This window comes from Momordica charantia (assembly GCF_013281855.1).
Source record: "Momordica charantia cultivar OHB3-1 chromosome 8 unlocalized genomic scaffold, Mcharantia_2.0 BLBB01000008.1, whole genome shotgun sequence".
NCBI classification, from domain to species: Eukaryota; Viridiplantae; Streptophyta; class Magnoliopsida; order Cucurbitales; family Cucurbitaceae; genus Momordica; species Momordica charantia.
This window is the reverse complement of record NW_028275166.1, coordinates 10,496,298-10,600,476: the sequence shown is the minus strand read 5'-3', so window position 1 is coordinate 10,600,476 and position 104,179 is coordinate 10,496,298. Positions and strand designations below refer to the sequence as shown.

Genomic DNA, 104,179 nt, shown 5'->3' with positions numbered 1-104,179 from the left:
ATACGTACATTTCTTTACAATTAAGAAAATAAAATTGAAATGATATGACTTGACTCCATTTAAATTATATTGATAAAAACTCGCTTAAATTAAATTAACAATAAATTTTAAAACTTCTAATCAGAGGCATAAATGAAAATATTATCGTTTAGTTAAGAGAATAAAAATGAAAACAAAAAATTAGTAAAGTCATGAAGTAAACTTACCTTTAAAGACGAAAAAGTTAAAAGTTTTTTTTAGAATAAAAAACATTAAAGTTAATTTAATAAATAATTTTTTATGATGAAGGATGTAGGATGTACAATGTTTTATTGATAATTTAATTTTCCTTTGCTTTATTTGTTAATTTTTCTCATAATTTTGTTTATGGTATTGAGATATCAATATAGGTAACTATAATTGATTATTAAAATTTAGATTTAAATATTAGTTTATTCCTCAAATTCTAAAACTTATTCTATGTTGAAATTTAAACAAATATTATATTTTAATTTCTAAACTAAATAAAAAAATATTTTGGTCATTGTCTTCAAAAGAAACTCAAATTTATTGATTTAGATATAATTTATTGATTTAGATTTTCTTTCAAATATATACGTTAGATTTGAATATATATATATATATATATATATATATATATGCTATATAAAGGAAAATCACAAACAAACCAACCAAGGGAACAAAAGAAAATCGACAAGATGGCCGGCCAAATCGAGCCGAACTCAGCCCATTGTCCAATCCGGCATCCACCCTCTTCTATTGCCCATGAGGCCTTGGACCTTATGACGGTTGTCTAGAGCTCACATAAAAGGTTCTAGAACTCTCCAAACGACTATAAATAAGCTATGCAACCTAACCTAAGGTAAGTTGAGTTCGACCGTTGAATTCTATTACTCTACTGCTCACCTTTACTAACTTAGACATAGGAGCCCATGTGACAAGTGTCACACCGGTCTAGCTTTGTTCGGTTTTGCAGGTCCCTAATAATCAAGTTTGGTGCAAACCTCGGAAGGAACCGGAAAAGCATAATCTACGCATCTACAATAAATAAATAAATATATATATATATATATATATATATATATATATATATATACATTCATTTATTTATACAAACATAATAAATATGTCTTTATTACCTGTAATACTATAAAACAAATATTTGATACAACAGGAGGTGTTGAAATGAAATACCATATAAATTTAAAAACTTCTTGGAAAACATTTCTATTTTTTGTTTCTTATTTCTCATTTTTTATTTTAAATTTTCCATCTATTTTTTTTTCTCATTTCTAATTTCAAATTTTCCATCTTTGAAAAACATAAACGTTTTGTAATTTATCTTATTTCCTATTTTCCATATTTAAGCAATGTTTTCAAAATTATGCAAAAATTTTCGAAACAACCAAATATAAAAATATTATTTTATCTTTATTAACTTATAAAATGTATAGTAAATATATAAAAAAAAATTGAATATTTAATTTTAGAAATTAAAATTCATATAAAAAAATTAATCTGTTTAATTTAAATTTTGAAAGAACGAGATACAAGAGTTACTAAATACGCTGTCGTATCTTTTCTCAATTAAAAAAGACAAGAAATACGACAAAAAATAGAAAGATTACAGAATGGATCTTTAAATGCCTAAAATTCTATCCATATGAATCTAAGATCCTATTTCAATATCTGAACTTTGGTTTATAGTCTATCCAATATTCTATTAAGATTCCTGAACTAGCATGTAAAAACTAATTTAATCCTTCCAATTATCCTGAAAAAAAAATTAATAATCAATCCTTCCAATTAATTTCTTAACGCGTCTTTTTTTTTTTTAACAAAGGCAAAGAATCAAAGGTTCTTTTTTTATTATTATTATTAAAGAATATTACTAGTTCTTTTTGGTTTATTTATTTGTTGAATAGATATCTACGCGATCAAAATTTTGAAGTCACATACAGTGAGATTTAAATTTATGTTAAAAAATTACCAAAAATGAATTATATGTGAAACTTAAAAGAATAAAACAACATTTGAAAGTTTCAAAAAAAATAATAATAATAGTTTCAAAAATAATAATAATAATTAAAATATTTAAAATATTTAAATTTTAATTTTAATCATAGTGGTGATCAAAAGGGGTTCGGATTAATTAAAAGGAAATGAGTTCAAACATAATAATCACTTGACTTAAAAATTGACTTAAAAATTAGTAATTCCTATGTATTTTCTGACACTAAATATTGTAAGATCAAGCAGTTGCCCCGTGAGATTAGTCGAGTTGATCATAAATTCGATCCTAACATTCACGGATATCAAAATAAAAAATTTTAATTTCAAGTTTAAATATTATTTTAGGTCAAAATGTCCCTTTTGAACTTTTGTATATTCAACTTGTGTTCATTATAATTTAGATACTTTGAAAGTGTTTTCAAAGTGTTCATTTTAGTATTGTAAAAAAAAAAAATAATGTTCATTTTAGTTTCTATATTTTAAAGAAGTGTTTATTTTAATCTTTATTTAGATACACAACAAAAACTTTTAACACAAATTTGTAGCAACATTTCAAGAAATTTATTAATTGAAGTGTCAATGTCGAAATTGTGATAAAAAAAATGAAGGGATAAAAATAGTCACTTTTTCAAAAGTACAAAGACCAAAACAGATGCTTCGAAAGTACATGCAACGGAACAAAACTAAAAATACAATTTACATTTTTTTTGGAGGTTTATGGTATTTAAATCAAAATTTTAATATGATCTAGAAACTCATCTCTATGTAATCCATGATGACATAATTTAAAAATAGAAATAGTCTTTTTCTCCTCCCATAATGATTTTTCTCCTCCCATAATAAGGCCATGTTTATACTTAAAAAGTTGAATTTTTCCATTCAACTTATTCCTCAATACTGTCAAATTCCTAAAGCCATCTCTTTTCGTAAATGGCTGCTATACTTTTCTAAACAGCAAAGTCAGCTCATCAATCAAATAAAAACTAAAAGCTAGTGGTTCCGTCTAAATCACTGGTCAGCTTAGTAAAGATATTAAATCTACTCAATCCAAGATGTGCATATGATATTATTGTGCAAGTTTGGTGAGAGATATTTTCCTGGGTTTGGGGGCTTACCCGAAAACGAGTTCCGAATTTCGGCTCGAATTCTGGATTGGGCAAAAACCGATGCACTTGAATGACCAACCAATCTGAAAGATGAACAAATCAGGAACACGATTCTGTAGAAGAATATACAAACAGTTCTGAGGTACAGTAATTTCTAACGACCCTACAATTCATGTAGCATACAAATCGGCAAACATATAAACGAACTCGCCGTCAGCAGTGTTAAATGTTTAAATCAAACAATAGATACAAGAGACTACCAATCCCAAGCTTTGATCCGAATTTTGTGCTTTAGTCCAATGTTTTGGATACCTTACCGCTTTGATGCAATCGCTTTAGCTGACTTTAGAGACCTCAAGCGATGGGATTGGAAGCTGCAGAAAACCATCACAGAAAACCAACCACGGAAAAATATTAAATACCATACCAATCTGAATGACCGTCGCAATCATGGACTGTCCACAAATAGTCACAAAACTTCGATTTTTGGCTATGCTCAAAGATCTGTGTGATCCATTTTATTGCATAGTGGCTGTGTTGGTACATGGCTACCAAAAAAATAGCAAGGATATCCATCCACCGTGTCACGTAGGGGCTACGAGGTGAACTGACATAAGCACCATGTAAAACGAGTGTCGAGAAACAAAGAATCTCCAACTGAATAATGCAAGACTGCTGAAATTTCAACTTAATGTTCCATCATCGCTGTTTCAGTTTCAGACAGTGGAGCTGCAAGGGAACCAGAATAACCATCAATTACAATTCAACGCAGAAAAACTTGTCTTAGTCCATAAGCAAACTCATCGAAGTTATGCCAATACGAGCATAGCTAACTGGTCAAGGCACTAAAGGTCTAAGGTTCGAATGCCCTCAAAATATGAAACAGAATATATAGATGCAAAACTGGGATATTTTCCCAACCTAGCCAACTTACCAAGTAGATCCTCATAAGAATCTGCTAGAAGTGACGGGTCCATTAGCAAAGGAGGCGAGAATACTTGATCCTGAGCATCATCATCAAGGTCAAAAACTAATTTCCGAGCATCAGAAGTTGCAGAATTTGACCGAGCAGAAGAAAGAAACCCATTTAATTCATCAAAATCATTGAGAGAATCCAAATCATTCAATGGATCAGTAAAATCCTTGAAATCGATTCCATTATTAAAATCATAAGCAGGAGGACTCTCAGGCAAGCAAGCATCCATTTGAGGAGCAGACAACCTTCTACTCCTCGTAGAAGGTCCTTTACTATCTGGGCCTAAACGAGAAAATCCAGTTCCTGAAAGAGGTACAAAGAAGTGTTCCGCACTTCCATCGGAATGGCCTTCTCGTGATGGTTCTGAATTGCTATATTTCATTGAAAGAGCAGCTTCTCTGACTGATCTCTTTAAATTCTGAACATAAGAAGACTCGGTATCTGTTGAAGAGAATGAAAACAGGACTTAGATTATCAAGATATCGTTGAAGTTAAAATGAGAGTAGTCAGCCAGCCGAAACGAAGGAAGAAAGTGGATGCAGCAAACCTTGTGGTAGGTTATTTATATGATCATTTGAGGAAGCCCGGTCAGGTGATTTGCTTTCAGATGAATTTTCTATTTGGCTGGTTTGAGATGCCAAATTTTGTCGCTTTTGCATATTTCCCGTCTTTCCAGAAGAGTTTGGTGTCAAACTAAACAATTGTGGGAGCTTTAAAGTAGGACTGGCAGACACCTTGTCAAGCTGAACAGAAGACATTTTTGAAGTCACCTCAGAAACCTCATCAGTGCTACTAACCTGAATAATTGAGAAAAACAGATAAACGTTGTTCAGCAAAATAAATTGCATCAGATGTAATAAAACAGCTTGTTAACAATTACCGATGTCCTTCCACTAGTCTGTGCTTGCATAGGCGACATGGATCGAACAGGATGTTTGGTCACTGGAGGTAGATTCAGAGATATATTGTTCACTTTCTCTGTACATTCTGATATTGATTTCTGTATTCCAGGAGCAACTTCCTTCAATTGATTGATGAGCACCTGCACATATAAGCATTGATGTCCACGATAAGACAACATTCACATGGACAAATAATAACTTATAAGATTCATGTGCACGCAAATTCTTGTACCAGAATTTTAAGGACATACGCAAAACAGGCCTAACAAACCTAAACAACTCCTTGATTTAGTAGGTCATCATCGCACCCATACCCACCCCTTCCTAGAAGAGCTCTACATTACTGAAATTTCTCAGAATAAAAAGGGTACTTCAAAAAGGACAAATATTGTTTGACTACAATTACAAAAGGGTGTTTAATAGAAACCTGCAAGCTTGCCAGGTGTTGTTGATGTTCAGCAAGAGTTGCCGTCAAAGACTCAGCATGGCCACTTGAACCACCATCATGAGCACCCCGTAGTATTTCAGGACCTTCTCCATCATTAGCTTTTGCCTGCAAAGTAGCACATGATAGATTTTTACTAAAGGAGCAAAAGCAGCTCTAATTTTTGTGTCAAACTATGTTGTGTTGAGAGGATATGACTGACAGAACAAAACGGTTAACCAATCCACAGCAAGATTGAGCTACAGTCTTGAAAATTATTCCAGACTCCAGAAGGAGAAAAGGAGCTAAATTTCCCAATAAAGAAAACTATAATAAATATATGCCTGTTAAATTATTTCACTCCCATTATGAAGAATGTTGTCAGATTTATGCAAGCAGGGAAGACCCCTCATATAATACGGTCAGCATGTAGCAACTAAGAAAGATTTCATTTGCACTCCGAAACTAAGACATCCAAGTACATCCCATCACTTGCATCAAATCAAACCAAAGAAGCACTTCAAAATATTATTTAAAAATGAAAGGTACCAGATGAAGTGACTGTTTATGAATACGCTGTAAAGCATGGGTCCAGCGCCTAATAATTTCTGCTACATCAACAGTGGGATGGACTCTTCCACTCCTATCGTCCATCCAAGATACCGAATCGTCACTTATTTGTGAGTTAGCATATGACCTGTCATTCTGATCTTTGTCATCCGAAAATACTGAAGCTAAATCACTTGATTGACTGGCCAGGACATCTGTATAAGGAACCTGAGAGCTCTGATCCATGGCAGCACGTAATGATGATCCAGAAATGCGGTACCTAAAGGTCAAGAAGGTCGAGATTTACAAATTAGCTTAGTGTGTGGCATTTTTATACCCTTATAAGTAAACACAAAAGTGTACCTATGCTCCCGGTGGGCAATTAAATCCTCTATAGGGCCCGATGCAAGAACTTCATGTTGGCCTGTACATCATGGAGATGAGTATTAAGTTATGGAACATACGTAATTGAGACAAAATATTGAGCAACCAGCTTTAATAATGATTTGTCAAATAAAATTTACCAACAAAAATAATAATCTACGGGCTAAACTAATTAATTTCAGATATTTGATCTTCACAAAGTCTAGTTTTTTTCATCTACTAGAAGGGGGAAATGATATGGTAAATGATTTCCAAGCAAAATATAGTGCAAAATATTCTTGAAAGATTTTACAGCTTTTCTCACACAAAAAACAGAGAGGTTTCCTTAAATCTCCTATTTATTCACAGAAGATAATTGGCAAGAGGCTCAAGATTCAAGGACTGCTACAATAGCCAAGCACAGGGGTTATGAAGAAACCTAGAAATCAGTCATTGTTCCAATTTCCATTTATATGATCTCATAACTAATCATGAATGATTGACCAAATGCCAAATCATTCATAAAAAAGTACATATATATTCTTCAGCGAGATTAGCATTGAAGACGTCTTTTTTCACTGAATTTCAAATCTGAAAAATATATACTCTTCAGAAGGAATACTATTGAATAACAGAACAGCATGGCAGATTACAAATACATGGATAAGTACACAACCAAAATCCAACGATTTTGTCCATGGTAAACGAAATTGGAAGTAGTTTGAAAAGTATAAAGCATATCTTTAATATAAATTGTAAACCACCTCACATTATACCAATATATATAATCTGTGCCAAAAAGAATGGCAACGTTTTTTATAAGAGAGAAAAAAAATTGACAACTTCCTGCAATCAAATTTGTGTTGCATGACATGAGAATTTTAGATCACCTTCTCAAATGTATCGACACATCCAGAGAATAAAAAGCAACTTAATTAGAAATCAAGGACACAGTTGTATAACCAATAGAACAGATCTTGTTCAAGTAAGGTCGTATAAAAAGCAACTTTATTGAAAGAAATAAAGAAGGAAAAAAAAAAGAACAACAGGATAATAGAATATTGTAATGTCCGAAAAAAATATTAACTGCTAGAATATTTAAAAACTAAATGAAACGAATATAATTTGATTAAAAAAACTAACTAGGTAGCTCAAGAGGGAGAACTGTATACTAACTTTTGCGTGCTAATATAGACTCCCACAAGCGAGTTGCCTTTGAAACTAAATGTGAGTTTTGACTTGAACTTGATACAAGGTCATCCCACAGCTCCCCTTCCAATTTTACTTTGTTCCTCAGATCATGCAGTTTTTCCAACTCTTGCTGCAAATAAGCCTGGCTTCCAAAATTCCCAAAAAGAGTGGGGAAAGAGGGAAGAAGAATGAGGCAACAGTCTTGAACGCCAAAAAGGCATCTCAAAAAAGAAAGCTGTAGGATTCTTAGGAAAATCAAAATGCGAACACCTCTTCAGCACAAAGGCCACGAAACTCGGCAGTCATTTCGTGAGCCAAATTAGACCACATGGCTTGCCGTTGCACTGCTGTTTCAGCATTCTTCAGAAACTTTCTTCTTTCAAGTGCAATTCTAGCCTATTTGAGACAAAGATCAAATATAAATGTTTGCAAGTAACAATCAAATAGTTCGGAACCGACCAAAGGGAAAGACCAAGTACAGAAAGACAAGGACAGAAAAATTAGGACCCGTTAAGTGGAAGGGTTTGATGATTCACTGTTATATAAAGCTACAGGCAGTTAAATGTGCCAAATTTAGTATAGTTACTACAAGACTTGTGAAAAAACAGTTATACATGACAAATTAATTTGTCAACCTTCGTACAGGGAAGAAAGTAGAGTTTAAGTTTCTTAATCGTATTGGGGAATGAAACAGTTGTCTGGTGACTCTAATTAACAACTACCTTGGTTACAGGAAGTAATGTAGCTGCATGTGAAAAGGCTACATCTGTCAACGGTGCAGGAAGTGGATTAGATGCAACATCAGCAGCAAATGTTCGTCTGTGAACCTCCCGCAAAGCATGCAAGGAAAGTTGCCATAACAGTTCAACAAACCTGCACACAAATATCCAGCGCAGATGTATCTCTCACTCTCTTAAATTATTTCCACCATGAAAATGTCATCTCAAATTTTCGCATCGTCGCTCGAACATGCCTATAGCCGCTAAAGAAATAAGCGAAGGCCGCAAGGCCACACTCTCTTTCCACAATTGACTGTATACCCAGAACAACTCACGAGAAACTATTATAAATGATAGCAAGTTAATAAAGTAGCATAATGAACTGACCTCGGTCCACAGCAGGTGGCAAGAGAAGAAACCCTGGAATTGCTCCTGGGTAATGCACCTTGAGATTCAAGCTCACTGATGATCCCTTGAACGACCTAAAAAAAAAAGATTCCACCAACTAGTAACCAAAATTAATCCGAAAAGTAAAGTTAGAAATGGGAATTCGTACCTTCCGGAAGTCCCGAGATTGGGCGGAATCGAAGATTGGCCAGACCTTATCGAAATCCTGAGAAGATGGAGATGTAAATGGGTGGAAAGAATCGAGGAGATCGGGGGAGGAAATGAAATAGAGATGAAGAAAAGGTTACTTTAGCGGATTGAAGTGGTCCTCTGAGAGAAGATAGAATGAAGTAGAGGAGCTGTTCGCCGAGTTTCGGATTGGAGTGGCGGAAAAGGCCGACGCGAGGGGTGCCGGTGGAAGCTCCGACGCCGATAACCGCCGGATCGAGGCCCAAAAGCAAACAGTTAGTGTACATTGCACTCTCGAGCTCAATTTCCCTCTCCTTCTCCCTGTCCATCGTCATCACCAACTGGAACCGCCCTTCGCCGCCGTCCTCCTCCTCCTCCTCCTCCGCCCTGCAATTCTCTCTGCAATTTTCTTGGTTGCTTTCTCTTAGGTTTCTTCTCTGGTCTCTCTCCCCTTTCCGTCTGGCACGATTCCGAAAGGTCTTTTTGATTCTTTTTTCTTTTTAAATTAAAATACCATCAATAAATATTTCAATTTTCTTTTGCTCCCTCTACTTTCATCTTTTATCAATTCCAGACCCTACTTACAAAATATTTGCATACTTTCTTTTCTTTTCATCAATTCTAATATATTTTACTACAACGTGTGAAATGGAGATTCGAACTCCATGAACTTTTAATCAGAGGTAGACGATTTGATTTATGTTCGAATTTACCAATTTTAGTTAAATAAAATATTTTGTAAGTAAGGACTAGGTAAATTTTAAATAATTTAGAGTGAATAGATTCAAAATTAAGCTTGTAAACATTACTTTGCACCTATGTATTTTATTATTGCGTTGTATTGTATAGACCTCATTTCATTATTTAACTCAAATTTCAAATATCATTTATTGTAGTTAAAGAAATAATTATCAAACAAGCTTATCAATTAGTATAATAACTAAAATGGATTTACACCGTAAATAATTTTTTAATAGGCAGGGGTGGAAGATGTCTATAATTGTAAAGGTGGCCCAAATTTAAACCAAGTCTGGGGCGGTTTTGTTAATTTGGAAAGTTATTGTGGGGCCGGTATTTGTGATTAAAGAAATGTGTGGGCCCCCCGGGGAAATAAACGAGACTTTGGATGTCAACAAAAAATTTGAAATGATGGGAGAGGCGATACTAACGTGCGCCTTGACTTGTTGGCAAAGTCGTTTCGATTTCTCGCTGTACCCCAACGGCTACAACGCTGTCGTTTTGATCTGGATAAACAAATTTGTTTCTTCTTCTTCTTTTTTTGGTTAAATTAGTCTTCAATTTTGATTTTTGTTAAACTCTTCTGCTTAGATGAGATGGCATGATGAATTGATGGGTTTATGTTACTAGTACTGTAATTTTGATTTGATTTTTTTTTGTTTTTTGAAAATTTAAAAAATATCTAAAATAATAGTACAAATAAAAATTTGTACTATTATATATTTATTAAAAGTATGTTATTGTCAAGTAATTAACTTAATTTTTCCACGGTAATAAATAAAAATTTTCTATCTCACATTAATAAAATATAATGGGGTCATTAATATTCTCATAAAATTTTCTTAAAACTTTACTTGTTATAAATTTTGATTATTATTTTTTTCCAGTACAATACGTGGAGGTGGGAGTTGAACTCATAACTTGTTGGTTAGAAATATATGTCAATTACATTGAACTATGATCTCTCCGATATCATTAATTTAGTATTATTATTTATAGGTAATCATATTCACATTTTTATGTTTAGTTCAACAAACGTGAAAAATGATCATTCAACTTTTAATTTTGAGAAAGGTAACATATTATTGTCTACTAAACTAACTAGGTTTGACAATAAATTATTTACGTTGTTATTTATAGAAATAAATAATTTAGTAATTGGTTTAGGCTTAGTTGTTAAAATAATTGCTGGAACGGTACTTTTAGAAAACCAACTCAATAACTTGAAAAGAGAAATAATTTACAGTACTTGTTAAAATAATATTATATTGTCGTGATTTAGCTGTAAAGTAGACATATTAATTCAATTATTTTGATATCATACTTGTATTTAAATTTGTTGTGTTTTTAAGACATATCTAAATTTGTTATAAGATACTTATTTAAAATTTTATATGATTGAAATAATTACAATATGTTTATTCCATGTATTTTTTTTTATTTTTTGAGAAAATTATTCCAGGTTATTTGATAAAAGATCATGAGAAACACAAATTAAATAGTGTATATATACATCTATTTTAGTGTATATATACCTCTATTTTATTGATTGTGGTTTTTCTGTGTTACTCAATAATATTAGAGTTAAGCGTGGAAAATATAAAAAAAAATTGAGTTCCTTTTTTAACGGGTAAAACACGAGTTTTAATTCAAATGAAAACTTTTAAAATCATTAAAACTAACTTAAAATTAAGATCAAACCCGACGAACTAATTAAATCGAAACTTAGGACCCAAAAATTCGAAATAATGATTTGAAATAAATTTTTAATTGAAAAGATGTTTAATTTATTTGTATAAATGAAATTAAAAAAATAGTTTGAAGGGGCTCTGGGGTTCACTTTGTTGGACCGTGAAAACAGGCCCATTTTGTGGGCTGGGATGGTGATTTGGTAGGCCTATACAGATATGAGGAAAATTGACCGCCATTGGAAGCGAGTTTTTAGAGAAAAACCACGCTGCATTTTTGCGAGATTTTGAAACTTATTGTTTCAAAGCAGCGAAAACTCTCGCAAAATTCCCACGAGATTCAACTAGATGGTCACGCTTCTTCGAGAATCAAAGTGCTAAAGCACGAACCCCATTACTGATGGACAAATCCGTTTGGATCGATAGATCTACTTTCAAGTTATAACATTTGAATTTCTCTGACATTCTATTTCCGCATTTGGGCAGCAACAACCCTCCACCTGCCTACGTAGGCACTCATTTGAATTTCTCACCATCTACCCAATTGACCTATCTATTCAATTAATTAAACAGACTGGCCCCACCGTCTAATAGAGCCAAGAAGAAAGGTATGTCATAGACGACCTACTTCCATTCTACCACAAGTCCAGGGCATAATATGCTCGAGAAGAATAAGTCCTTTCTGCTGCGAAGCCCGATCACCAAAGTCCTAACCCACTTCAGGCATGCAAGCTCATGGTTGTGTTAGATACGAAATTGAAAGTTTAGAAATTTATTAATTATTTTAAAAACTAGATAGATATAATCTTGAAAGTTTAGAGACCTAAAATTTTTTGAAGTATCAACTAACTAAAGAAAAGAGTTTCGTCTCTGAGGTCGGGAGAACAAATAGGCTTGAGGAAGAGGGAGACGGGGGGCCACAAGCCCTCTCCCGTTGTTGTTCTAGGATCACCTTCCTTCTCCTTCGTTGGACCTAGTGAGTTTCGATGAGATCAGATCTCTTGAACGAAGTGAAGTGATAGGAAAAAAAAGACAGCTGGCGGGAGATCTCTATTCATTACACCTCATTTATAGGTGGGGGAAAATGAAAGTGCGCTCCTATGCATGAGCTAAGAGTTTTGGAAACTTACTTCTTATTAGAGGAAGGGGCAAGCCAAAACCAACTCTTAAAAAGTGGTGGGATCGAAGTATCTCGAACATTCTACAGTCGTCCGTTAACTGCAGAGGGGGTTCGATTACCATTTGATTCACAAACCAAACTGGCCAAAGATAAATCAATAAGGGAGCATTTCAACCTTTGCAAATGAGTTTAAAATCCTTATTATTAATATCATATTCATGATATTGATATATTTCCACAATTTTTATATTATGTCAATATCTTTTGAAATATTAATTATTTCTTCAAGTTAATGTCAAATTCATGGAGACGTGAAAATATTGATGAAAATTTAATACATCTCTCCAATAATATTACCGTTTCCACTCCCTTCAATTACCACTCATGATTTCACCAGTTAAGAACGAAAATGAAAATTCAACCATATAATAATTAAATTTAAGTCTTTAGATTCAGTAGTAGTTTAACACTGCAACTATAAAACGATAAACGGATGAGCTATCAACCCATATGAGTTTTTAGTTCACCCATTCAAATTCTATACCACAAAGTGGGAAATCCAAATTGTGTGTTTATCTTAAACTACGAGTTTGTTAAAACACCAATAACAATGTAAAATTACATCAATATCCAATAAATATATCATGATAAATATTAAAAAAACAGATAATAAAAGAAAACACATGTTGAATTTTCAATTTAAACGATTATTGTCTTCAAATTTATGAAATCACTATTAATTTAAACTCTATATGGTTATGATTATTGTAGCTTGACGAATGCAGAATTCACCAGCCTTAATCTGTGAAACTATTGCAATTAAAGCCAACTACTAATAGAGTTATAACTGTGAATTTCTTTTTTTTTTTTTATTATTGTTATGATTTCGTAACTTTATGGTAATTGCTCAAATTGAAAGTTTGAGACTAAGATGGTAACAACATTGGGGTGGATTTTGCAATTTTCCATAAATATTTATAAACCTATAGCTTGTCCTCTGCTTTAGTCTAAAATTATCTCTACAAATTAACTAATACGGTTCTTTCAGCATTCTTCGTCCTTACTTATGTTTCTTGGGAAATTCTCGTAGAAGGTCACCTCACGCTCCAAGCCAAACACGTTTAATTTTAGAGTTTTTATGATTGAGCCACTGAAAAGAACGTGCAACTTGTTGGTATAGGAGGTAGTTCTCTTAAGTCTTTTTTAACCATCATTTCATGATCTCAAGATCGCTCTCATTCAAATGTGGTATCTATTTTCATTCATGTACCCCTTCTCTATTCGGGTATCACAGTCTCTCCAAAGAAATTATTGTAAGAAACTGGAACAATGTGAACGGTAATTTTTACATCGTTGGAGGTATATGAGAAAAATTATAAATTGTATTTTAAATATGTATCGAAAAATTATTGAGGAATGTTCTCGTCGAAGATATTAATCGGTTGAGCTATTGAGATTGGCACAATCTTAAATATTCTTATCATTTTTTTTTATGGTTTTGCTTTCTCATTCGATGTAATGTTCAATTGCACTATTTTTCTGACAGATAGTTCGAATCCCTACCCCCACGTGTTATTGTACTAAAAAAAATTGCACTCTTTTCCCGCCTCCCTTATTATTACATTAATTTTCCAACGGTTATATTCTAATTAAAATGGAAAATTTTTAATACTATTTTAGATCTTATTTGGTTCATTTTGGTTTTTATACTTTAAAAAATTCATTTTAATCTATATACTTTCAATTTTATTCATTTTAATCTCTGTACTTTCAATACGTCCATTTTGGTCCCAGTATTTTTAAAAAGTGAATATATTGGTCTTTCATTTTCATTTTTATCTCATTTATTTCAATCACAACTTTTGCATACTCCCTAAATTTCTTGAAACATAACTATAGATTCGCATTAATATCTTTCCATTGTGTATAAGATTTGTGTTAAAATTTTCAAATAGGGATCAAAATAATCAATTTGTAAAAGTTTAGGGACCAAAATAGATATTTTTAAAATATAGAAATTATGATTAAAAAAAATTAATAATACCTGGACCAAAATATACCTTTAGAAAATTCAAAGCAAGCAAAATAATATTTAAATTAAAAAGGGAAAAAGAAAAAGGGGGGAAATGATAGATTTGACAGATCCTTTGAGATTTTTATATTCTCACCATCGGTTAAGGAAAACATATTAAAATATGATTACTTTTATGTTTCCCAAATACTTGTATATTTAATTTATATAATTCTTATTAAAAAACGTTAATTTGACCAATAATTTCGTATACTTTTTTAAAAGGAACAAGATGCCTTTTAAGATGTTTTGTTAATCTAGATTCAATGTTTCATACTAAATTTTCAACATTTAGAATGATTTTTCAAAAAAATGTGTTTTTTTAATCTTTTTATATAAGTACTTTTTAAAATATTGATAACTTAAAGTGTGTGTTTAGAATAGTTTTTTAGGTGATTTAAAAATATAAAATATGCTCTATACAAAATTTATCACGAATAAAAAGCATTTTTGTAAAAAGAAGAATACAATAAATTAGTTTTAAAATATTTTTAAAGAAATATCCAAATATGATTATTGAAAGAGTAGAGTGACCTTAAAAATGATTGATAAAAAATAAGTGATAAGAAAAAATATATATATGTTGTAATTTTTTTAGTAGAACCAAATAATTGTAATTAGTAAAAACATTCCGGGCAACCAAATAAATTTGTTACTATAATTACTTTTTTAAAAATGGTAGCCAAATGCGTAATTAAAAGTATTTTTTTAAAAAGTGTTTAATCTTTTTTTTAATACTTCAAAAAGTGTTTAAACTAAAAAAAAGTTACACTATAAAATTAATAGTATGGATCTATGAGACATAAAATCAAAAATTACTCATTAATTATATAACTTATTACCGTTTACAGGTCGTGCAATTACTCAACAGCCCACAAATCTATTTGCCTAAGCGTTTGGAAATGGAAGGTTAGAAAGGTAATTTCGCACACTGACGAGGAGGACAAGATCGTCATGTCTGAAAGATCCAGTTTCGTGAAATCACGGCCGCAGGTGAGTTGGTAGTTGGTTGGTGAGATTTTGTTTTTCTTCAAATTAATTTCAAAGTCAAATTATTTTTTTGAATACATAATAATATATATTTTTAGAATCTCAAATTTGACTAACAAAAACCTATTATTTTTTCATATATGAAATAAGTTTGGGATAAGGATGTGAAAGCTGACCAAAATACCATTCATAATTGATTTATCTTCTGTGCCAAAAAAAACTGATGTTCTACTTAAAAAAAAAAGTTGATTTATCTACTTTGTTTCGGTTTAATATTTTCAGACTTTTAATCTACACTAATTTTTTTATGAGTTACAATTTATAAAAAACTATTTTTGTTTAGTACAACAAAGATAACAAAGATGGGTATGAGAATTTAAATTTCTGACCTAAAGAGAATGAATACATATTATTTAGCTATTTATTCTCGAGCTATGTTCATACCGACACAAGAAAAGCTAATTTACTTTCATTTGTATTTGAGGGCATAATTTTAATCATTGTACTTTAAATAAATCTCATAAATCATCACTGCTATTAGTTCATGGTTAATTCTCACAAATAAGAAAAAAAAAAAGAAATAACTAAGGGTCCGTTTGGCACGTTTATGTTTCTTGTTTCTGTTTCTTTATTTTTAATGAAGAAAAATGTATTACATGCTTCCAACATTCAAGAATTCGAGTATGATAAAACTATCTTTTTATTTATGTTTTGGAACAAATTGGAAATGATAAACAAGAAAAGATAAACTTATTTTGGTTATTTCCAAACTTTCTATACAATTGTGAGAATATTCCAAAAAACGGAGAAAGAAGAAACAAAATTAGTTGTAAAATGCTTAGATTTCTTAAGAAAATTAGAGACGAGAAACGAGAAACGATAACATTATCAACGAGCCCAAATTAACCATGATATAAAAGTATATATTATTTTAAGATTTATTGAATGTATAAGAACTAAATTTGGAAAATGAATGTTTTATCCAGAGGAAAATGAGCTTGGACGTGCCTTTTTGGGGGAAGGACAATGAAAGTGAAAAAGGAAAAATAGGTAGGTGATTATGAAAAGAGAAAAAAAAATAGTCAAAATCAAATAAAGTTTGAAGCATACAATAAAATAAAATAATAAAATCAAATATTGGTAACAAAATCAAATGTGGATACAAACTTTGTGTCATGACACTTTAAAATCAATTTCTAACTCTTTATATATTTTATTTTCTTTCCTTTTTTTTTCTTCTCCAAAATTATGGGGAGTTTGTTTTCTTTGTCTTAGTTCTTAGTTGTAGTGCAGGCATTCTTCAAAGTTGCTTTTAATGGTAGGGGCATTGTTTTGAAGTACAAACCATTTGTTAGGGTGGAATATTAGCTTGCTACGTGATCCTCTCGTTAAGTAATATCAGATAAGGTATGAAAGCCACCAATAACGTGAAATTCGTTGAACACATTAATGTGTTAATGTGAACGAGTATTTAAGTCACATGGATTGTAGGTGAGTATTGGATAAAAAAATATATAGTTTTTTTAGATCTTGCATTCATGTTTTCACACATCCTCTTTTGTTGTACTTTTTAACTTCTTTATTTCACCGTGGAATAGTTTTTTTTAGCACCATTCCAAATCCCCGAATGATAACGGATTATGAAGATTTTTCCGTTAACTTCCTGTTTGAGAACACCGCCGTAACCGATTTCTGAGGCGTCGGTGTCAATAATGAGGTTCGTCTGTTCATCCACTAGAGATAAGCACGTGATGCTTTTCGCCAGTGATTTGATGGATTGGACTGCGCGTGTATGCTCTACAGTCCAGGGCTTCGGATTTTTCTTCAATCTGTCATATAGTGGTCGACAGATTGTACGGAGATCTTTAATAAAGTCTCCAATATAATTCACACAACCCAAAAACCGCTGTAGCTGTGTTTTGTCTTGTATAACGTCTGGAAATTTATCCACAAATTCCAGAGACCGTTGGATTGGTTTGATAATCCCCTGATTAATATCATAACCGAGGAATCTAACCTTTGTTTGGAACAACTTAATCTTTGGCTGGGAGACCACAAGACCATTTGTTCTGATAATGTTGAGAAATAACTGGAGATGCTTGAAGTGCTGATCTACAGTATTTGAGAATACCAGAATGTCATCAATGTAGACTATTGTGAATTCTTGGTATTTGAGGAAAATATCGTTCATTATCTTCTGAAATTCGGAAGGAGCATTCTTCAGTCCGAATGGCATGACGTTCCACTGATATTGTCCGAATGGAACATCGAAGGCCGTTTTGTAACGGTCACTTGGATGAATCTGAATCTGCCAAAATCCAGATTTTAAATCAAACTTTGAGAATACCTTCGCAGAAGTGATTCTTTTTAGTAAATCCTGTCGGTTAGGTATTGGATACCTAATCCATTTGAGGACTTTGTTGAGAGGCTTGTAGTTTATTACGAGCCTAGGGATTCCACGTTCTTTTTCGGCCTGGTTGTTTACGTAAAAGGTCGAACATGACCATGGGCTTTTGGAAGGACTGATCAGTCCCTTTTTGAGAAGATCTGTTATCTCGTCAGTGCATGTTTTGACCAGATCTTTGCTCATTTGAATGGGCAGGGCCTTGGTAGGGATTTCGGCCTCTTTGAATCCATCAACATACGACAGATTAACCATATGTTTCTTCTTATCCCAGAAGGCATTTGGGATATTTGAACAAACTTCCTTTTCAAGCTTTTTTAGGAAGCTTTGAATTCTCTACTGAACAGATGGCATGCTGATTTGAATTGCCACCTTACAGGTCTTTATATCGTCTTGAAGGAATTCAATCTGTTTTTCCTTCTTTGCGATACTGTTGATATAAAGACTGATGTCTTCTTCAATAGATGAAATATATCTTGGAATTATCGGCTGACTGAATTCGAAGATAATCTCTTTGTTGAACTTCTTGGACACAATTCATTTAACAGTGACTGAAAAAGGATATAATTGAGTTAAGAAGGGGTACCTAATATGACTCCTTCATTAAGGTTCTTGACCAGGATGAAGGTGTTGATGAGGCACACATCGTCCTTGCATATGTGGACCTTTGATAATTTATATTTGATATTCAACGGATTCCCGCCGGCTCCGCTGAGAACTTCTTTGGTTTTTTCAAAGTATTTTGAAGGGACCAATCCCTCTTGAATGACATTCTGATCGGCTCCAGAGTCGATAAGAGCGAATGTTTCCAGTTGGAAGTCTCTGATCTTGAAGATAATCTTGGACAACCATTTCTGGTTTTGAACTTTACTGATGTAATTGATCCCGCTTGGCGATCCAATCTGTAAAGTTTGCTCAGATCTTGAGGAGGGTTCTCCTCCAGTGTTTTCTAACTCTTGGAATTTCTTGAAGGCGAATTCAAGAGTAGAGAGCCGTTGCTTATTACTAGCAACTTCTTTTTTGAGATTCTTCACTTCAGTGTGGAGATCTTCTATTTGGATAGGCTTCTTAGCTTCTCCTTTGACCCTTCTTAGAATATCTTGAAAAGAGTATTCTATTAGGTCGTACTCTGGTTTCCTTTGAAGAGCTTCTGCTTCAAGGCTTTCCCGAAGTTTAACAAGACACATTCTTTTGGAGTCTTCATCGGGTAGTCTATCAATTAGATCAAAAAGGGCTGCTTGATCTTTGCTGATGACATTGATATGGCCGTGATATTTTCCAGCGCAATGACCAGTGCAAGGAATAATTTCATCTTCTTCAGAGGAATCACTTTGAGAGAAAAAGGTCTCTTCGTCAGAATCTTCTTCGTTTATGAGATTAATCTCATCATTGTCAGTGGAAGATTCGGAACTTGAGGCGTTTTCTTCTTCACTTCTGATGGCATAGAGAAGAGATTGCCGTGTTTCTTCATCTATGGTCAGAGAATTGATCTTGTCTTTCAAAGGGCATTTGCTGGAATAATGTCCTTTGCGATTGCATTTGTAACGAACAACAGAGGATTTGTGAGGACGATTCTTTGAATAATCCTTCTTTCCTTGTTCTTGTTGTAATATTTCCTTTTACGCCTCGATAATTCGGAATCTTTTGATCTACTCTTGTTGAAGAGCCGTCTGTTGGAAGATTTCTTCTTCTTCTTCTTCTGTTCTTCTTCAGGTCTGTTGTCAAGACCATATTGTTTGCAGAAAGTTCCCAATTCCTTTCGGTAGTCGAGATCTTTGATGACTTTGGCTGTATGCCTATTCTCTAGACAGAGATTAACGCATATCTGTTGAATCGTGGCGTTGATGTCCCCGATTGTTAACTCCGCCCAATCAATACGATTAGTTGTAGAGTTTATTGCCGCAGTTTGGTAAAACTTTTGAGCAATATAGAAAGGAAGTCCTTCAACGAACTTTTGCTTCCAGATATCTGCTCCGCAAGTTGTAATAGTATAAAGACGCGCCAGGAAGGTGTCTTTGTACCATTTGTAATTACTCATCTTTCGACATCGAAGGCTTAAAAGAGCTTCGGCATTGAGATCTGAGTAGACTTGTGTGCTACCAATGAAATTCTTGGTCATTGCATAAATTAATTGATTTACCATGTCTTGCTCATCAATTTGCATGACATTAGATCCTTCCTGCTTGACAACTGTTTTAGTTGCTGTCAGGATTTTTGTTCTATCTTCGTCGGTCAGCTGGTTATGCCACCAGCTCCTTAGGTTTCCGGAGAGGCCCGAGATAAGGATATGGGCCGTCTGCAAAACCGTCCTCTTGGTGCTGAAAGCAGTGGTTGTCATCATCATTTCTTGAAAAGTATTCAACATTTGAGCTTCAGAATATCCATCGATATTCCAAGTGATTATAGAAGATCCGTCATAGGTTCTTTGGTCATGACGGAGATCATCCCATCCCATATCCGGAGGAGATGGTCTAGGATAATGATTCTTTACTTCCGTGTGCATGGTGACCGGAAGTATTGTTGAGGAAGAGGCCTGGGATGTAGTAGTTACTACATTTATACTCTTGGCCGCTTCATTCTTTTGAGAAGAATCTCCTTTATTGAGGGACAAAGAAGAAAGTCTTTTGTTGATCTCAGCAAAAAGATCTGAGGGGTCTTCTTTGAGGGGTCCAATCTTAAAACTATTTGGTTGAAAGATTGGCTGGCAGGGGTCTACTGGGGGGATCCTTGGTATTTTGGAGATGGTAGGAAGAACTGGATTCTCAATTCTTTCTACAGCTTTAGAAACCTCGGAGAGGATCTTATTTGAGTAGTTGAGTTGATGCTGGATGTTTTTGATTTCTCTAACACCAACTTTCTGGATTTTGTCTTCATCTATTGTTTTATAGGGTGAAGACACCATCTTTATGGCAGGTATTACTGGGTGAGAGAAGGTAGCTTCTTCTTCTGGAGGGAAGGTGGAAGCTATCTCTTTGCCTCTTGCTGTGACCCAGATGCCATTTCTTATGACTGCTACTTGTCTATCTGCTTGGAGTTTTTTTACTAGAGCTTCGTTCTTTACTAGCTCTCGTTCTTGTATCTTTGAAGTGAAATCGCCAAGGGTCATGACAGGCTTCCTTGTTTCTTTGGGAGCAGCAATCCACATGTCGATGTACTTGCTGTATAACTCTTCATAACGTTTCTCGGGTTTCGAGATAACGTTTATTTGGTTGAAGGCGGATTCAGTTCTCCTTTCCATGTCGGATTGAGTTGGAGAGAGTGATCCTTCTTCATAGTGAACGTCAGGGATCAGATGAGTGAAATCTACTGACGCTCGCCTGGATTCAGATCTTTTAAAAGATCTGTTAATAGTGCTTACCGACCTTGCATCTGAAGATACGCTTGCACGGCTGCTCATGACTTCTCTAATTCTGGGGTATCTTGCCTCAGAATTGAATTGTACTTCGACATTTCCGTCCGGAAATTCGGTGATAGATGCCTCCGTATTAGTCCTTCTAGCGGGGGCTGATACTCCTTGAAGTCTCCAATAGTGTTTCTAGAGATTTCGTCCCATCGAAGTGTCTTCGGAATGGTCATCGAAGATTTTTCGAGATTGACTTCCATTAGCATGGTGTAACATTTTGGAGAGACACCAAGTGCTTTTGGAGAAAGATTGGTATGCATCAATTTGTAATAGATGCGGTATGAAATAGCAAACGGAAGAGATCCGTCTTTCAGCTCCAGTCCTTCGGAATGAACATCTAGGCACAGTACGTCCATAATGTTCTTGTCCTGCAGGGAGACGGTAAGTCCTGGTTTGCAATTGAAGTAAACTGGTCCTTGAACCAGATTTGATTCGACGATCCCTAGCAGAGAGGGAGTAAAGTTGAGATGCCTTTTATCTCGAAGGACGAGATAAACTGGGACATCTAAGCCTTCTCTGAAGAGAGGCTTCAAAGCCACTTGAACGCATCCAATATGGAGGTATTTGAATTTGTTCCTGACTCTGAAGAGGGTTTCTTCAGGAAGAAGGGTGATCTCTGTGAATTCATCCTTCATGGCTACGTTCTCCTCGATAATGATGATAACATCTTGCTGGGAGAAATTGAAGGTATTTATTTTGTATACCTGGTTTGGATCTATCTTGGGGATAGACCAGTTTTTGAGGCGATCTTCAACCTTAGCCAGATGAGCTTCGGCTGAATTATGCTCAGCTAAAATCTTTGAAAAATCATTTTCTGATTTTTGCTTGATAGAAGAGGAAGAGGAAGAGGAGGCTGTGTCAACGATGGGTTGAGAATGGGGGGAGATTTTAGAAAGGAGTTTAGACAGCATGAGAGAGGAGAAAAAGGAACCTGGAGATATCTAGGAGATGAAAATAAGATCTTACTAAGTTCATATCCTTTTATTTTGATAAAAATCTATCTGTTAATTAAATCGAATTCTTTGATCAATCGATCTTTATTCACACAATTTAATATTTCCTAACTAGAAATTCTCAATCATGAAGGTTAACCACGCCTTTATCATGATATCTGAGAATAGATAGCTAGAAGATATTAGAAGTTTGAACAAGAGAGATACTCGAATCAGATTTAATTAGAAGATAGATTAAGAATCAAAAAGAAAGAATATAACCTTAGAACGATATTAGACTCATCTTCCTTCGACCCCCAGATTCAGAGAGGAGTTTACTCCATGAGAAAGAAAAGAAAGAAAGAGTTGCGTTGGCTCTGAAGGCTCTGATATCATTGAGGGTCAGAGCCAAGGAACACCAATATCTGATTCATCAAGTGTCCACATTTTCATTGACATCTTTATATGTTCTGAAATTGACATGGGTACATTGAAATTACACAATATCACAAGAAAAATGAACAAAATATATATTGAGGAACATCATTAATGTGGATATAATATTAATAATTACATCTTTTTAACTTATTTAAAATTAGTGAAAGACTTATTTGTTCATTTAAATATCTTGAATGTATTTATTTTTCTTTTTATAAATTTTCAAAAATATCCATTAACATTGATATTTTAACGACATTTTTATAAAATCTGGACCTTCGCATTTCCATCAATATTAAAATACTATTTTTGTTTCCACACTTTTATCATTGGTTCATTTTAGTCCATATATCCATTTTGATTCATATATTTACATATAGGAATGGAGTATCGAATTTAAAATTTATTTATTTGAAAATATATGTCAATTATCGTTGAACTATGCTTACTTTAATTAAAAAATATATTAATCGTAGAATGACTAAAATAAATTAAAGTGGATAATAATAGATAAAATTAGTATTTTAACTTATTATCCAATGCCTACCGATCATCTAACGACGTGAATCATGAGGAAAGGAGCATTCAATTCGTGACAGTGGTTTCTGTGATTTGCTGCTTCCGATACTACATAGGCTCGTTTTCTACGTGCCACGTGTTCATTTGATCGATGGCCCACGTTGCATCTTATCTGCCACGTGGTTACGCTACTGGTCCCGTGATCTCCGGATCGGCAATTTTGGGATTTTCCTAATGAATAAATAAATTTCAGCGTGGTTGTTGAGAAGCGGCAACGGGGTTAAAAATGTCCTTTTTGTGTATAATATTATGTAACTGAATAATTTTTTTTAAAAAAAATTTCAAATATGAAATATAAAATTGATAGGATATATCTATTTTTTTTTCTTTTTTGAAATTTGAAAATTACGACTTTAGTTATTAATAATTTATTTGGTAGATTATTTCAACTTAATTTTGTTCAGAACTTTGTAGTTAATGAGTTTCTAAAGTTTTTTCTTTTATATTCATTTTGATAAAATTAGTAGAAGATCCCATGGAAATATAAATTATATTACATATTGAAACATTTATCTAAATTAGAAGGTTGAAATTAATGAAAATGAAAATTTATATAAAGTTTACGAGTTAAAATTGGTTTTCCTTCTAAATAGTTTAGTTGTTTTCATGTTTTATTTGTGTATTTTATAAACTTCTTCAATTAAAAAGTATAACCACTTTTACTATTTTGAATTTAAATTGCCATGTTGTTATTAAAAACAACAAACAGTAAGAACAGTTTCACTTTTCCCATGTTTTTCAAATAATTAATTTAAGACGTCAAAAGTTTGATCACAAAAAATAATAATGTAAGCCGGAAATAAGAAAAGAAATTCTATTGTTGTTTGTTGTTTTTTTTTTCCCATAAAAAATAGAATTAGAATTTGATAACTGGTTCTAATTTCTTTCTTTTTTTATTGAAAAAAAAAGAAACATAATGGTAACTGTTTTTTATTATTCTATAAAATTTTAAATTTAAAAAATAAAAATTTTTATATGAAATTGAATTTTAAAATCAAATATTCAAAAAATTTCGTATGTGATATTTATTTTTTATATCTATTATAGATTTTATAAGTAAAAAAAAAAAAATCTTTATCTAGGTTTTGGAAAAAATTAGAAAATTAACTATTAAAAATTCCCAAATTTATAAAAAATTTTGAAAACCTTTCTTAAACATTGAGATTATCTATATCCTGTAAAAAAACTGGAAACAAGAAGAAACTGTAAATTTGTTTGGATTGTGTTATTTCCAAATTATTCCTACACAAATTTGGAAATTTTGGGAAAAAAGAATATGAAACATTAACAATTTTCTTTGTGTTGCTACAATTTTGTAAACTGAAATGAGAAACAATAAACATAAACGGTTACCAAACATTTATGTTTTTCAAAATTTAGAAATGAGACAAAAAAAAAAAACCGATAACATTATCCAACATGCCTTAATTAAACTTTCCATTTTTATCATAAGATGACTCGTTATATTAATGTTATTGACGTAACATGGAGACAGAAACTTAATTAAAAGTTTGGGCTGTAACTTTCACTTATATTTAATAAGACCCTAAATTTTCAATAACATATCTAATACATTCTTAAACTTCAAAAATAATGTTCATGGTGAAAACCAAGTAGGGAACACGTGAAGCTCGAGAGGCGACAACGAGCAGTGGGGACCAAATCCCCTACGGACGTACGACCAACGGAGGGAGCGACGCTAGTTTTTGCAGAGACGTATGAGCAAATATGCGGCTCACCCCACTATAGGACCTTTGCAGTGGGTCGGGGTGGCAGACGACGAGGGTGCTACCAGCATCGGGAATGTCCTCTAACAGTCCATTCGAGCTCGTACGCAAGTGGACCCTACTGCGCTGTACACTAGACATCCTAGTTGACTTCGACTTCTATAAAAGAGACGGAACACCATGACCACAAGGTAAGTGAAAAATCTTTCACTAATCTATTAAGGTGCTCACCATTTCTCTCCTCTTGCTATTACTAACTTGATAATTGGAGAACATTAGGTGGGGTACTGCACCGATGTCCAGCTTGTATTGCACACTCATTTGTCCGATAGTATCCCATTCGAAGGACACATAGACCTATCCGAATTTCGATATTAACAAACAAATAATTTAATAAGTCTTCAACTTATTAAGTAACAAGTGATGATTGGACACATGTAGCATAGAAGAGTAGGCACACCAAATACAATAAATGCAATGAGTCAAAAATAAGTTTGATAAAATGAACAAACAAACAATATATATTTTGAACCAGATGATTCATAACTTGAAATAAGTATTTTTTTTTTTTAAATATTCTTTTAACTGTTTAGGCCAATTTATACGCATCATGAGCCTAAACACGTTCTATCTAGGTCCTTCTGATTCATATTAGCCCTTTGAAAAAAAAATGGAAAGAAAAGAAAAGAAATAAGGGAACTTTAAGTACTAAATATAAATAAATGCCTCATCTATTAAGTTATATTTAATAAGTATCTTATCCACTAAATTATGCACTTATTTTTTTAGAGTATTGTGGTAAATGAAGTAAATATTATCTAAGTTAAAAAAAAACTTTTAGTTCCATCAATATACTATTTGAACTTTAGTTTGCAACGATTTAGTTTTTGTACTTTCAAATTAGTAATAACTTAATTATTGAAATTTAGAAGGTAAAAATCTATATTTTTTTAATTTAAAATTTGTAACGATTTAGTCACCATTATAAAATTTTTTATTAACTTTCTTATATATGTAAGTCGACAAACCAATTGGAGATCAAATGTATTTATAAATGATACAAAATAAATCATTATAGGATAAAAATCGACTCTTGAAATTTATTTTATATCATGATTAAATTGTTATATACTAAAATTAGCAGACTAAACTATTATATCAAATGGAGAAGGATGAGACTAAATTTATTTTTTAACTATTATCTATTTTGCTACGATTATTCCACCAAAATAGTGTCAACTTCCGCAATAATGAAGGGGTAAAAGGATAATAACACCAAAATGTGGGGTCGATTGATGTAAAATCAAAGCAAAAAAGAAATGGCTTTTTTTTTCTTTTTTTTTTTTTCGTGTCTAGAACGGCGGCTGGAAGTGGCTGAGTGCCAATTGCCGACGACGACAAGAGTTTGGTGAGCGATACAGCAGTTTAAAAATGGCGCAGAACCTCTGAAATTTCCATTCAATTCAACCCCAATTCGAATCGCAGCCTCAACACAGCGAAGAAGAAGAAGAAGGCGGAGGTTTGTGCTCTCTCTTTTTCTTCTGCCATTACAGCTGCTTTAATGCTCTGTTATGATCTCTCTCTCTCTCTCTCTTTCTGTCCTTCAATACCGTGATCATCGAATTGGGTTTTGCATTTTTGGGGTTTAAAGATGATGGGGTGGAATTTATTCAAGACTTCCGCGGTTGGATCGGTTTGGTTTTTCGTTTCTTGGAGAATCAGATCCGGAGAAAATAGTTTGCATTCTCTGAAGTCTCTTTTAGTGTGCTCTCTCGTTGACTTTGACGGAAAATTTTGACAACGATTTGTTTTCCTTTTACATGCCTTTTTCTCTCATAAGTCATATCTTTGTTCTTTCTGCTTCAAATTAAGCTGCTAGATGTTGTTGTTGTTAGTGAAGTAATGAAATCTCGTGGTGTAATTTAAGCTATGAGCATCTCATTTTGTTACTTTCAGTTTTAGTTGATGTTGATAATTAGATTTCTGAACCAAAATGTACAAGTTATGAGGGTGATCACAATTGGCATTTACCGTGTGTAGATTAAAAGATGGCATCTGGATCATGGCACGTTGAGAAAAGAATGAGTCTTCGAAATGACTCTTTCTCAGGGGACGAGAATGTGCCGGAAACTGGCTGTCTCTCCATAATTGTTCTTGGGGCATCTGGAGATCTTGCTAAAAAGAAGACTTTTCCAGCACTTTTCCACCTTTTCGTCCAGGTATCTTTTTGGCTCTCCCTTTCTGTAAAATATAGCGAATTCTTCCAGATAATTCTTTGTATTGATGAATATAATAGATTACATCTTTACTTCTTTGTGGTTGTAATTTCTTCAGGAAAAGGACATTTCCAACATGCCTAATTTAATAAAGATTTTCCAATATGTTTTCTTCTTAGCTTCTAGATGGTCTTCCCTTTGCAAAGAGTTCTGCTATTAAACTTCAATTTAAAAAATTCAAATCAATTGAGGAGTGCTTTTTTTCTTTTCAATATATAATTGTTGCTCTTATAACTATTTAATTCTTCTGTATGATCTAACTATATTTATCAATGGTTGTTCCCAGGGATTCCTACAATCAAATGAAGTCCACATCTTTGGTTATGCAAGAACAAAAATTTCAGATGATGACCTAAGAAATCGCATTCGTGGGTATGATATATGACATCCTCTAGTTTTCCTCTAAATTTCATCTTATTTTGATCGAGTCAACTTACTAGAACTGTTGATATCTTTAATGAAATCAGCAGTACGCATTATCTTCATAATTACTAAGGCCCTGGACATCTATTTATTTAACTTTTAATGTAGTTAAGAACTCTAGTTCCGCTTTGATTCTACAAGGGATTATGCTTCATGCATTTTCTCCCGTTGTTATCTTTTATATAATTTCTGTCGACTATAGCCATCAATAGTGATTGCTCAATATGAAAAATGGTTGCAGATATCTTGTACAAGGAAAAGCTGACGATGCGAAGCAGTTACAAGAAGTATCCAAGTTTCTGCAGTTGGTTAGTCATACTCTATTTATGCATGATTAATGTCTTAGTTTTGGTATGTGTCCACTGTGAGTTATACTCATGTGTAAGTCAATATCTGTTGCAGATTAAATATGTAAGTGGTTCATATGATTCTGCGGAGGGTTTTCAAAAGTTGGATAAAGAAATCTCAGAGCATGAGATTTCCAGAAATAGTTCAGAGGGATTGTCTCGCAGGCTGTTCTATTTTGCACTTCCTCCATCGGTATATCCATCTGTTTGCAAGATGATCAAGAATTATTGCATGAATAAATGTAAGCTTTAGAGTACAGATTATTTTCATGGTTGGCATTCGTCTGTCTGAATACTGATTATTTTGAGGCTGTCTTATCCTTTCTAGCTGATCTTGGTGGATGGACCCGGATTGTTGTGGAGAAACCTTTTGGCAAGGACTTGGACTCGGCAGAGAAGCTAAGTTCACAGATTGGAGAATTATTTGATGAACCACAAATTTACCGTATAGATCACTACCTGGGGAAAGAATTGGTTCAAAATCTGGTAATGTTCACATAAATAAGTCATTATTTGTTGTCTCTGGTTTTTGAAATGCAGCCTTATGTATTTTCTTGTATGATCTGAATTTGCAGCTGGTACTTCGTTTTGCGAACCGATTTTTCATGCCCCTCTGGAACCGGGACAACATTGATAATGTACAGGTGAGAATTCATGGTTCATTAGTTATTTTCATAAAGAACCCACCCCTGTAAGACTTTTTCAATGAATTCAACGCTGCCAAAGTATGTATAATTGATTTTAAGTTCCGACTATGGTTAAATGGTTTTTAAGTGATGTACTAATCCTTGTTTTTCCTTCTGCTTCCATTTTGTTTCCCTCGTAGATTGTGTTCAGGGAGGATTTTGGCACTGAAGGCCGTGGTGGATATTTTGATGAATATGGGTACGATCTTTGATTTACGACTAATCAAGCTAAACCTCTAAACATTTGGTATTTTATGTTCTTGAACGCTGACTTGCGTATTTTAAATGTACTACTGTGTCATTCTATATGTGAAAACTCATTAATCTAAACAAGTCATTGACTCGAGTTCTCTTTTGCAGAATTATTCGTGATATCATTCAAAATCATCTATTGCAGGTGAGAAGTTGATATAGACTCAGAATATTTTTAGTTCCTAGAAAACTGAAAACCAAATACATTATGCTGTATTGTTTCCTTAACACGGGTCATGTTGGAAAATGCAGCAATTTGATGAGCTTAAATTTTTTGACTAGATTCCTCACGATGTTATATTCTACCTAAATTTTTATAATTGTGATTATTACTGCACTACTAAAAGATTTTTCTGCCCTCTCAGGTTCTTTGTTTAGTTGCTATGGAGAAACCTGTTTCCCTCAAACCCGAGCATATCCGAGATGAGAAAGTAAAGGTAGGATTCTAATTGAAAGAAGTCTATCCATATTTTTAATCTGCATTTATGATATCATTAAAATCTTGCAAGATGTATATTTTTCTCAAGCTCCTTTAGAGTGCTGTTGAATTCGAGTCTCCTCTTTCTACCCTCTGATGCCATGGGTCATGTTGGTACAGGTTCTTCAGTCAGTGCTGCCAATTAAGGATGAAGAGGTAGTTCTTGGCCAATATGAAGGTTACAGAGATGATCCTACAGTTCCCAATCACTCAAATACACCAACCTTTGCAACTGTGGTGTTGAGGATACATAATGAAAGATGGGAGGGTAAGATAGTAATATTCAAAGTTTTAATTCCCTCTCATTTATAGTTTGGCTTGTAGTCATTCTCATGAAGATTTTGGTTTAAATACTATTTTGGTCCCTGTAGTGGTTAATTTTGGGCTAATTTTGGTTCTTGTACTTCCAAAACATTCATTTTAGTCCATGAACTTTCAACTTTTGTTCATTTCAGTCCCTGTATTTTGAAAACGTTTGTTTTGGTCTCCGTATTTTTAAAAGTTAACATTTTGGTTCCTATTTGTAAAATACTCACATAAATTTTATACACAAGGGAAATCTTTTAATACAAATTTATGGTTACATTTCAATAAATTTAGTGAGTGAGGTGTGTCATGCCAAAATTGTGATAGAAAGTGAGATAAAAATAAAAATGAAGGTACTAAAATGGTCACTTTATAAAACTACAAGAGCTAAATTGGATGTTTTGAAAGTACAATGGCTAAAATGAATAAAAGTGAAATAAAAGTGAAAGTCATGTAAGGAAATGTTTTGAAAGTAGTATTTAAACGTAAGATTTTTTAGGACAAGTAAAATAGTTTTCAGGTGGGCTAGATGTTTGAAACATATATTAATTTGTTTTAATTTGTGAAGTTAACTGTGACTATGCTTTCTTTCATATATTTTTTCTCAGGTGTCCCTTTTATAATGAAGGCAGGAAAGGCACTGAGTTCGAGAAAAGCAGACATTCGAGTTCAGTTTAAGGATGTTCCTGGCGACATATTCAAATGTAAGGGCTCCGGTCTAAAGTGTCATTATTTATCTATAACATATCGGTTAATCTCACTCGTGGTTTGTGTGTGGTGCTCAATGTTTAGAAGTTTGACCACGAATGTGTAGAATTAATAAATTACACCATTGATATTGAACGTGCTTCTGTTTAGTTGCTCGAAGTTGATAAATGTTCACAATGCAGGTAAAAAACAAGGGAGGAACGAGTTTGTCATTCGCTTGCAACCTTCAGAGGCCATGTACATGAAGCTTACGGTACGAAACTAACTTTGTGATTAGAAAATTTGGTCCATAATGCTTGAAGGGCATATAGTAGAGATATTAGATGGTGATTGATTGCCAGCTTGTTGAAAATGTTAGTTTGTAATTAGAATATTTATTCAGTTGCACATTTTCTGTTTGTGGCTTAACTTCTGAAAATGCTAATGTCCATACCTCCCTGAACTTTTCATTCTTATGGGGGTTGGAGTCGGAGGTGGAGATATGAATCTGTTGCGTATGCCTTCTGCTCAATAGTCCTATACCATTTGGAATTTTCTGATCCCGATATCTCGACTCTGTACCAACTGCCTTGATTGATTTCGCTTGGTGAAAATGTTAATTTGTAATCAGAATATTTACTCTACTGCTCAATTGCACGAGCACATTCTGTTTGTGGCTCAACTTCTGAAAATTCCTGCCTCCATAACATTACCTCCCTGAACTTTTCATTCTGATTGGATTCGGAGTCGAATACATGAATCTGTTATGTGTGCCTTTTCCTCAATAGTACAAACCCATTTGAGATTTTCAGATCTCAATATCTCGATTCCATACCGACTTCCCTTGCTTGTAAACACTTACGACAACACTGGTTCATCTGTCATGTTCCTTATGTTATTCACTGTGGGCTTTTTGCAGGTCAAGAAACCTGGACTAGAAATGTCAACTGTGCAGAGTGAATTAGACTTGTCATATCGCCAACGTTACCAGGGTGTTACGATCCCAGAGGCATACGAGCGTCTCATCCTCGACACGTAAGCCCTATCTTTTCTCCTCTGTAACATTCATGTCGTTTTGCACAGTAAAATTCATTAACAACGGTAAACACTCTCACAGAATAAGGGGTGATCAGCAACATTTTGTTCGTCGCGACGAGCTGAAGGTAACGTTTAACACATTATCAAATTATGAATCGTCTACTTCATTAGTAGATGACTCCTTGCTCACCAACAGTTTTATTATTGTCTCCAGGCCGCCTGGGAGATCTTCACGCCATTGCTGCACAGAATCGACAACGGAGAGGTGAAGTCGCTTCCATACAAACCAGGGAGCCGAGGTCCAGCCGAGGCCGACGAGCTACTGGAAAGAGCTGGTTATGTTCAAACCCATGGCTACATATGGATCCCTCCCACATTGTAGAATGTATGAATCTGATTTGCTTTCTGTAGTAGTTGGTATAAAAAGCTCTGATCTGCAACCTGCAACAGGGTGAATGAGAGTTTGCAACTTAATCGATCAAAATAATAAGGATTTAGTGTGGCGTGTATAAAACAATACTAAAAGGCTTTATTACAGCCAGTGGGTAATAATAATAATAATAATAATAATGATACAATTTTCCTTCGATATGCCCACGAGATTGATCTTATCTACTGAGTTATAGTCGAATTGGTTCAATTACTTGTTATTATGAGCACTTATACGCACAAAAATGTTTGATGATTTTTTATTTTTAAAAATTAAACTTATATTATACGGTTTTGTTATCCACTATTTGAAAACATTTTCAAAATTTTATTTTTTGTTTTTTAAATTTAGCTATTGATTTAAATATATTTTTAAGAAATGTAAAAAATTATTAAGAAAATTATGGAAAAATAAGCATAGTTTTTTGAAAACTAATACAACTTATATAAATGTTTGTTTGTTTAAAAAAGTAAAAAAGGAAAAATAGAAGAAAAAACTCCCTCCTCTCTCTTATTTGTAAATTTAAAATTTTAGAACAAAAATATAGCAAAAACTTAAGACAACAATAGAACAATATAGCATGAGCAGGTTTCTAACTATGCAACAATAGCACAAGTCAGCATTTTCAAGCTACAATTTGAAGGTAAAAAGTTCACTTTTTATAGAGGATTTGATGTATCTTGGATTTCCATTCTATTAAACAGCATCCTTATGCATTGGTGGTAAGTAACGATGTGCTTGACCGGCGAGTCTGTCATTTTGTGGGTTGCTCTTTAAGCCTTTCACTGACATTGAAAAACGAAAGCGAGGAAGGAATGAGATTAATGTTTTGCATGAGTGAGCAAAATACTACTTTGAACTTCGTTTACAAATACGTTTGTACTTATTAACTATCCCTTGCAATTATATACAGTATATAAAAGTCAACACGAGCACAATTCAGTAACTAAGACATCTATACTTTTTATGGGATAGCTTCAAGTCCCGCCCCCTATTTGTGACATGATATTAAAGGAAAAAAAATTATCTGTAACCGTCAAACCGAAGTTGATTCGTTTGTCAAATTTTTCTACCTCAATTTTTGTTGGACTCATAAAGAATGACATATCTGCTCCACACTTCAATCAAATTTGTCAATAATGAACAACCCATACTATTTCATAGAAGTGTAGTTCGTTTAAAAAAATGTTTTCTGATGTGGAAGTTCAGATAATGCTGCAACTACTGAACATACTTAGAAATTCAATAAACTACAAACTTAGGGCTCTAATACCAGTTGACGAACAATAAAGAAAAGACGAAAATTAACGTGAAAAACTTCAAATCGGAGAAAAACCCAAGATTCACTATGAAAATTTTATTACAATCAGATTTCTCTCCCCAACTCCAACTGCACAAACAAATATCAAACTTAAAGTGTTTCAATTGGAATGAATAAAACCTACGATCATGAACTCCTTTTTATAGCACTTGAGCATATTTCTTCTTATATCTTTCGATCCAGAATAATTGCACTCCTAATATTTCGACCAAACTCAACCTATGAATTAAAATGAACAAAATAAAAAGTATTAAAGTAAAAATGGATGTTTTGAAAATATAAAACAAAAAATCGAGGGGAGTCTACCAAAATAAAATAGTATTTAAAAATCAAACCATACAAATGTGGAATAGGGCCATGGAATGGGCCGAAATATGACTCTTACTTCTCCAACCGCTTTACCCATTCGTATGAAAAAGACGAACAACTAGAAAAATCGAGGGAAGCCACTGCTTTGACAAAACAAAAAACCTCTCGTCGGCGCTGGAAAAATTGCCGGAGCTAATGGACAACGGCGAAATTCCCGACAACGCTAATGAAAGTAATGGTTTTCCTTCTTCTTCTGGTTCGTCGTCTTCGAATTGGTGGATTGTTTAGCTTAAACCTGGCCAGCACCCTCTTTCGTTTTCTGCTGATCTTTTTTCCTGGGTTTTCTTTTTGGGTTTCAGATTGCCCTGGTCCTCAGTCGGAGTCCGCGGGGAAATCCGACGCCTGCCAAGGATGTCCCAACCAAGAAATTTGTGCTACTGCTCCCAAAGGCCCTGACCCAGGTCCCCTTTCTCCATAAACCCTATGAATCTGTTTCTGTTTTACTTTCTGTTGCTTGCAATTGAGATTTGGATGAGTTTCTGCTTACATCTTCTGAGCTGTTGGGGCTGCTTGGTTTTCTGTTTGGCTGGTTTTTGAGGCCAACAACGATATCACTTTATGAGAATGGGGCACCTCTTATTGGTATTTGTTTGCTTCAATAATTGGGCACTAGTCTTGGGGACTGAGGAGGCTCAATCCACTCTGGTTTCAACTTGAAAAGGCAACTAGAGTTTTAAGTTATGAAATTTTGGTTTGAAATTTGAATTCTATTTTGATGTTTGAACTTTCAGATTTATTCCATTTTGGTCCAGGAAATTTCATAATGTGTATTTTAATTCTGGACTTAAAAACAATCATTCTGGTATTTGCTTTGTATTTTAAAGTTGATAATGTGGCTTCAACTATGTGTATAATGTGTTAACATGAGCATGTATTCAAACTATATAGGTTGGATGCAAGTATTAGGTGAGCGGATATGAGGTGATGAAATAGTCATTGTTTTGAAAATTTAGAAGGTTTAGGCACCAAATCGAGAATGATTATTTTTTTTTAAAGTTTAGAGACTAAAATAGATTGTTTTAACATCTAGGGACCAAAATGAAATAAACCAATTTTAGGGACTTTAATAGGATTTAATTTTAAACTTTAAATTTTTGTGAAAGTAGAGGATATCTCTAAACATCCCAACCCCCTACACCACACCAATATCTCAAACCAATATGCTCTTATTTGTATTGCGATTCTCTCAAACCAAACAGAACATCTAAGTTTATGACCTTTTACAAGCTTTGAGTTTGTTTTTAGTTTATATAGCGCAGTGGTGGGTGTTGTGAACTGTGAAGCATTTACTGTCCCCTAGTAGGTAATTGTGATGGTTTTTCCGTTTTATTCTTTATTTTTCCATCTGCATTTTTATTTGGTATCAGGGTTTGTTTTATGTTTCGGTTTTATTTTTCATCCATCTCTAAAAATTAGCAAGAGAAAGGCAAAGAAGAAGAAAGTTAATTGCCATTTTTTCCCTTCCTCTAGTTGCATTTTAACATGTTATCTAGAACCGGATCATAGTTACTTGGATAGAAAGAAATAGGAAAATTTTCAACTGTGTTGGGCATCCATAAGTGCCTCTGTTTGGTTCGTCGGGTCAAATTTTTGTGATGACATTCCTTCATTCTTGACTTGGAGCCCTTTCTTATTATTATCTTGGCTCCCTTTTTGCCTCTTGGGCCTGTGTTTATCTATAGCCTTTCTTGTATGTAATCTTTCATTCTCCCTCCTGTCCTGACTGATTTTTTGTCTGAAAAAGAAATTTGGAATTGATGAACGGGTCATTTTGAATATGATTTATGGTTTCTGTTCCTGATAGTAGGTCAAATCTGTCTCCTTTGCGAGTTCAGCAACTTTTTTCTTGCATAGCACTGAGTGTTTAAACCTGTTTGGTTTTCTGAATCCTATGAGAATTCATTAGTAGAATCTATTCTCTCTTTCAAGAATTTTTTTTTGCTCCTACAGGCTTCTTGCTCATGATTATTAACGATTGGAAGACTCTCCTTTTGTCCTTTTGTCATTCTGTGGGCAGGGGCTTTCTCTACCCGAGCCCCAAGGCCGTTTTTCCTTCTTTTTTCTTTTGCTCTCTAACATATTACCTGTTTGTGTGTTTATCCTTATTTACCGTTCCCGACACACCTCTAATGCTGCGTATTTGTCTTTTCAGACCTGGTTGCGATAGCAGAACGAATGGCAACTGTTAAGCACAAGATTCTGGTTCTATCAGGGAAGGGTGGAGTCGGAAAGAGCACGTTCTCTGCTCAACTATCGTTTGCACTAGCAGCCATGGACTTCCAGGTAGGCCTCCTAGACATCGATATTTGTGGCCCAAGTATCCCGAAGATGCTTGGTCTAGAAGGTCAAGATGTGCATCAGAGCAACCTTGGATGGTCCCCTGTTTACGTAGAGTCCAACCTTGGAGTCATGTCAATAGGGTTCATGCTCCCAAACCCAGACGAAGCTGTCATTTGGAGAGGCCCTCGAAAAAACGGTCTCATCAAGCAGTTTCTAAAGGACGTGTACTGGGGAGAACTCGACTTCCTCGTCGTCGACGCCCCTCCAGGGACATCAGACGAGCACATTTCAATCGTGCAATGCCTCGAGGCTACCGGAATCGAAGGTGCAATAATTGTCACCACCCCACAACAAGTTTCTCTCATCGATGTGCGCAAAGAGGTGAGCTTCTGCAAAAAAGTCGGCGTCAAAGTCCTCGGAGTCGTAGAAAACATGAGCGGCTTGTGCCAACCGCTGTTGGATCTGAAGTTTCTAAAGACGAACAAGGCAGGAGAGCAGGCAGACGTAACGGAATGGGCAGCGGAGTACATCCGGGAGAAGGCGCCGGAGCTGCTAGATTTGATCACTTGCAGTGAAGTGTTTGATAGCAGTGGGGGAGGGGCTGCAAAAATGTGTAGGGAGATGGGGGTGCCATTTCTAGGGAAGGTGCCATTGGATCCACAGCTTTGTAAGGCAGCTGAAGAAGGAAGATCATGCTTTGGGGACCAGGAATGTGGGGTAAGTGCCCCAGCATTGAAGAACATTATAGAGAAGTTGATGGAAAATCAAGGGCTTTCAAGTTTCAACAATGTCAATACATGATAAAGCATAGAGTTAAAAGGGGTAAATTTGAATAATTTTTTAGTGATTTAAGGTTTTTGTGCAACTATTTAATTACCCTTCTGCTTACATTCAAGTTTAAACCACTTGTTTCTTCTCTCCTATCTTTCTAAGACACATGTTTGTTTGTTTCTCTTAGCTTGTAAAATATCTTCATATATTGATTTGATTCTGGTTTTAAAATACAGTAAAAAAGGTGATTACTAGGATAGGATGTTTTTCCTTGGGTCTATGAAATTAGTCGAGGTGTAATCAAATCAACTCGAATGTTTACAATATTTTATGTGTTTCTTGATAACCAAATGTGGTAAGATTGCATTATTTCGTTGAATGATTCCTTTTTGTTTGAAATATTGAATATTTTTAGATTTGAAAGGACAATTATGGCGCTGTGGACTTTCTCAGTGCACTTAGTCACTGAAAGTCTGAATCACTATTTTGGCCTCGGGGGACTCCGCCTAGAAGTTATTTGCCTGTTCCACTTTCGTGTAGAAAGAAATGGTATTCGAACCTAGCAACCAGCAACTTTGTTATTAGATGTCAATTAAAAAGGATAATTATGCAAATATTTGGAAAAAAAAAAGAATTCAATTTTTTCCTTGGGTAAGACATCAATTTTTTACATCAAAATTTCACTTTAAATTTTAACAATTGTTGCAATATATAGTTTTTTTTTTCAAGTTAAAAAAGTAGTGCAAATTTTACTCGCTAATTGGCCTAGTAATTTTAAGAGTTTCAGTTTAGTTATTTGGTTTGAGATTACTTTCAATTTGATCTGTTTTAAAATTTGAATTTGGTTCCAATAGTTTGGTTAAATTAAACCTCACAAATTATCCCTAAAATCTTTTATTTGTCCAAAAAATCATTTATTTCCTTCTATTTTTAAATAGCTTTTTTAAGTACCACATAGCCTTAAACCTCAATACGGTCACATTTACCCAAAACGTGTCAAAATAGTAATGAAATACTCTTGGTTTTTTACTTTCATTGTAATGATTTAGTCCCTAAACTTTCGTTTATAATAATTTAATCATTCTACTTTCAAATTAGTAATAATTTAGTCTCTTAATTTTAATATGTAACAATTTAGTCCATGTAGTTTAAGTTTGTAACAATTTAGTATCTACCGTGAAAATTTATGTTAAGATTTATAAGGCTTCTTACGACTCACAAGGGGTCAAATGTATTAATAAATTACAGAGGTTGAATCGTCATATGATACAAACTGCTGACACTAAATTTTGATAAGATCTTTCCTAGTAGAGACTGAATTGTTATAAATTTTTCACAATACATGCTAAATTGTTACAAATTTTAAACCGAAAAGACTAAATTATTAACAATTTGAAAGTATGAGATCTAATCATTACAAACTCAGTTTAGGAACTAAATTGTTACTTCAATAAACGTACACAAATCAATTATACTTTCTAACCTTATTATATTTGATTAAATTACAGGGACTAAATTGAAACTTTGATAATTATGCGGACCAAATTGAAACTAAATCGACACTCAAGTGGGACTAAATTGAAAAGATTATTATAGCCCATATAAGAGAGCCTCTAAGGCCGAAAGCCCAATTAGAGCTCCATTGTCACTGGTCCTCCTTCATCCTCAGATTCAGCCCTAAACCATCTGCCGTTCCTCTCCTTTCTGCCATTTTTGAACTCACAAAGCTCGAATTCTCTGAATCAAGCTCCATCAACACTACTGCTTTCTTCCCCGTCATCTCTAGGTATCTTCATCGTCACCCTCTTCGTCGTCATCTTATTCCTTTTTTTTTTCTTATTTCTTTACGATCAATGCATTTCTCTCATTGTCATATTTGGAATGAAAGTTGGTTTTCCCACAACATACGAATTATTCTTATTCTGGATTCTTATATCTTCTTGTTTAAGTATGCATTGAATTGAATCTCAGTTTGCCTTGCGGAATAGGGTTCTCGCTCTTTACCAATTTCTGTTTTTCTTTCTTTCGTGATGGAATGAAATTCGGACTTGAATTGTGTACGTCTGGGTTGGTTGAAGTATAATTTGTGTTATTTCCAAGTGCTCCTTTGTTTTCAGGACTACTAAAATATGATGTAATTCAGTAATTGGTTGGTTTATAATTGGATAATTAAGTGATGTGATATAGTAATTTGAAATTGGATGCTTGTTTTTATCTTAGTCGCAGCTTCACCCAATTTGAGAAGATAATTTGGTTGCATATTGCTAAATATTATCAGACTTCAATTCGATTAGAGTTTGGAATTTTGATTTATCGGGGTAAATTTCTCTATGGTTTAGGTATTAGTTGAAGATAAAACACGTTTTAGATTTCCTCCTTTAAACCCCATAACTTGAGTTGTTGGGCTAGGGATTCTTAAAACTCCCCTTTACGTCTACCCTTGAGTATTGGTTTGATTCACGTGGCCGAACTTGTAAACTTGTAAACCAGTAAACCATAAATATGTGATAGGCTCCAGTGAAGAAAGTGTATTCGAGAAAGAGAGGATGAGAGCGTGGGGCGTATGGGTATTTTGTTAGTAGGTACTAGCGGACCTTAGTTTAGTTTCTTAAGCGGGTTATATGGGTATTTTGTAAATACGGTAAATACACCCATGGTAGAAGGTCGGGGTATATTTCTGTCAGTTTGTTTAAGGACTGTTTGGGAGAGGCACTGGAGCTCTCTAATTCTTGCTTGGCCCATTGTAATGCCTTCGGAATAGAAGAGAGTTCTATCATTTTGAAGTTATATGCTTAGGATCTCATATTCTAACACTTATGTTAAATCAGATCTTAGTTTAAGCTGTTAAAGTAGGAATTAATAGATAGTCTGTTTCATGATAATGGTATATGTATTGCAGAAGAAAATATGGCTATGAGCCAATCTAGATTATTTAGAAGCATTATCAATGCCAAAGATGCAATCAAAGTGACGTCTGTGAGAACATTTGCTGCTGGAGGTAAAAAGAAGGGCTCTAAAGGCGGTGCGGCTGCTGATGGTCCTAAAGCATCAATTCTAAGTAAAGAGGTCAAGTCTTCCACTGTTGTTGGTGCCAATATTCTTAAGGAAGGTGCAGATCCAAAAGTTATGGCAGACTCGGAGTACCCCGATTGGCTGTGGCGTTTGATCGATAAACATCCAGCTCTGAGTGAATTACGCAGGAAGAATGTCGAAGCCCTTCCCTACGAGGATCTGAAACGATTCGTTAAACTGGATAATCGAGCAAGTATTAAGGAAAACAACTCTATTAAGGCCAAGAATTGATGTAAGAATCTAGCATAGGCTTTTGTTAATGTAATGCAGCTCCTTTCTTCCCACAATTATATATGATTAACTTTGGTCCTTTTTTTTTTTGTTTTACACCTACCCTCACCCCCGCAACGACCTTCGACCGTTCGACTTAGTCTTTGAGTGCTGGATTAGTGATATCATGTCATGGAAACACGATAAGGTCGTAGTCTTGTACTGTAGAATGATTATCAATAACTAGCAAGCCTCATCTCTGATCTCTGCCTTGCCTATCACATTTTCACCTTTTTTGCATTATTTCTCTCTTGAAAGTCTATTCTGATGCCTACTTTCTGTTAGTTTCTGCAAGAATGGTCAAAACCCGAGCAGCACGGCGCCAAGTGGATAGAATCTATAAACACAAACCAATCTTGTTGTGACCCTTTACTTCTGCAGAAAAAAGAGAGTTAGGAGTCGAGTCAATCTCCTGAAAGCATCATGTGGAAGGAAGAACAAGCAAAACTGCAACAGCTTAACAGACACAAGGTATTTTAGATCTGTAAGCCACTATCCTATTGTCAAAAAAGCACAAAACTTCTGATTTACTACACATTCTTTAGTTGAATGAGAACGGATGCTGACGCACGATTCACACGTCAGTATTGCAGTGGGCCACCATCAAAGTTTCATCTGCTTCGTCCCACTCAAGCATAGTTTACCATCTTTCGGGTCCCAACAGCCATAAAGCCATAATTCTTTAATTGAATGAGAACATAAACTTGGATGATTCTTTTCATCATCGAAACCTTGAATTGTCAAAATTTTGAATGCGTACGGAATACTTTTATGTCCCACTAGATAATTTTATATCTCACCTTTTTTTTTTTAATAAATATAAAAATGAGCATCATATAGTTAACATTGTTAGGTGTGGTTGATGCTTCAAGTGGTTGTATTTGTGTCCACATGGTTGATAATGATAAGTCAACTTTCTTGTCCTAAAATTAATGTGTGATACTTTTTGGAATCAATCTGTTTTTCTTGACGAGAAACCGAGCTTTCATTCAAAAAAAGATGAATGAAAATGCAGCAGAGTTCGAAAATAATCAACTAGCATATATGAGGCCAATAGAAAGAAACAGAAAGAATCTATGAAATTACGAAGAATTGGTTGGAAGTAAAATCTTTGGCAACACAACATGTTTTTGTTTTGACATTGATATGAGAAAAAAGATTTTTTTTCTCCTTTTTCTTGTTCTGTCCAAAAACAATTAAATATCAACCATGGACGTTGCCCTCCAAAATGGTCCCAAAAAAAAAACCCAGTACGTCTATTGTGATACAATTTGTTTAGTGCAGGACCAAAGTTTTAGATGTCGATGTTGATGAACATGTCGATGGATATATGTAAAAGTTAGAGAAATTAAAAAATTGTAAAAGATTATTTAAATTAACAAATAAAAATTTTCTAAATAAGTTAAAAATAATTAATATTAATATTATGTATATATTAGTGAGATTTTGTTCATATTTTTCATATTTTGTCGATTTTTTTTTTGTACTATGATGGAAATGTCGATTTACCTCTCGTGTCGATATCGAACCATGGAAATATGGATATGTTGAAAATATAAAAATTTGAAATTCAAGTTTTTAAGATTTTCTGATTTTCACAATATGTGGATATTTAAAAATTAAGAATATATATATATATATATATATATATATATATATATATATATATATATCATTTTCACTTTAATCTAAAGATAATTCATAAGAGTATGATTTTTAAAAACTACTTAAAAAGATATAGGTAAGAAATATTATTAATATATTAGCTAAACTTTTTTTTTTAGTACAACATGTGAGGTGGAGGATCGAACTCACAATCTCTTATTGGAGATATACACTAATTTTTGCAATGCCTTAATTAACTTGAACATTAATTAGAGATTAGTAACTCTAATTAGTAACATTTTTAGAGGTTTGAAATTTATATCTCCAAGCTATAATATAAATAATTGTCCAAAATTTGCAATTCATCCTTTAAACTAAAATATGCAATTCGGTATTGACCTAATATTTAAATATAATTTTCTTTCTTTCTTATAATAAATAAAAAGGTAATCCAAAGAGAAAATCTCAATCCTTCAACTAGCCTAGGGTTCATAATTGAAAGTCAACAATATAACCAAAAAAGTCAAAGAAGTCTCTTTTTTGTTCATATTTGGAGCCCACTAATTGTCCCATACAACTCAATTTCCTACCAACGACTTATCAATCTTCTTATATGTATTAATTCACAATTATTTTGTTTTGTTATTTAATTTTATACAATGTTAAAAGTTTGGTACCTAATCTTTGAGAATTGTATCCGTTTAATATTAGTATTTTAAGCTTCTATTAAACTTTTTTTTTTCAATTCAACAGATGAAGATAATATTCTTTTGATCCATATACTTTCCGATTTGGTTCATTTCAGTTGGAATTTTCAAACCTCCATTTTTTATCATTATACTTTCAACTTTTGTTCATTTTAATATTTATACTTTTAAAAAATTAATTGTGGTCTCAATACTTCAAAAGTGACCATTTTGATCGTCTCATTTTCTCATCATCTCATTTATTTCCATCAAAATTTTAGCATGACACTTCACTCGCTAAATCTCTTAAAATGTAGTAATTACTTTGTATTAAAAGGTTTCCATTATGGATAAAAATTTTACAAATAAGAATAAAATGGTAAATTTTTAAAATAACAAGAACATGTTTTGAAAGATAAAAAACTAAAATAAACAAAAGTTAAAAGTACATTGACCAAATTTGAAAATACGGGCACCAAAAGAATATTTAAATCTAATAGATGACTTATTTACTTGACTATATTTGGATTGGTATTAAAACTTTTAAAAGTTGTGTCTACTCAAACTGTGTCTAATAAGTCTATTAATTTTATCGTAATGATAATGATAAAAAAAATGTTAAAAAAAAAATCTTATATGATATGGTGTCTAATTTAGTCTTTCCGTTATTTATTTCGGCTGGGGTTGAATTCAGATTTTGCTGATAAAGTGGGCAGACTTGAGACTTCCCATCTTATCCTTTTTAAACAGATATTATTTTAAACCCTTTTTATATTTATAAACTTATATTATTTTTAGATCAATTTGCTCACCGATTAAGAAGTCTCTGCTCTGCCAAATCGAGCTGAGCTCAAGTAGTTAAGACATTTATCTTTAAACGTCACGAGTTCAAACCCCCCACCCTAAATTTGAAAACTTACCTTAAAATTTAATTAAGGTGATTTTTATAATGTACCATGAATTAAAAACCTGACCCTCCACAAACTGCGAAGTTTGTTGGGATGATATTGTTTTTTTTGCCATTGAGATTTATAGATTTTCATAAACCTCATCTCATAATTATTTGATTTTTAATTCTTATTTTTTTATTTTATGTTGTTACATTTTGATATTTATCAATAATCAAATATGAGTTTTTTTTTTTTTTTTTTTTGTGTATGTAATTGAGTTAAAATTTTGGGAGTTTTTATCAAATTGCATGGGATGAAAGAGAGGATAACAAAAACTTATTTATTTCTTTTTATATGTTACTACTATATTTTCTATAAATATCTCTCTTTCTATTACTTTCAAAACAAACCAACACAGCCTATAATTTATACTCTCTTATCTATTTTCAACGTTTCATTTGTATTGTTCTATCCTAGAGCAGACATGCCAAAAAATACCTACTGCACCACCCGTGATTGATAAAGAAATATACACGGTAGAGGATTTGAATCTCGCTAAAGAGAGCGAGATACCCGCTCCTCAACTTAATTGATTACGTGTTTGTTTCTCAATATTTACTCAAATTATCTATATTATTTGTAATTTTTCAAACATTTTAAATAAAAGTAGAAACAAAATAAATTATGAAAATACTAACATAATTTTTTTAAATAGAAAACTAAAAACAAAATCGAAAAGAAACAAAAAAGAAAAAAAATGCCAGTCTTAGCTGTCACCTTTCGTTAGTCAATAACACTAAAGATTTTTTTAAAAGAAGAGAAAACTATTTATCTTAACAAAAAAAGAAAAAAGAAAGAGGAGGAAAAAGAAGAAAGAAAAGAAAACTATTTTTTTTATTAAATAACAATGTATTAATTTTTTTAATTTGATTTCTTTTCTCTCCTTATAATTATTCTAAAACAATAGGAATTTACACAGTTTTTCACATCCTATTTGATAATAGTTGACTTAGACTTTTACATTTATGTCTATGAATAAATATATAGATTAAAATTAATTATTATAATTTTTTATATATATCTTCATCCCTTGTGTTACATTTTAGTCTATATCTCATAATATAGTTGTGTTTTATATTTTTATTATTTTAAAATAAGTATTTGGTAGCAGATTTTAAAGTCAGAATCTTAATTTTTTTTTTAAACATTATTCAAGGTGGATTTAACAATATATTTATAAACTAAATTAACTATTTAATTAAATTTAGAAAATTATTAATTAATTTATTAACATGTGTTATACAATTTGTTTCATTATTATTTTATAATATTATATAATTTATAATAGATGTTTTTACTTATTTTAATTTTAACGAAAATGAAATAAATTTATAACATAAAATAATATATTTATCAAACTTTATATATATATAGATGTAGTTCTGCCTTTCAAAGTTTCAAATTTAAAATTTGTTTTAAGAATTTCCACTATTTATATTACAAAATACAAAGATAAATATTCACTATATCTATCCCCATCCCCATCGTGCAATTATTGTGTTAAAAAAGAGTTTATTCTCTATACTTTTATAATTTTCAATTTTATACTTATGATTTGGTCAAATTTAAAAAATTATCATCTTTATAATTACGAGTCGTTACTTATTAAATACATCGTACATTTTTTTATATATGTGGCAATGAACAGATAATTTTATTTGGCTGACTAAATTAACGAATCCTACGTGTTAAGTTTTAGTAGTTAAGAGTAACAAAAAATATTAGACCATTATGACCAAATTGATAATATATCTAATGAATAGCAATATTAGAAAAAAATAAAACGTAGAAAAAAAGTCTCTATTTAAATTGGATATTTCAACGCTTTTTTTTTTTTTAATATTTTACTTTGGGACTTGGGTAGTTTGTTATACGGAAATAATAAGTATTAGAATTTGACTAATTATTTATTAATTTTCTTGGCATGTTGTCGTTCCATTTGGATTTATACGAGTCTACAAGTCAATGGTTGTTAGTTGAAGGAATCGAGTCATTCGTAATCTTTTTCTAAATTAATCATTTAAGTTTTAAAAAATATTAAAATAAATCTGATATTGAGATGTTTGAGCCACCGTTTTACTAATAACCTCATATATTTTTAACGTAGAGTTACGAGACTTTAACCTAGTCCATCATCGTGAAATATAAATACGAGAACCGGTCCCACACCTAAGTAGGTTGGGAAATTAATAAACTTGAATAATTTTCTTTTAAATATGCAAATAAGAAAGAAAAACTCTAAACACAAGAATAAACGATATAGCAAAATTATTCACTAATATTTAACACAATTACTTAAGGTACATAAATGAAAAACGCTCACTAAACCCACGGGATACAGACTCTTTTTCAACAAGTCTCTTTTATTTGAATTCTGTACAAATGAAACCTTAATACAATATTGTAATGCTTATAAGACAATAATATCTTACTTTTTGTAGGAATTGATTATAGTGTTGAAAATCATTTTCTTCATAGGGCACGAGTTTTCTGTTTTGGCTCCATTATCCCAACAAAGTACACGCGTGATTTGATAATATCGAATCAAAATCATTTGAACATCTAAGTGTGGTCGGCAAAAGTCAAGTCTTGTCATAACACTTCATAAGACTTTTCTGATACATCTCGATAATAGATTTAATTTTCAAACAAGTAAGAACCGATGCATTCGGCAAAAATTAAAATAACTAATATCTTGGGAAAAAATATTTATTACTACTTAAAAGTACCATTTTTTTAATATTTTAAGAACAATTATTTTTTTTAATTGGATTTATGCTTGTTTTATGGAACTCATTTCATATCATGGTTCAAACGTTAAAGATGGGGTTTGCTAATTCTTTTTCAAATCCGAAGATAAAAAGTTCCCCCGGAACCGAAATCCCTGGATCATCTGTCAACTGCTCAATCAATTACTTCTTTGGAATACTAAAAGAAAATATACATACATACATACACACACACATCTTTCGGACTCGGTTAGTTTGGTATGGAAATAACAAGTATTAAAATCGACTATTTATTTATTAATTTTATAGCATGGCGTCATAAATTATTTTGGATTTATACGAGTCTACAAGTCAATAGTTGTAACTTCAAGGAATTGAGTCATTCATTATTTTTTTTCTAAATTAATCATTTAAGTTTTCAAAATTATTAAAATAAAAGTTTAAAAAAATAGTATTTTAATCCTCTAGTCTCTAAATCCTGATCATGCTTTCAACTTTTATTCATTTTTAAAGAAATATTAAAATAAATCTACAAACATCATCTTGTCCGATCTAGAGACGGACGTTTGAGCCATAGTTCTAATAATAGTCTGACGAGTTAGAACACTTGAATTTACGTAAATTTCTATTTGAATTCAATGGGTTAGGATATTTAGATTCTATGGATCGGTAAGTTTGTATGACTTGTGTATTTGAATTATAAAAGAAATTGTTACAAAAATTGTTGGGAATGTGAACATAAGTTCCACGTAAAGTAAAAAAATGAGAAGGATCTCAATTTCCAACCACTACAATCTCTCAAAATATTTTAATAAAGTTCAAAATCAAAATAACGATGAACTTCATTAATTTAGGATAGTTTTTAAGAAGTGCTTTGAAGTGAAATACTTTTCTACGAGTACTTTTAGAAAAAGCACTAATTAAAGACTTCTTTCATAAGCATTTTAGAATTTTTAAAACTTTTGAAATCACTTTGATCCTTTTAAAAAATATTATTTTAAGTAATCAAAAGAAAATTTCACTTTTTTTTAGGGATATAAGCCTGCAATCATATTTTAATCGGTTGGTTTATGTTAAGATTAGTTTGAAAGCTCCCTCTTGAAGCGAACAATATTATAGTATAACAAAAAAAAAAAAACCACGAGATTGAAAAATGTAAAATTAAAAGAACAAAATTTTATTTAAAATTCTATATTTTTGCTTGAGAGATGGTTTTCTGATTGGCAGCTTTGTTTTAAAATATTCACAGCTGAACGTAGTTTTTGACACACCTAATTCCTAAATTAATCAGTCAATAGACTTTAAAAGCTGTGATTTACGTAATTATGTTATTTTCTCATTTTAAATTACTAATTATAAATTGACGTAATTATGTTTATTTTGTTATTTTCAATTACTAATTAAAATTGACGTAATTACGTTTGTTTTCTCATTTTCTTCAACTAAAAATTATAAATATTTGAAATCTTTCTACCACATATATTAATTTATAGTTTTAGCGATGACTTAATTGATAAGATTCAATTAATTTAAAATACGATTTGAAAATATGTTTAGTGGCAAATTAAAAAGAAGGATATAATCTGGCCCTGCCACGTGTTGGAAGAAGCAAAGTGCCACTCTCACGAAATTTACGGTAAATTTGCAAAACGGTCGAAAAAATGTTGTTGTGAATTACTGACTTTTTTTTTTCTAGTTAAATACAAATATATTATTATATTAATTTTTTAATTAAAATAATATTAAAGTGTAATTTTTAATTACTATTTTATTGATATTGTATATTTTTTTATAATAGTTTATTTAATATTAAGTTATTAACAAATAATAAATAATTAAAACAAAATTACATTAGCTAATTACAAATATATTATTATGCTAATTTTTTTAAATTAAAATAATATTAACGTTTGATTTTAATTACTATTTTATTGATATTATATATTTTTTTATAATTAACAAATAATAAATAATTAAAATAAAATTACATCAATTAAAGTAATTTCTTTTATTAGAAGAACCAATATTTAATATAAAATTTTTGTTCTAATATGTAATAATAATGATTTCTATTTTAATAAAATTTATTGATATTAATTAATAATAACACATTAAAATTAAATTTATAATATTTCATAATAAACTTAATAAAAGTTGTATAAAACTTTTATTAGAAAAAATATTTGTAGTATAAATAAAAAAGGAATAATAAAAACCAAACAATTAATTAAAAATCTATGGATGAGATCCATAAAAAATAGAGAAAATGTGAGACCCACCGAATAAGAAATAGAAATAACATAGTAAAGAATGAGATTATAAAATTTGAGGTGTATCCCATCACTTGATATTAGATATTTGAACTTATAGCTTTATTCAAATATATTTTTTAAATAAAACAAGCATTTATTTTCTTAGCAGTTTGATTAAGGTATATTATCTCTACTAAAAAATAGGATGTTTAAATCCCTACCCGATTTCAAACTAAAAAAATTAATTTTTTTTTTTTGAAAAAATATTTTCATAGATCTTCCTACCGACTTATGGTGTCCATATTTTTGTTGACTCGAAAATTTGATAAGATTTACCTATCTATCCAATAAATAAAAATATTCATATCTAAAAGAAATTCTACTAACTGGAAAAAAAAAAAGGTTAAATATTATTTTTATCCGTTGTACATTTAGTTTTTTTCATTATGGTTAGTGTTTATCTATTTTAATCTTTGCTTAAATCACTTCATTTTCTTTTTAAATTTATTGAAAGGTAGCCCTAACTTTGAATTATAGGTTTCGGTTGTATAAAAATTTGTGCTAAACTTTTTCAAATAGAGATCAAAATAGTAACTTTTAAATATAGAGACAGAGACAAAAATTTTAAAAGTTCATGGACTAAAATAAACAAAGTTGAAATCATATACTAGACCTGATTTGATTTCGAAGAATGAACTGAATATGGACAGTTTCAATAAGATTTAATTTTCAAACAAATTTATTTCTATCTATTCCATGACTGTTACAATTTACACCACAATTTTAAATCAGAAGAGAAATTAAGGAAAAAAAAAAGACAAATTCATTCACTCTAATCAATAACCATGCCAGATCTGATTCATCACACGAGCGAGAATAGAAATTTTAAAAACAGACGGATTAAAATGAAAAAATGGGACGGTAAAATTGTAAATTTGTGAAAAGAGTTGATATTTTTCACTGGGGATTGACTTGCGGAAACTGAATTATTAATGTGAAAGGAAATTTCTATTAAGGTTCCCAAGGGAAGAAGGAGAAGAAGATGATAATGTGTGGTCAAATTGAATTTGAGCAAATTGTGAATCTGTGATGGCCGAATATGTTTGAAAATTCAAAGAATTTGTGATCCTTCACATTCAAACTTTCTCTCTCATCCCCCATTTTTTTCCTTTAAATTCAGCGCCCCCCATTGCCGTCTCTTTCTGTGCCTATTTCTCAGTTGCAGCAGATTTCTTTTTTTTTTTTTATCCAGTTCTGTGTATTCTTCTTCTTCTTCGCAGCAACTTCATGGGAACTGAAGGACCTCCACTCAACGTTTGTATCTCTCACTCTCTCTGTAACTGAAAATCGTTGAGTGTTTCTGATTTTGTTTTCTTGTATTGGGGAAAATTCGTGGTAATATCGCCATTGAATCAATCTCTGTTCTGGTTAATTTCTTCTTCTTCGATTGAATTCGATTTCTGAACCCCATTTGAATTCAAACGATCTAGTCATTTTTTCTAACGAATTTGGTTTCGTTTCCTAACCCCATTGTATCAATCTTCTTCAATTGATGCTGAATCTGATTTCTAATTCATAAGTTTGAACCCTACCAGATTAGATTGATATTTTTGCTCCCCTTTTTCTTTTTGTTTGGTTGTTAACAGCAACAGCTCTGAACCGTGTCTCTTCTTGATCTCCTTTTTTTAATCGTAGATTTTGGACTCGACTGTAAAATTGGATGAGATCTTGATTGTTTCCTTTTTCTCTTCTTGATGATTTTTTTATTTTTTCTTTGGTGCGAAAGAACTGGCAAATTGTGGACTTTGACTTTGATGGATGGTGTCACTTTGCGGCCATTAGTCCACATGTTTGAATTTGTGATAATGGCTGAATTGGCATTATTGAGCTCTTGGGACTTTGCCAAATGGCCTGTGGGTCCGATTCCCAAAAAGATTTTTGAGTCTTTGTGGGAAATTTTGAATCATCAAACACAACAAATAAAACCCTTTTTCTCAGAGTCTTTCGTCTGTTTCTCTAAAGTTTTTGGAGCACAAAAGTGACCCACATCATGGTTTAATCATATTACTTTAATTTGAGTTTTCTGAGTTTGCTTTTTGGTTGATTTGAGTTTTCTGAGTTTGCTTTTTGGTTGCTTCACCTTTTATGTTCTCCATTGAATTGTGTTCTATCTCTCTTTTGGGTGATTGATAGGACAATGGACCAAAAACGAAGGAACAAAAGGCAATAGACGATTGGCTTCCAATTACTTCTTCAAGGAATGCAAAATGGTGGTATTCTGCCTTCCACAATGTCACCGCCATGGTTGGTGCTGGTGTCCTCAGTCTTCCATCTGCCATGGCAAGCCTCGGATGGTAATATTTTCATTTTTATCTATCTTTACGAGTGTTCAGGTGACATGGTTAGTGCAGCTAGCCACCTTGTGATTGGAACCTATTCCATCCAATCAAATCCTTTACCTTTTCACTTTGAACCTCGGACGTTGATAAACCCATATTATGCAAACTTTAACGAAATGCATAGCATATTTCATAGTATCGAACGTGACGTACTTAGAACTTTGATCGACATGAATCCAATGAATTTGAACTCGAATTTGCAGGGGTCCTGGGGTGGCTGTGTTAGTATTGTCATGGGTCATCACTTTATACACATTATGGCAAATGGTGGAGATGCATGAAATGGTACCTGGGAAGCGGTTTGATAGATACCATGAGCTTGGACAACATGCGTTTGGTGAAAAACTAGGCCTCTATATTGTGGTTCCTCAGCAACTTATTGTTGAAGTTGGTACCAACATAGTTTATATGGTCACCGGAGGGCAATCGCTGAAGAAATTCCACGACCTCGTCTGCCCGAGCTGCAAGAGCATCAAATTAACTTACTTCATCATGATCTTCGCCTCGGTTCACTTTGTACTCTCCCACCTCCCCAACTTCAACTCCATCTCTGGTGTCTCTTTGGCTGCAGCTGTTATGTCTTTGACGTATGAATACTTTGTCAATCTTATCTAGCCCTTTCTGGTTTTTGATTTTCATAGAAGAGAATCGAACTTCATGCTGATATTTGTACTCGATTTGCAGTTACTCGACGATTGCTTGGACAACTTCTGTTGCAAAGGGTGTTCAGCCAGATGTGGATTATGGATACAAAGCTACTACCACACCAGGGACAATATTTAACTTCTTAAATGCTTTGGGAGATGTAGCTTTTGCATATGCAGGGCACAACGTGGTGCTCGAGATCCAAGCAACGATCCCATCGACACCCGAAAAGCCCTCTAAAGGACCCATGTGGAAAGGAGTCATCGTTGCCTATATAGTTGTTGCTTTGTGCTACTTCCCTGTGGCTTTGATTGGGTACTGGGTGTTTGGAAATTCTGTCAAAGAAAACATTCTGCTCTCACTAGAGAAACCTGCATGGCTTATTGCAATGGCTAACATGTTTGTTGTCATCCATGTTATAGGAAGTTACCAGGTAATGTTCTTAATCATCTTCTACAATCTGTCCCGAACAACCGTTCGACTTTGACATAATTAACCAAAACTGAAACATACATGTTTGCATGACTGCAGATATATGCAATGCCAGTGTTTGACATGATAGAAACTGTATTAGTGAAGAAATTGCGTTTCAAGCCTAGTTTTATGCTTCGATTTATCGCTCGTAACACCTATGTCGGTAAGTAAAGTAAATTTATACTGATTTCCTTCCTATCAAACATGGCTAAATAGTTGTAATGGTTTTATGTTTTTGATTTACTGCAGCACTCACAATGTTCATTGGCATTACCTTCCCTTTCTTTGGTGGTTTACTTGGATTCTTTGGAGGATTTGCCTTTGCTCCTACAACATATTTTGTAAGTGATCGTCTTCTTTTCTCTCCTCTCGTGCCGAGGATCTCAGTCCCAAACTTCCTCAACAGCAAAAAAATACTATCTATATATTTTCCCTGCAGAAATTACAATACTAGCTACTTAACCTTCTCGTTTCATTTTGCTTTCTCAGCTTCCCTGTATTATTTGGCTTGTCATTTACAAACCCAAAAGGTTCGGTTTATCTTGGTGGACTAACTGGGTAATGTTCTTCTCACACAATAATATGCCTTTCATTTGCTCTGATCTGACAGTTTCTTTATTATAAACTTCTTTCACATTCAAGTGATTCTAACATCCTCAGCTCATCTTCGGTTTCAGATATGCATCGTATTCGGAGTGCTTCTAACCGTTATATCACCTATTGGCGGTCTGAGAAACATCATACTTCAAGCCAAGCACTACAAATTCTACTCATAAATTATCCTCCAAATACAAAGAAGCAGATGATGATAGTGTCCATAAGTATGATAAAGTTGCCACTTTTATTTGAAGATCTCTAGAATCTAAGAGATTCAAACTATCTTAGAGAGGGTTTTATTTAGACTGTCAAATTATCTGTTCAGTGTCTTTGCAAATACAGCAACTTCCATGTTTGCTTCTGCATTTCCACTTCCAGAGTACAGTTGCAAATTTTTTTTACCATTTTCCACAATCAATGAAACTCAATTTTGGTTCTATTTGCTTAGCTTCAATTCTCTCTTGTTCATCAGATGCATAATAAAAACAGATGGGCAACAGAATTATCCAACATTCCACAAAATTCTCCCTTCATTTTGTCATTATTTTGCCTAGTTGTAGCTCAGCAGAACAGTCAGAGAATCATGAACAACTATTAAATAAATGTGTCAAAATCATTTAATACTAAAATAACACAAGAATTCACAATATATGTATATATAATAAAAGAGCTACATGGAGAAGAACAATAAATTACTCATTGAAGAAGAAGAATATAGAGCATCTTATTTCCAGATGAGGGTTTGAAACAACAAACATTACTGACCACAAAACTCCTCTTCTCCATTGTTGCAGACCAAGAAAAAGTGAGAAATTTTGATACCCGTTTTCCCCATGTGAATGATAATTGAATCCAACTACAATAAAGAGAAGGTGAAACCCAATTGCTTCCTACCTCTTCTTCTTCTTCTTCTTCTTCTTCTTCTTCTTCTTCCTCTTCCTCTTCTTCCTTCTGTGAATGATAACTGAATCTAACTACAATAAGAGAAGGTAAAACAAAACCACAATTTTGCTTCCTACCTCGTCTTCTTCTTCTCCAACTCACTGCTGCTTCTTTCTCTGAACAACTCAACCCATAAATTTGAAATCCACAAAATGCTAACAGAAATGGCAGTCGCAACAACAAAAATCCAAGACATCCAAACCCATTTAGGGATCACGCTCTCAGCTCCGCCATTGGCGTAGAACTCTCCCATCTTGTAGAGGAAATAGGGCCCAACAAATCCCCTGACAATCGAATACAGCACATAAAAAGGAGGAGACAGAATATTGTAAACCCTAGCGGCGAACTCGGCGTCGCCTCTCCGGGCTCTGGCGAGAGTCCAGGTGTTCTGGCAAAAGCTGGTGACCTCGGCGAGAATGAGAAGGACGAGAATCGCGTAGGCGCCATGGGAGACGACGTAGCGGCAAGTGACGAAGACGAAGAGAGTGACCAAATGATGAGCGATGAAGAGCAAATCTCCGGGGAAGAAGATGAGGTAGTGCAACAGATCCATGAGAAAGTAAGCGATGCTGTAATCGAGGACGGAGTTCTGGAGATCGGTGTTGGCGGAAGCGAAACCGCGGGCGGCGTCGGCGAGAATGGCGCCGGAGGCTAAGAACACGGCGGGCGTGCCGTGGGCGAAGGAGATTGCGCAGCTGGAAGCTTCCGGCCGGATCTTAGGGCTCCAATTACGGAAGATGAGGAAATACGCGACCAGATAGATCGACAAGAAGATTGAAAAGAAGAGAGGGAGAGGATTCAGATGGGTTTCCATTGAAACCCGTCGGCGGCCGGTGGACGTAATCGGAGGAGGATGAACTTCGCCGGCGATTGATCGGAGGAAGAAGAAGGGATTGGATTTGGGGATTTTGTAAGGAAAATCAAAGAGAAACGAAATGGAATTTTTTGATTGGAGAGAAACCCAAAAGAAATTTTGAATAAATAAACAAAGATTGGAACTTTTTTTTTTTGGGTTCTACAAAATCTCTAATAAAGAGCCATTGAATTGTATGTTCCCAAAATTATGAAGATATTTCCAATATTGAAAGATATGATAGGATAGCTGAGATTGAGAATAATATCTTACCAAAAAAAAAAAAAGGAAAATGATAAATTTTTAACAAAAACTTTTGTCTCAAAAAAGAGATAAATAAATCGAAATGTTTTTCATGACTTGATTGATCTCAGGAAGAAAAAAAATGTATTATCAATTTCTAGTTAAATTTTAATGTTGGTATAGTTATTGATTTGAATGATGGTAGATATTAATTTTAGTATTGATTCGAAAGAGTGAGTAGAATAGTTCGAAATTATACATTTTGAAATATATAGTTTGGACCTAGATTAAGTTGTCATTCTCATTAATTAATGATTCGTAGGTAGTGATCAAACCAACCAAACAACATAATCTTTTATAATTTGTAATTACTCTTCGCTCTTCCAATAGACTTAAATTCGAGGTGAATCCAAAATTATTATAATTCTATAATTATGGACTATTAAGGTTGGTTAACGATCCAAAAAATTTGATTATAATTCAATTTGTGACGGTCATATGTAGAAAGTTTATATTCTTACGCCATTGAAAAAATTGACCTTTTTTTAGTACAACAAATGTAGGGACTGAAGATTCATTATTCCACCTCTAGAGAAGGAGCGAGATGTCTTAACTGCTAAGTTGAGTTATGCTCGTCTTGTCTTGTTATTTTTTAGGAGTGAAAAAGGTTTTTGACATCCGTCCAATTAATTATAGAATATGTATTTGGTATAAAATTAGATGACATTCAAACAAAACAGTATTAGAGTTTTTTTTTTTTAATTTTAAGTTTTGGCAGAGTTATTTAATGGTAGGTTTGGTCTATTAATCTAACTTAATTTTTTACAAAGTTTGACTTTTATTAAATTAATGAGTTTTTGGAGTCTTTTACATTATTATTATTATTATTATTATTATTATTATTATTATTATTATTATTATTTGTTAAAAATAGTGGGTGAGTTAAAAGAAATTGAATAGAAAGTAAAAATGGTAAAACTTACATAGTGTATGGTTCTATTTGATGAAATTTAACATTTATTGAACTATTCTCGATTTAACATATTTTTATTTTACCATTTATTCAATTGATTCATCTTCAAATATAGCATAAAGTTTGAAATTTTACAAATAAATCAAAGTCAAATATAATATAATATAAAACTATGTGCTAACAATATTCAAACTTGTGTTATATTTGGAAAAAAAAAATGAAGAGCCTGTGATATTTTTTTAAAAAATACCTATTAAATTTATATTACGGTTTAATTTTTTTTTAAATGGAGTTTATTCAATCATTTTAATATTAAAAATTTATAATAGGAGCTCAAATATTCCTAAAAGAAGTTTCTAACAGGTATTTAGACTTTTAATTTTATATCTAACAAATCGACTTAAGTTTTATAAAAATTCTTCCTAAAAACTATTTCACTGTCATTATTTCATAAATGTCCATTGTTAGCAATATTTACAATCCAATGTTTTCTTTATCAATTATTAAGATATAAAAACATTGTTAAAATACATTACTCTTCTAAGTATCCCGTGCACAGTTCTTGATGACCCATAAACAATATCAAAAGAGACAATTTTTAGTTCAACAAATACAAAGTAGGAGATCGAACCTTTATTCGTATGAAAATTAATTGATTTCTTATCTACTAAGTCAGGATGGGCGCGAATATATTTATTTATTTAATTAATAGAAGTTAAAAAAACAATTAATTGTGTATTAGATTCATTAGATAAAAGTTGTACCTATATCTCTCCTACAAAACTAATTCAAGCTTCTTACCTACTTTTTCCTACATCTCTCCTTAAAAATATTTAGCCAAAAGGGAAATATTCTTCATTTGCTCTTTCAATAATATTTTGCCAAAAAGAGATATTCTTAGCAATGAAGCTTTGAACTCAAACTCCAATAAAGCAGTTTAAACTATACAATATTTCAGCTAAGTTTTTATGCCCTCAAGAGGAGAAGTCAAGAGAAAGTCTGTTACAGGAGTTATTAGTAAGAAAAGTTTATACCATACAAATAGACACGTTAGGTTCATCCTTTGATGTTGAGGTCAGTCCAGTTAATTAATAGTAAAGTAATATTCGGATGGTTAGTGTCTGTTCTGCGTGACTCTGGAACGTTATAACTAAGGAGCGGATTTCAGGATTCCTTGACTTGTCAAACGGTTTCCAATATGCCTATACAGTCAATATTTACATACATGATAATGGCAAGGATGAAGCGACTGAAATTTTGAGAATTAAAGAGGTCACGGTAGAAAAAAAACTCCGATTTTCTCAAAGATTAGAGATGGAATTGGTACTATGTCTTCGTTTTTTACAAAGAATTTGTAATCTCTCTCGAGAGTGAGATATATGTCTTTCGACTTAATTGTTTATACGTATATTTCCCAATATTTACTCCAATTTCTTCATCTATTTAAACTTTTTTTTTGTGCTATTTCTTATATAAAAAAAACATGAAAAGAGGTTGGATTTGGTGATCCAATAAAGTGGAGGGAAAATTGGAAAAGTAAAAAGGGTAGGTTTTGCAATGGCATAATTCAAAGGTAATGTGTGAGTGAATGTTAATTTCCATTTATGAAGGTAGGTTATAGTAGGTCACCTTTCAAATCAACTTATGCTTCTAACCTCTAACCATATGCATTGAATAATATTCAAAACTAGGTAACCTTACTACAACTTCCATTAAACACAACTCAACCCAACCGATAAAATACCAAAATAAATATTTATAAAATAACAAAAACATAACTTTTTGTAGTCAACCTGAATATAATTTCCGCCATTGTATTGTTGAACTCAAAACAGAAAAATAAAAAATTACATACATTAAGAATGCAAGACTAAATTTCTTAGTGTCTTGGCATTTCTTTAATTTAATTTTAAAAATTTCAATTTAGTATTTTATGTTTTTACATTTTCTTAAATTTTACTCTCACGCGAACAATAGAATTTGTTAATCATAAACTCATATGGATGATACTCCAGAGAAATTAGACATTTTAAAATTCTTAACAATGTACTAGCAATGAAGATATAATTGAAAAGTGTTAAAAGATAAGGTTTTTAACCATTAGAACTAAATTGAAAAAACTCTCAAAACATTATGAAAAAGTATATTCATATTTTGACTTCCATCATTTTGATCTCGTACTTACAAAATGTAAAATCTTTTGAACTCTCAATTTTATTTATTTTAATCCCTATACTTTTAAAAAACGACCCTTTTAATCTCTATTTATAAAATTGTGTAGACTACATTTCAGTAAATTTATAGGCGAAACACCATGTAAAAATTCTAATCATAAATGATATAAAAATAAACGAACCTAGACTAAAATGAAGAGAAATTGAAAGTATATAAACAAAAATTAAACAAAAACAAAATAGAGAGATTTAAACAAATGAGATATTTGTAATTTAACTAGGACATAATGAAGAACAATCTAGAGGAGTAGAAAATGTAGTGCTAATACTAAATCCTGTTTTCAGACCCATTTTCATGTTTTAAGTATCACAATGTACAACACAGACAAATACTGACAAAAGGGAAGGGGAGGAATACTTTCACAAACTAATTTTCAAATCACCCCCTCATCATCAGAAGCCCTCCAAAATTATGCTTCTATTTTGTAAGTAACATCAGAAACACTGCTCCTCTATCCTATTTTACCTAAATAAATACTAAATGATCAGGAGGCCCAGAAATTTCTTCCTCTGTCAAAAGGACATTCCATTCATTGCCTTGATCAATTCTATCATCAATTCAACACCACAACACTTATATCTAATCAATTTCTCCCTCTTCCACATCTTTTATAGAGTTAGAAATGTAATTCGGCTCGTTCTCCTCGTCCTCTTCGTCTGCTTTCATGAACAAGCCTAGTTGTTCCAAGGGATTGCTCCCTATAAATTTGAAACTGCCCAGGCCATCTTGCGAGTGATCAGGGCTCGTCTCATCTACAGAGCTCGGCAGCTGCTCAGTAGGAGCAGCTCTAAGCATCTCCAAGTCTTCAAGGAACTGAGAGTTCTCATCTATTATTACAGTTTTCTCCATCTGCATAGATTATATGGAAGTAGATGAGTAAAGACTAAGGAAGTTTTTGGCCATTTCTCCACACTTGTGGTCTGGTTGTCATTTACCTGCAGCAATGCCTGTCGTGCTGCTTCTCTCTCAAGTTCCCTCTTCCTTTTAGCCTCAGCTGCAGCTTCAGCTTCAGCTCGTCTTTGCGCATCTTGTGCAGCCTTTGCTTCTGCTTGCAGTCGCGCTTTTTCTACATTTCATGTATAAAAATTGTTACCACAAGAGCAAAATATTAAATTACATGCAAAAATACATTCTAGACCACAAGAAAGAAGCCAATCAAAATTTACTAGTATGTCCAGCTACCTTTCCTCTGCTCCAGTTCCAGTTCTTCCCTCTCCCGTCGCAACTTTTCAGGATCCTTATCGCCCTGATCTCAGCCCAAGATCAAAATGCACACCATCCAGATCAGAACCGCAATCTCTCATTGCAAAATCCATATAAAGTAGTAGGCTGTTAAACAAGTAGCCCATATTTTGAACCAACCTGTGTCATCGTCTTTTCTTTAGCTCTTAAAATTGTGTCAGCAAATCGATTTTTTAGAAGAGCAGCCCTGTAAAGCCTCTCAGGGGAGACCGGCTTCTCAGATGCAGTATGATTACCTGCAATGTTGATAAAAATAATTAATTGGAATGTACTCAGAAGAAGGGTAAAAGTTCTATGTTAAGCTCACCATCCTGATTGCAATCTGACTCAGTAGAACTAGGCTTATGGGAAGTCTCTTCCATTTGTTCGTAGCCACCTTCAGATTCTGTAGAAAGTCACTAAAGAGCATGAGTGGACAAAACAAATGCTTCAACAATCGGAATCAATGACCAATAATAATAGAAACAAAAAAAATTCAGAAAACAGGTTTAAGAAAATGAAAAAACTATTTGAAGACAGTCATTAAGATTTAAATCGTGAAGCATACACACACATGTATCAATAAAGGGCCACACTCATGCCAGTTTTCTCCTTTCTCATTTCTGATAAAGAAAAAAATAAGTCAATCCCACTGAGGAAATGAACATGCCTAATACTAAACATCGTCTGAAGTACACAAATTTTGTTGAACAATCAAAAGAGGAGAAAAGTCAATTGGAAGTTGTGTATAAGAACCTAAGAAGCATGAACCAAGAAACTAGACACAAACGCATTGACATGCTAATTTCTAAAAATCTAGGATACAAAACCGACATGGACACGGTAATTAATATATATATTTCAAAAATATATATTATTTTTATACATTTCAATGATAGTGCTAAAAAATTATTTAAGGTTATGATGCTTATGCATATATGTCAAAATACTTGAGATACATCCAAACCAACTTATCAATTTTATAAATGAATTAACATTGAACCAACTAACAAAATTTAGAATTAACATCTAAAGACATAACAAGTACGATCACTAATAAAACAATCGCACCAATTCTTTCTGAGATATAGCAGAGGAAGTGTCAAGTCCGACCGCAATCATATTCTAGTTCCCATGAATTAAACTAGGGGGGGTGGGGTGGGGTGGGGGAGGGGAGGAGGTAGGATCTTGAATTAGTTCTGACAATGTTACAATGGAGTCGATCAATTTCCCATTCCTTTGAACAACAGGAGGAAAAAACATCATTTATGCTTGGGAAGACCCATCAACAAACTATTCATAGATTAGTTCCAGAAGGCTGGAAATCATAATGAAAACACATAGATTTCTACAATTTAGAAAATTCATAACATGAATCTACTTGCGCAAAATACACTGCCAAATTCAGTATTATGTATGTTTCAGGAATATCACCACCCATATTGTGTATACTAATGCTGCTCTCAGCAGAATATAAATTAAAACAGAAAACTAAAAGTTCATATTTAATACTTGTTCAGCCAGCACAGAGTTGTTTATGTGTCATGAAGCTAAAGATAGGTATAATCCAATTTCTTTAAGTATGGAACAGTGAAGAATGGTAAAAGGAACACCCACGATTTCTTTCGAGAGGTTCATCTGAAGTTGTAGTTTCAATTAACAGACCTTCAGAGCCAATGATTTCTGGAACCTGTTGATGGTAGTCTGTTAGAAAATAAATCAACCACTATCTGACGCAGTGACGCCCATTAAACAGTACAAGCAAAGCAAGTATACAAATTGGCCAGAGGCCAACCATTTGACAATAAATTACTAATCAATACCTGATCGTGCACTGCAACTGGAGCTTTATCACACTCAGAATCATTTTCGGAGGTAGAAGAATCTGAATCTGCTGATGATACACGAGATTGGCAATGAAGTAGGTCAGGTAACTAAAAGGTTGCACATTAAATGATGATAAACAACAAATGTTGCTCATTTATCAACCCATGCAAGATAAATATGTTTTGGCTGTAATAGCTATAATAGCTGCACTATAATTACAGAATTCCTTCAGTGGTCATTATAGCTATAATAGGCACTACAGCTAAAAGTTCTATATCTTCCAAAATGGCAATGACAACATCCCACACAACAGAGGTACCTATAAAAGATAAAAAAACTGAGAAATTTGACTAACCCTTCGAATTTCTAGAGCTGATGCATTTGCTGTTTATATGGATAGCAGCATCCTTCTCTATCTCCATAGGAGCACAGCTTGAAACAGGAGCTTCATGGCCACCTATGTTCACATCCTCATCAATTTGCCCACTTCCTAAAATTGCAATGGGAAGGAAAATAAAGTAAATAACTATAGGAAAATCAGGTTGCTAGCATCCATTGTGAATCAAGGTATGCCTAAGACCTTTAGATGGTTGCATTGATGAGTTGCTTACTCCAGAGTCATTCAACATCTGCAACTGAAAGCAATAAATAATTTAAAACAAAAGCAGTCAAATACATAAAAAAGATTGCAATAGAACACAATTGTTGAATTGGAATTAATACCTCTATGACACAAGGTTCAACACTAGCATTTTTCTTTTGTTTCTCCTGAAAATGATCGTCTAGAAGCTTCCGCAATTTGAAAAGTGTATCATCACTGAGATCATCGATATCAATCTCAATTTCATCTTCCCCACATTCCCTTCCACCAGAGCTATGCTCTCTCAAGAAATCAATTATATGCAGCGGCATTTCTCCTAACAACGACTCCAACTCTCTCCCCAGATTTAGCTTTTCTTCGTCCGTCATTACATGCTTGGTGGGCATGGGTGTAACTTCAGACATAGAAGCAACTTTCATCTTTTTTTGAGGCATGTGCCTAACGGACTCAACATCTTCTCGAGGTCTAGATTTAGTTGGCAATGCATGACCATTAGTTTTTGGCAGTTTCTTCTCAATAGCTTTCCATCTCATGTCAAAAAATGTATTGAGAATATCAGCCATAACGTGCACATCATTTCCAGGTGGGTTGTAAGTCATTGCATTGGTGAAAGTAAGCTTCACGTCAGCAAGAAATTCCAACGGGCTTGAGTATGCTCCAGAAGATAACTTGTTCTTTACCGTCCCCAAATCCATTGGATGCTTAATAATTGTGTAATAATCAGGGAGGTTTAACTTCACTACATCAACAGGAATATTAAATACCCAGGCATACTGGTGTGACATCACCCTTTTCAAAAGTTGTTCACACTGTTTCATCAAAATTGCTGAAGTAGTGTTTGTGGTGTTGGGTACAGATGCTTGCACTGTAGATTCAACTCTACACATAGCAGTAGCAACCCGACTGCCATCTTGCCCTTTCTTATGACTTGGAACATTAGATTTCTTACGTTGCCCTGAAGTCAAATTCGAGGTGTTTCGAATGTTTTCAGCTGATGGCCCATTGCGTACATTGCTACAGCTAAGAATATCACTTGAAGATGATACTGTAAAACTATTTGTTCTAAGCAATTGTACTTTCTTACTGAGGGTCTGAACCTGTTCGAGTTCTTTTTTCAACCTGTAAACCAACTCCATCCTCTCAGACTGCAACAGGTTTGTCAAGGGAAGAACCTGCGTTGGAACTCTCAGAGCTTCACGATTATCAGAGCTAAAACTGATACATCTCCTCATTGGGGTACTAGAAACTTCTGAAGCGGCAATTTCAGGATCAATTCTTCCGGAGCTACCAGAACCCTCTGATTCCCCAACAGTGCGAAAGGAACTATTGCCATAGTATCTTTCTGGGTACCTAATATTCTTTTCCGTCCTCACATCCATTTATATTAACCACCTGCAACTTCAGTAGCGCCTTGGATCAATTCTGCTTTAAGAACGCAGTCACAAACTGCACACGGCCGTGCTCATGCACCTCTGCAATAGATTAACCACGCCAACCATTCAGGCTAAACCCTGAAGAAAGAGAAAACGCCTAGACCAAAAAATTCCCTCGAAAAGTGCCCAAAAGTTGATAAATTTCTTCACCACTCAGCTGAACTTAATACCAACACATCCGTCCATTAACTCGACGAATGTAACCAGATGACAAGAACAAGATAAGGAAAGCATAAAACAAATCACATCAAATATTGTTCAATTTTAAAAGAACTACGAGTCAATAGTACAAATCACAAAAGAAAAAGAAACCAAACGATTTTAGGCGTCGTTACACATGGAGATCCCACTACTTATTTTCTTTACAATTAAACCAAGTACAACAAAACCCCCCTAAGATTCAGCCATCCACGATGGCCAAATGAAAAGGAAAGAAAAAAAAAAGGACCTAAACTGAAAAGCAGAAGACAACCCTAGATAAATTACCAGTAGCCTTATAAGCTCCCCAGTAAATCCCAACGGCTCCACGAGATGAAACTTCTTCCACTGGCCTCTGGGTGAACCCCAAGGACAAGCGAACAACTAAAGAACCGCGAGATTCCGAGAAAACCCAAATCAACAAGCGTAGATCACAGGAGCCGCCACAGAACCACAACTCAAAATCCAACTGCAAACTCCAAATAGAATCTAAATCTCGAATCCGCGAGAACTTCCGGCAAATCAAACAACGCAAGCGCAGTCGAAATCGAAGATCGAAGCGAAGAAGAACAGAGAAGCGCGTAGAAGACCTAATGAGAGAGAGAGAGAGAGAGAAGTGCGAACCCTCACTCTCTCTAGTCTACTACGCTAAAACGCCGTCCCCGAGATTTTTCCACACGGGCTCGTGCAATTTGGACGGCTGGGATTTAAGCCGATTGGGAAATCAGGGCCGTCGGATCTGGATCCCAGTGGGGGGGCTTTTTTAATGTTGGCCAGTCGGTGAGAAAAGTAAATGACGGTGGGAATTTGATTGGTTTAAAAGGGAGGGGAAGGGAACTAATATTCGCAAATTCTATACGGATCTGAAAACTCTGACGTAATATGATTGGATAAATATGGGATACGTCCGTGATTGGTGATGTTGAGGCTACTAGACGGCCACTAAACGACATGTCGTATCGTACCTTCTTGGCGTGCGGAAGTCGGCCATAGTAATTTGTATGAGACGACTCTCACTCAAGCTCAACGGATTTTTAAATTTTTAATTTAAAAAAATATAGAGTATTTGAATATATAAGGAACAAATAGAAGGTAAACCAACGTTTAATATTATATACTAATTAAATTTGACAATGGTATTTTGAACTCGCTGAAGATAGAGATGAAACTACGTTGAGATTTTTTCAGGATTTATGGATTCTTTATAGTCGCGAGAATAAGGAGAAGTCATACCGAAGATGTTGTCGATGCAGATAGGAGTAGGGTTGTATTTATTGTAAAATCTTAGAACTTATTTCTTAAAATGACTCCAATGGTCATTTAAAATCATTTTTCAAATTTTTAACACTCATGGACCAAATAGACACTAAAGCTCAAGCTTCAATAATCAAAAGTTGAAATTAAAATATAATATTTGAAAGTTGTATAAGTGCATTATGCATCAAGTTTCGTAAAAAAGTTTAAAATTAAAAATATAATATCCAAAGGTTGTAAGCACAAAAATTTATATGGCTATCTAAAAATTAAAGGCATATTTAATAGGTAATTCAGATCATGTTTCTTGTTTTCAAATTCACCGAATCAAATAAATTCAGTGAATACATGTTTGTCAGACTGTCTTTGAATTTTGTAATCTAAACAGTGAAAATTCTGAAAACAACCACCTACACCCTACAACATTTTATGCCGACAAACACATAGAAATTAAAGGTAAGTGGCCATATCATGGAGTTTGAAATCATTCCCTCTCAATTAATCCTAACTCTTTTGGACCAATGAATCACCAATGATGGTTATAAAATATACAATATTGTAAAATAATAATTATATAAAATTTATGATATAAGTTGATAAATCAATTAACATTATGTCAAATTTAACTAAATATTTAGTTAGCAAATATACTACTAAACACCTAGCACAATTTTTATAAAGTGAGATTCAATTTCTAAATCTGCTATCAAACGTATCTAAAAATACTACTTTTCATTGAATACCTTATTTTCAAATGATCAACCAAACGCACCCTAAGCTTCCAAACACTACTCACACTCACATCGAGTAATTGTTATTTGATAATGTAAGCCAAATTTTGAAAACTATAAAGCTTGTTTTTGTTTTTGAAGTTCAGCAAAGAATTTAAATACCTTGCTAAAAACGAAATAGTTGTTAAAAAATTTTCTAAAAAGAATAATAATAATAAATAAATATCTCAAAAAAAGGGAAGGGAATTGTATTGAAAGAAGGATGGGAGTAATTGTGGTTATTTACAAAGGGGACTGGTAGTACCAAAAGAAAAGCCACGTCACGCCTGTTGAGAAGACAAGGATATGGCTAACTTCAAATCCATGGCCTCCAAATTTATCATCTTCCTCTTCAACCATCTCACCAACTCCACCTGCCCAATAACAACATACATAACCATTTCAAATCAAAACCCAGCTAATCTCGGGATAGCCGAAACACTTCGTTGGAGATTAGCGGGTTGGGGCCACGAGACCTCATTATCCTTTTACTAAGAAACAATTTCGTTGATGGCATGGAATTACAAAAGGGGGAAGAACCCGATTCCAACAGGGTTACAAGAAACTTCTCCAATTGGATATAAGAGAGGAAAAGTTAGGGTAATGGAAAAGAGGGTAAAAAAGATAAAATTGTCATTCGTAGTTGCATTTTAAAGAAATTTAATAGATAAATGAGCTTTCGTCAAACTTTAACTGACCTTACTTTTAGCTTCAACTCAGAAAGGATGATTTTTGCATGGCAATTCGGTATTTGCAATATCATAAAACAGATACGTGACCTGACCACTGCTGGAAGAATAATCTACAACTACAAGTGAATCAAAGGTGATGAAAACACTGCAATTCCATAAACAACAAACACGAGCGGATTACTCATTACCTCACTTATCTCAACAACGGGGCGTACGGAGCGGGACATGGTGATACAGTGTGATCTGGTAACTGATTTATGAAATCGATTGTCACCTGCAAGCACGAATGAAGGATTTTCTTTTCTAACCTAACAAGCTGGGTAGCAACTCTCTTTTTTGGATTCAAATCACCATCTGCCAACTGTTCAAATAGATGGGTAAGTTTAAATAATCGATTACTGCAGGTAGATCTAATAAAGAGAAGCCAAAAATTACCCGAGACTCATCCTCGCTCAAGGTAGTTGGGTAGCCAGCCAGTCGTCTCTTGAAATAATCAGCAACTTGGTCCAGCATTGCTCGTTCCATACATGGGCTCACCTACAAAGAAATGTTTCAAGATTCCTTTCATGGCATGGTGATGGTTATCGATATAGTTGAAGTATTTTACAAATCTGAATCCAGGCATCAATATTAGTATATTTCACGTCCTTGTTTGGAAAATACAAAATTGGACAAATAAGGCAAGGGAAAATGAGTTAACCGTACGCCTACGACCACCATTGATCGGCCAAATGGTACTGGGCAAGGGAGGAAAAAAAAAAAGAGTTACTTTTCGCGGATGGGTTTCAAATCTCATAGTCACCGCCTACCTAAGATATTAAAATTATACAAGTTTTCTGACCAATCGGTTGCATGATCAAGCAGCAGTTGTACTATGACATCAATCGAAGTGCACGACCCAGTCACTCACATAAACATATCATAATTAAAAAATGCGGTGTAAACTAACAGTAATCTAGATGCCAAAATTCAACAGAAAGAATCAAATTAAAGAATTTTCAACTAACAAGTTCTATTAGAGATCCAATCCTTAAACAAGCCAAAAAAAAAAAAAAAAGACACTAGCAGGGACAAGAAACTTACTGGACAGATTGGACCTTGAGAAGAAATAACAGACTGCATTTCTGAAGGATCTGTAACATAGCCAAGCCGAAGATAAGGAAGCATGTCTGAGACCGCTTCTTTCTCCTTTCCAGCATAAACCTGTTTCAGAAATAAGATTTCATGAAAAGTATAAACTTAAAACCTTCATCTCTGCCAGTATTTTAAATTCATACATGAAAAACTTGTATCGACAATCTGTTATTTCTTTGAGCAACCATTCTTTTATCCTGATACTGAGGATCTTCGGTATTCAAAGCTGCCTGAAACATAAAGGTCAAGAACATTAAGAGACATCATTTATCCAAAATATTGCCCACAATCAAACACAAAGTCTTACCTCAACTACTAGGCGGTCATAGCGATTATCTTCATCAACAAAACCATAATTCAGGAGTAACTTCGAATTAGGCTGTGGCCCACACCTGTTGTCAAGAATTTGAACAAGAATGAAAATCTTGCTAAAGGACTTAAAAGCTAGATACAGTAACAAAAACATCAACAGATAATTGATCCTGTGAACAGTTGAACAGGTTCAATTATTTACCAAACAGCGATTGATTCCCCAGCCTTGTATGGACGATCAACCACTAGTTCCACAGCCCCATCAACAGCAGTTAACATTGCCTTGCAATTGCTTCTATAAGCCAACAGCGGAGGGCCAAGAGGAACCAAAGCAAATCTCCGAGCCAAGCTTACTTTCTGAATTCAATAAGCCTTTATATAATCAATTTGGAAGCTTCTTAAGAACAGAGAAAATCTTAAAAATAATGCTTCCTGGAGAAAACAAGTGAACTTCGCAATTCAGAAGAGCATAGCTTTTAAAAAGTAGAATAAAAAAGAATTCTTTCTTTTATTATATAAGCAAAGATAACTTTAATTACTGGAAACAAATAGGAAATAGAAGTTAGATGCAATATTTGTAAGAAGCCATGGACCAGATACCGCTTATGAGACAGTGATATATCAACTAGCCTTGCCATAAACACGTGCATCTTTTACCAAAAAGAATAGAATCAGGAACAGACATATTGCAGAAGAACAACAAATGAATCTTAGGTTGTCATTGGAGTTGGAGGACATAACAACGAGTGCATCTGCAATCTTGCCACAAATGCATGCACTTTGTACAAAGAGGATAGAATCAAGGATAAAACAACAAAAGGATTTTAAATTTTTAACTTCTCATTTCGAATTGAAGGATGTAATATGACAAGTCAGAGCCTTTGCAATCTTTGTAATGAATGAAGAATGCTTGTATATATCTGTATAAGAATTCCAGACAATAAAGCAAGGCCAGAAAGCAAAAATTTCTTCTTTTTTTTTAAGAAACGAATACTTGAATTATTCAAAAGAGAGGATATACAAAAGAAGAAGATGAGCTATCCCCAAAGGCCAAAGGATTACAAAAAAGAGTTCCAATTGGAATAGATTTGTGACGAGCTATAATTACAAAAATCTTTGTGAAGTAAACACCATTTCGAAGAGTGTAATCTAATAAGACCCCAAAAATCCTCCCTTGAAGTATCAACACCTGAAACGTTCTTGTATTTCTTTCAGACCAAATTCTCTACAAGCGGCCAACCGTACTGCGTCAAACCAAATAATATTATATTTACCCACAAAAAAAGGTTCTGAAGATTAACTAAAAGATCCTTCTGAACATTTCCTACAAAACACCCAACTCAAGTTGAAGATGCTGCAGATTTGCCCAAGAGATAGCAAACGGGCAAAGAAATAAAAGGTTAAGATTGTCTTCCATATTTTTCCTGCATAACACACACCAATTAGGAGACAAGGAGGCCATGGGCATTCTTTCATAAAGTGCAAGTATTGAGCTTTTCAAGGCCAAAGAGCCACAAAAACACTTTCACCTTATTTGGAATTCTAGCCTACCAGATGGTTTTGATAAAGGATTGATTAAGGCCGTCAACATTGCCACTAAGCTCCTTTACAAGAGATTTAACAGAGAAAGTACCATCCTTCTCAAGGGACCACTTCTTTTTCTCTTCTCTATTGTTTAGACTGACATTTGAGAGAGGATTAAAGAGCTCTGCTCATTCAAAATTTCTTGGTCCGCTAGGTTTCTTCTGAATTTTAGGTCCCAACCTTCATTTTCTGAAAACCAGCATTTGGAGATGTAGAAAACCTGCGACTCTGAAAAGCCTTGGAAACTCTCCTCTTAGCGGTCTGCTAGCTAGCAACTTGTCATTCCAAAATCTTATTTTATCTCCTTTGCCAACTAATTTGTTCCACAAGTCAGCCTTCTTGCAGCATTTTACAATAAAAATCCAGGGGCCTTTAAACCTCTGACCTCCTTTTGGAGATGGGACCCGCTCTGCTTTGGACAGCCTGTATTTACAAGCAATTAATTGCCTCCACAATGCTGCCTCCTCACTCGTGAATTTAGAACCCCATTTCTGATTTCACAAGTAAAGCCATGTTTTTTGTCTTTAGATTCCCAACACCTAGACCCCCATTGGGTAATGAAGTCACGCTCCTATTTACAGAACTAAAACCATTGGCATCTTTAGCTACCTCTCCATTAAAAATTTCCTGATGATCCTCTCCCATCTCTTGATAAATTTTTCCAGGGCAATAAAAAATGGAGAAGTAGTAGAGAGGGAGGTTTGGGTGCGATCATACCAGCACTAATGCACCAGTAGATAGGGAGGCTAGAGAGGAATGCGTTTATCAAGGTAACTCTACCACCTCTTGAGAAGGTGAAGTTCTTCCATTTCTCCAACCTACTTCTAATTTTTTTCTTCAACGGAGCTCCAAAAAGCAGCAAATTTTACATTACCTCCCAAAGGAAGACCCAAATAGGACATAGGGAGCACATCCCCATCTGGTAGCCATGGAGATCACCTCTTCTTCTTCCACATTTATGCCCGTGACGGTTGTTTTGGTGTAGTCGATCTTTAAGTCTGATAACTACTCAATTCTTAACTACCTTTAAGATATTATCCATCTTAATACTGTCACAGACTGAAAAAAGCGAAGTCTCATCTGCGAATTGCATTGCAAATGGCTAATATGGATAGGGTCTTTGCCTACAATGAATTCTTGAATGAGCATTCATTTGTATCTTTGTCAAGCATGCTGCTAAGAACATCAGCCACTATCAGAAAGAGAAAATGGGCTAACAGGTCTCCTTGTCTGATACCCCTTGAAGCCTTGAGTCTGCCTCTTGGTTTCTTTCCATTCATGGACCAAGAACTTTCCTTGAGGAATAGTCATCCACCACTTAGTTAGCTATCAAGATGGAATCTACAATTTGTCTGCCAGAAACAAAAGCAGCTTTATTTTGGCAACAGTGCAAGGCAAAACCTTCTTCAACCTGGAAGCTAAGACCTTCGCAATTGCTTTGTAAGGGCTTGTAACCAAGCTAATGGGTGGTATTCCAAAACCAAGCTTCTTCAGGATGAAAACCCAAGCTTCTTTCGCTCCTATTCAAGTGATAGAAGAAAGAAGAGTCCTATTGCTGAAATCATAAAAGAGGACAGCTTATGTATCACGGAAGAAAAGTCTATTGAAGAGGATACTGTCTCCTTTTTACAGAAGCTTTACACCAAAAGGAATAATTTATGCCCATGCTTCCTAGCATCAATTGGAGGCCAATACTTGAGAACATGAAAAAGGAGATTAAAGTCCCTTTACCATAGAAGAGATTAAGGCAACTGTGGACAATCTAGGGGCAAATAAAGCACAAGAACTGATGGATACACTAGTGAATTCTCGAAAAGGACTTGGAACGTCATCAAAGGGGATATCCTTAAGATGTTCCACGACTTTTTCCAGAATGGTATCCTACTATTCTTCTGATAAGTCCACAATGATATTCTCCATTCGTGCATAAATGAACATATAATTCCAAAGAATATCATGCAGTAATTTCTTCCTTTTTAGAGGGAAAGCAAAAAACCTTTGTCCTCGATAAATTTAGAATGTTTCCGATGTGAAGTAGTAATTTAAGGATGGATATGATACAACTACTCTAGAGCCCATGAACAAATGAGATATAATTTCGTATGTGAATCTTAACTAATTCCCTCCCAACAATGTAACCATGGAGGTGCAGGAGGCGCCTTAATGGAGGGGGAAAGTCATTTGATGCTCAGAACTTCATAGACTGTCATGACTGCCATGATAGTTGAGAAATATAGATGATATATAAATCATAACTCTCGATTATAATACAAATGCATGCCCACGGATAACAATTTAATAATCTCAACTAATATTGACATATCATTTGTCTTAGTCGAGATCATTAACTTCCCAATTAATTGGAGAAAGAAGAACAAGAAGAGGGGCAGTGAAACTAAACAGGTTTTAATTACCTGCAAATGCACCACACATGATTGAACTGCAACAAAGGCTTGTTTGAAAATCTCAAAGGAAAATGCTTCAGTCGGAATATCATATGGGTATTGCTGCAAATTTCCCAATAAAAAATTAGTTCAAAGAATCGTCTGCTAGACTCAGCTAATGTGATTGTTCCTCCATCATTTTGTGGTTCTCAAAATTACAAGGGCATTACCTGAAACAGAGAGCCAGCCATAAACCAGACTGTATCGAGCTCATTATACTCCTTCTTAATTCCTTCTGCCCTTTCAAGAACTTCATTCTGATCCATCCAAGTTAAAGTTTTAGCCATGACATCTCCAACTTTGTATGGGTAATTAGGCAAAGTATAAGTCACAAATCAATCTTGTAAGTTGTTACCTTTGTCGGACTGCCTGAAAGGTAATCAAGCTCAGCTTCTGACCATAGAAGAGGGGACTCTACGGCTAGTTGGCCCCTCCCACGCTGGCGATCAAGCTCCCTAATATAAGGGTACCAGAAAGATTTCTTTCCTTGTTTCTTCTCATACATCAAATACAAAGCCAAGCATGCCAACTCTGACAACTTATTGGTAGTCAACAATTCGGCTGCAAGAAGACCCAAACAGCCATTACAGACAGACTATTAACTCAAGATTGTCTTCTTGCTCCCAAATTCACTGTAAAATTTAATTATGATGGGGAAAATAAAATTTCCACAATCACGCAACAACAATCGACTAGAAAACTTGCAGCACTTAAGATTTTAGACCAAGAAAGCAACGTGACTAAAGTCCTGGAACGAAAGTAGAAATGCTTGGTTTATACTGTAAAAACAAAGTGCATAACAGGTTCAATCTACATGCATCCTATAAACATTCCACTTCCAGCACTTCTTCTATCTACAAACCAAGATCATGAAACATATTTTATTTCACTTGTTAGTCTCGGGCAGCCACTTTTAAATTCTCTCATTAGTAACAAGAACAAGAAGCAGCAAAATCACTCGAACGTTTTACGTCAGAAGAAATCCAAATCCCCTAAAATAAACGCTGAACCATACCGACGGTCTCATTTCCTAGCACTCTCTCGAGAGTCACGACCAGTGAATTCGGCACCGAAAATGCGACATCCCCCGCCTAAAAAATTAAAAAATAAATAAAATTAAATTAAAAAAAAACCCGGAAAAGCTTCACAATGAATCCACTGAATTGACAACAAAATACTTGAAATGAAACGAAATCTTTACAAATTGACCTCGAGATCTTCGCTGGCAGCCACGTAATGGATGGGCCTATGCTTCTTATCATGAGAAGCCCTTTCCTCAAGAACGACCTTGCAAGGAGGAAGCCCATTCCTGTGCATCCAAGCCTTCAAATCTCCGAACTCGTCCTCTTCTTTCTTGCTTACAGCTTCTCCACTCTTCCCATCCTCCTTGCGCGACCCAGCAACAAGGGTGTCCGAGGTTGAAGCAAAACAAACATTCCGGCGAGGAATTGGCCGAAAAGAACGCGAACAACGGTGATTATTTGGCCGCGCAGAAAGCGAAACTAGAAGAGGGCGGTGCGAGGAAGAAGAGGAGCGTGAGGGCGAAGGAAGACAAGTGTCGAGCAAAGGACAGAGTTCCATGGAGGAGCACTAGGGTTTGAACTTTGAGGAGAAGGAATTGAGAGTGAGAGAAGGCAGAATTTTGATTGATGGGTTAGATATTTTTTTCTTGTTGATTCAAGTTTGTGATGTGATTTTTGGATTTGGATTTGGAATTTGCGTCCAAAATCAAGTGTTGGGACAAAGAAAGAGCGACGGAGAAAGTTGGAGGGAAAGTAAGAGGGGTCACACACTCACAATAATACACAACTAAAACTGTCCTTACGTTAAAAAAACACAAAATACAGTGCTCTCGCTAAACCTTTATTTTTTTGTTCCCTCGTTTCCAATTTTATTAAAAAATATAAAGAGTTGAAAATCAAAAATTCTTATTAGATAAACCTGTAGATCTCACGTTTGTTTCGTAGGAATATGAGATACTCGTAAATCTTTAAAATATCCTATGATGTTTATACGGAGGCATCTAATGTATTTTAGATGTCCTTTTCAAACATGAAATTCTAGGTTTTCTTAGCATCTGTATTTTTAATTTTTGTTCATTTTAGTGTTTGTACTTTTCAAATGTTAATTTTTGTCCCTAGACTTTTAAAACGTGACCATTTTTGTCCCTTCATTTTATTCTTAATCTCATTCTTTTCTATCACAATTTCAACATGACACTAAAATCAATATATTTCTTAAAATTTAAACACTACTTTATACTAAAGAGTTTCCGTCGTGTATTAAAATTTGTGTTAAATTTCTGCAATTAGAGACTAAAATGATCATTTTTTAAAAGTACAGTGACCAAAATGAATATTTTCAAAGTAATTAAAATGAACTAAAGTTAGACTAAAATGAACCATAACTAAAATTACATGGATCAAAATAATATTTTAATCTCAATTTTATAATTCAATAAATTATTGTATCCATTGAGTAATAAATAACTTTATACAATGAGATATATTTATATATCAGATGTCCATGTAAAATAAAATTTAATACAATTACATAAAATCTCTATTTATTTTTAATATTTTGAAATAATTATTAATAATAATAATTATTGTCATAAATATATAATTTTAACGTAAAAATTTAAAGACAAAGATACGTTTGATATTTGTACTCTTAAGAAGTATAATGTGATGATACGATAGATAACTTTCATCCAAAATAACACTAATTATATAATTATCTTTTTGAAAAAATATTGAAGTTAAAAGATTAATTTTACATTTAATATTAGTTATTATTTAAAATATATTTGACTAATAAAAATTAATTTGTTCAATAAATACTAACAAGATATTAAATTAATAAAAACAAACCTATTATATAAATACAAGTGTATAAATTATATTAATATTTGTAAGGAAATTCTTACAACATTTTATATATATATATATATATATTTTTTTTTTAATATCCATGAGTGTCCAGGTCAGCTTACGCGCACCTTGAAACATTTCCACTGACGAGGCAAAACAAACATCGCTATTCAACTATTGTAGGACAAATATAAATATATATATATAAAAAAAGAACCGCTAATGGCAAGTCTCTGCAGCTTGGCTACCTGCATTGAGACACCAGTATCCCTTAAATTTGGCCACTTGAGTCGTTGCCTAGCACGACCCTGTCGGAGTTGATCTCTTCAAGTCGATGGTTCCAACTCGTCGATTCTACCATGTAACTCTTGTGGCTCAGCCAGCGCTCTGCTAAGACATAGGAATAGTAAGGCCAATGACAAGAGATGGAAGAAGCTACTACTCATGGAAAAACTATTATTCACTAGGAAACATCTACTATTCATTCAAATAAAAGTTGAGCTATTGTGATAAGGAAAGAATTGTATCTACCTCACGAGCGAGTCCAACATGGCTTCAAGATCCTTAGCTCTTTCAATCAGCTGCAAATAGACTCCAAATCTCCCTGTAAGCCTGCCGAACCCAACTTGCGCGATTCTAGTACGTGTGGAAGAGGGAGGAGGACTGATGATCTAGAGAGACCTCAGTCTCACCCTTCAATGTTGAGATAGACATTTGCCTAGACAAAAGAAGACGGTTTAGAGGTGCTTATCATGACCTCATGTCAGGCATCGGAGGTAGCTGCAATGAGGCCTGTATTTCAAAAAAGCAAGGTCATCCAACTAGAAAACCTACCTATTCTCTTAGCATAGCAGTGAGCAGTGGCCAAAATTAACTATGAGTGACTATGTGATGAATCAAGAATAAAATTTTTCAAAGAAACCATCTTACATCAAAGAAGCCACATAAACATCTTATAAAAATGCTAGCACATGTATTCTTTCAGAATGTGTACCTTGAAGAGAGAAAATTCCCTTCTACACCCAAATGGCACATCAGCAGAACAGCCACAATTTGGGAATAATTATGGACAGTACAATCTTTGTTAAACATGTTCTAAAAAATATCGAAACAAAACACTGGCAGAGCCCCATTCGTCTGAGGCGGTCTACTAATCAATATCCGGAGCTGACAAATGACTGGCTTTAGTAATTTCTGCAGGCCAAAAGAGAGAGAAAGGATTAGCTCTTCAACATACTCACAATAAATTATCTACATGAAAGGGCTAAACCTTGAGGGCAGGTCAAAGCTTAAAACAATTTACCTCCACTCCAGTATGATGGTTAGATTAAAGAATTTCTAACTAGAAGTCTCGATCAATATTTTGTTGAGGATATTTGACTGTTCATCCATATTACAAACAAACTTGGGCACAAATAGATGCCAGACTTTAAAGTCAACAACTCCGCTCGAGATAAACATCGAAAGAATATTTGAGAATTCTCCTCCCTTTCCCAATTTGAGGAGCCCTTCGGCCAATATTGAGTATGTTGATTCATTTGGCAAGCATCCCTTATCCAACATCTCCTCCACGACTTTAATCACTTCCTCAGCTTTACCAACTTCAAGAAATCCTTTTATCAACATGTTATAAGTAAATTCATTAGGCATACAACCTTTTTCCAACATGTCATCCCACAGCCTAGCGGCTTCACACAACTCCCCCATCTCACACATTCCTGCAATAAGCGTGTTATATGTTAATAGACTCGGAATTGAGCCCCTCTCAAACTCGTTGAATAACGTTCTTGCTTCCCATATATTCCCCTCCTTGCAAAGCCAGTGAATAAGAGTGCTTGTAATAGCATTATCTGGAGTACAATTTTTCTTCAAAAGCCTCTCCCACAGCTTACAAGCTTCCTTCACCCTCCCCTCACAGCATAAAACATCAATCACCTTACAGCAAAGTGCTGAGTTTGGTATATACTTCTTTTCAAGCATATCATTAAGCAGGTTAAGTGCTTCACCAGACTTCTTCTCCCTACAATAAGCTTCAATTATGACTCCATAAGTAATGTCATTTGGGTCGATCCCATTTTCCTCCATTTCGTCCATCACCTTTACAGCATCAGTAAATCTACCTTGTTTGATGTACCCATCCATTAAAATTGTGTAAGTAGTCGCATCAGGAAGCCAGCCATGATCGAAAAGCTCACCAAAAACTCTCTTGGCACCAACCATATCACCCCTCGAAACATAACCACCTAAAATTGTAGTGTAAGTAACAACATTTGGAACCATACCCATGGCAGGCATTTCGTCGAACACCTTCCGTGCACCCTCGATGTCGTTCTTTTTGCAAAGCGCTTTGATCAAAATGTTGCAAGTAAACACATTAGGTACAACCCCAAATTTGGAATTTGAATGCTTAAACAACAAATGAACCAAAGAAAACCGATTGTTCTGCACCAAAGCATTGAGCAACGTGTTCAACGACCTCACCGAGCGTCGAACGCCAAAGGTTTGAATCCGTAGAAATGTTTTCACGGCCAATTTCGGCCGACCCGCAAGCCCATAGCTTCTAATCACTGTAATGAACAAATCTTCCCCGCACTTGATACCAGAACTCTGCAAGTCCAGGAGCAGAGATTCGACGGGTTCAAAAGCTCGAGCGCGAGAGAGACGATGAACAATCGCATGATATGTATCGTAATTGTGGGAAAATCCGGGATGAAATTTTCCGGCGTGGTGGAATATTTGGAGGGCGAGGTCTAGATTTTGTTGTCCAATGATCATAGATACGAGGCGCCTGGGGTATAGACGCTGCGGCCAGGGTTTGATCGGCGGCGTGACGGTGTAAGACTGAAGGGAAGAATCAACGGCGAAGATGAAACGAAGAGGAACAATTGCAATTGAGCTATGGAGTGAAATGGATTTGATTTTGTTGCGGCTGATGTAGCACCACATGGTTGAAAATTGGACGGTTTTGAGCAGAAGTTGAAGAAAAATATAGGTCCGTTCTTAGAGAGTTGCCATTGCTACTGAAAACCCAGAAACCAATAAACTTACTCAGGACTGCCGTCGCCTTCACCGGTGGCCATCGCCATCGTAGACGAGGGATCCCAAGAAAGTTCTTACGAGTGTAGCATCTATGGGAGGTGTATTTTCAAATATGCAACTTTTTTTTTTTTCTAAATTACCAGATTAACAGGGAATTTGGGCTGAGGGTTCGTTGTTGCAAAATGACCATCATACCCCTCTTTTACGTTTCTCTACGTCCTCTCTCTCATCCCTCCCCTTCTTCTCCCTCCCATTTATCTTGTACTTTCTTATTGCTTGGTTTTTCCTTTCAATTTTTTGTTTCGTTATACATAACTTTCACCATCCAATAATTTTTTAATTAAATTTTAAATTTGATACTTTCATATGAATTAAAGTGAATCATAATTAAGATTAGAAGATCAAATGAGAGATTTTAAGGAAGAAAAAAATCTTAAACAAATTTGATTTAAATTTCAAATTTGAATATGAATACCGTCAAATTAAGGAGATTGAGATTCTATTTTCCTTAATTCTAATTTTCAAAATTTTAATTGAAAAATCTTTAATCTCTTAAATTATTTGTTAATCATTTTGAATTTGAATTTGAATTTGACAAATATTTTATTTATTTACTTTCCACGGATTTTAATTTTGTTTACGATTTCATTTAAATTAATCAAATTTTATTAATAATTATTTAGATAAATAAGATAAACAACATTTTATTTCAAAATATTTAAAATTATTGATAAATATTCATTCAAAATTAATTCAATAATTTAGGAAATTTATTAATTATATAAATAGATTTTCAAGTAATTAAATTCTAATTCTCTCTCTTTCCTCTAGCTCTCTCTCATTCTTCCCTTTCCCTCATCTCTCGCTCTCTCCCGTTCCCTCTCTCCTTCATCACTCCCTCTGTCTTCTAGGTGTTTTCCGGTGATATTCTTCTTCGATGGTGGGTCTCACGTTTGCGCCAACAACATCTCCTCTCCCGTCACCGTCTACTTTAGGATTTGTTAAATATTTTGAAAAATCTAACCTTTCCCTTTAGGTAGTTTTTCTCGACAGGCATTTTGAAAAAAAGATAACATAAAAAATCATCAAGGGAGTGGGAGGAAACAAGAAAATTACGACAAAAGAGGGAGGGAGAGAGATAAACGGGGGAATAAGAGAGAAATCTCAAAAATGGGAAAAGAAAAAATAACGGAGATGGTGGAGGAACTTATTCTGCATAACCAGAGAAAAATAAGGGAGATGATGGAGAGAAAAAATGGGAGAAGAAAGGAAGCGACGAAAGAGAGGATGGAAAGAGAAACATAAAATGAGAGTCATGATCATTTGGCAACAACAAAAACTTTTAGAAAACATACACTGTCATTCTTTTTTTTGGCTTCACTGACTATTCAGCCCAAATTCCCCAAATAATTACTATGTGGTTATACATTTTATAAATAAATAGAAGATATTCTAAAATGAGGCATGCAAAAATCTGGCGCAAATGTTGGAATCCATAAATCAACAAACTTCCACCTTCTTCCCCAGATTCTGCTGCGTTTTTTTTTTCTGTTTTTTCCAATACTTCTCTGCCATAGTTTGCTAAATCAATTCCATTATACCATTTAGTCGCCGCCGCCCCCTCCGAGAAGCTTCTTCATGGGTTTTTCTTCATCATGTTTGATCAAGTCTGCGAACCTCAGTTCGGATGGAAACTGACCTAACAGAATGGGATGTCAGTGAATATTCGAGCTACATTCAAGAGATGATATAGTTTCGCGTATCTAGAAAGGAGTGGGAGGTTTCTATTTATAGGTTGGAGCTTCCGACGAAGTGTCCGATAAGCCTCTAATGGCTTTTTAAAGTTCACACCGTCCCGTTGTGGAATATGTTGGAGAAATAATAATCATGACGGAGTGTCGTCCTTTGATAAGCTCTACTAGTAAATTAGGTGTTGATGTGTGAAGGGTAAGGTCGGCTCCCCCAATCCATAAAGGGGCTGACGCTCGTCCTGTTGAGTAAAGTCCAAGATGATGAATTTTAATTTTGTTGACTTTGGGTGGTTTGTCATTTCTTATCATATCAGGGACTGCCACTGTGATCAATGAGAAATCACCTCCAACAATCGACGTTCCATATTTTTTGTTATTCACGGTTCATGATACAATCCGGCGTATGCAGAGTCCGCACCATCACATTCGTGGGTGGTATGCCGCGAATTGACGTCGATGTAGAGGGTCGCTGCTCGAGTTTGTCAGATTTAAGCGTGCCGCCACCGTTGTCGGATAGTACTACGATTGTTGCGAGATTGTTTGTGGATTTGTTGAATGGTCGTCACACCATCGTACATAGGTTGTCATCAATTGGGTGTTGCACCGCAGTAGAGAAGGTTGCCACCAACTCGGGTTGTTGTCGTCACATCCCTATTGTTGGTTCGTGGGTCACCGTCATAGTCCCTACCTCGAAAAATCTTATTAAAATTATCAATTTTTTTTCATATAACAATTTAGTATTTGTAATTTAGAAACACATTTTATCTCTCATCGATTTATCAATTTACATATATAAGAAACTTAACAAAAAAAATCACAATTCGGACTAAGATCGTTACAACTTTAAACTACAAAGACTAAATTGTTACATACTACAATTCATATACTAATTAATTGTTAGCAATTTGAAAGTATAGAGACTAAATCATTACAAACTAAAGTTAATAGACTAAATCGTTACTACTTCAATAGAAGTACATACAAGGATCAAAAATGGTTTTTAACCTACGAGTCATGTATATGAACTGCATGGGTCAAGAGTACTAGAGATATAAATTAATGAATCGAGTCCCGAAGAGCTGAGTCCCTTGAACAGAACATGAAGGACAATGCCTATTAGGTCGACTAACTCCTTGGTCGTACCTGGAGGGTCGAGACCCATAGGCAGGCTCACACGAATGGATAGTGACCATGGGACTAACTAGCCCAAGGGCTCGCGTCCACGGTTTGGTCGGCAACCCTTGAGTCTCGACCCAAGAGTTTCCTTAACCTCGACAATTTCCCTCATGTATTGATGAACTAGGCCATCAAATTCAATATCTCGGGGATCTAAGTAATTCAAAGAAAGAAGATAATTAGGAACATGAAAGGTTTTCCATATTATAAATAGGGAAAGAGATTTCGTAATCAAGCTATGTCAAAAACCCTACCTCTCACTATATGCTTCATACAAACTCGATTCTCGGATTGCATGTGTCTATAATAGTGGTGGGTAATTTAACTAAGCCAAATTTACTCGCCAACAATGTGCACACCCTAATTTAAGATAAGGTTTTTAAATGATGGGATACATATTACTCAAACTTAGTATGCTGTCAAACATCTTACACATAAATTTAGATGTTCCACATAAATACCTCCAACGACTAGCTACTATATAAATTTACTATTCTCCATTTAGTATTTTTTAATTAGACCGTTGGAGTTCTTTATGATGGTACGTTTATGGAAATCCTTTTTAACTCCACATTAAAAGTAAGTTTCAATAACACATCTCCGTTCATTTTTATTTTTATCTCAATCAAGATTTGTACATACACTTTACTTACTGAATTTCTTGAGATGTAGCCATAAATTTATATTAACATATTTTTATTGGGTATAAAATTTGTTTTAAAATTTTACAAAAAAGGACCAAATTTGTTATTTTTTAAAGTATAGATACCAAAATAAAAAATTTTAAAAATACAAAAGCTAAATTGAACAAAAGTTAAAATATAAGAACCAATTAAAAGAGTTTTTTTAAGTACAATATGTGGGGGTGAAAATTGGATGACAAAATCTTTTAGTCGAAGACATGTGTCAATTTAACAAAAATAGACGAATTAAAGTAGAGAAAAGTCAAAATAACAGATCAAAATAGTAAGAATTTTAACAGTGCCCGTCCCAAATTGTGGACCATCAAAGTTGGTTTAAATGTTTTTTTTTCCCTTGAGAAAAGTTTGTTTAAATGTTCTAATTTGGAACTCAACTGAATTATTATATCGAAGATAAATTTTGAGAATAATGTAACATATAATTCGAGAATAATGCATATATTATAAATCGAAAATAATGCATGTATGAGTATATGATAAATAAGGAATAGCACATAGATGATAAAAATTCGTTTTGTATTTACGAAAATACCCCTATATCAGAACAGAGTCCACAACACAAAAACGGCGTCGTTCCAAGTTAAGTGGGTCCCACGGCGTTCAGTGAAAGCGACGCGTATTTTTTAAAAGTCTACTCTACGCTATTTATATTCATCCACGCGCTATATACCGAACTGCCCAACACGCGTCTTCGTTTCAACTGAGTTAGAACAATTCAACTCGTTTCAACTCGGCCGTGTTTTCCACGCGCCGTGGCTGCAACTGTGGAATGACATTCTCGGGTGACGTGGACTGTAATTTTAATCAGTTGGAAAAAGCAAGCCAGTGAATAATGCGTCGCCATCAGCCAACGTGGGGAGCTGGTGAAACCACATCGAACTACGAGCAATACGGTGTCGTATTTGCGTTTTTTTTCCTTAAATAATAATCTACACATTTTATTTTATTTCCCTCTAATATTTGTCCCCAAAATAAAAGGAAAAACAAAAAATTAGAATTTTGCTGAAATATCAGGATGAAAACCACAATTCTTTTTCTTATTTTGGCTATTTGATACCATTTTAGTTGGATTTTTCTTTTGTTGATTTTGTTGCTTTCAAAAAAAAAAAGGGACCATTTCGCTATTTATATTTTATTTTTAAAAATTAATTCTAGTTAATGCTAAATGTTGTAATTAAATTAAAATTTTGGTCTATAACATTTTTAGATTATATATATCTAGCCAATTTTTTAGATTATATATATCTAGCCAATCAACTTTAAAAGGTTAGACGTTGGTTCATAACCATTTATTTTTAATTTTATGTTTTTAAAAAATTATGTTTGTTTTTGTATAATTTAATTAGTAAAGATCCATAAATTATAACCCGATAAATTAGGTTCGTAATGTTTCAATTTCTCTTTTTTAATAAGTAAATATAGAATTGTAGGGTTCAAATATTATGAGTTGAATAATGATAAAATAATATATTTATTTATTTTTTGGATCAAATAAAAACGAAAACTTGTTTTTATGGTTTTCAACACTTCTATATTTTCACTTCTATATAAATTTGAAAATGTTTATAAGAAATGAGAAATATGAATCATAAATAGTTAAAAATAAAGTTCATTAATAAAATTGAAAACAATAACATCATTCAGACTTTAAGATAATTACACATATAGTAATTTTCGAAAAGATCAACCAACATTTATAGGATGTGTGATATTTATAAATATAGTAAAGGTTTTTGCCCTTTATTATAATTTCTTTATAATAATTGAAGTTTTTTTTTTTTTGAGAAATATAATAACTGAAGTATGATCGGTGAAGTAAGAGTTGAAAATATTATTAGAAAATTCACCTAATTCTCTTGGCGCTAGACTCCATTACAAAGATTTAATCTTATTAAAATAGCTTGATATTATTTAATTAATTGCGTGAGAAATGAGAAAAAGAAAAAGTAGAATTTAATGTGTGCTACCGACAATTTCGTAATCACATACAAATTCAGACAAGAAAAAGAAATACAAGAAAAATATTCTTTCGTTTAATTAATTATTTTAATTTGTAGCTTAGTAATTTTCTTGATATTTTTATAAGGTTAATCAGTCCAAAAAATAAATCTATGTCCCGCTGCATTATTGGGTTTATCATTTAATCATGAAAAATGATGAAAATTCCTTCAGCTTTATTTTTATTTTATGGATTAAAATCTATTTTCGTGGACCTACCCTCCACTTTAATTTATTTTAGTACATGTATTTTTTGAATTTTGTCTTTTATTTTTAAAAGTGGACAATTTTAAATTATTCATTTTTATTTTTATATAACTTATTTCAATCACAATTTTAAAATGATACTTTACTCACAATATTTCTTAAAATACAGTAATGTAAAAATATATGTTAAAATTTTACAAATTGTAATTAATATGGTCACTTTTAAAAAATAAAGAACCAAGAAGAAAATATATGAATTAAAATGAACAAAATTGGAAAGTATAATTAAAAAAAGTATTTAAATCTTATTTTATTCTATGTTAAAATTATATTTTGGCTCATGTAATTTAAACTTTAGTTAATTTTAGTCACGGTATTTTCAAAATGTTGATTTTGGTTCATATATTCTCAACTTTGATTCATTTTAGACAATCTATTTTCAAAAATATTCGTTTTAGTCACCTAATTTTCAAAGTGACACTACACTAAATATTTATTGAAATGTAAACATAATTTTTGGATATATTTTTGTATTAAAATTTGGAAAATAAGGACTAAAATGATCCTATTTTAAAAAGAACAAAAATGAATATTTTGAAAATAACTAAATAAATAAAGTTGTTGAAAGTACAACGGAAATATATATATATATATATATATATATATATATCAAAGCTGAGACCAAAAATATTATTTTAACATTTATTTTATTTTGAGTACATTTATAAATTATTATATTTTTAATACAGGCGTCTTCTCCACCACCGATGTTGTCTCTGTCACTGTCAGTGGAGGATGGTTGAGCAGTCCCCTTGCGAACGGTAAGTTTCACCGTCTCTCCGCCATTGTTGCCAGTTTCTCTAGCTCCAACCTTCTTGTTCTTCTTTTCCTTACGTCGAAATCAACATTGCGTTTTCTCGGTGTTGTTTTGCTGTGAATTGAAGAACTGACTCTGAATTTGTTGCATTCTGCTCCGTTGAAATGATTTTGAGCTTCTTTCTGTTATTGAGTTTCTCGAGTGTTTGATTGTGTTACGATTGCATTTGATCTGGATCTGACGAGTATTGGAGTAGCTTTGGGGAGGTACTTACCGGCTTCATCTATGCATTTTGTATTTCTGTGAAATACACTGAGTTCAACTTTTCATTTTTAGCTCGAGCGGAAGTTTAGTTGTTGATCTTCAACCGAAATAAACTATCGAGTAGAAAATTTCCCCTTCGTTAGTCTATTTGCGGCTATGGATTTTCTATTCTGGATGCGAGGAAACGGAGTAATCTTTGAATGCAATGCCTTACTTTCGTGTTCTTTTAACTGATTACTGTATGGCTTGGTATTGTGGCCTGCGATTATTGGTTTATTGATTTCACTCATTTTTCTAGTGTAGGCGTTGATTGATGGTCATCCGAAAGAGTTCGTTTTGGACAAGATATTGTCGTTCGACATTGCTCCGAAAATCAAGTGTGGTTATTCGTTTCTCCTCAGCATTAGATGTTATGGGATTTTCTCCGTTGGGTGATTGATCTGTGACGTAGTTATATTACCTTTTGATCATATTGGAGAAATTTGTGTATTGAGGGTTCTGCTTTTGTTCTTCAACAATGGTGCTCGGTTTGAAAGGAAAGCATAGGAGGGGTGACATTATTCAAGCTGATTATAGGATCCATGTTCAGGATATAAAACCCTGGCCACCCTCACAGTCGCTTACGTCCCTCCGCTCTGTGTTTATTCAATGGGAGAATGGCGATCGCCACTCTGGATCTACTAATCTTGTTGTTCCAACCATTGGGTCTATAGTTGGTGAGGGAAAAATTGAATTCAACGAATCTTTTAAGTTACCTGTGGCTTTGGTAAGGGACATGCCTGTTAGAGGTAAGGATGCTGATACATTCCAGAGGAACATTTTAGAATTCAACTTGTTTGAGTCTCGCAGAGAAAAGACTGCAAAAGGCCAATTGTTGGCTAGTGCCACCGTAGACTTAGCTGAATTTGGTGTTGTGAGAGAGACAGTATCTGTTACTACTCCAATGCATTGCCAGAGGAACTTCAAGAACACACTTCAGCCAATCTTGTCCATTAAAATTCAGCCAATTGACAAGGGACGGACCAATAACTCACTTAAGGATACCCTGTCCCGGAGGATGTCATTGGACAGTTACGAAGGCGAATCTGTTTCAGCTGCTATGCATGAAGAATATGCTGATCCAAATAAGATTGCGTCTTTTACTGATGATGATGTTTCGTCTCACTCTTCCATGACGACTTCTTCTGCTTTAGAACCTGATGGTTGTGTACCACCTCAAACTGAAGAGGTATTAGCTTGTATCTATTTTATTTCCCCTCTACATGTTGCTTTATGTGACTGTATATTACCAGCGTCTGGCTTTTATTGTATCAGAATACTATTGAGGTAAGTCTTCATTGGAATTTAAGCATCAACTGAGGCATTTTTAGCTCTAGCTAGGCTGTCTCGCCTACCAATAACTATACTTTTGTGCGATAATGCATTATTGTGTAGTCATACTTTTCCCTTAAAATTACATTAACATTATATACAAACAATTTCATAATGGCCCAAAAATCAGCGATCTAATCAGTGCTCTAAACATCTCAGGTCTGTTTCGATCTCACAACCACATTTTTTATCCTAAAATACGTGAACATTATATTTAAAGACTTTTTAGGTGGCCCAAAGAGTAATTAGATTCCGAGCCTGATGGTGATCTGTTCCCATCTCCTCTATGTTATTATCTGCTTCATAGGATTTAATGTTAACCATACTTGATGTGAATCTGCAGAATGGCCTGAGTACGTTGATCCATGGGACTACTGATAATAGACAGGAGCATGCTTCCATTTCAAAATTGGAGCCTGAAAAATCTAATGTGTCACCAGAGAATGGAGCACATGGAGATTTGAATGTGAATTCATCTTCTTCTTCATCAATAGAATTATCCTCTGGTCCTGGGAGTCCTGAAAATGGTCATAATTCTATGTCTAGCTCCCCAACTGTTGGTTCAATGTCCCTTGAAAAAAATGGTAGAAAAAGTTATACAGTTTACTTTTCTTCATCTTCAAAAAACGAACAGCATGAGGATGATATCCACAACCATGTGAAGATTGAAAAAGCTGAACATTCGGGTAAGGAGAGTAATGGAAGGAAATTCAATGGAATGGATTATGAGGAAGCTTCAAATGTTGAAACAAAAGAGGATGGAGCTGATGACATCTTAGCTAGACAAGATGATGTGGGAATCCATGCAATATCTCCCGGACGTGGAAGCATAGTTCAGAAAAATGACAGATTAAAGCATGTGAAGTCGGTTCGATCGCCATTAGAATCAGCTAAATGCAATGGGTTTGGTAGTAAGCAGCTTGTTGGAGTTGAGGAAACTGGTGCTCCAGGATATTCAGATAATAGCTTGGAAAGTATCAGAAGAAATGAAAGAAAGGATTCTAAACCATATGCAAAGGATACAAAAAATTCCATTTTGGACAGCAAAGTCCAGCAATTACAACACAAGATAAAGATGCTTGAGGGAGAGTTGCGAGAAGCAGCAGCAATTGAGGCAGCTCTTTACTCTATAGTTGCTGAACATGGAAGTTCCATGAATAAGGTCAATGCTCCTGCACGGCGTCTTTCAAGGCTGTATCTTCATTCTTGTAGAGAAAGCTCTCAGTCACGGAAGGCCTATGCTGCTAGAAGTATTGTTTCTGGATTTGTTTTGATAGCAAAAGCTTGTGGAAATGACGTGCCCAGGTATTTTCTTTTAGATATGATGATGTTCAATATTTCCCTTAAAAATAATTTACACTATCCATCTACTGCACGTTTCTTTTGGAAAGCCCAAATGCTTGGCGAACCAAAAATTGTGGCGATAGCTGCAATTTCACGGTTATTGTGTATTGGAACTCACTTTTCTTTTGGAACCAACTTTCAGATTTAGTAAGTTTGGTGAAGAATAATAATAATAATCAAATGACTTCAAAATAATTGGAGGGTGAAGTTGCTCGATTTATTTATTTTTACTCAGACCAGTGATCAGGACATGCTACATTTATTGAATGCAAGCTAAGATGCCGACTAACACATTATCTAACTACAATTTACAGATTGACTTTCTGGTTATCAAATTCAATAGTCCTGAGAACAATAATAAGTCAGGATGCTGTGAGCCGGAAACTGCAAGTTTCTTCAGGATCTCATACAACCAAAAGTGGTGCTAACAAAGAAAGTAGTAAAGTGGCATCTACATTAAAATGGAAAGCATCGTCTCCAAACAAAAGAGAGAATGGGAATGCCAGGCATGGAAGTTCTGATGACTGGGAAGACGCACACACTTTTACATCTGCCTTAGAGAAGGTTGAGGCTTGGATCTTCTCCCGTGTCATCGAGTCCATATGGTGGCAGGTGTTTAATGCCTTTCCTACCTACATTTCTGCCCCTTGAAATTAAAATAATAATAGCCTGGGAAAAATCAGAATCTTGAAAGAACTTCACAAAATTTTATGACTTTTTAACGTGTTTACTTCCATTTCCAGACATTGACTCCACACATGCAGTCAACAACAGCAAAAACTATTAATCAAGTTTCCAGTCCAACCTCAAGGAAGAGCTATAAGAGAAGTTCTAGTTCAGTTGATCACGATCAAGGCAACTTCTCATTGGACCTTTGGAAGAAAGCTTTCAAGGATGCCTGTGAAAGAATTTGCCCTGTCCGAGCTGGGGGACATGAGTGTGGTTGCTTGCCTCTTCTGTCCAGATTGGTATGTGTGATCGAACTTGGCTAAAGCAAACACATTATTTTCTTTAAGAAGCGAATTAGTGAGCAGGGGGAGAGTCTATATTATCAAATATCAATTAAATTGAAAGTATTAGTATTATATTTACCAACTTTTGAAGTTCATGATTATTTTGTTTGATAAAAGGGAGCCTTTTCTCCCCCTAAAATAAGTAATATGAGAAGGCCGACAGTTCAAGGTAGTAGCTATAACTATAACTTTGTGCTTGTATGGACAACTTGGGGATTTAGAGCTTGTAATATTTTACATATTTTTCGGTGTAATGGTGTCATAGTTCTTTAGAGTTGAATTATAATACATCTTTGTTACGTGACTAGATAATGGAGCAATGTGTTGCTAGATTGGATACAGCGATGTTCAATGCCATTCTCCGTGATTCTGCTGATGAGATGCCAACTGATCCTGTATCCGACCCCATTAGCGAGTCTAAAGTTCTCCCAATTCCAGTTGGGAAATCGAGTTTTGGGGCTGGCGCACTACTTAAGAATGCAGTAAGCCTTCCACTTCCCAGCTGATGTCTGCTATGAAATTGGCTTGAGACGATTCTTTTGCCATAACCTCAAAACTATTGCATCTCTTTCCCGTGAACTACTTTCTTCTTTATTTTTTTTCTCTGTTTCCTGCTTAATTATTTATAGTTCCTAGTCTTATTCAGTTAGTGAGAAAGCCATTTTATTGCACACATAAGTTCAATATATTGCTTAGAAACACATCACACGGATCATAACTTCAATATATTGCATTTCAAATGTCTTTCTTGTTGTTCAGATGACGGAAGAAACGTTTTCCCTTCTCTCAATAGAATATGTGCTTGCACTCCTAAACTTTCATATTTTTCTGAAGCCAATTTCATAGTGTTTTATCATTCTCAAAGATGATTAATGCATTAGCTCTGTGATTTTGTGCATTAGATTGAAATCTAGTGATTTGATCTTTCTCAAAGATGCTTTTAGGACCTTAGCTGTGTTTTTATGGATCAGATTGGAAACTGGTCGAGATGGTTGACCGATCTTTTTGGCTTGGACGATGATGATCAATGTGAAGACGAAAATGATAACGATGAAGGGAAAGATACCACTACCCTCAAGTCCTTCCATCTACTAAATGCATTGAGTGATCTCATGATGCTTCCAAAGGACATGCTCCTGAACCAATCGATAAGAAAAGAGGTACATCTCTAGGATCCTTTTGTTTGGTCTCCCCTTTTGGTACATCTCTAGGATCCTTTTGTTTGGTCTCCCCTTTGTCAAATCATTTATTCAACTCTCAATTGATTCTCATTTCATGAAATTTATCTTTGAAGGTATGCCCTTCATTTGGTGCACCAGTAATCAAGCGAATTCTCGAATGTTTTGTTCCAGATGAGTTCTGCGAAGAGCCAATCCCTGATGCTGTTCTCAAAGCTCTGGATATCGAGGTTAATCGAGCATAGATATTCATTATTTTGGTCCTTAATTTAGTACTTTATTTTACACAGTCCTAATGTGAAATTGTTTGGCATTCCAAGGCTACTGCATGCATGTCCTCTTTATGCTATTTTATTTACTACAGATATAACATTTTAGAATCTAAGTTCCTTGTTCTACCCCAGGAGGATCCATCTGAAGTCGACGACAAGTTCGTCATGAATCTCCCGCACGCAGCAGCTCCCATCGTCTATCATCCACCCTCGGTAGCTTCTGTAGCGGCATTCATTGGCGAGGTCAGTACAAAGCCCGAGTTAAGAAGAAGTGGGTCTTCAGTGCTCAGAAAATCTAACACCAGCGATGATGAGCTGGATGAGTTGAGCTCACCCTTTGCTTCTATTCTCGACACCACAGTTTCTCCATCAACTCCAGCTAAGTCGAGTAGGACTTCTGAGAAAAATCGCAACCAAAATGCTACAAGGTACGAACTTCTTCGAGATGTATGGGGTGAATAGCAAGTAATCCATTCTCATGGTTAGAACCCTTATCTATTTGAAAAAAAAATATCAGCTGGATTACAATGTTAGACTTAGATAGAAGTTAAGGCAGTGAGTTTGGGGACTGTATATCTGTATAGAGTAATATGAGTTTCTTGTAGAACTGTTCAATCTGTGCTCCATTTTTTTGGCCAGAAATTCTATAACTGGAATTAATGTCAGCAGTTGAAATGCTCACTTCATAAGCCATGATAGAAAAGAAAGGTCATACAAAATGTTCTCTATATCTCACTTATTTCTCACTTCTACATTACAAAACTCACAATCTTGTCTGCTCAGACAAGAATGGTTAAAAAGTGAAAGTAATTAATGGAACAAAGCTTCAAAACTTGATATACTTGCTGGAGGGGAAACTCCAGCTTGGGTGGTGCTATGTCAATTTCACTCTCACATTTATATTTACTACTACGCCGGAATGGTAAAAAAAAGAAAACAACCAAAATTTAAAGCCAAATTCATGTGGTTAGCTTGTGTGTAGAAGAACTGATAGCATTAATATGCTGAAGATGTAAGGCTTCCAACAAGCCTTGCCAAGTTTCTCCAGGTGCTCCTGTTACTTGAAAATCAACTAGTTTCCTCTGTCTTCTGTAGTAATCTTCCAATGGCTTCCTCTGAAATAAAAGGAAGAAATCATATCAATATTGAATGAATTCATATAACACTACAAAAATTGCAACACAACTTTTGTTTAATCGCTGGATCTTCCTTGTGGTGTACACCTAATTCAACTAATTTCCGAGAAGGCCTGCCTTGAGGACAGTTACGGGAGACAATAGAGGTTTTTAGGGGTGTGTTTGGTAAATGATCAGAAAATAAGGGATTCAATGAAACCCTGTGTATTTCATTTTTTATGTTTTCGACTGTGTTCAGTAGAAGATTTGAAAATTTCTCAATTAGTTCATGTCATCCTTACGCAGAGGCCATGCTAATCTTCTCTATATCATTCCAATGTCCCAAAGGAGATTTAAAATTGAATCTCAATTTAAAAAATTGTTCGATGAATGTTTAGTAACACATTTATAAATTAGTGGTAGTTACCAAATAAACATTTAGCTCAATCTAAAATATTATTAATTAATTTATTAACACCTATTTTATAAATTTTATATAATTACTATTTTACAATATTATATAATTATAACATAAAATAAAACGATTTATAATACGAAATAGTATGTTTATTAAAGTTTTTATCATTTTTAATGGAATTTTACATTTTAAAATTTTAAAATTTAAATCTAAAAACATTGATAATATAAAAATATTGTTTTCAGAATGGATCACATAGTCCAAAAACAAGAAACAAAATTTGAATTGCATACCAAACAAATCTCAATATTTTCTCATGAAACCTCTAATTTCTTAAATTAATAGAATATTTTCTCATGAAACCTCTAATTTCTTAAATTTCTATTTATTCTTTCATATATAACAAACTATTTGCATTTTTCTATTGTGCACCTTATAAAAGCAAGATTTCATGCAAAATATATCATGCTTTAATTTGGCTCACAGCTTTAGAAATGACTGCCTTTTATTATTGGATTTCAAATATTTGAATGGGTACCAAAGAGTTGAGAATGTTACCTGCTCCATAGAAGTCATTTCTTTCCAGGAATATTCTGTGGTAGCAGAAAGGCATTTTGGTTCTTTGTCCTGTGGCTGAAGATCTGAATTACTCCCACAGCTGCTTATGGTGCTGTATTCATGAAACCCAGAGAAGTTTCCAGATCCTATACTCTTTCTGATCAAAGCCTCTTCACTGGTTTTGAAATTAATCACCAAATCAATGTCTGCAATTTGGTCAAGAATCTCCTGCAAGTTGGAACATTTTTAAAGCACGGTTTGAAGAAGATTAATTAAGGTCCCGTTCAATAACCCATTTGTTTTTAGTTTTTTGTTTTTGAAAATTAAGCTTACCACCACTACTTCTACCTATGTATTCTTTTGTCTTGTTATCGGTATTTTAAAAACGTTTTCAAAACTTAAACCAAATTTTGAAATGAAAAAAAAAATATATATAGTTTCTAAAAACTTGTTTTTGTTTTTAAAATTGGGCTAAGAATTTAGATAGGTTATAAAGAGGTGAAAAACGTAGTAAAGAAGTTATCAAACAAAGCCTAAATGTGTCATCACAAATCACTTTAAATACTTTTCATTACTTTCTAAGAGTTTTTCAAACTACTTGGTTAAAAACAGTAATTTCAACCAAATCCATCCCAAGAATGAAGGAAGAGAGACATACAGCTTGATTTCTTGTTCTTGGAATTCCTTCAAGAATGAAGCCAGATTCACCATTGGAATAACCTTCTTCTAGCCTCTTTGTCAACAGCCTGAAAATGATTTCTTCCAAAACTGGCTTCCCTTCATTTATTGAACTAGCAATCTGATACAAACACAAGAAGGAAAATTTTCACAAATCTATCTTTGAGAACAGTCGCCTCTCCCATTGATTCAAAGACAAGATTTCACAAAATTCCTAGTTTGTCATCAAATACACATCAATTACTCCATCTTCTTCGTAGATTAATCTTTAAATTTTAACAAATTTCACATACATTCTAAAACTTTAAATTGCAGCACGTACAACATACTCTCTATGCGAAGCAACATATTAAATCCATCACACTATTTCATTCAAATATCTACCATCTGTTTGTTTCTCATGCCTAGCCAAATCAGACCATATCTAACAAGCATACATAATATCATAACGTACTTAACCTTTAAATTTGAAGAACTTAATAGTAAAAACTAGAGAAAATCGCATTTTGAGGTAATTGAAACCTTCTAAACTTCCTAGAATTTCAGCAACTAAATTCGAAATTCAGAGACGTCAATTTCGAAGTTGAGAGAAATCTGAAGAACAAGAACCTGCTGGTAGATAGAAGAGCGAGGATTGAGCTCCTGGCGAACAAGGCTGCCCATGGAAATGTGAGGAACATCGAGAAGCTTGGAGAGCCTCTCGGCGTAGACATGCTTCTTGGCCCCAGGGTCTCCCAACACCACCCACTGCACTCCTCTCCTGGGCACCCAGCCCTGAGAGTCCGCCATCGCCATGCCCTGGCTCCGATCTCCTCGCACAGTCTCCAATTCCTCATCGTAATAATCGTAATCCACCTCCAGCGCCGCCGCAGATCCGTACGATCGTCTCGCGATCGGAGCGTGACGGAGTGGCCGCACCACCAGTCGGAGGCGGCTGAGGACGGACATGGCGGCCGCGAAGTTTGGGGTTTAAGACGAAAGAGGGGAAGAGAAGAACAAGAAGAAGAAAATTTTCAATGGTTCAGAGAAAATGGGAGGCGAGGTCTAAGACGTGAAAGGAGATTAAAATGCCATTGGATGAGCTTTTATTTACAGAAATGCCCTGCTCTTTCCCCCTGTCTTTTAGGTCTCTATTGGAGAGATTAAGTGCCACGTGTAGTGCTGTCATTAGAGATTGGTGATTGGATCCCCTATTTCAGATGCCACGTGTCATATATACATGCCACACTCTATATAACCTGATATGTTGCCACGTGCAAATGCGCGTAGTATTTTAAGGTTAAAAATGCTATTTTTGTTTTTAGGGTAAATTGTATAAATCACCCCTAAAGTAGGATAGTTGTTGCAATTACACCCCTAAACTTTCAATTGCAAAAATTAGACCCTCAAATTTTTGTAAAATGAAAAAATTAAACTCTAAACTTTCCAGAGTAAAAATCAAACCCTTCATCTTTGATAAAATTGCACCCAAAATAAAAATTAAATCCTAAATTTCTTTTAAAAAATTGGATCAATGAAATTGGAAGTTATTGATGGTGTTGGTGGGAAATTGGAAGCTCTCCCATGCCGTGTAGATCAAATCCCCACCGTTGGAGTTAGAGTTGGAAGCTCTCAAACTAATTAATTTGTCCATCGAACCCTGTAACTTTTCCCACACCTCAATAATCCTGATACATAGAAGGTAACCCACAAAATATTAGCAAAAAAAAAGGGTGCCACTGCCAACTCACTTGAGCAAAAAAAAAAAATCAAATTAAAGAAACCCAACCCAAAAAAGACTAAATTTTTCCTGTGGGTTTTCAATAAAACGGACTTTTCTTCCCGTTTCAGACTAATTGGGAAGAAACCCATGAAAGAAAACAAGTTTATCTTTAGTTTTAAATGAAAGAGCGCAGGAAAATATGGAGAAGAAGAGAAGGAAGAGCAGAGCGAGAGACATGATTAGGAATTTTGGCTGCCGGAAAGAATCGTGAAGTTAATAGATTCAATTTTTTTAAAATTTTAAGATTTAATTTCTACAATAAAAAATTTAGAGGGTCCAATTTTATTGAAAGTTCGAGGGTTTAATCTTTTCTTTCGCAGAAGTTCGAGATTGAAACTTTAAGAGTGTAATTGTAACACTTACTATACTTCAAGGGTGGTATATGCAATTTACCCTTGTTTTTATATACTAAGTTTCGGTTTATTTTGGTCCTGTACTTTCAAGATGTTTGTCTTGGTTCTTATACTTTCAATTTTTGTTCATTTTAATCTCTTTATTTTTAAAACGTCTATTTTGATCTCTGTACTCTTAAAAAATTACTATTTTGGTATCGTAACATGTCACACAATATTACTTTCGAGATTAACGAGACTTGAAAACTAAAAGAAATGGGAGAGAACTAAATGTAGAAAAAAATTAAAGCTAAAATAGTAAAATTGTTGGGAGCGGTAGAAGAACTCTTTTCTTTCTTTTTTTTTTCTATTATAATTATAGAGAAGGTAAGAGTTAAACTTTTAAATTTCCAACTCATTCCATAATTAATCATGATGAAAAATGAAATCTTTGGATTTTAAAAGAATAAAAAGTAAAATTTCCAACTCTTGATATTCACTCTTTAGATTTTATACATTTATCAACTTAAAAGTACAATTAAATTTTCATTAATTCCGAATTAAATTTTCACCAGTTACATTTTCTTTACTAAAAATTTTAGGAAGATTTTAGACTAATTTTTAGTATTACTAAAATACATGTGATAATATTTATAATGTATTATCAACATTATTCTTTGATTGAGGTAGAAACATGGAATATAGAATTAACATATTTATTACTTTTTTTAATGAAATAACTTCACTTCTCACAAATTTGATATTAAATTCATACCATTGAAATAACCTTTTTTTAGAAGCCATTGAATTAACTTTTAAAGCAATAAAATAATATGTATGTATGTTAAAATTATAAATTTTTTTATACAAAAAAAAATATAAATCTTTTGAGATTTCTTATATTCTTAAATTAAATATAGTATAATTAAATATAATAATTATTAACTTAATTTAGTTAAGTGAACTTTTCATATGTCAACTTATACCTAGCTTAATTAGTTAAGGTATCTATCTCACCAAAATGTCGTGAGTTCGAATCCCCACTCCTAGTACTAAAAGAAAGTGAACTTTTCCTATTCTAACTTTTTAAAATAACATTTTATTAATTAAATATATAAGTTATTAATTAATAGTAATTAATGGTAAGTATCATTCTCGTAAAATTTAAATATTTTTAAAAAAATAATCTTAGATACATTATTTTACCATATGTAAATTTGCTTTGTTATATGGTTTTTTGAAAATTTTCAAAATCTATGCCACATCCTGGAAAGAAAAAAAGGGTAGTTATAAAAAATTTGTTTTAGTTTTTTAAATTTGGCTGAGACTCGACCTTAACTCACGTACTTGTGTACTAGCTAAAAATGTGAGATTATGAGTAATTATTAGAGACGCAAATGACAATACAATGTCAGTGGTTAGAATCATTTATGAGAATCACACGTTCAGTGGAGCTCGCAGAAGCAGAGGAATTGATTGAAGGCATCCGAAAGACACATGAAGCTAGTATTCGTCCATTCGGAGACGGTTCTCTTGATCCCATGTAAACTTATAGTTCATAATGAATAGGTTGCTAACGAACTCGTCAATGTCCTCAAGGACCTCTAGAGGCCAGATTTTGTCGAAAGTTTTTCCTGCATTCCTTGTATTTGTAAGTCTGCTGTATCACCAAAGATCATTTCTTCTTTAATTTTTGTTACCTATTTGTTCTAAAAAGTTATATAAACATTTTCAAGAAGCGGAAAACTTACCCATGATTTGAACTAAAAATGAAATGACATATGCCTTAACCAGTTGCCTATCTTCGCGGAAATTGAGATTTATGACCCCTCCAATAATTCATTTTGGATTTATGACCTCTTTTGAAAAAAAAAAAAAACAGTGTGTGACCCATTGACTCTAATTTGTCACTATTTTCCACTTTTTATCTTTGTAAATTTACCAAAATATCCATGTTTTTTAGAGTAAAATTATCCATCAATCTCTCTCCTTAACCCTTACCCTTTGTTTTTAATTTGAATCTAATACAGAAAAAAAAATTAACATTTTAATTTAAGGAATTGATTACCAATTGAGAATTAATAACCAAACCAAAAAAAAAAAAATCCTCCAATAAATAAATTAGGGTAGGGTGAAAAAAAAAAAAGATTTAAGATTTGTCCGGATTTAATTAAAAAAAAATTCAAATTTCATAAATTTCGGACAAATATTGCATTAAATGACGGAGATTTAATTGACAACAAATAGGGCTTTGGAGGGAAGACCAAAAAAAAAACTAGGATGACTACTAGCCCAGTCCGAAATTAAGCTGGTTCGGTTTGTGCTATCCCTAACTGGATCAACACCATCCCAATTTTTTTTTTGTCTTCTCTCTCCTATTAGCCCTCTTATTGTCAATTAAATCTCAGGTATTTAATGCAATATTGATCCGAGATTTATGAAATCTTGATTTTTTTTAATTAAATTCAGACAAATCTTATGTAATTATGTACATTCGAATTTCCATATTAAACAATTAAATATCTAATATTTCATTTTGTAATTTCAACTTTTTTTGTTCATTTTGTCTATATTAAAATTTTAATTACTTATTTGAGTTAGATTGCTTTCTATTCGTAATTGATTTTTCAAGTTTAAATGTTAGATTTTTTAAGTTTGTAATGGATTATTGTGAGAGATTTGTAGAAGGAACCAAGATTGAAAAGAAATTTATTTTTTTTTATAGACGAGGGAGAGATGGTTGATTTTGAAACATAAAGATACTGCAGTAATTTTACATTTAAACATTAAGAAATTTTTAAATAAATAGAAAAAATAAAGAAGATGGGTCACGAATCCCAATTTCCTTAGCTATTTGCAATTTCGCTATTTATAAATTAATTACCCTAATAATAAATTTCTCTCTCTCTGTTTTTTTATTATTACTTTTATTTTTACAAAAACTTTCAAAACTTTCAAATTATCTTTATAGTTAAAAGAATTTTGATTGGTTGAAATGTTGGAGCAACGAACATCTCCACCTCCTTCTGAACTTTTTATTTTCCAATTTCATTTTTATTAAGCTAAGAAATATTTGTAGAGAAAATTGGTTCGAGGTAGAATTAGTGAGCCGTGTAATAGACGATTATTTTGTGCTGTTTGGAAGGCACTTAAGTTAATCGTTGGCCATATCTAATTTTTAGGTCAAGTCTCTTTTTTTTACCTAAAAAATGAGATTCATATTTTTTCCATTTGAATTTTATTTTCATTTAAATTTAAATGATTAGATTTGTTTTTTATTTTTATTATTATTTTTTTTCATATTTGGATTGGACCAAATCTAAAAATCCTCATATTTTTCTCGTTATCACAATCTTCCTTTTGTAATCAAAATTTAAAAACTCTCTCTGTTTTATTTTTTTTTACATAGAATTAGGAATACTATTTTTTAGAGATTTTATTTCTTTTTTTTAGTACAAATTGTTGGGGAGATGATTCGAACTCACAGTTTCTTAGTTGAAGATATATGTCAATTATCGTTGAGCTATATTTGTTTTGGTTAGAGATTTCATTTCTAATGATCTATTTAGTAATTTATTTAATGATCTTTAGATAAATTTATAATGAATAATAAAGTGTGAGTTGGAACTTGGATTATTGTGTAATTAAAAAAAAAAAAACAAATGGGCCGACCTCAATGTAGCCGCCCATTATGGACTTTTAATCGAAGCCTCCCTTGACCCACGTGTTCCCCACGCATTTTTCTCCTTTTATTTATTTCTTTATTTACTCGCATTTATTGACTTTAACCATCACTTCTTTTTCCTTTTTTTTTTCTTTTCGGTAATTGAAAAAGTTTTAAAGAATTTTGAGGTGTCTAAAATAAGTTTCATGATTTTTTTTAGGAAAATCAATAGCTCAAGTTATATTTTTTTATTTCCAGATAAAATATTATGTTGGGAAAATTTAAAAGATTTTACTTTGATACTAATGGTTGAAAAATTTGGAGGTTCATGTAAGTATCCTTAAATTTTCTTTCTAAACTACAGGATGTACATACAATAAAAGTGAAAAAGTAGAGACAATAAAAGTGTCCTGTGTTTGTTTGGATTATTATTTTTACTTGCTATTTTCTATTAGGTTCACACAAGAGGAGATAATTGGTTCATAAATTTAAGTGTTTATCCCAACACTCACTACACAACTATTTTAGCTCCAATGCTCTTCAGCGATCCTCTCTAAGAACGTCTCAAACTGCGTGCTACCCTCTCGCATATTTGGAATGCATAATTCCTTCTAGCAATGGCTCATTATATAGTTTAAGAATATGAAACTTTCTAAACAAGCTATAAAATATTCAGGGTGCATAATTTCATAAGATCGATCTCCTTTGATCATTAGTTTGAAAAAAACCCAATATATCAATTTTATATTAAAGGCTAGAAAACTCTCGATATGTTCCTTTTTGGGTATTTGAAAAAGTTTCGATAAATTTTGAGAGATTTAAAAATAGCTAACATAAATCAATCATTTGATACTAATATCTCATTTTTAAAAATAAGGAAGAATGGTTAGAAGTTAAGATTATCAACCTAAGAAATTCGAATCCACACCCTACATGTTTTTTACCTTAAAAAAAAGACACCTATTACAAAGTCGCTAATTTGAATATAACTCAATTAGTTAAGATATATTGTTGATTAAAAGATTGGAAGTTTGAATTCTCATTCGGATCTCGTTAGACTAACTAAAATCATAATTAGAATACATTAGATAAGGTTGATGAAATTTCACTTTAAAAGAAAATAGGGTTTTTTTTTTCTTTTTCTTTTAATAATTAAGATGATTTTGGAGCATATGAAAGATATTTTCCACTAAGGAACACACCATAGTGTCAAACCTTGCCGACATATATATTATATCCCCCTATTATTTATATTTATCCATTAATTTAATCTTCTACGCATGTTTTATTATGTGTTTGATAATGAGTTTGCTTTTAATTAATCTTCTATATTCTCTATAAAAAAAAAAAAAAACTTCTATATTCTATTAAAGTATACTTATTCAATAACAAATTATTTTAGTCCCTTTATTAAAAAAAGGACAAAAATATTTATTTGAACTTTTCACTATTGAAATACGCCTTTTGAAGTCCTGGCCATGTTTTCACAACAAGAATATATGATTTCTTAAACTACTTTAAAAAAAAAAACTAAAATTTTGTTTTTAAGAATTTTTTTAAAACTTTAATAATACTAATAGAATTAAATTATGGTAATATAAACATGTCTTTTCTTGTTAAAGAAACCAAACAACGAAGCTAATATCAAAATGGTCGTTAAAGATCCGTTTGATAACCTTTTCATTTAATTTTCTATTTATTAAATTAAAAATGTTTTGGAAATGTATTCTTTATTTAAGAGCTATTATTCCTTAAAAAAATCTATTATATTTTCTTAAAAAAATATATATATATATTTATTAAATTATAAAATTTTTGAGGGAAAATGAACTAAATTAGATAGGAACAACATCACAATTGATTACATTTGAAACAGAACCCCCTCGCAGAATTAAAAATATTTTTGAAAATTTATTTTTCATTTAAAACTAATAATTTATATTTTTATATTGCAAATTATATATTTTTTGAATTAATTATATTATTCTCGACTGTATATTATATCTACTCAATTTTATTTAACCAAAATAAAAATAAGCAAATCCGAATTAAAACATATATCTTTGATAAAGAAATCGTGGGTTCGAATCTCCACCTCATAGTTGTAATAAAAAATTAAAAATAAAAACAGGAAACAAGAAACAATTATCATACATATTTTTGTTTTTATTTCTTTTTTGAAAAGAATAAAAACAGAAATGGTTACTAAATGTATCCTTGTTTTAAAATTAGAAACAAAAAATAGAAAATAGAAAACGAAAAATGAGAAACAAGAAGTTATCATATTGTCCTAAACAACCATAATTATTTCAAACTAAAAACTAAAAATAACACAAGTATTGAAAAGAGCCATAAATTTTCATTTTTAAACAATTGTTGAAAAATATACATTCTACTAAAAACATACCTCTAAAATAGTATCTTTCTAAGTGACAAGATGTTTCTAGTTTCAAGACAAAAACTGTACGAGAACACGTTCAAGTTTGAATGGTTACCACTCGTCTGATAAGTTTAGGATTAAACAGATTCTTTTTGTTAAGGATGGATAAACCATCACTCAACTTAAAAGTTTTTGGATTGAGTGGTGGTTTATTCATCCTTAACATGATATAAGAGTGGGAGGTTTTGTGTTCGAACTTCTGCATTGTTGTTTTCCCCTCATTTATATGTTATGACTTCCACCTTTCATTTCCACCTTTGATTGTGAAAAAAAAAATAAAAAGAGGAAAAATATGGAAGGTTTCCAATCTAAATTTGAGATAGTTTATCTCAAAGGGTTTTGTTGAATAATCAAGGGTCCGCTGTTTGATAACCATTTTAGTTTTTGATTTTTGGTTTTCTCTTTTAAAAAAAACAAAAACCATATATGTTTGATAACCATTTTTGTTTCTTGTTTTTAAAAAACAAAAACAAAAACATGTTTGGTAACAATTTTTTGTTTTTTGTTTTTAAAAAGTTAGAAAATTGAAAATACATATTAGAGAGAGAAAATTTTATATAGAGTAGAGATGGTGTGGGTGCAAGTGAGGATGCTCTCCCCCATTATCGGGCTCGTGTAAATTTTTAGTCTCCGTCTCCACCTCATTCTTGGGTCCGAGAGATGTTCTCGAGAAAAATTATGGGTTTTATAATTGTTTTTAATTATTTTTATAATTTAAATAAAAAAAGTGTAATAAAAATATATTAATTATTTAAAAAATGGAATCGAGGACGGGTCGGAACATGCGTTTTCTATTTTTGGGACCCAATCCTGTGGAAATCTTTGTCTTCCCCTGATGTAGAAACATGAGATGTAAATAAACTTTTGGAAGATAGATTTTAGAGAGATAAATAAAAATATTTAGAAAAAAAATAGGTTGAGAAAAATTAAAGACAAAAAGAGAAAAATTTTGGAGAAAAAAATAAAGTCGAGAGGAAAAGATATGTTAAAAAAAAAATTATAAAGAAAGAGAAAAGTTTTGGAGAAAAAAATAAAGTCGAGAGGAAAAGATATGTTAAAAAAAAATTATAAAGAAAGAGAAAAATTATAGTGGAAATAAATTTAGAGATAAAAACAATATTCAAAATATAATTTTTATATAAAATAAATAAAAACAAAGATAAATAAAAGTTATAGTGAAAATTGAACGAGAAAATAAAATATAATTTTTAGAAAAAAAATAGATTATTGAGAGACAGAAAAGTTATAAAATATGAGATTTTCAAGATAAAAAAGTTAGAAAAAATATTAATTGTTTAGCGAGAGAAATGAAACTGACTTGTTAGAAAAAAAACAAAAATACAAAAAATGTTGAAGAGAGACAAATAACGATTCAAAATATGAAAATTTTAAAGATAAAAAAAAATACATTTTGTAGAGAGAAATTTAGAAATAAAATAATTAGAGTAAAAAATAAAATTTTTAGAGATAAATACAAGAAAGAAAAAAAAAGTTGAGTATTAGAAGAAGAAATGAGATTTTGAAAAACAAAAACCTATTCTTGAAAACCATTTTTTTTTTTGAAATTTACCTAGAATTTCAAAATGAAAAACAAAAAACAGAAAATTGAATTGGTTATCAAACAATCCTGAGTCTCAAGTTTTTAAGAAAACTGAAAGGTTTTTAGTTGAGAAGAAATAATCTCATTCGTCTCTAGTTTAAGTTACCATGATTTCAAAATATGTCAACAAAATTTAAATCTAAAATTTAATTTTTGTACACCTATGACTTAGAGTGTTAACCTAAATATAAATATAACTCAACTGATTAATTAATACATAATTTTTTCATCAAAAAGTTCGAGATTCGAATAGTCAAGCCCATTGAACAAAATATATATATATATATATATATATATATTATAAGTAGCCTAAGAAAAAATCCAGGATCAATTCCAATATTCATATTGTCTCTTGTGATGAAGTTGAGACTAGTGGGCTGAAAGAAAAAGTTGAGTTTGACAATTTTTATTGAATGATTTTTCTGTTCATCAATTTCATTTTCGTTACAACCCTCAATAATTTTGGATTCGTATAATATTCAATTATTGGAGTTTTTTTTTTACATCAATTATTGGAGTTTAATAATATAAAAATGGGTTTGATCTGATTTGAAATATTCATAACTCATTTTACCTAAATTACTTTCCAAACATTTTTCAAAAGTTATTTTCTTATTTTTAATTTATCTTTTATCTTTTAATTAGAGATAAATGATTTTCATCTCATAAACAAATAATTTTGATTTTATTTTTTCCTCATGGCATATCACTAGAAACATGATTAGAATCAATATTTTAAATGTTGGGTTCTCAATTTTAATGAAAATATCAATAAAAAAAATTCGTAACAAATTTTTAAATTAACAAAATTAAGTCTTGCTCTTTTTAAATAAGTTCAAAATTATTAATATTAACATTATATTTATTAATGATATTTGTTTATATTTTATTAACTTTTTCCCCATATTATAGATATCAATATACTGACAAAAATTTAATAAATAAAGTATACTTTAGAAATAATAAATATAAAATAATTTTCTACAAATAAGAAATAGTCACTTTCATAAATATAATAATTGCATAAAACAATATTGCCTTATCGAAATTAGAGATAAAACCCTATATTTATATAAATAAAAAGGAGTCATATTCAATGGATTGAAAATGTGTCTTATTTGATTTTTAATGAATTTTTTTTTGGACATTATTTTAATGTAATCTCAATTAGCATCTAATTTTCAATTTTACATTTTTGTCAAATCAAACACCTACATGTAGAGAATTAATTGTCACACTATTCATCAAATTTTTTTTCCTTAAATTAATTTAATATAATGTTGTGATCATGTGGCTTAAATATAGCCTCTTGCATGCTCCAATTCAAGGCTTAGATGTTGACCTTACCCTAAAATAAAATCAAAGGAAGCAAAGTGGGCATGCCCCCCTCTTGGACTTTATGATTATTTTATTTTTATTTTGTTAAATTACTCCTTTTGTCCTCTCGTGTATTAGGTCTATTTAGTCTCTAAGCATTAATGTATCTTGATATCACGTTGGATTTTAAATTATGCTTATATTTTAGATAGATTATGTAGACCATTAACTCATAGGGAATTTTCAATCCAATTACCAGTCCCATCATCTCTTAAATTTGATTTATTTCAATTTTTTATTCATTCATTTTTAATTTATCTAATCGATATCTAAATTTGTCAGTTCATCTAAATTTTAAGAAATAAGTGTTGGGTATGAATTTCGTCAATCGATGCTCATGACTAAAAATAAAGATAAGAAATTAAAACTTTCTCAAGTTTAAAATAACATTAATTAATATATAAAAATTATTATTTTTATTAAAATTTATAATTAAACAAATGAATTTAGCTATTTGTTGGGTTTTTTTTCTCCTCTTTAAAATTATCTCAAAGATATATATACAATAAATCCCACATGGAATAATTTAGAACTAAAAAGAAAAAAAGAAGAAGAAGAAGTCCTAACTTTGTTGGGAATTTTCCTTAAGACCTAGCTTTAAGGTCACTTTCTTGGGGAAAAAAAGGATTTTTCTTTTTAAAAAATTGATTTTTATTTGTTTTTAGTATATTTGGGATGTGAAGGATTTAAATTCTAAATCAAACTTTAAAGGATTAGAATTTGTCAAAAAAAAAAAAGAATTTGTCAAAATGACCCTTTTGTACTCAAGAAAAATGTTTAACATAATTTAATGTATTACTAAATAATATAATTCAATTATATACCATCAATTTTGTAGACTCATATAATAGATTTACTTTGGAATCTACGCTAAGTGGATTTGACTTTTAAGATTTCTAAATATATGTTGATAGATTCATTCAAACCTTGTAATTTACAATAAGAATTTCGAGAGCCTCTTCTTACTTTGACTGGTCGTTTGAATTTATATATTAGGTGAAATTGTACGAATCATTTGTAAATTATAGAGATGGTTACCATTACACTTAGAGTTAAATATTTATTGCTTAATAAGTTATAATTAAACTATTCATTATCTTATAATTACAAATGCTATTTATATGCTTAATTTTTGGCTGTCATTGCTGTTTTTAGATCAAATGTACAAAAATGAATTATGGGTTCAACAAAGGCAACAAAATGGACATGTTTTTGGTAAGAAAATGAGAAAGGCAAATCAACCGGATAAAAGGATAGGATCTA

The 104,179-nt window shown here is 33.1% G+C and overlaps 11 protein-coding genes and 1 non-coding gene across 27 annotated transcripts; 5 read left to right on the top strand and 7 right to left on the bottom strand.

Annotated features, from left to right (window-relative positions):
- Positions 1 to 3,203: 3,203 nt before the first annotated feature.
- On the bottom strand, positions 3,204 to 9,293 carry AUG6 (HAUS augmin-like complex subunit). Its single transcript, XM_022298482.2, has 13 exons — positions 8,939 to 9,293; positions 8,800 to 8,856; positions 8,631 to 8,725; positions 8,247 to 8,397; positions 7,795 to 7,920; positions 7,510 to 7,666; positions 6,334 to 6,394; positions 5,971 to 6,250; positions 5,425 to 5,550; positions 4,976 to 5,137; positions 4,643 to 4,892; positions 4,054 to 4,536; positions 3,204 to 3,848 (listed from the first exon to the last, which is right to left on the bottom strand). Exons 1-13 carry the CDS (start codon positions 9,152 to 9,154, stop codon positions 3,808 to 3,810), a joined length of 2,205 nt encoding a protein of 734 aa, XP_022154174.1. The 5' UTR covers positions 9,155 to 9,293; the 3' UTR covers positions 3,204 to 3,807.
- A 16,967-nt stretch (positions 9,294 to 26,260) lies between these two features.
- G6PD6 (glucose-6-phosphate dehydrogenase 6) lies at positions 26,261 to 31,991 on the top strand. Its single transcript, XM_022298489.2, has 16 exons — positions 26,261 to 26,428; positions 26,950 to 27,128; positions 27,472 to 27,557; positions 27,850 to 27,916; positions 28,011 to 28,197; positions 28,284 to 28,441; positions 28,531 to 28,599; positions 28,782 to 28,840; positions 29,002 to 29,038; positions 29,259 to 29,330; positions 29,492 to 29,639; positions 30,286 to 30,381; positions 30,568 to 30,638; positions 31,284 to 31,399; positions 31,482 to 31,527; positions 31,617 to 31,991. The coding sequence occupies exons 2-16, from the start codon at positions 26,958 to 26,960 to the stop codon at positions 31,782 to 31,784; spliced, it is 1,551 nt and encodes a 516-aa protein (XP_022154181.1). The 5' UTR covers positions 26,261 to 26,428; positions 26,950 to 26,957; the 3' UTR covers positions 31,785 to 31,991.
- Positions 31,992 to 33,534: 1,543 nt separating this feature from the next.
- On the top strand, positions 33,535 to 36,790 carry NBP35 (nucleotide binding protein 35). Its single transcript, XM_022298503.2, is given in 4 exon segments — positions 33,535 to 33,694; positions 33,822 to 33,923; positions 35,675 to 36,582; positions 36,584 to 36,790. Coding segments are annotated over 4 exon segments (1,077 nt in total). The 5' UTR covers positions 33,535 to 33,657; the 3' UTR covers positions 36,614 to 36,790.
- A 1,410-nt stretch (positions 36,791 to 38,200) lies between these two features.
- On the top strand, positions 38,201 to 40,726 carry LOC111021461 (uncharacterized). 6 transcript variants are annotated; one of them, XR_015792633.1, is made up of 4 exons: positions 38,201 to 38,359; positions 39,473 to 39,877; positions 40,297 to 40,386; positions 40,501 to 40,726. XR_015792633.1 is itself a non-coding variant. In XM_088127116.1 (3 exons), the coding sequence occupies exon 2, from the start codon at positions 39,481 to 39,483 to the stop codon at positions 39,874 to 39,876; it is 396 nt and encodes a 131-aa protein (XP_087983242.1). In that variant the 5' UTR covers positions 38,201 to 38,359; positions 39,473 to 39,480; the 3' UTR covers position 39,877; positions 40,297 to 40,726. The 6 variants fall into 6 exon arrangements, 3 of the variants coding, with proteins under 3 accessions (XP_087983242.1, XP_087983241.1, XP_022154133.1); XR_015792632.1 differs by having other exon boundaries at positions 40,201 to 40,386; XR_015792631.1 differs by having other exon boundaries at positions 40,201 to 40,386; positions 40,461 to 40,726.
- Positions 40,727 to 49,197: 8,471 nt separating this feature from the next.
- On the top strand, positions 49,198 to 52,691 carry LOC111021492 (lysine histidine transporter 1). The gene is made up of 8 exons (XM_022298484.2): positions 49,198 to 49,451; positions 50,331 to 50,491; positions 50,740 to 51,123; positions 51,221 to 51,614; positions 51,713 to 51,818; positions 51,905 to 51,996; positions 52,145 to 52,213; positions 52,333 to 52,691. The coding sequence occupies exons 1-8, from the start codon at positions 49,425 to 49,427 to the stop codon at positions 52,429 to 52,431; spliced, it is 1,332 nt and encodes a 443-aa protein (XP_022154176.1). The 5' UTR covers positions 49,198 to 49,424; the 3' UTR covers positions 52,432 to 52,691.
- A 155-nt stretch (positions 52,692 to 52,846) lies between these two features.
- Positions 52,847 to 54,271, bottom strand: LOC111021493 (DNA-binding storekeeper). The gene has a single exon (XM_022298485.2). It carries the CDS (start codon positions 54,006 to 54,008, stop codon positions 53,268 to 53,270), a length of 741 nt encoding a protein of 246 aa, XP_022154177.1. The 5' UTR covers positions 54,009 to 54,271; the 3' UTR covers positions 52,847 to 53,267.
- A 3,474-nt stretch (positions 54,272 to 57,745) lies between these two features.
- Positions 57,746 to 63,439, bottom strand: LOC111021474 (transcription factor GTE8). 3 transcript variants are annotated; one of them, XM_022298456.2, is made up of 11 exons: positions 63,067 to 63,439; positions 61,270 to 62,619; positions 61,127 to 61,181; positions 60,902 to 61,036; positions 60,543 to 60,613; positions 60,337 to 60,409; positions 59,048 to 59,125; positions 58,861 to 58,976; positions 58,681 to 58,744; positions 58,434 to 58,564; positions 57,746 to 58,347 (listed from the first exon to the last, which is right to left on the bottom strand). In XM_022298456.2, the coding sequence occupies exons 2-11, from the start codon at positions 62,524 to 62,526 to the stop codon at positions 58,078 to 58,080; spliced, it is 2,250 nt and encodes a 749-aa protein (XP_022154148.1). In that variant the 5' UTR covers positions 62,527 to 62,619; positions 63,067 to 63,439; the 3' UTR covers positions 57,746 to 58,077. The 3 variants fall into 3 exon arrangements, with proteins under 3 accessions (XP_022154148.1, XP_022154150.1, XP_022154149.1); XM_022298458.2 differs by having other exon boundaries at positions 60,543 to 60,610; XM_022298457.2 differs by having other exon boundaries at positions 61,270 to 63,439.
- Positions 63,440 to 64,986: 1,547 nt separating this feature from the next.
- LOC111021479 (Rubisco methyltransferase family protein) lies at positions 64,987 to 72,750 on the bottom strand. Of its 6 annotated transcripts, none has more exons than XR_015792876.1 (13): positions 72,178 to 72,746; positions 71,984 to 72,059; positions 71,324 to 71,529; positions 71,139 to 71,225; positions 70,939 to 71,031; positions 67,143 to 67,297; positions 66,936 to 67,020; positions 66,772 to 66,858; positions 66,578 to 66,697; positions 65,930 to 66,031; positions 65,683 to 65,855; positions 65,501 to 65,604; positions 64,987 to 65,176 (listed from the first exon to the last, which is right to left on the bottom strand). XR_015792876.1 is itself a non-coding variant. In XM_088127704.1 (12 exons), exons 1-11 carry the CDS (start codon positions 72,547 to 72,549, stop codon positions 65,688 to 65,690), a joined length of 1,551 nt encoding a protein of 516 aa, XP_087983830.1. In that variant the 5' UTR covers positions 72,550 to 72,746; the 3' UTR covers positions 64,987 to 65,176; positions 65,683 to 65,687. The 6 variants fall into 6 exon arrangements, 3 of the variants coding, with proteins under 3 accessions (XP_087983830.1, XP_022154163.1, XP_087983831.1); XR_015792877.1 differs by having other exon boundaries at positions 65,501 to 65,588; XR_015792875.1 differs by having other exon boundaries at positions 65,501 to 65,610; positions 72,178 to 72,745.
- A 1,140-nt stretch (positions 72,751 to 73,890) lies between these two features.
- On the bottom strand, positions 73,891 to 77,011 carry LOC111021517 (Pentatricopeptide repeat (PPR-like) superfamily protein). 2 transcript variants are annotated; one of them, XM_022298509.2, is made up of 4 exons: positions 75,145 to 77,011; positions 74,836 to 75,035; positions 74,373 to 74,633; positions 73,891 to 74,228 (listed from the first exon to the last, which is right to left on the bottom strand). In XM_022298509.2, the coding sequence occupies exon 1, from the start codon at positions 76,785 to 76,787 to the stop codon at positions 75,180 to 75,182; it is 1,608 nt and encodes a 535-aa protein (XP_022154201.1). In that variant the 5' UTR covers positions 76,788 to 77,011; the 3' UTR covers positions 73,891 to 74,228; positions 74,373 to 74,633; positions 74,836 to 75,035; positions 75,145 to 75,179. The 2 variants fall into 2 exon arrangements, with proteins under 2 accessions (XP_022154201.1, XP_022154202.1); XM_022298510.2 differs by having other exon boundaries at positions 74,373 to 74,559.
- Positions 77,012 to 83,404: 6,393 nt separating this feature from the next.
- LOC111021475 (EEIG1/EHBP1 protein amino-terminal domain protein) lies at positions 83,405 to 89,661 on the top strand. 3 transcript variants are annotated; one of them, XM_022298461.2, is made up of 9 exons: positions 83,405 to 83,534; positions 84,093 to 85,022; positions 85,509 to 86,470; positions 86,824 to 87,121; positions 87,253 to 87,477; positions 87,831 to 88,004; positions 88,494 to 88,682; positions 88,817 to 88,930; positions 89,105 to 89,661. In XM_022298461.2, the coding sequence occupies exons 2-9, from the start codon at positions 84,312 to 84,314 to the stop codon at positions 89,432 to 89,434; spliced, it is 3,003 nt and encodes a 1,000-aa protein (XP_022154153.1). In that variant the 5' UTR covers positions 83,405 to 83,534; positions 84,093 to 84,311; the 3' UTR covers positions 89,435 to 89,661. The 3 variants fall into 3 exon arrangements, with proteins under 3 accessions (XP_022154153.1, XP_022154152.1, XP_022154154.1); XM_022298460.2 differs by having other exon boundaries at positions 83,409 to 83,534; positions 84,098 to 85,022; XM_022298462.2 differs by lacking the exon at positions 83,405 to 83,534 and adding an exon at positions 83,562 to 83,796 and having other exon boundaries at positions 84,098 to 85,022.
- On the bottom strand, positions 89,635 to 92,777 carry LOC111021476 (P-loop containing nucleoside triphosphate hydrolases superfamily protein). Its single transcript, XM_022298464.2, has 4 exons — positions 92,351 to 92,777; positions 91,722 to 91,862; positions 91,064 to 91,291; positions 89,635 to 90,087 (listed from the first exon to the last, which is right to left on the bottom strand). Exons 1-4 carry the CDS (start codon positions 92,687 to 92,689, stop codon positions 89,932 to 89,934), a joined length of 864 nt encoding a protein of 287 aa, XP_022154156.1. The 5' UTR covers positions 92,690 to 92,777; the 3' UTR covers positions 89,635 to 89,931.
- Positions 90,348 to 90,454, bottom strand: LOC148209497 (U6 spliceosomal RNA). The gene has a single exon (XR_015793356.1). It is a non-coding gene; the product is annotated as a U6 spliceosomal RNA (small nuclear RNA).
- Positions 92,778 to 104,179: the final 11,402 nt, after the last annotated feature.

Bases quoted from the DNA above. Each gene is read 5' to 3' on its own strand.
- AUG6 (XM_022298482.2), bottom strand. From the start codon at position 9,154: ATGACGATGGACAGGGAGAAGGAGAGGGAAATTGAGCTCGAGAGTGCA. The intron at 8,726-8,799 runs GTACGAATTCCC...TTTTTTTTTTAG, and splicing joins AATCTCGGGACTTCCGGAAG to GTCGTTCAAGGGATCATCAG. The intron at 6,251-6,333 runs GTACACTTTTGT...CTTGACCTTTAG, and splicing joins ATTGCCCACCGGGAGCATAG to GTACCGCATTTCTGGATCAT.
- G6PD6 (XM_022298489.2), top strand. From the start codon at position 26,958: ATGGCATCTGGATCATGGCACGTTGAGAAAAGAATGAGTCTTCGAAAT. The intron at 27,917-28,010 runs GTTAGTCATACT...TATCTGTTGCAG, and splicing joins TATCCAAGTTTCTGCAGTTG to ATTAAATATGTAAGTGGTTC. The intron at 29,039-29,258 runs GTGAGAAGTTGA...CTGCCCTCTCAG, and splicing joins TTCAAAATCATCTATTGCAG to GTTCTTTGTTTAGTTGCTAT.
- LOC111021461 (XM_088127116.1), top strand. From the start codon at position 39,481: ATGGCTATGAGCCAATCTAGATTATTTAGAAGCATTATCAATGCCAAA.
- LOC111021492 (XM_022298484.2), top strand. From the start codon at position 49,425: ATGGGAACTGAAGGACCTCCACTCAAC. The intron at 51,819-51,904 runs GTAAGTAAAGTA...GATTTACTGCAG, and splicing joins CGCTCGTAACACCTATGTCG to CACTCACAATGTTCATTGGC. The intron at 51,997-52,144 runs GTAAGTGATCGT...TTGCTTTCTCAG, and splicing joins TTGCTCCTACAACATATTTT to CTTCCCTGTATTATTTGGCT.
- LOC111021493 (XM_022298485.2), bottom strand. From the start codon at position 54,008: ATGGAAACCCATCTGAATCCTCTCCCTCTCTTCTTTTCAATCTTCTTG.
- LOC111021474 (XM_022298457.2), bottom strand. From the start codon at position 62,526: ATGGATGTGAGGACGGAAAAGAATATTAGGTACCCAGAAAGATACTAT. The intron at 61,037-61,126 runs GTCTTAGGCATA...TTGCAATTTTAG, and splicing joins ATCAATGCAACCATCTAAAG to GAAGTGGGCAAATTGATGAG. The intron at 58,565-58,680 runs GTAGCTGGACAT...CATGAAATGTAG, and splicing joins GGAACTGGAGCAGAGGAAAG to AAAAAGCGCGACTGCAAGCA.
- LOC111021479 (XM_088127704.1), bottom strand. From the start codon at position 72,549: ATGGAACTCTGTCCTTTGCTCGACACTTGTCTTCCTTCGCCCTCACGC. The intron at 71,226-71,323 runs GTAACAACTTAC...TGGATGGATCAG, and splicing joins TTTCAGGCAGTCCGACAAAG to AATGAAGTTCTTGAAAGGGC. The intron at 66,859-66,935 runs GTAAGACTTTGT...TTTATGTTTCAG, and splicing joins ATGACCGCCTAGTAGTTGAG to GCAGCTTTGAATACCGAAGA.
- LOC111021517 (XM_022298509.2), bottom strand. From the start codon at position 76,787: ATGTGGTGCTACATCAGCCGCAACAAAATCAAATCCATTTCACTCCAT.
- LOC111021475 (XM_022298461.2), top strand. From the start codon at position 84,312: ATGGTGCTCGGTTTGAAAGGAAAGCATAGGAGGGGTGACATTATTCAA. The intron at 87,122-87,252 runs GTGTTTAATGCC...TTCCATTTCCAG, and splicing joins TCGAGTCCATATGGTGGCAG to ACATTGACTCCACACATGCA. The intron at 87,478-87,830 runs GTATGTGTGATC...TTACGTGACTAG, and splicing joins TGCCTCTTCTGTCCAGATTG to ATAATGGAGCAATGTGTTGC.
- LOC111021476 (XM_022298464.2), bottom strand. From the start codon at position 92,689: ATGTCCGTCCTCAGCCGCCTCCGACTGGTGGTGCGGCCACTCCGTCAC. The intron at 91,863-92,350 runs GTTCTTGTTCTT...TGTTTGTATCAG, and splicing joins GCTCTTCTATCTACCAGCAG to ATTGCTAGTTCAATAAATGA. The intron at 90,088-91,063 runs GTAACATTCTCA...CTTTTATTTCAG, and splicing joins AAATGACTTCTATGGAGCAG to AGGAAGCCATTGGAAGATTA.